This window comes from Gossypium hirsutum, chromosome D05, assembly GCF_007990345.1.
Source record: "Gossypium hirsutum isolate 1008001.06 chromosome D05, Gossypium_hirsutum_v2.1, whole genome shotgun sequence".
In the NCBI taxonomy this organism is placed as follows: Eukaryota; Viridiplantae; Streptophyta; class Magnoliopsida; order Malvales; family Malvaceae; genus Gossypium; species Gossypium hirsutum.
The window spans coordinates 26,684,634-26,819,640 of record NC_053441.1 but is presented as its reverse complement, the minus strand read 5'-3'; the positions used below and the strand labels follow the sequence as shown (position 1 = coordinate 26,819,640).

At 33.0% G+C, this 135,007-nt stretch overlaps 12 protein-coding genes across 21 annotated transcripts; 8 read left to right on the top strand and 4 right to left on the bottom strand.

The window, feature by feature from the left end:
• The first annotated feature begins 13,649 nt into the window (after positions 1–13,649).
• LOC121217906 (transcription factor VIP1) lies at positions 13,650–17,996 on the top strand. Its single transcript, XM_041094519.1, has 4 exons — positions 13,650–14,440; positions 15,235–15,367; positions 16,452–16,536; positions 17,388–17,996. Exons 1-4 carry the CDS (start codon positions 13,929–13,931, stop codon positions 17,627–17,629), a joined length of 972 nt encoding a protein of 323 aa, XP_040950453.1. The 5' UTR covers positions 13,650–13,928; the 3' UTR covers positions 17,630–17,996.
• A 1,887-nt stretch (positions 17,997–19,883) lies between these two features.
• LOC107905235 (SKP1-interacting partner 15) lies at positions 19,884–22,223 on the bottom strand. Its single transcript, XM_016831839.2, has 2 exons — positions 20,756–22,223; positions 19,884–20,125 (listed from the first exon to the last, which is right to left on the bottom strand). The coding sequence occupies exon 1, from the start codon at positions 22,017–22,019 to the stop codon at positions 20,910–20,912; it is 1,110 nt and encodes a 369-aa protein (XP_016687328.2). The 5' UTR covers positions 22,020–22,223; the 3' UTR covers positions 19,884–20,125; positions 20,756–20,909.
• A 3,216-nt stretch (positions 22,224–25,439) lies between these two features.
• Positions 25,440–31,399, bottom strand: LOC121203162 (RNA-binding protein 2). Of its 7 annotated transcripts, none has more exons than XM_041094511.1 (8): positions 30,361–30,674; positions 28,680–28,735; positions 28,419–28,555; positions 28,038–28,326; positions 27,856–27,917; positions 27,638–27,719; positions 26,820–26,919; positions 25,440–25,782 (listed from the first exon to the last, which is right to left on the bottom strand). In XM_041094511.1, the coding sequence occupies exons 1-8, from the start codon at positions 30,402–30,404 to the stop codon at positions 25,704–25,706; spliced, it is 849 nt and encodes a 282-aa protein (XP_040950445.1). In that variant the 5' UTR covers positions 30,405–30,674; the 3' UTR covers positions 25,440–25,703. The 7 variants fall into 7 exon arrangements, with proteins under 7 accessions (XP_040950445.1, XP_040950448.1, XP_040950446.1 ...); XM_041094514.1 differs by having other exon boundaries at positions 25,440–25,800; positions 30,361–30,669; XM_041094513.1 differs by having other exon boundaries at positions 25,773–25,909; positions 30,361–30,670.
• A 6,816-nt stretch (positions 31,400–38,215) lies between these two features.
• On the top strand, positions 38,216–39,598 carry LOC107902616 (serine/threonine-protein phosphatase 7 long form homolog). The gene is made up of 6 exons (XM_016828765.1): positions 38,216–38,269; positions 38,383–38,586; positions 38,689–38,871; positions 38,932–39,074; positions 39,183–39,264; positions 39,362–39,598. Exons 1-6 carry the CDS (start codon positions 38,216–38,218, stop codon positions 39,596–39,598), a joined length of 903 nt encoding a protein of 300 aa, XP_016684254.1.
• A 30,669-nt stretch (positions 39,599–70,267) lies between these two features.
• LOC107905233 (putative UDP-glucuronate:xylan alpha-glucuronosyltransferase 3) lies at positions 70,268–74,557 on the top strand. 2 transcript variants are annotated; one of them, XM_016831833.2, is made up of 4 exons: positions 70,268–70,503; positions 71,816–72,025; positions 72,359–72,999; positions 73,343–74,557. In XM_016831833.2, exons 1-4 carry the CDS (start codon positions 70,445–70,447, stop codon positions 74,371–74,373), a joined length of 1,941 nt encoding a protein of 646 aa, XP_016687322.2. In that variant the 5' UTR covers positions 70,268–70,444; the 3' UTR covers positions 74,374–74,557. The 2 variants fall into 2 exon arrangements, with proteins under 2 accessions (XP_016687322.2, XP_016687323.2); XM_016831834.2 differs by having other exon boundaries at positions 70,279–70,503; positions 72,362–72,999.
• Positions 74,558–76,367: 1,810 nt separating this feature from the next.
• On the top strand, positions 76,368–78,187 carry LOC107905231 (stearoyl-[acyl-carrier-protein] 9-desaturase 6, chloroplastic-like). Its single transcript, XM_016831832.2, has 2 exons — positions 76,368–77,028; positions 77,509–78,187. Exons 1-2 carry the CDS (start codon positions 76,432–76,434, stop codon positions 78,073–78,075), a joined length of 1,164 nt encoding a protein of 387 aa, XP_016687321.2. The 5' UTR covers positions 76,368–76,431; the 3' UTR covers positions 78,076–78,187.
• A 5,177-nt stretch (positions 78,188–83,364) lies between these two features.
• Positions 83,365–90,396, bottom strand: LOC107905230 (putative transcription elongation factor SPT5 homolog 1). 2 transcript variants are annotated; one of them, XM_041094509.1, is made up of 22 exons: positions 89,862–90,396; positions 88,216–88,451; positions 87,954–88,100; positions 87,711–87,869; positions 87,546–87,629; positions 87,365–87,435; positions 86,920–87,277; positions 86,655–86,810; positions 86,474–86,571; positions 86,344–86,392; positions 86,112–86,264; positions 85,880–86,023; positions 85,709–85,802; positions 85,407–85,568; positions 85,277–85,325; positions 85,091–85,185; positions 84,900–84,978; positions 84,747–84,801; positions 84,521–84,638; positions 84,297–84,440; positions 83,948–84,045; positions 83,365–83,684 (listed from the first exon to the last, which is right to left on the bottom strand). In XM_041094509.1, the coding sequence occupies exons 1-22, from the start codon at positions 90,208–90,210 to the stop codon at positions 83,445–83,447; spliced, it is 3,138 nt and encodes a 1,045-aa protein (XP_040950443.1). In that variant the 5' UTR covers positions 90,211–90,396; the 3' UTR covers positions 83,365–83,444. The 2 variants fall into 2 exon arrangements, with proteins under 2 accessions (XP_040950443.1, XP_040950444.1); XM_041094510.1 differs by lacking the exons at positions 83,365–83,684; positions 83,948–84,045 and having other exon boundaries at positions 84,342–84,440; positions 84,521–84,634; positions 89,862–90,343.
• Positions 90,397–100,579: 10,183 nt separating this feature from the next.
• Positions 100,580–107,416, top strand: LOC121203096 (TOM1-like protein 4). 2 transcript variants are annotated; one of them, XM_041094507.1, is made up of 10 exons: positions 100,580–100,838; positions 101,405–101,570; positions 102,866–102,944; positions 103,170–103,268; positions 103,369–103,482; positions 103,796–103,947; positions 104,880–104,961; positions 105,604–105,689; positions 105,769–105,963; positions 106,663–107,416. In XM_041094507.1, the coding sequence occupies exons 2-10, from the start codon at positions 101,461–101,463 to the stop codon at positions 107,297–107,299; spliced, it is 1,554 nt and encodes a 517-aa protein (XP_040950441.1). In that variant the 5' UTR covers positions 100,580–100,838; positions 101,405–101,460; the 3' UTR covers positions 107,300–107,416. The 2 variants fall into 2 exon arrangements, with proteins under 2 accessions (XP_040950441.1, XP_040950442.1); XM_041094508.1 differs by lacking the exons at positions 100,580–100,838; positions 101,405–101,570 and adding an exon at positions 101,611–102,612.
• A 1,537-nt stretch (positions 107,417–108,953) lies between these two features.
• LOC107902615 (agamous-like MADS-box protein AGL62) lies at positions 108,954–109,610 on the top strand. The gene has a single exon (XM_016828763.2). It carries the CDS (start codon positions 108,954–108,956, stop codon positions 109,539–109,541), a length of 588 nt encoding a protein of 195 aa, XP_016684252.1. The 3' UTR covers positions 109,542–109,610.
• Positions 109,611–114,828: 5,218 nt separating this feature from the next.
• On the top strand, positions 114,829–115,416 carry LOC107902614 (agamous-like MADS-box protein AGL62). Its single transcript, XM_016828762.1, has one exon. It carries the CDS (start codon positions 114,829–114,831, stop codon positions 115,414–115,416), a length of 588 nt encoding a protein of 195 aa, XP_016684251.1.
• Positions 115,417–120,519: 5,103 nt separating this feature from the next.
• Positions 120,520–122,496, top strand: LOC121217904 (BTB/POZ domain-containing protein At4g08455). Its single transcript, XM_041094506.1, has 2 exons — positions 120,520–121,715; positions 121,875–122,496. Exons 1-2 carry the CDS (start codon positions 121,362–121,364, stop codon positions 122,340–122,342), a joined length of 822 nt encoding a protein of 273 aa, XP_040950440.1. The 5' UTR covers positions 120,520–121,361; the 3' UTR covers positions 122,343–122,496.
• Positions 122,497–123,348: 852 nt separating this feature from the next.
• LOC107905227 (SWI/SNF complex subunit SWI3C) lies at positions 123,349–130,137 on the bottom strand. The gene is made up of 9 exons (XM_016831825.2): positions 129,927–130,137; positions 129,306–129,818; positions 128,083–128,615; positions 126,477–126,837; positions 126,316–126,389; positions 125,554–125,666; positions 125,262–125,323; positions 124,973–125,151; positions 123,349–124,069 (listed from the first exon to the last, which is right to left on the bottom strand). Exons 1-9 carry the CDS (start codon positions 129,946–129,948, stop codon positions 123,605–123,607), a joined length of 2,322 nt encoding a protein of 773 aa, XP_016687314.1. The 5' UTR covers positions 129,949–130,137; the 3' UTR covers positions 123,349–123,604.
• Positions 130,138–135,007: the final 4,870 nt, after the last annotated feature.

Here is a 135,007-nt window from a genome sequence, read left to right as displayed (position 1 = left end):
TTCTTTATTTTAAATTAATTTTTACATCATATTATCTTAATTAATTTCTATAATTACGTTTAGAAAATAAAATGTAATCTTCTTTAACTTAATTATTTGAATCTAATCACTAAATTTAATTTTATTTGCATGTAAATATAGTTATATGCATCTAAGTGAGGTATATTTGCATTTCATTTGGCATATATAATCATAACAAAACCAATTATTGGTGTTCCATGTCTGTTATAACTTGAAACATGTCTGTTTTGTTGAATATATATATATTTATTTATTTATTTATGCGAGAGTAATTGGTATATTGACTATGTACCTTTTTTTATTCCACAAATAATTTTAAAAAATTGAAATGTATTTTTTTTAAATATTTATTTTTTAATATTTTACTATACTGTTATAGGACATTAGTCAATCTGCTAATCTTGCTTGTGGAGGTAGTGTACCAAATAATTCCCCGTATATGTGTATATATATATTTGTAAATGATTAATCTAAGTTTGTATAAGAAAATCCATATTTTTAATAAATAAAAAACACATGTTTTCTTATTTAATATTTCTTATATATACTTGTTATAGCCCATTCGGCTTTAAACGCGTAGCGGCACAAAAGGATACCTAAGGAACATTTTTCCACTCAATGCCAACTGGCTACTCGGGAAGCTTATGGCTCAGGAGGCCTAGTTCCAACTAACTTCTTGTTTTATCCGCAAGGGTCTTGGTTAACCATCCCTGTGAGCTAGCCACCCGCTTTCTACGAAAGGTCTTTGCTCGTCACCCGCTCTTCTGTTCATAATGTGACTTTTAAGTCACCAAACCTCATGTGGGCCTAACCACTCTGCATCATGGTTTAGAAGGAATAGCAAAATGCATCTCATCAAATACATCTTTCCCATGCATCCCACAATAATAGCATGATAGCAGGATACACTACGTTAATGCCACCAAACATGAAACCTCCTCTATAAATACCTCACAGCGCGATGAAGAGGGATCAACCCTCAAGCATTCAAGCCTCCTTTTCAACCTCAACTTCCTTGCTCACTTACTTCCTCTGGCTTTCCATCCAAACAAGATGAACAACCTCCATCAGTACCACCACTTTCTTCTTCATGTCTCTTCCTTTATTGATACCCAACATCAACAATAATTTTTTATAATTTTATTAAATTTTTAAACATAAGCAATTTAATTTTTTTAATATACATTATACTTATAATAGTTTTCACATATCATTCTCTTTAAAAGATAACAAATAAATATTATCATAAAGATTTTGTTAGTCTTTTTATATTTTTTATATAAAATTCATATAAAGTTCATAAAAAATAATTAAAATATAAAATAAACTTTAAAAAAAACACATCGTAAAGTTAACACAACAAATTCTCAAAATCTCAAAATTTTTATTTTAATAAAAATCTTATTGATTTCTTACTTAATTTTTATTTATAATATAGTTCCAATATCGCAAGTGTTTATTTAAAAACAATTAAAGTACTTGAGAGGTCTTTGTATTATAGAGACAGAATTAAATTAGTTTCTTTATTATTAAATAAATCAATTTAGTCGTGATGTTATCATAAAATATCAAATAAATCCAAATTGTAATAAAGTTAATATTTACTATATAAAAAATATCTTAAAAATTATTATTTTTCAATTATAATTCAACTCCAAACAAAAAAATTTATTTACAGAACTATCAAAACTTTAAAAATATTAATTCTATTAAATAGTAAATATTAATTTTATTATAATTTAATATTATTTAACTTTTTTAATAATAATAAAAATTTAATAAGAGTGATTTAATTAATTACAAGAACTCTCTAAAGAATCCAAAAATGGATTAGTGAATGGGAGAGCACTAAGTCGTGTGAAAGGAAGAGTGGAAATGAGATAATAATAATATTAAATAAACCAAAGGAGTGTGCCATCCAAGTGACAACCACTAACTCTTCCATTAGTTTTACTCTATGTTATTTGAATTTTTTTAATTTGGGTATTATTCAGAGGTGAAGTCAGAATTTTTTTTTTTTGGTTGAAATTAAATTGTAATTTTTACGATAATAAAAATATAATTTTATCATTTTAATAGTCTCTATCTTTATAATTTTAAAGTATTAAATTAAAGTTTTATCAATTTTAGAGAGGCCAAAGTACAATTTTACTTTTACTAATTTAAAATTTTAAAAATTTCAAGAGGCCTGAAAAATTTTCATTTTACGGGCCTGACAGCCCTGTTTCGCCTAGACCTGTCCATGGGCCGGGCCGGGCCCAGAAAAAATTTCAGCCCACTTCTTAGGCTCGGGCCCGCCCGGCCCGAAATATGGGCCCGAGATTTTGTCCAGGCCCGGCCCGAGAAAAGAATATGGGGCCTGAGCCCAGCTCGGCCCGGCCCGTTTTAATTAAAATTAATTTTTTTGATAAAATTAAAACTAATTGTTATTAAAATTAATTGTTAGTAAAATTATCAAATTATTAATTGTTAATTGTATTAATTGTTGTAACAAAATCTAACATTTGATTAGTTTACATTTTTGTATTATCAAATATTTTTGTAAACAAATAAGTTTACATTTTTTTTATCTTAAAACCAACCAATATTAATACATGTGCAGGATATTTTGTTACATAAAAAATATATATTTTTTAAAAACTTAAACATAAAAAATATATATATTTTAAACATAAAAAACTTAAACTAGTATATTTTAAACATAAAAAATATATATTTAATATATTTTTGGGCCGGGCCGGGCTCGGGCCAAAAAAATCCTGCCCGAGGCCCGGCCCATTTTCTAAACGGGCATTTTTTGCCCAAGCCCATATTTCGGGCCTATATTTTTACCCGAACCCTCCCATATTTCGGGCGGGCCGTCGGGCCGGGCCGGGCCGCCCGGCCCATGGATAGGTCTAGACTTTCGCCCCATATTATTGGATATTTTTTAGATGATTATGTATATATATATGTATAGGACATAAATCTTAAATATAGATATTTCAAAATAATTATAACAATAAAAGATTTGAAACAATTTTACAAACTTAAAATATTGGATATATGTTTATTTATTATCTTTTTTTTTGTTCACAAATATTATTGATTAATTGTTATTTTACTCCCATAGATTGAGTTACTCGCTCATGTTTGAAGGTCCATTCAAAATGTGAGAGAGTTTGGATAAAAGTATAAGTTTAAAAAATGAGTTGGACAAAAATAAGACCTGTTTAGAAAACGGGTTGAGCCTTGGGTAGGATTTTCTCCCGGCCCAAATAAGTTGTTTTGCTATCATTTTGCTGTTATTTTACTATTGTTTCGTTATTATATTGCTACTTATTTTGTTGTTATTGTTTGAATATTGTATAACTTTTGTTTTTAATTTTGCTACTATTTTAGAGACCTTTGTTTGCTAAGTTGCAACTAGAGTTGTCCATGGGCTGGGGCCTAACAAAATTGTAAGCCCGAGCCCCTCCCGACCTAAAAATGGGCCTAAATTTTTGCCCAAGCCCGAATTGGATAAAAATGCTAAAACTCGGGCCTGACCTGTATTAATTATTAAATTTTTTTATTTTTTATATAAAAATTTTAAAAATACAATACACCAAATACACTAAAAATATTAAAATAAATATTTACCAACAAATTGAAAATAAATTTAAAAATATCTTTATACTTATAAAACACTTAGATAAGTGCAACTTAACAAGCAAATATGTCTAAAATAGTAGCAAAATTAATAATAAAACAAGTGATATATAATATCCAAACATTAACAATAAAATAGTAGCAACATAATAGTGAAATTGTAGCAAAATAGTGGCAAAAATTGGGAAAATAACAGCAAAATATGGAAAAACAACAACAAAAATAATAGGGTTTTTTTATTGAAAATTCGGGCCGAGTCAGACCCAGGCCAAAAAACCTTACCCAAGGCCCAACTCATTTTCTAAATGGGCCTTGTTCTTTTGCCCAAGTCCATTTTTCGAGCCTATATTTTTGCCCAAACCCTCTCAATTTTTGGGCAGATCGAGTGGCTCGACCCATGAACAACTCTAGTTGTAACTATCTTACTGTTATTTAAGTATAAATACTTTTTTTAAATATATTTTTAATTTATTGGGAGACATTTATTTTAATATTTTTAGTGTATTTGATGTATTATATTTTTTAAATTTGTTTTTATATAAAAAATAATCTTAAAAAAATTAATACGAGCAGGCAAATCAAACTCGAATTTATCATTTTTAGCTTGGGTTGAATTTAAAATAAATTTTTAAACCCATTTTTCGAATCGAGTGGAGTCCAAACCTAAAAAAACGAGCCTAAAATATTACAAATCCAACCGAAACTTAATTTCAAAACAGATATTATGCACCAATTATTCTTTTCAAAACTTACATACAAAAAGAGACATAAATGGCTTATTTTGATGCATGCTTTTTTTGACTAGTCACACATATTCCACTTTACCCCTCTCTTTAATTTTGTTCCGTATTGTCTTTGATTAAGGATTTTACTATTATCAAGCAACGGTTAAGGTTATCATTTGCTTCCTCAATAATTTTTTGGTTTTGGTTTTAAAATTTGTACCATATTTTATCCATTGCATAATATCCCACATGATATTATCGAAACACTCAAAACATACTTGACACCTCATTAACATTCAAAATAAATAAATAAAATTTGTATGATTATATATATTCTTTTTGGATACGAGCAGAATTACGATTTAAACCTATAGATGGATAACAACAATTGAATCGAATTTAATAATAAGTTCACCGAAATTATCAATTCAACATCTAATGATAAGTAATTTGACACTCTTTAAATAAGATTGTGATTCTAAATCGTATAAATAGAAAAAAGATAAGCGTGTTTGAATAACCAGACACCAATATGAGCATCAATATATCATTGAACATTAAAATATTTTAGAAGTTTTTGTTTGCTTTTGTAGCATGTTTTTTAGTCTTACTTATGCATAAAACCTTAGTTTTACAAATAATTTTAGGGAAGTTTTTGTTGTCGTCCTCTCTAGTTTGGTGAATACTTGATTCTTTTGTCAATTTTTGCTAGCCGCTTTGGACTGTTTGGGGTTGATTTTCTTATTGTATTAAGTGCTTGCAAATATTCCAGTATGTCTTGCTTGAGTTGTGACAAAGCTAATTGTCAACGTGTCATTAGGGGTGTTCAATTGATTAACCGACCCGACCTACCATTAAATGAATTAATTGACCCCTTTAAACCTTTAACCGTTAACCGAACTAAACTTTTTCGGTTAATTCGGTCGGTTAACAAAAATTTATATATATATTTTTTGTTTTTTGATTAAAACAAGTATAGAACATATAAAAAAATTAACCAAATTTAATATATGTAAAATGTATATAAAAATATAAAATTTCGGTTAATTCAGTTAATTAACCGACTTTGAACTAAATTAACAGTTAACCAAACTTTCAAAAAATTATTAATCGACTCCTGACCGAATTAATTCGGTTAACTGATCGATTAACCGAATTAATCCAACTTTGCCCGAAATTTGCATACCCCAACGTGTCATAGCCAATTGTCAACATGTCATGATCTATTGATGCTGAGGCTAAAATCATTGTTGTGTTGGTGAAACTTGTCTTTCATCATCTACAATGAATATTTGTTATATTTCTTTTCCTAAATTGCTTGGTTCACTAATTCCATTCAAAAAAAAATCCGGTTAATGATAAAAGGGAAGGAAAGAATGGCAATATATTTACATTGATTATAAAAATAAAAATAAAAACACAAGTGCAATGATTTAATTATGAAAAACTTAGAGTTAAAATTAAATAATTATTATAAATTAGATAATATATGAGATAAACTAAGAAATTATATGATGCAAATATTATTTAATTAAAAGCACGACATAGAGTTAAAACGATACAAATATATAAATGTTTCAAAATTTATATATGATTGGATTATTTACACGTAAAAACTTATAAAATCAATAACAACTTAGTTACATGAAAACAATAACGAAAACATGATATGAATATATAATTTTTTTCTTCAAATTGACTCGCTATTAAAAATTATATAAAATATGAGATAAATTTAGACACAACATAACACGAACGCACATATAAATTAAGTTGTTTTGATATTCTATACAAAACAAAATATAACACAAAATTAACCAAAAAAAAAGGCATAAAAAACCTGATAAAACAGATTATTAACATGTAAAAATATATTTATAACATTTTGAACCTACGAAAATAACACAAATATAAAACATGGTATGAAAATAACATGAATGCATGAACATGATAAAATCAATGCTATTACGATAACTCCCAATTTTTTTTGTCATATATTTTCATGTAATTTTTTTTGTCAATATTCATAATTATAGTTAATGTATAGTTTATATTTTTATTTTAAATTTGTTGTATTATATGGTTTTTATTATATTTAGAGTTGGGCTAAACTATAAAATAGTCATTTTTGTTTGCTTGAGATTACATTTTAGTCACTTATGTTTGAAATGTTACGTTTTAATCGCTTACATTATCGTTTTGTTACGATGTGGTCACTCTACCGTTAAACTCTGTTACCCCCCTAACAACAGTCCTACGTGGCAGTCCAAATGGGTTTTAAATGCCAACTTGGATGTCCAGTTGCTGGATGAAAATAGGATTTTAATTAAATAAATTTAATTTGGACTGTCACATAAGACATTCAAGTTGGCATTTAAAACCCATTTAGATTGTCACGTAAAATTGTCATTAGGGAGGTAACGGAGCTTAACGGTAGAGTGATCACTTTGTAACAAAACTATAACGTAAATGACTAAAACGAAATATTTTAAATATAAATAACTAAAATGTAATCTAAGATAAACAAAAGTGACTATTTTTATATTTAACCTTCTAAGGTTGAGGTTGGTGTCTTTGTGGAAAGGAGGCAAAAGACGGCCCCCTCTTTTGAGGTACAAAGTGGACCTAACGTTCTGTTTTAGCAATTGACAAAAAGTTGGGTTTGGCCCTTTTTATTGACCACAATGTCTTATGAGTCAGATTTGAAATCCAAGATTTAAATTTTTTAAAAAAATTCTAATTTATTGAAAATCTTTTAAAATTCATTATATATTTTATAAATAAATTTAAACTAAAAAACTTATATTTTTATTGGTAGAATAATTCAAATCAAGTCAAATTTATTCAAACCGAAAATAATACATTGCTAAAATCAACCGAAATTTGATTTTTATTATATATCTAAAAGGTAGTTAAAACCTGCCTTTGTTTGCCTTTGTTTGACTCGTGGGTACACTGACACTTTTTCTTTACATCATAAGAATAGTTAAATTTCAATTTTGGTCCCTCTTTTTTGTCTAAATTTGAGATTTAATATTTATGCATTAACTTCTAACATAATTTGGCCCCTATTTTTTTATAATGTTATTAACTAGATCAAATAGTTAACTTTTCTATTAAAACGTTACATGATTATATATATTTTACTCTTGGGCTTACCTTACTTTTTTTTTATATGGTAAGACAATAGTTAAATTTCAGTTTTGGTCATTATATATCAGCATCTTCAACGTTATTTTTATTGTTGCGTGACTACCAAATGAATGGTTTTTTTTTAAATTTCAAAATGAGACATCAATGAAGTTAATAGAATAATTTTAACAGCGTGTTATACCCCAACATAGGCAAGATACATGGCACTTCCAGATGACACCAAGTGGATGCTTGAAGACAATTCTCCACTTCCCATTCTTTGGCTCATCCTCAATTGCCCAACTTCCTGATTTAGCCCCCTGCCATGGGACCATATGCTAATAGAGGGAACATTCCCTTTCATTAGGCTACTTGCTAATATGCTTAGGCCATCTGCTTTTTAATATGAGTACTTCTCCAAATGTAAGCAATGCTTTTGAAGACGGTTGATACCCACATGAGCATAACAACTTTGTATTCTCTTAAAAGGAATAACAGAATGGGTCCCACTACATACATCCCTTACGCACTCCGTTACCGCTATCAAACAAGAGGATCTCCTCTATAAATACCTTCTAGAACAAAGAAAAAGGATATTCATCCTCATTGTTAACCTTGAGCTCTTACTCTTAGTATATTGTCTTCCTAGCCTTCTCAGTTGTCTCCCTTCTCCTGTTGTTTGTCTCCGGCTATTCGCTTATTTTGATGAATCAACCTCCTTTGCACCACCACATTCTTCTCTCTATCTCCTCATTATTAAAACATGTATCAACATGGTAGTAACAATTGGAGCTGATATCTTAAATAAAAAAATAAAAAATTCTGAAAATAAAAATACTAAATTCCAAAAGCAAATTTAACGTTTAAATTATTGTTCTATAATTTTCCCTAAATAAATAATCAACCCACTCTGAAACATGAATTTAAAACAATATTCTTATAAATAAAAGTAATATTTAAAAGTGGATGCATAGAAGATCAAGTAGACAATGCTCCACTAGGTAATAGGGACGGAAGTGGAAAGTGTTGGGCATCGTGTCAAGGTCAAACAAATGGAGACAAAGACATGCGACCAGATTTGATTTGATTTTGATGCAAACACTTTCAAACGACTCCATCCTTTGTCCTAAAAGTTCATATTTTGGGTTGAAGACATTGTACCCAAATCACCTCACTTATTAGTGCATACTATCACTCCCACTACCCTCTAATTTCCATAATCTTTTCTTATTGAATTACTACACAAATTAATGGGATACTAATTTAATTAATAATATTTTTAAAGGATAAAAAATATTTTATTTTTTTATATTTTTATAAAAATCTATAAAATATTAATATAATGGAATTTAAACTTATACCACCATAATTTAATAATTTTAATTTTACAATTTCAATCAATTTTTTTTAATTTTTACATAATTTTTTTATAAATATATTTTTACATAATTTTTCACTTCCATACATAAATTAACAGGTTCAAGCTATAACTCTTGAATTATGAATTTTAAAATACGAAACGGTTCAAATTTCCTTTTTCTTTTGTTTTGAATAAGAAAAAAAAATCATTTCATACAAAATAAGAGAAGGTTTAGAATCGAGCAGTAAAACAACCTAGAAAAGTTTTAGGATGAAAATACGTAACTAATATCATTAAAAAAAAGTATAGGTGATGATCTCTCTTCTCATTATAGGTTCTTATCATATATGTTCTTTTTGATATAATGCTTATAACTACTCATAGCCCCTTTTCAACCCATAAATAGAAAATAATGCGCTTTAGTGCACTCGAACTTATATTCTCCTACATTGGTAATAATATCCATACCAATCGAGCTAAGATTCAATCAACTGTTTATACTTATTTTGAACACCGCCTTTATAATTCCGCGGACTTTTTTTTCAATTAAAAAATATCTAACCAAAGCCGTTTTTTTATTATTTTCATTATATCATATGAAAAGTATATAATTTTTATTTTTCTAATATTTTAATAAATACATAGAATTTACTATTATATGGATCATTAATAATTTTTATAATTAAATACTTTTTATGAATAATACAAACATGAATAATATTCCTTTAGAAAAAATATTATAATAAAATAAATACAAATATAATTTATGAATTTTTTAAAATAAAATTTTGATTATTCATTAATCAATTATTATTTAACATGACTACAAATTTATAATATATTATAATTTAATGTAAAAATGTATTTATTATTATTTATTTTTAATATAAACATAGATATAGTATTTTTAAATTATATTTAATAATTGTAATTACTATTTTAAAATGATTTAATTATTACTACTATTTTCAATCTCATCACTCTCCATTGGATTGAGCATTGCTAGGTAGGGATTGGAACAAAATGCACACACCATTAAATTTAATTTAAAATCACAGGAGGAATTATTAATTGATTGATTAGTTGACGATATGCTATGATTTTCCCTTCTTAATTGGGAAAAGATTTGAGACCCAAATTAATGGCGATGCTAACGTGCCAACAATTCAACGGTAATCCATATAATATTTATAATTTAATCATGAAAAATATCCTTTTCTCTTTGTAATTTTAGAAAACCAACATTTTAATATAATATAATTTAATTTAGATTTTTATTTTCTACTGATTCGAAATAAATTTAGCCATTTTCGATTCTATGTCGTGATCTAATAGGTTGGATCAACTAACTGGATTGGTTCTTACAACATTGAAAAACTCGTTCTATGCTGTTATTATTAGGCCTAAATTGATATCATCGTTTGTTGTTGTTATTAAAGTAATGACATGATTTTTTCTTTTAACAGTTTTAAGTAATATTCGACTGATGTGTAAATTGATTACTAGTTAAGCATGGTTGGTTAGATTTTCACGTAGCTTTAACGATGTGTTTGAATAACAATATAGAAAAATCGACATAATCACTTTGTGTTACTAACATTATTATCAATTTGGACTCACCAATAATATTATAAAAATAAATAATTTAAATTATACTAAATTAAAATTAACATGATAAAAAGACTAAAACCATAATCAAATATATATACATCCATACAACAAGCTTCCCTAAAAAAAATGAAAAATCTATACTATTCCAATTAATGTTTATGAATTAGTTAAACGTCAATTTAATTAAAAAAATTAAAATATATTTTAAGGAATATATATTATTATAATAATTTTATCTTTTTCATATTTTTATATAAAAAATAGATAAACAACTAAAAAATACTACTTAAATATATTGAACTTGAAAATGGTGAAAATTTGTGCTTTTTTTTTTCATAAATATATTTTTACATAAATATTTTACTTTCATAAAATTTAAATTAAATATTATTTGAAGCTTAAATATTAATTTTCGTGGAGTACCAATTATGAGACCGTTCCTTTTTTGTTTGAAAGAAATTTGTGCTTCAATTTTAAGTTTATAATTTTCAGAATAATATTTTAATCACTTAATTGAAAAAAATTACATAGCTATTTGCAATTGCGAAATTAGGGGCTGGCAGGGGTCGCTCTGAAATGAAATTTATTTCATATAGCACCCATTTAAAAATTTTAAAAATTTAAATTAGCAAAGGTAAAATTACACTTTGCTCTCTTAAAAATATAAAAATTTGATTTAATCTTTTAAAAATTATAAAGATACAGTCTATTAAAATTGTGAAATTACATTGTTCTATCGTAAAAATTAAAATTTAATTTCAGCCCTAAAAAATTTTCTAGTTTCGCCCCTGGCTAATTGGGCAATGAGAGTGACAAGTCTTATTAGTATTCATGCACCCTCACTATCTTTCAAATGTTTTTATTTATTTATTTATTTTTCTTACTATGGAGAGCTCAACCACTCAAATATAGAGTTTATGTTTAAATTTAAAATCAGCATTTATCGAATATTTTTTGAGCGTTAACAATTGTATTTGAGTTTATGCATAATAAGGGAAAGGTTACAGTAAAAACTAAAATATTCTAAATCCAATGATGAAAAGATAGGTCTAATTGAACACATTGAAACTTCAAATTATTTGAATTATTTTTATATAGAATATTACTCTTATATTTTAGCTACTCTATATTTATATTTACTTTTAAAAAAAAATCTCAAATTGAGATATAATGTATAACTAACCCTAATAAATCTATCTTAACTTTAAATTCTTATTATAATTGTAATTAGTATACTATTGTTACATATACCTTGTTAAGGTGATCTTCGCTGGGAAGATGTATGGTATTGAACTTCATTGGATCACCACCTTGGTGATCACATTTAACTTGCCAGTGTCCTCATTAACTAAGGGAATTGTTCCACTATATTGTCAAGGGTATGTAAGTTAGCTGCCCTTGACAACTTAACTACTGCCACAAAACATCTATTAGTACTTATCACACATATATATTACAACTTGATTACATCGTATCATTTTGCCAACCTAACCATGGGCAAACTAGTCAAGACATGTCATCCGACATGAGGTTAAGTCATTTATTGATATATGACTGGCATTGATTCCTTATCCCCTTTTATTCTCTTTTTTAATTAAACCTTCTTTCTTTTTTGTTCTTCATCGTTTTCTAATAACTGCAGCCCAATCACCTCAAGGGTAGAGTGGATTTTTTTTTTTTGAAAAGATGAAAAATTGAAGGGGTAGACAAATAGAAAGATGGAATATGTATATATTTTTTTTTCTTTTATAGATGTGCTTAGTGGGAAATATGAAAAAATTGAAAGAAAAGAAAATTTTCTTAATTGTTTGGTCGAGTTAAAAAAATGAAATGAAAGAAAATAAAACATTTGAAGATGTATAATTTTGAACTAACATATACATTAATCTCATTTTTCTTTCCTTTCGTCATTCCAATTTGGAAGGATTAGTTTTTATGCATTAGGATAGAAAATGATTACCTCTTCAATTTTCTTTTCTCTTACTTTTCTTCCCTACCAAACACACTTAAAATTTATTTTCTCCTTCTATCCCTCTACTTTTCCATGCAACCAGACACACTTTTGCTCCACGACAAGCTATTTATAACAATAAAATTAAGACAATGCAATATTTTTAATTGATGAATTAAAAAAACTCAAACAAATCATTAAACCATAACATATTAAAAAAAATAATATTAAAACTATTTGTAATAATAATACGAACTCCCCATTTAATTTTATTTAATATGGGCATAATTATATCTTATCTTATCTTATTATTTTTAATTTATATTGTGGTGACCAGTATCTACATCTATCAATATCCCCCTATACTATATAACATATTTCAAACTTCTTATATTTTTGTCTTTTTATATTTATTATAAAATATATAAAAATCAATTTAAATTAACACATAAAGCAATTTCAACATAAGTTATCATGATTTTCAAACTTTTCATTTTACCAATTCAACCAAATTCTCATTCATTTTTAATATGAAATGTTCATAAATATAGTTATTACATAATTTCACCCCACATCATAAATATAATATAAATTAATTATTTTTAATGAGATATAAATTAATTATTCTTCTTTAAATACTTAACTGAATTACATATATATAGATTTTTAGTTGCAAAAAGAAGTTGAACTATAACACTCAACTGATAACAATAGATTAGTTATTCAATGCTTATCCCTCAATGTTGCATCTTGCACCATCAAACACCTTATCACCTTGTTTATAGCACCAACAACCATGTTCACTATTCGTGGTACATATCTAATCTCTACTTACCAATCCCTAGTCATCCATTGTGAACCTCCAATTCTAATCTCAGCGAGCCCATTACTTTGACTCCAAGTATTAGGTCTATTACTGCTTTACTATCACTCTCAATTAGTAGCCAATACACCCCCTTCTCCCAAACCGTTTTCAGCCCATCAACAATTGCTCGAAATTCTACCTCTAGAATCGAGCTAACACCTATATTACAACCATACCCAATCGCTTTAACGACATCTTAATATTTAAAATATATGTTTAATATTATAATATTTAAAATTTTAATGTTACCATTACAATCAAAATTTTAAGAAATATTTGGGCAGTAATCTAATTTATTAAATTCTCATAAAAAATGGGAAATATAAAGGAAGGTCAAAGATACGCATGGGAGGCAAACAAAGAAAGAGAACTTCAATAAATTTTATGATTTTAATAAATAAAAAATAAATTACGTCAACTCAATTAAAAAAATTTTTAAGTTTTCATTAAAAAATTAGTTCAAAGTTCAAACTCTTCTGTACGTGTATCTGTTTTTCAACCAAAAGATCCCTTTCTCCACCCCAAGCTCTCTCAACTCGTATTTCTTACAAATTTTAAACTCAACCACCACCACCGCCGAACTATCCTCCGTCAATTTCTACCGAAACGGTGGTGCAAAAGCTGATAGTGGAGATGGACAAAATACCTCCTCGTGGAGTTCACCACCGACGAGCTCACTCCGACACAACTTTCCGTTTCGATGATCTTCTCCTCTTCGACCCTTCCGACCTCGATCTTTCCTCCCTTGACCTCCCGGCTTCCTCCTCCAATCCCACTCCTCCACCTGTCGTCCCCGTTCCTATCTATTCCTCTGACGATTCTTCCTCCAACGGGCATCATCCTCGCTCCTCCCACAGTAACCCTAGGCAAATCTCTTCCCACCTCCGTAGTCTCTCTGTTGACTCGGATTTTTTCGACGGACTCGGCTTGACTGGACCGGCTATTTCAGGAGGAGCTGGAGATGAGAAATTTGGCGGGAAAGGAGCGGCGGGAGAGAAGAGGGTTCACCACAGGAATAGTAACTCGATGGATGGTACGGCGTCGTTTGAGGTTGAGTCTTTGATGGCCGTTGGCGGTGTTAAGAAGGCTATTGCTCCTGATAGACTCGCCGAGCTTGCTCTTATTGATCCCAAGAGAGCTAAAAGGTAGGGTTTTTTTTCCTGATAGTTTATCCTTTTTGCTACTGCTTTTTTTATCCTTTTTATTTTAAAATCAAATTAATGGAAATTTTTTTACAACTTATTTTTAATTAATTATGTTTCCTGTGAGAGAAATTTTGTTTTTCTTTAGTTTTGATTTGATCTTCCATCCATGCGCAAATTCGACTTGAAAAAATATCTTTGATCTGATGGAGTTTTTATTTTTTATTTTTTTGTATATTTAATGTATTTTTTAATGAGCGAGCACAAATAATAAATATGAGAATTGAGCTTCTTTTTTCTTACAAATAAACATCTTAATTGAGTCTAAAATGAAATTCAATCGAGTTCAAGCTTCCAATTTCTAGTTTGAGCTCAAGCATGTTTAAGCTCTTTTTACTTGTATTATAGTAGTAATTACTTTCTTTTATTAATAATTAAAAAATAAAAGGAAAGAATGAAAGATGGTGCCTGTCAATCTGTCATGATGAACACTTTTCTAGTGACTTTTCGCTTGATCAAACAGCCTCTCTGCTGGGAAGGCTGTTTGAATTAAGAACTTGTCTGGGAGCCTTGTGCACTAGCTTCAACCTTAATAACAGAAGTAGGGTGACACTCAAATCCTTTGAAGTTCTCCGATATATTAGAAGGGTCTAATAGCGGTACTCTCAGTAAGTGCGGAATACCGATATGTTTGGGACAATAAAGAGTCAGAATTGGAGCAGCATAGATGTTGTCTTATGAATGTAAGTTGGTGGAATTAATTTTCATAGCAAATGAAGTTTGTTTGTGTTCTTTAGGATTCTGGCTAACAGGCAATCCGCGGCGCGTTCGAAGGAGAGGAAGATTCGATACACCAGTGAGCTGGAGAGGAAAGTTCAGACTCTTCAAACAGAAGCTACCAATCTCTCCGCACAGGTCACAGTATTACAGGTAAATATACTTTATCCTTATGCCTCTCTGATTTAGGTTCAGAGTTTACATCTTGAAAATGTGATCCACTTTTTTATCCTTTCCAGGTTCGTGTATTCAAATGATATTTTTTTTCATTGCTATGATTATAATTGCGAGTGGAATCTCATATGTATGAAACAGATGCCTGCAAGTATATTTATGGGTTGAATCACGTGTTATAATCGGAATAAATGTTAGAGACTTAAAACATTTCATTTGGGACGTTATTTAATTTACTACTTGAATATAAGAGGAAATCTTTTCTGAGACTGCTTTCACCTTTGAAAATACTTCTTTGTTGTATAGATGCATAGAATTCTCTTAGTTGGAAGAAGGTTTAGACCCGTATTACTATAATTAAGGTTGCCTATTGCTTCAACTCTTTATTTTTCTTATAGTATTTGTGTCTGACACTCATGTTGGATACATAAGCAAGAAGTTATGACTTTTAAGGATCCTTCAAAATACTTGAAAAAAACTTAGAAAAATCTTACCATATCTATAGAGAACATATGTTGCTAGTATCTTTAGTCACTTTGCACCTTCTTGAGAGAAGTTCCACTACAAATTGTTTTTCCTAGACACTTAACCTTGTAAACTATCATTGGTCAATCCTTGAATAAGAAAACTATATGCAGTTGAAATAGCCTATGTCGCTCAGATTCTTTATTTTAAATGTCTGACATCCCTATCCAACAAGTATAGGGACAAGCGTATAAGTATATGAAAAAGCTTCCAAAATTCCAAGCATACTTGTGTTAGGCACGTACCAGGATCCTACATTCCCCCTTGGGTCTGAGTAGCACTGAAATAACTGTGTACCTTTAACATAGGAAATATCAGATAAAACTTTGCATGATTTATCTGATATGGTTATCATCGGGACTGCTTAGTTATCATGCACAATATGATATTATTTAGCATTTTATAGAGTCCAATTGACTTATTTCTGCTGAAGTTGCAAACCTGGAAAACCTGTTTTGCATCTTTGAGGGCTCTAATATTTGATAACTGTACCCAGAGCGAAGGGAACAGATTCTAATATATTTCTCCTTCAATGCAGAGAGACACTACTGGGTTGACTACTGAGAATAAGGAACTCAAACTACGGTTACAGGCCATGGAGCAACAAGCGCAGCTGAGAGATGGTAATATGCGTACTTTTTCCTTATGTTTGCACTACATACTGCAATTATACCGGTGGTGGCCGGGAGCATTATGAATGAAGTGACTGTATTGTTTTGGTCATTCATCAGCTATGATGCAATTGGTAAAACCATCAAAATTCTTCCATTTCATAGTTAAGTGATTTCATCATGTAAAAGAGTAAGGCACAGTTGAATTGTAAATTCATGAGTGCACTTAAAGGACTTTGTTAATATGACATTGGAAAGGATGTCATATTTTTGCTTCCATAGTCCATACAATTTTTGTATTGTCCTACAATAAGTCATCAAATGGGTATATATAGCAGTATTGTCAAGGGCACAAGGCGCAGTCTAGACATCAAAACGTTTATATTTTTTCTAAGGACAAGGTGCAAGTAAAAAAAGGCTAGCCTGAGTAGAATAAAGTGCATATGTGTATGTGCAAGTTAATAATAATAAACTAGTGAGGTATAGTTTATCTACAAAACATGTAAAATTTTATTAGTCAATATTTATGGTTTTCTTATAGGCTATGTCTATAGTAGAATACTCAAATATTGAGAAGTATAGATATTGATACTATCCCTTTGTTACTGATAGACTTATATCTAATGAAAAGGCGAAAATTAAAAAAAATTAGGGCGAACTTTAATCAGACGGGCTTTTTCCATGCTGATTGCGTTATAAAAAAGTTGCACTTAGGTGCGTGGTGCGCCATTAAATAGGCCCTGCTCGATAGGGGTATTTAGTGCTAAGGCACAGGCACCTCTAGACACAACACTGACATTTAGTTACCAAATTAGGCTTTGAAGATATATTAAAATTAACATTTATATTTCTATGGGTTGAAGCTTTAAATGAAGCGTTGAGGGAAGAGGTGCAGCGGCTTAAGATACAAGCCGGTCAAATGTCAGCTATGAATGGAAACCACTTCAATAGCGGACTACCTCAGTTTTTCTCCCACCAACCGTCCCCACATCACTTTGGTGGTCAGCAAACCCCGCAACAGCAGCAGCATCAGCAGATGCCCGAGTCATCCACCAATAATGGACATCCGCAACCTCAGTTTATGGATTTTAACCAGGGAGCCTAGTTTGAGGCTGGAAAAGGATCCTTGGAAAACATAAGAAAATGCATTCAACATAATATTTTGTACATGGTAATATATGTATACATAAATGCATATGTATTGCAGGTTAGGGTTGTGAAAGAGTGTTGGTGGGATCAGAAGTTTCACATATGGCTTTATTACCTCCATAATTAGGCTAAGATGAATGGAAATGTGTTGCTTTGGAGAGATTAGGTCCCTTATTCTATTGCATAATTGAGGGCTAAGATGTTGATTTTCAGTACCAATGTACTATGAAAATTCATATTCAGCAGCCTCATTTATACATTACAACTAGACTATCGATGCTTGTTTAACTCGGATTCTGAAATAGAGAATATCTCTTGGTGTAGTTTCAGCGTACTTCCAGAACTCGACAGGTCGCGTTTCAAAATTCTTTTCTATTTTTTATATCAATATACAAGTATTTTTATAATTATCAATTTTAATGAAACGAGCTTTATTGATCAAACAGTAATTTGGGTCAGAGTAGATCAGTTAGGGCGTTAGGTCTTAATAATAAAAAAGAAGACTACATAAAGTTTCTACATCAAAACATATGGAAGCATTTGCACAAATGAGAGTTTAACAAAAACAAATGATGTTTGGTTAAGATGGTAGTAGAGGGAACATGCTAAGGTTGCTAATTTTTGACCATAACTCAGCTTCGTGATCCAAAATCCAAATACCAACTCACATGCAAAGTAACTGGCAATAAGATGCAAGTTCACGAGCTCAAACCCTCCACTTTCTTCCCACCTACCATTTCCTTAGGCTCAAAAGGAAATATTTGACTTAAATCAAACTTTCATTTTCTTGAAGTAGTTATGTCTGACACACAAATAATAACATAGGTATGGGGGTCTAAAGACCCTCTAAATATATGAAAATTTAAAGTAATCGAACATACTCATATTGGGCACGTAGCATCAAATGGGGATGCTTATATTCATATTATGTGGTAGTACTTCAAAAGGCTCAATCTTCTTATGCATGAAGTTCATGATATGATCAATGCTGATTAAATCATATTCAAGCTCTACCAAGCTATCTGAGATTAGCATCTAAATTATAAGACAATGATGGCTACCTATCAGGCTATCATATATAAACAACACTATCTTGTTTTTTCTAGACAACAAATACTCCTGAGAAAATAATCCTCCAGAAGCACTCCTACACGATCATTCATGAATCATGCTCCCCCCGCCCACAAGTGTTTCTAAAGACATTCTGTCACTGCATCTTGAAGCATGGCAATGTATATTCACGAAAGTTAAACAAAAATATGCTTGGTTGAATTGTAGTACCACGAGCCAAGCACGCTAGAATTTTGGACCATGCCCTAACTTCCTGAGCTAAATACAAGCTCATTTGCAAATAATGAAGTAACTAGCAATAGTGATGTTAGCACATGTGCTTAATCCCGATCCTTTTATGTCTTCATCTCATCTGTTTCCACCTACTATTTCTTATGCTCTGAAGGAAATATTTAAGATCCACAACAAACAAGTGTGCATACTTTCAAATCATTTGATAATCAGTTAGGTATTACTTTAAAATACCAATAATCTGTGTGTTCTATCCATTCATATTCCTAAAAAAACAAGGGTGAGCCTACTTATGCATGAAGTTCTTGATACCAATAATGATATATTCATGCTCTCCCAAGTTGTCTGTGATTAGCATCTAAATTAGAAGGCAACGATGGCTGCCTTTCATATATAAACAATACTTGTGATTTACTAGACAACTAATATTCATGAGACAAAGACTCTTGAAGAATTAATGGAACCATTAATACTCCCCCTGCCCACAACAGATGTTTCTAAGACAAAGACTCTTGAAGAATTAATGGAACCATTAATACTCCCCCTGCCCACAACAGATGTTTCTAAAGGCAATCTTTAAGTGCATCTTGAAGGACAAAGTCTTAGATAGGACTTTTGTTTGCTTCGTACTGTTAATGCCAACACTTACCTATTCAGCCATGCATTTTGGCTTGAGGATAGGCCTTTTGTTTGCTTTAACTTATACACTATGAATTCTTTCTAATACAGGAAATGACCAAAACCAAAACAAATGAGATAAAGTACTAGTAACAATAAGGCCAAATCATATGAACAAATATCTTTTTCCTCTTTCTTGCATTTGAATTTGCATGTATGCTTGAAGTAGTAGCCAAAAGAGTGATCTTTCTCGTGTTAGGACTAATATATTTATGTTAAGCTCCAATTCATGCTTAAACATGCCATTTATATTTTGGATTCAGTTGAATCTTCACCCTCATATACAATTATGATTTGGGCCAAAATAAATCAACATAAACCCTGGAAAATAGAGAAGGAAAGAAGGAATACAGAAAGAAGAGAGAAAGAGTAGAGAGTAGTAAAAAACTCTAAAATATTTCCTTTCAACCACTAGTTTGACTGAGGTCAACTATTTTAATTCTCATTTTCCACAGCCACCCCCTCCCGGATCCTGAAACCAATATAAGAGCAATCTCTCAGCCAAAAGAATATATTTAAGCACCATTCCAAAATCCAATTAATTAGGATCTCTACGAGCCGGTGCTTCTATTTTATGTCCTTGAAGAAACTACAACATCAATAGTAACTATGACTTCATACTTTTAATTCCGAATTACCATACATCACAAAACATTCCAATGAACAGGCCATAATGTTATTCTTAGTAACTGCACTAACTAGAGTATAGATTAGCAAATGACAAGAAAATGCGATTAGCATTGACAATGCTTCATATAGTGATCTCCTAACACTAGCTTCTTCCATTAATTTCAGAGAAAAAACACATTGTAGTTGCAAATAAACACAAAAATTATCCAATATTTGAACACAATGCCTCAATCAAGCATCAAAAACAGTAATAGAAGAAATGTAACATTCTTGGGTTCTTTTCCATTATAATTAACGAGTTACATTGCCTGAGGACAAATTGAACGCAAATCTCACTTTTTCATTGTTGAGTCCTGAGTGTTGACAAACAGGTTACAGTGTTTTTTGCACTACCCTGAATCATCCATTTCACTAAAAGAACATAAACGAAAAACAAGAATGATTCAAAGTAGTAAACAGTGCAAGAACATACCGAGCATTGATTTAAGGAACCGCAAACGTTCCCCAGAAAAGCTCGTCCCCATTTGCAGGCACCCCATCAATCCACCGTCATTCAAAGTGATTCAAAGGAAATACAGAAATAATTCAAAGTAGTAAATAATGGAAGGACACACCTAGCAAAGATTTTAAGGAATTGCAGTAAGCCGAGCTTCAAACGTAAATCCCCGGAAAAGCTCGTCCCCATTTCCGGGAACCCCATCAATCCACCGCCATTTGCAGCAATCCCAAAGAGCCAACCTCCCAACTTTCTTCCCAGAAAAGCAAACTCTATTCCCTCCTCCAAAGACCTTAAATTTACTATCCTGAAACCAGCGGTGCATGGCCTCAGGCATCCTAGTCGCCTCTTCCCACTCCATTGTTTCCAAATCCAATCTCAATATCAAAATCGTCGAACAAGATTGATTAAAGGAATAATTGGATTTTAAGCCTCCAATCATCAAGATCTTGTTCCCATCACCGGGTATTAAACGCGGTCGTTTCATGATATCGAAAATGTCCCCCCATTCGTGCCTTTCTAAACATTCCCAGTTATTGTTCATGACATTTAAATTTAAGTTCAACAAATTTTTGACAGCGCAAGAGAATAATTTCCACTTACTTCTCCACGGCGATCCGACGTCGCATAGGGCGAAAACGGAGTTGGAAATCACGATGGGACTTCGGGGTTTCGAAGGCAAATTCGAAGAGAATTTGAGCCATTGCTGGGTTTTTTGAGAAAAGGAGAAATAGAGAGCAGCAAGTTCTGTTAAGACCATGACTCGGTTCCTTGAGTCAACTAGCACCGAGCCATGGCGGGACCAGGCCGAGCCAAGTTGAGGGAGGACTCTGTATTGACGAGTCAAGGGGTTACAGACGATGAGTGACTTGTTGGAGTCGGGTGAGTCGGCCCAGAGGTAAACGAGGCCGAGTGAAGAGGCGACAGGGTGAGGAGATCGGAAGGGAAGGAAATCGAGACTGAATCGAAGCCATTGGTTCTGATCGGGATCGTACACGTGGATGCAGGAGTGGAGGGAGGCGTGGCGGCTGTGGTGATGGTGGTGGAGGTGAGGGGGGCGGAGAGCGAGGAGGTGGAGATGGGATCGGGCGGAGATGAGGTGAATGAAAGAGGAAGAGGTCAAGGTTCGGTTAAAGAGCTTGCAAACGGAGCGGCAAATCATGATCTGACGAAGGGAGAGTGAAGAGAAGATCTGATGAAGAGTGTCTTCGGGAAGACGGTTGATCGGCGAATCCTCCATTTTCGTCGATGGAGAATGCGACGCGAAGCAGGAGATGATGATCAATTCACGGGGGTTTTAATTAATAAAATAAACTAAATAAAAGAAATGGAGAACTTGAGGGTTGCGTAAAGAGTCTGTGTTTTCTTTTCCAAAGGTGGCTAAGGAGTCTAAGCTCCGTCGCCCCTACATCCCACCCCCAATTTTACATTTTTCATTATATCTTGTCTAATTCAGGATAAATTATTTTATCTATCTTATCCACTAGATGATTTATGGTACCGTCCAATTAAAAAATGTTTTTTATTAAATTCATATTATATGTATATTTTTATTAAATTAATCATTTTCCTTAATTACAATAGCTTTAGACAACGTAAAAAAATTCATTAGAGTGAGAAATTAACTCCAACCCGCATCGTGAAATAGCGGATTTAACAAAATTAAAGGCTTCTAATCTAGAGAAAATATGAATTTGGCATGAGATTTTATACTTATTATTGGCAGTACAAGAATTAGGCACGATACCTTCAACGACAATCAAGTGAGAGTCAATCAAAGGTGATAGTACGACAACTATAAAACGCTCGATATGACCCACTTGAAGGGTTCTAGTGTCGATAATTTTGAGGGCGTTGCCGTCGTAAGGGTTAAGAGGTTCTCGCACAAGTCCCACCATTTCTCAGCCACTGATTTTGCCTTTGTAATAAGGGAGAGGGAAAGGGACAAAGGGAGAGGGTTAGGCAAAGGGATGATGAGGGAGAGGGAAAGAATCGGAGTAGAGGGATGGGAGAGCAGTGATAGGGGGATGAAAAATGGAAACCCCGTTAAGTCTATAACGAAAAATGGGAGTTCCGTTAAGTCTGTAATGAAAAATGGTAGTTCCGTTACGTCTGTAACGGAAAATGGTTCGTGGTGACTGTTTTGATATTTTTCAAAAGTTGGGTGACTGAAATGAATCCTAAATGATTATTTTGTCAACTACAGTTAAATGACTCTTAATGTAATTTACCCAAAAAAACAAATCACAATCAACTTAAATATCAATCTTCATCTTTCAAGTAATCTGTCAAAATCAATGTTTTTAACGAGCATGAATTTATTGAAAATGTCCATGAAATATTGAATCTAAATTTGCTTACTTTTGAATACAATGGTGATCTTTATGTTGGCTTGCAATTTCTATTGGAAAAGATCGTACTTACAGTAATCAAAGACTACAACATCAAAAAGTTGGTAGATTACAAAATCATCCCTTTATTTTATTTGTTATTGTGTTCATTTTTATATTATGTTAGAAAATCTAGTGCAAGAAAGAAAATTTGTGGTGTAAGAAAGAAAAATAGAAGAAAATAAAAATAGACTCAAAGTGTGATTCATTGTCCTTAGGGTCTTTATTTTTGCCTCTAAGATACACTAAGTCTTAAAATCAAATACAAAATAGCGAAAATAGTATTATTGAGTTTTATATAGCACATTCTGTGTTTCATCAAGAAAATCTGTCACTTTCGTACCTAACTTGTGATAAAATTTATGTTTTTCTATAACATTATAACTTTCCTAAAAATCAACATTTATTCATTACAATTTTTTTTGAAAATTGTGTTTATTCGAACAAATCTATTCAGTTACAAATAAATAATAATAGCAATTATTTTAAAAAATAAAATAATAATTAAATATAAAGTTATTTGCAACATCAATACAAACTCAAGTCATCTTTTGATTATAAGGGGTGTTTGGTAAACAGAGTTTTGAGCCTTTTTTTAGTTGATTTAGGCACAAAGAGAGGATTGAATAGTCAAACACTCTAATTATAATGTTTGGTAAATGAAGATTTGTAAGAGCTTGTTGAGCTAAAACCTCAAAAACAAAAAACTCTGGGATGAGCAACTTTTTTTAACAGTTGATTGGGAATGAGATATGTGGAATGACATGACCATACTTGCTCAAAAATTACTCTCTTTGCCACATGCTCTCAAACTTACTAGGAGGTGCGAAGATATCAATAGCTTCCATTCTCCTATTTCCACTTTCACCTCCAAAGTCCAAAGTAAATCTCAAAAAAAAACTCTACTGTGAATCTACAAAAATCAACATTACTGTGAAAAATTTTCAATCAAGCCCATTCATCCTTGAATATTTATGTACTCTTAATTCATTTTCAATTTACTTGTGTAAAATGATTTTTTTTTGTGCAACTTTATATTAATTGAAATATGCTACTTGACAAATTTATTTAGAGTGTAACATAGTTATCACTAATTTACATACTAAGAATATGACATAATTACCACTAAGAATATAGTTTACAATTATATTGATACATTATTAATATTTATCAATTTCCACAAGGTTAATATTTGCAAATAAGTAACTTAAGAAATTTGTTTATTTAAAATTTCAAAAATATTCCCCAATTAATTTCCATAATGGATGTTTTAATTCCTTAGTAATAGTATTTTATTTCAATAATTTCACCCAATAAAGACTAAAGTATTGTAAACAAATAAATACTTAATAATAAAATGTGTCTGCTTTTATTTGTTAATTTACACGTATCAGTTTTTAGCTATCAACTAAGTTTTATCAAACACTTTTAAATAAACAGTTAATAAAATCAGTTAGTCAAATCAATTAATAGAACCGGTTAATCAAACTAGTCACTGCAATCATCAATCAGTTACCAGTCAATTGTCAAAATGACCATTCCCATCTTTTGATTAGGGACCTAACTCATAATATAATACCAAATAAAAATATATTTAGATGTCATTAAAAAATTTGTTAGCTCACTAATACCGTCCATTTCAACTTTCTTAATCACGTTTTTGCTCCTTTCTCTTTCAAACCCTTCACTCCGACCGGTTCTTTCATCAAATATTTTTTATTCTTTCATTGGATTCTTTTATATTCTTATTGGGTACTGTCATTATTAACTCTAATTAGATGGGAAGTGTGTTTTAACATTTTTAATTGGATTTTCATCATTTTATTGACAAAAGATATTTTCTTTGATTTTTGTCTTGTTTTCAATCTAGTTGAACTTCCATCCATTTTGTTATTCGATTCTTTCAAGTTTGAAAATATTATCATTCTTCAAATTTTCGGTTCTTTCAGTCCAAACATGCGGGACTGGCTGCTAAGATGGTTGAAATGGGGTTGATTAAAATAGTCATGCATTAGTTGTATAAGCCAGGCTATAGTACTATTAATCTAACATAGTTGATAATGGTATTTCTTCCTTGCTTCAGATTGGAGATCATAGGATGTAAAGACTTTATATAGTGAAGCTTGAAAGATAATTCCGTAGATCCAGTGATGACCCTTTTAATCATGTTGGTTCTACACTTGTAAGCAGCTCAGAGGGCAGGAGAATGTTATTGGATCCCAAGCGTGGCATGTTAAAGCATATTAGCAGGCAGTTTGATTCATCTAGTCTATTGGGAAAAAGAAAAGGTTTTGTGTTACTATTAACAACTGTTGCTTCGAAGCAGAGAATCAACTACAGATTTTGCTGTTAATATTATCATCTCTGCTTCTCCCAATTGCTGGAAACAAGATATATAGTGAACAATACACAAAAGAATGCTACTTGCACTCTGCATTGACCGTGAAACTGTTGAGGATCCCAAGATTTGTGTTCAAGCATTGGAGGATTGCTTTACAGGAAAAGGGTTATGGCCTGTAAATGGACCGAGAATTTTACAAGTGGAGTATGAAGATCCAAAAGTAATGGACGCCAAAGAGCAAATCAATTCCTCGTTTGTTCATGGCAGCGAGACTGAAGAACCATCAAGAACTACATCAAAATAGCAATTCACCTGAATGTAAATTGGTTTCTTCATTATCTTTATAACCTTTGGAAAGAGGTCCCTTGTTTTTAGCTTAAATGATGTCGTATGTCAAAGCTTCAATTTAGGAGTGAGTAGTTTGAAAGAGAAAGGAGCACAAGTTAGATGGAGAAGATTTCAAATTAAAACTAATAGTGAGTTAGTAAAGCTTTTAATGACATAAATATATCCCTATTTGTCCATATACTATTGATTGAGGATCATAACTGATATGATAGTAATAACCTACCTAATAATTCTCGACAGACATTGTAAAATATGATTTCAAGTATAGAAGGTTATTTTTCATTTATACAATGACAAATGATAACGGCAAAATCAGCATTAACACTTCAACAAAATCAATAAACGGGTAAACCTAGGATTGTTCGTTAAAGAGCTTTTAGTCGAGGATTTGACTTATTTGTTAAATCAGATGGGTCGGGTCCATAACCATTAAAATATACAAAGAAAATAAATGAATGAAGTGCTTTAAGTATTCTTAGACAAGTATCTAGAATGACAATGCACATAATCAACTCCAAAGAACGAAGCAGAAAACAATTATCATTAATAAAATAACACAACGTTATCCATCCAAATCCATTAGCTAACACACAACAGTTTTCGGTGAAAGTCCGAGCTTTTAATGGTGGCGGAAACACTAAATCCTGAATTTAAACACTAAATGCAAATGCTACTATGTTCCATCTCTACAACAAAAAACACCTTTATCCCTTAAGTTATCATACAACACGGATTCCTCAAATATGCAAGCAACTCAAGAATTGCTTGATCCTCACTCAATTTCTAGGGCCAATGCTCAGCGGGATCGAGCGATTTAAATTCAATTTTTCAACATATTAATACTATTTAATAAGGCCGGGCAATCCTCAAAACCCTTCCATTTATAAAAAGGATAGCCATAAAAATTTGGTTAAAAATGGCTTGCAAACAAGCCTATTTGTCTACAGAAAGTGACATTTACCTCCTTCCACGAGTTCCAGGACCTGACCTTGGGCCAGGGTACCGAGAAAATTGCAGCTTCAAGTAGTTAGAATCTGGGTCATGTTCATCCATTTTATAACCTGCAGAATACAACAATAATCACAAAACTATCAAAAGCACTAACAAATAACAAAGACTAAAATTTGGTTACATGTAGATATTCAGGGAAAAAAAACAAGTACATGTAGACCTGGTCAAAGGCTAGGTAGGTCGCTAGGCTTGACCAGATTCAAACTGGGTCTTGACTCTTGAACAATCAAGCCTTATTACTATCCAAGCCCAAATAAAGTCTGGCTCTTGGATGGCTCTAGTTAGGTGATTAATATATGGAGGTTTCTTTATTGAAAAATATTTTTGTATAGAGAAGTAAAATGACATATATCTTTAATCATATAGTTATTGTTGTTACTTTATTTGATTTTTATGCAAGTCCAATAACTGAGATAGTCTCATTTAACTTGTGATACCAAACTTGGTCAAAAGAATTATATATTCTATAGAATATAGATATGTGCATCGAGCTGGATGATGGGCAAAACCTATGACATAGAGAAAAGTCACAGCATAAAAAGCTATAGATATCATTTTTTTTTTAAAATTTCGAGGAAGGGGAGATTCGGGTGTTACTATTTTAACAGTGGATACAGAAACCTACCACTTAAGCCAAATGCTCAAGTGCACCAATATCGTTCTAGAGTGTTCACTATGGTTTCCTATTATTTTTTCATGTACTATGTATCATCATCCAACGATAAGCTACCTTCTATAAATGTCAAAAACAATGGACGAAGAGATCACCTTGCAAGGCACTCATTGCAGTTGCTGCACAGGCAGGACTTGAAAAATCAACAAAACAAAGGACAATAGGATCTCCACCACGCTGCATTACCAATGCACCAGGTTTCAGCATTCAAAGCAGCAAGCTAACTCATGACAATTTCATATGTAAAGAAAACAACAAAGGAAATCATGCTAAAGGAGACAAATTAAGTTTTGGCAATGCCTACTCCACTTACCTGTCGGGGTTCTTTGCTCACTAACCGTACTTCTTTATATCCAACAAAAGGGCGAAAGATATCTATAATCTCAATCAAGGAATGTGAACCAACAGTTGGAAGCAAGATACTAAAGTAAAAATACCATATCATAAAAAGAATAGATCAACATATCTTATCAAGCACTACATTACATAGGATACGAGCTACTTCCCTCCTTGTGCCGTTAGGAGGAAATCCCTCAACATATAGAGTATTGGAAGCATCTGGAGGGAGAGGAACGGTATCTCGACCAGGCCTTGCAATTGCATCCACTGGATGTTGACCACTATAACCGATATTATGACCATTTGATGACAGATCTGGAGCAGCAGATCCAAGACGACCCATCAGGGGAGGATCAGCTATTGGATGAACAGGCATTGCACCACCAACAGCCCTTCCTGACCCACCAAATGCACTAGCTTCTCCAGAAGTAAAAGAAGAAAGTTTCTTCAAAAGCAATTTAATGAATGCTTTAGAAAACAACAATGGAGATGCAAGGTGAAGTATAAATAAGCATGAGTAAAAGTCGAAGATGGTACTGCACTCTGGAGATAACGATCATATGCTGATCCAATAGATTTTGTATCCCTCACAGACAGATGCCCACCATGATCATCATCTCTTGCCAAATAACTAGGCATCTCAAGAGCTGAACGTGGTCCAGAAGGCGGAGCATCTGTTAAGTTGAAAATTGAATATTTATATGCAACTCTTTCCTAAAGCAGATAATATCTTTCACAAAACATGCAAAGTGAAACAAGCATTTTCTTAAATTCATTACAAACAAAATGGAATTTCACTTGTGCTTGCACTGCTGGTCTCAGGTTCACTCAAACAAAGGAGGGCTGCAGGGCACCTGTGATAGCCAGCAGGAAATCCCGTCACATCTTTTGACATGAACCAAGATAAGAGAATTAACATTGGGACATTCACTACTAAGCAATGTGCAGCATCTTTGTGGCCAGGAGCAATGCTAAATGGGCATGGGGTTTTAGGCTGTTGCCCCTAAGCAACATGCCACATCAACAACTGGCTATGGTGTCAATTGAGTAAAAGGTCCATTCCCACCAAGATAAGGGACAGATAGGATTAAAGAAAGGCCAGACTTTAGCATAGGTTTAATATATTGGAACACAAGGCCTCTTACATGTAATTATGTAGAGCTAGCAGAGGATTACAAGGAATATCCACATTTTTGCCTTCAAGAGACTAAACAGACAGATAAGAAAGCTAAATCTAATGGTCAGTGGGGTCACAAATTATATCATTTGGGTAGATATGGTAACTAGAAGTGGAGTAGGTATAGTTTAAGACCTAAGACCATCAGTTGGTTGTTGAAATTATAAGGACAGACAATGAGACATTTCTTATAAAACTCAAAAGTAAAAGCCGATGCTTTAAACATTACTGATACTTATGCACCACAAACTGACTAGAGAATGCTATTAAGTGACAATTTTGGGAGGAATTTGATGAAGTGGTGCAAGGCAGATCCGTAGAAGAAAAGATTTTCATTGGAACGTCTTTAACGGACATGCATGGGCAAGTCTTAGGGGTTTGAGAGTGTGCATGGGAGGTACAATTTTGGGATAGAAGCAAAGAGGAAGTATCATCCTAGGTTTTTTTAATCTTAAAGACTTGGTTTTAGCAAACACTTTATTCAGGAAAAGAGATTCCCATCCAATCACCTCTGTGGAGAGAATGCTAGCCAAATAGACTTTATTTTTCTTACTGATGGATAGAGTTGTTACATAGACTGTAAGGTGATACTGGAGGAGAGTATAGCTACACAACATCAACTTCCAGTTTTAAGTTTTATTTTAGAAAGACATATAAGCAATTGAGACATGTCCTAAACCCCAGGATATGGAGGATTTTGGAAGGGAATGCACAGCCATCTTTGGTGGCTAGATTAACCAAGGAGGCTAAATGGGAAGACAAAGTCAACCCTATTATGATGTGGAATAAGATGACTGATTGTATCACACTTGTAGCTGGTAGCTAAATAGGAACTTGGTGAATCTATGGGCATGATATCACAATGTAAGAACCATCATGGTGGAGTGCGGAAGTAAAGGTAGCTATTAAGGACAAATGATCTGACTATACAAAGTTAAGAAATTGTAGGGATATAAAAAAGCTTTCAGAAATACAAGCTAGAATAGAAAGGAGACCAAGAAGGCTGTAAAGGATGCTAGAGTGAGAGATATAAAAGTATTTTTTGATAAATTGGACCCATAAGATGGAGGGAACTGTATCTATAGGCTTTCCTCAGATGAGGGAGAAGAAGACTAGATACTTGGGAACTGGTATGTCTATTAAGGATAACAACCAGATCTTGGTGGAGGATGATAAGATTATCGAGAGATGGAAATATTTCATAAGCTCTTCAATTATATTTACTCTCAAGACGTGGGTTATCAAAACATACCACTAGATGACCTAAAATGCGACTTTAAGCGTAAAATAAGATCTTTGAACCTTGAGATCAGAAACACCTTGCACCGGATGAAGATTGGAATCATGATCAGTCTAAATGCAATTCCTATCAGAGTTTGGAAATGCCTCTATGAGGTTGGGATTGGGCGGTCGAGGAACTTGTTTAACAAGAGCTTGCCCCAGACGAAAACTGAAATGGTGATAGGCCAATATCCAATTCCTATCAAAGTTTGAAAACACCTCAATGAGGTCGTGGTTGACTAACTTGTTTAGCAAGATTTGATAATGTAATAAGATGCCTAATGAGTACAGGAAGAGTATTTTAGGGTTTGATCCCCCAAATATATGGAAAAGCTTAAAAAATAATAAGAAGCATACTGATTTTAGATGCATACTAAGAAACACTCAACCCGTGACTCCGAGTAACATGGGCATTCATTTTTCATTGTTAACAAAATATCAATTTTGATTCGTGCTTACATACAAATGTATCTAATTCAATAAAATAAAACCTAACATCAAACTCCAATACTAAGTTCGAACATAATTCAACCAATATAACCGAACATTTTCCACTTTTTTTTTCTAAACTAATCTCAAAAGCAGCTAAAGCTAAAACAGGAATAAACAAAATTTTGGAAAACTAAACAAACAAAATGACAACAGAAAAAGGATTTATAGCGGCAAAAAAAGAAGTTTACCGTAATCAGTACGTGGTCGTTTAAGCATCCCACCAGAAGAGAGCATCGGAGGATTTGGTTGTCGCCGATTCCAGTAACCATCTGCCATTTACTCTTTCTAAATTCCTTTACAAAAAAACAATTACAATAATTTAATTTTTCTAAATTTCCCTTTACAAAAGGAGGAAAAAAGTGGAAAACCCAGAATCAAGGAAACCCTAACTCTAGCTATAAATATAATCTACTTCGATTCCTTTCATTTTTTATTTCTTATTTTTATTTTTTGCAAATCGGATTTCCTTTTGAGTTTCTGGTAACCAGTCAAAAGATTTCCTAACTCAGACGACTAGCTAACTCAGAAAACTAGAGAGTCAGTTAGTATACACGTTCGGAAGTTTTCGGTTAAGTACCCTTCATAAATCTTTCCGGATGGATCACCACTAGAACGGATCATGGGTCAAGTAGTCCTTGTTCTTTTCTCCCTTTGATGTTTAGTCACTCGACTTTTATTTCTAAGAATTTAGTCCATATACTTTTCAGATTTTAAAATTCAAGTCTAATTGTTAACATTATTAAAGTTCTTTTATTAAATTAATTAGCTTGGCATTTAGAAATAAAGAAATACTCATTTGATAATTATGTAACAGAAAAAAAATACTGTAATGAACTTCAATTTAACAAAAGAATTTTAATGATGTTAACAATTTAGCTTTTATTTTTAAATCTGAAAAGTAGAAGAATCAAATCCCAAAAAAGTAAAATGACTAAATTTCAAATATATGAAAAGTATATTAACTTTAAGCACATTTTATTTTTATTTTTTTTATAAAATGGGTCAAGCGGGATTTAGAATGGATTGATTAGTGTTGGCGGATAATATTAAAATATTGCTCTTATATTAGTATTTATATATTTTTATAATTAAATTCAAATAAAAAAATTATTATATAAATAGTAGACTTGTTCAATGGTTGGATTATCCATCCAAGCTCAAAGGCTTGCCTAAAATATGAAAAGGTTCAGACAAAAATATGATATCCAAAATTAAAGGTGAGATCAATTAGGTTTGATTAGAAACTTTTTTGGATTTTTTAAACCCTAAGTGATAATTTTGTTCGATTTCTCATACTAATTTAGGGTTTTGAGGTCTTAGACTTATTTTTTATAAGATAGGTTTTGTTGTATGATTTTTTTTATATTATTTGGTAAATTTTCAAATAAATTTTCATAAATATTCTTAAAAATAATTTTTAAATTAAATAAAAAAATCAATACCCTTAATGTATTTTTGAAAAAATAAGTTTTTATATAGAATTTTCTATTTTCATTATTTTAAATATAAAAGATTTATTTTTACATCATAAATATATTAAATTATTTATAAATTAAATAAAAATAAAAATCGGATTGGATAATCACAATTTTTAATGTGTATTTCAAAAATCGTCCAAACACCTCAGTTTAGATCAATTTTTTATTTCTTTTGTTTTTCTTGCTCAACCCTATCGAAAAATAATGAGTTTATAACCATAAAAAAGGAATGAATTCTTTCATCACACAAATCAACCCTATCCAACATTGCCCCGAAATTGTATTTGAACTTTTTATCTTTGAAAGTATAATCATGTGTGACCTCCAAAACTAATTTTATACCTCTTATCTTATTCCCTTAGATGGTTGGAAGTTCTTTAACTTAGAGCTATTGTGAAAGACAGTGGTAGAGTCGAAGAGATACAACGCATAATGAGATCAATCCATTACTTAAGAAAGTTAAAAGTAACTCAGAACTCTCCTAATAAAACTCCATTCCAACTTGTCATAAACATTTTCCAGGTTGAGTTTAATGGTCGTAGAGCCAATCTTGCCTTTTAAACACTCCAGAAAGTACATATCTTCTTGGACAATAATGGCATTATCCAAAGTTTGTCTTCCCAATACGAAAGTTAGCCTAGTATGGAAATATGAGTTTCTGAAGAATTGTTCACATCCTAGCAACTATAACTATGGTGATGATTTTGTAAGTCATATTGCATAAACCGGTTGATTAGAATTTGTTGGTAAAGGTTGCGCTTTTTGTTTTAGGAATGAGAACAATAATTGTGTCATTGAGTCCTTTAGAGAGTTGGGCACTGGAGAACACCTCTATTGCCATCTTTATTACTTCATCTTTGTTGTTGGGCCAACACTTCTATAAGAAAGAATAGGTGTAGGCCATTTACTCCTAACTCGTTAAACGAGTTGAATACCATAGAATTTTGTCTTTGTATACATCAATTATGGGTGCTTCTAGCTTAGGGCTTGATGACCCAAAGCGTTAAGGGTAGGCCACGTTATAGATGATGTGGGATGTTCAGTAAGTGATGAGATTATGGATATGCAAAATAGGTTCATAAAGTAATTTTGAAAAATAGACTAAACCACTATTTTGTTTGGGATCCAATTGCCTTCTTTGTCATTGAATCAAAGAATTGTATTATGGCTATGCCACACTATAGTCGTGAGGTGAAAGAACTTAGTATTACGTTTGCTTTCACTATCCAGTTGACTCTAAACTTCAGGGTTTTTGTTTGAGGATGTTTGAGTATTCTACAACTATAAATCTCTAGAGGTCAAGTAGGAAGCCATTGGGGTATTCGACTAGGGCTCTCTTGATGGCTGACAATCTAGCAAGAAGTTGTTTCTTTTCTTAAACTCACCCTCAGTGTAGTTTTGTTCCATTCATCTAGGTAAGATATGAATTCTTTGAAACTTTATAGGAGGTTGAAAGTATTTGATCCAAAACTTGTTGAGAATGTCTTTGTAGCAATCTGAGTTTCGTCAGTGTAAAAAAGTCAATTTTAGGATTGAATTTATTGAATCGGGTCATCTGAAATTTTAATCGATGCAATTACAAAACAAGTACGAAACTAAAAAATATGGATATCAGTAATTAAATTATATAGTAATCAAGGGATTGAATATTACAATAGTACATGTAACACCCCTAACCCGTGTCCGTCGTCGGGTTGGGGTTACGAGGCATTACCGGACACAAAGCTTATTTTAAATTTTAGTTAACTTATGAATTTTTTTTTATACACAACCGAATAATGCACTATATATAAAATATGTTTTTATAAAGCATAAACAAAAATGAAACAAATCAAGTATAACAAATTTGCATACTTAATAATTAATTCAAGTACATATACTAATCATTCAAGTAAATTAAAAGTGCACATTTTACCATTTCCACCTAACTCAAATAACCTAGACATATTCAGCCATCCATATTTCACAATCCCCATATAGTTAACATAAGCATATTAGGTCATTGCATATAAATTATTTAATCCTTAGCACATTATAAAAAAATATAACCGAACTTATTTTAATCAAATACTATAACTGAATATGCTACATAACTAAGTTATAAATTTAACGAGTTAATAGCTCACTTAACCAAATATACAAGCACATAATAGCCGAATTTGGCAAATACCTATGAGGCCATATATATATAAATATATTCAAACTTAAACTTAACCTAATGAAGCTTGGCTATTATATACATATACATATAATATACCATCCATTACAAATCAAATAATTCAGCTAATGGCTTGACACTTTCACATTTCCATGTAAGATTTATACTTAGTATACTCGTAACTTAATTCATCACTCACTATCAAAACATAATAACAAGTTAAACATAAACTTACTTAACCAAAATTTATACACACAAACATAAACACGACAATTTTATTACATGTATAACAAGCTAATGCTAAATTCTTAAACCGAATTCAATATGCACATATATAAAAACCCATACCATAGTCAAATATACATAATTAACAATATCATTTCAAACTAATTATCAAAGGTTTATGGATTAAACATAGCTCTATACTTATAAATCATAACTGAATCTATATAATACCAAAAGCCAAATTACACCATACAAGTATAATATACTTGCTAGTATCTGTCCACACATATATTTCATTTAGCAACAATATATATACATTCGGTAATTTAGTTCAACTCATAACCAATCAATCTATCGTCCAATGCATAACAATTATACATGTACTAATCACTTAACCAAATTTAATATGTCCAAACTATATATATATATCACATTTATTTTCATATCACAAGCTTATACCATAATCAAATATGCATAATTATAAACTCCATTTCAATGACCATAAAGACCATATACATAAACACCAAATTCGATCAACAGAAGATGAGCCATTTTCGCATGGCCATTTATATACATGTTCCAAAACTAACCAAAAACATAAGCAAGCCTATACATGCCATAATATCAAGTTCAAAAAAAAAATTATCAAAATACCCAAAAGATGTCGATAGTGTGATAGACTTTGCTGATGATCCCCGAGCTCGTATCGTGACTTCTAAATCTATAAAACAAAGGTAAACAAGAACACATGCACAGTAAGCTTTTGCAGCTTAGTAAGTCGTAAACAAACATTATTCATTTTAACATTAATATCAAACCACTTTACCAAGCCAACCAAATTAAATAAAAGTAAACATTTAACTTTATAAGCTTATTGCACAAATACTCAAATACTTGTATACTTAACAATTTATAATTCAAAAACTATAATAATAGGCCAAATCTCCTTATACTACCGAATCACTTATAAGCACGAACATGCTCACATATTGTTCATATATCAAATAACTTTGTATCATCAATTCAATATACAATTTACCTTAATTCCATAGCATGATATAAATACATACCTGAACACTATTATTATTTCGATTTCACTTTCGGTCTTCACTTAACATTGCCCGTTGAACCGTTCGGAATTAAAAAGGATACATGGATAATCAGAAAGCTTGTACAATGCCAATGTCCCAGACGTGGTCTTACATGTAATCACATACCGATGCCACTGTCCCAGACAGGTTCTTACAAGTAAACACAGGTCGATGTCAACGTCCTAGACGTGGTCTAACACGAAAACACATATCGGAATCCTATGTCATGACATATGTATCCTAACTATTCCTAGGGTTCGTACGGGGCTTTCGGACAACATATCTCGATCGAATCGAACACGAAATAAAATTTCCTGGCTTATCACACATTCAGCCAATACACATATATATCCACAAAATTCAATTCAACAAATAACATTTATACATTTGCAAATTTAACAACATTTATGTACTTATAGACTTACCTCGGATATCGACGAACGAAATCAACTACTCGACTACTTTCGACTTCCCTCGATCTAATTATGTTTTCTTCAGTTCTTGATCTTAATCAAGACTTGAAAGTGCCGAATACCTAGCTTGTTTCTTATTTTCTTCCTCTTTTAGTTTCGGCCAAGAATAGGTGATAATGACCTCTTTAATGTTTGTCTTCTTTTTTTTATTATCATTATCATAATAACTTTATAATATAATATAATAGGGTTTTTTACAAAATTATTATAAAAAAATAAAAAATAACCAAAATATTATAACTTTTTTTATTTACCAAAATATACAAAAAAAAACAGAAAAAAAAATCTGAACCGATGTGACAACACCTTGGTCGTGCCAAGGTGATTGGCGGCACCAAAGGTGCCAATGTGATTGGCGGCACCAATGGTGCGAAGGGGATTGGCGGCACCAAGCCTATAATGGGGCCGGTCGGTGGTGGGGGGAGAAGGAGAGGGAAAGAAAGAAAGAAAGAAAGGAAAAGAAAGAAAAGGAAAGGAGAGGAAAGAAAGAAAAAGAAGGAAAGAAAAGGAAAGGAGAAGAGAAAAAAATGAAAGAAGAAGAAGAGGAAAGGAGAGAAAAAAGAAAGAAAAAGAAGGAAAGAAAAGGAAAGGAGAAGAGAAAAAAAAAGAAGAAGAAGAGGGAAGGAAGGAAAAAAAAGAAAAAAAAGGAAATTTTTATTATAAATTTAATTTTTTTGTAATATTTGTGTGTTAAAAATTTATGTTATGTACATTATACGTATTTTATTATTTTATTTAGCATATATATTTTATGAAATATATTTAGAATGAAAACATTCATGGTATGTACATTGTATGTTGATTAGGGATTTTTTTTATGAATTTTACTTAGGATGTTGAAATTAGTTGTTTTAGGAAAATAACATTAAAAGTAAAATGATAAAGAAATATATTTAAGAAAACATAAAATACGAAAAGAAAAAACATAAATTGTATATTCACCGAAAATAATAAAATGCGAAAAAATTATATATGTAATAAATTTCAAACATAATGCACTGAAATAATGTAAAATTATAAAATTAAAAATTACGATATTTTTTAAAATAATAAGATACGGATAAAAAAATACGAACAAATGGCCGAAGTAAGAGTGTATTCGTAAATTTTTTAAAAATTCAGAAATAATTAACACAAATAATTGAAACAAAATGTACTGAAATAATATAAAATAATAAAATACGAAAATAATATATTTTTATTGAAAGTAATAAAAATCGGGAAAATAATACGAGCAAAGGGCAGGAATAAGGGTTTTTTTCGGGTTTTTTACCAAAATATTACAAAAAATAAAAAAATACCAAAATATTATAAACTTTTTTTTATTTACCAAAATAATAGAGAAAAAAAAGAGGGTGATGGAGAGGAATAAAAAGGCGGTACCAATGGAGAGGAATAAAAAGGCGACACCAATATGTGGCTAATTGCCTTCTAAGCCCTCCTTATTTATTTTCTTTTATTCCCCTTCAACACACTGAATTAATAAATTTCAAATATTATGCACTGAAATAATGCAAAATTATAAAAGACTAAGTTTATGATATTTTTTAAAATAATAAAATGCGGAGAAAAAAATACGAACAAATGGCGGAAGTAAGAGTGTAATACTAACTTTTTTAAAAATTCAAAAATAATTAATACAAAATATTTCAAACAAAATGTACTGAAATAATATAAAATAATAAAATACGAAAATAATATATTTTTATTGAAAGTAATAAAAATCACAAAAATAATACGAGCAAAGGGCAGGGATAAGGGTTATTTTCTTACACCAAATTAATTTAAATAACACATTAAATTAATAAATTTCAAACATTATGCACTGAAATAATGTAAAATTATAAAATTAAAAATTATGATATTTTTTAAAGGAATAAAATGCGGAGAAAAAAATACGAACAAATGGCCAAAGTAATATTTTTTTACTAACTTTTTTTTCAACTTGCAGGCACCGCAATGGCTCGATTGATTCGAACCGATAGACACATATCTGATGCGGTTAATAACACGGTATGATTTATTATTTGTTAATCACGGGTTCTATTTATTTAAAAAGGATATACGCAATATATACGAATAAATCATGTTATCGTAATATTTTTTCTGTAATTTAACACTATCAGGACTTGTACCGAGTATTAAGGGGCCGTGTGAGTGTTTTAAAGAAAGCTCCGGATGCCCGATTGATGCCGTACTTGGAGCTAGCCGGGTTTAGGTCAGTAGCATCGATCCTGTCCTCCGACTTGCGCTTTGATTTATTATCTGCGCTAGTGGAGAGGTGGCGCTCGGAGACCCACACTTTTCATTTTCCGTGCGTGGAGTGCACGGTGACATTGGAGGATGTTGCATTGTAGCTTGGGCTCCCAATTGACGGAAGTCCCGTAACGAGAGTATCTTCATTTACCGATCCGGCTGCACTTTTTTATCAGTTCCTAGGAGACTCGCCAGGGGACGGTGAGTCATATTTTTCCGGCATAAAATTTATATGGCTAAAAGCCAAGATTGAACAATTATCAGCGACTGCCACTGAAGCTGAGTTGATGTGCGCTGCTCGAGCGTACATCATGCATATCGTAGGGGGAGTACTCATGCCCGATGCAAACAGTGGCAAGGTGCATTTGATGTACTTGCCCATGTTAGCTGATTTGTCCACTGTTAGCTCGTATAGCTAGGGCTCCGCCGTTCTAGCAGTGTTGTACCGGGAGCTTTGTCGGGCGACAAACCCGGATGCTGTAGACATGGGCGGATGCCTCATACTGCTGCAGTCCTGGGCGCTCTATCGAATGCCATTTTTGGCATCCATTAGTCACCAACCGTATGTGTATCCACTGTTGAACAGGTGATAAAATATAAATTGTCATTATTTGTAGTCATAATATATTGGCTAATGTTACCAACCCTAAACCCTATATTTTTTTTGTAGGTGGAGTGTTCGTCCAGGTATCGGGAAGTCGTATAATGTCCCGATATACTGCCTCATGATTGAACAGCATGCCCAGGAAGGGGTAAGCTGCTATTCTAATATTCATGACATCTATTCTATTTCTATATCTTACTCAAACGTTATGGCTCTAACTCGTTACAATGTTATTAATCATGCAGTTTATATGGATGCCATACTGTAGGCCGGAAATTACAAATGTTGTACCCTCGTCCGCATACATTGATTCCTACATATGGTGCACTAACACACCAATTATCAATTTCAACATGGTCGAGTGGTATCACGGAGATCGGGTGCTACGACAGTTTGGCTGCATCCAACCTATCCCGGATCCGTCGTGCGATGTGGGGGAAGTTCACGGCATTAATAAGAGAGGAAAACCGATGTTCGATTGAGGAATTAAGCACCGAAAATTTGTGGCACTGTGGAACGATCGATTGCTTCGAAGGCCTCAGATGGATATGGCTACCGACCCGCAACCATCATTAGAGTATACACAATGGTACTATAGTTGCGGGAAGCCATATATATTTGGAGGCCAGTCGACTGTAATCCCCCCGCACGTGCAGCAACCTGGGGGATCGGACGCAGTGGGCCTGATGGATCCGAATCCTGTGGCATATTATGCTCCGGAACTAGAGCCCGAGCAGGAGCCCCAGCCAGATCCCGAGCAGGATTCAGATGGCTATCATCCGGATTTGCAAGGTAGTGACTATTTTCCAAGCTTCTCAGGAGGCGAATACGCCTACGAGTTTGAACTCTTTGGATCCGACCAGCCGCAGCACGGCATGCTCGGCCTGTTCGACCGATATCCGCAGCATCATGGGACTCATTCCGGTTCCAGTTCGTCGGTGCCGAACGAGCCACATGAGTTTTCCTCTATGTTTGCCACACTCCCACCTGCGCCAAATAATGATGTTGGTCGTCGCGCAGAACGGGATCGTCGACCTCCGAATAGGTATACCCCTAGGATAACACCATCGAACCATCAGTTTTAGGGGTTTAATGCACTTTTTGTATAAATTTAATATTTCTAATTTAATATTTGCTTACTTTTGAAATGTTTTGTTTAAATTTAATTATTCTATTATTTCATTATATTAAAGCTAAATCCAATTATAAATGCCTCCATTTTCAATATAATTTTAATAATTCCAAATGCGCACATGGTATTTTATAACTTAATTTGGATACAATTTGGATACAATTTAAGCATAAGCATAAGCCGAATAATAAAAATTATTTCAAATGAATTATACTTTTTATAACAATATCCATAAAAATTTTACAGCATTAGGTCAATTCCAATCCGATCCGGACGACTGCCCAATATGAAAGTTTCGGTTAGGGCATTTATTCCGACTATGACCACTTAACCTGCATATTCCACAACGCTTTCCGTCAGATCTCTCTCTAATGTCCATCTCATTACGGATTCTGCTTGACTGCGGACAACCCATTGGATTCCTCCGTAGCCCTCTATCTAGGAGAAACTCGAAAGTCATCGGCGGCACCTCCCACGTAGATAGGTCAGGCAGGACGGAGAACTCATTCTCCCAGACACGCAATGTGCGCTCCAACGTGTACACATCATCGGCATATTGTTCAGCATCAAGGTTGACTTTAGCACACGCTGCCATGACATGCGCACAAGGATGATGAAGTGTTTCGAACCTCCTGCACTCGCACTGTCTGTTCCGGAGATCAACTCTGTAGGACCTAGTTGGTATACCAGGTCGACGACTGATGGTCTCAGTAACTCGAAACGTTTCCAGTCATCGTGAATATATTTCCACGTTCATTGACCTTGCCAACCGAGGGTTTGCAACCATTGCATCCCTGACATGTTCGACAAACACATGTCCCGCCTAAATCTGGTCGACTTGCTGCTGACCCATTATTGGCATCAAAGTATCCAGCCTGTAGAAAGTAGCAGAAAATACCGATGCAATCGGAAGATGACATGTTTTCAACAAGACAGCGTTGATCCCCTCGACTAGGTTTGTGGTCATTTGGCCATAAGAAAGCCCTCGTCAAAACTTTGAGCCCACTGCCATGGCTCCATTGTGCCCAACCATTGTCGGAAAGATGTGTTTGTCTACCCCTTCATGTCACTCTCAAGTCGGATCATTCTTTGCCGGAAAATATGTGGCTCTAACTCGTACGATGCATACGTATTTAGGAAAAATAAGTTCTACTAAGTCGATAACATCAAACATTACAACTTATATTGAAAATATAAGGTTATCATTTACCCATTGCCACGACTTGTCTCTTCCAGTCAGCATTCTTATAATATTTGTGGAAGTTAGCCGCAATGTGACGGATACAGTAAACGGGTCTCCACGGCACACCGGAATGCCTAATAGCTGCAATTAAACCCTTCCCTTTATCGAAGATGATGCAAATGTTATCGTTTCTAATAACATACCTCCATAAATTTGAGAGGAAAAATTCCCAAGACTCCATGTTCTCTTTATCTACGATAGCAAATTCTATCGGGAGCACGTTTCTGTTACTGTCTTGAGCAACCGTAATAAGTAGGATCTGTGTATATTTTCCATACAGCCAGGTCTCATCCACCTGTACAAGTGGCTTGCAGTAGGGAAATGCTCGCACACATGGATCGAACGTCCAGAATATCCAATGGAAAATCCTTTTTACCGACTGTAACTGGTCGTCCTGGCCGTAATATGGCATTGTCTGCAACTCAATCACAGTCCCCGGTACGTACTCCCGCATAGCAGCTATCTAACCTTGAAGCTCGTTATACGACGAATCGTAATCCCCATACAGTTGCTCCATCGCCATCTGTTTAGCTATCCATGCCTTCCGATATGAGGCTCGATACTGGAATCGTACTTGCATTTCAGCATTTCGGCAATCAGTACAGAAACTTTAATGGTCGGCATGTCTTCCACCATTGGCATGATACACGTATAGATAGTTTTTGAATCAAGTTTTCCATGATCTTCTGTCATACGTGTTGATGTGCATGTATGAGGACCAAAAAATTTTCGTATCTCCCGCATCTGAGAACTTCTAATAAATGTAGCTCGTACCCGCCAATTTCAGCCTTCCGCTGCCTTTCAACAGTCCCTAATATATATTGTCAGAGTAGACACGGTGACTTTATAATCCACCGATATATTCATGCTGTACCGTTTAATGGCATATACACACTCTTCTTTACAGCTGAATCTCTGGCCTATGAATAACTCCTCATCATCAGATGTTACGGCCAGCCCGCGAGGATGAACTATTTCAGGGTACTCCGGGAACTCAGCTACATACGCTGCGTCGGGGTCTATGAGCAACATGTGTGGCCCAGGATTATTGTATGTCAAAATACGTCGCATCTGCTCCCCGACTGAAGAAGCGTTAATGCCTTCATCGTCAATATCATCAGGTACATCGTCCACATCGGGATCATCGTCACTATCGACCTCTTCATCCCAATGATCGCCACCATCTTCTTCTTCACCACCAACCATATCAACATCGGGTGTAATATTCAGGTCGATATCGATCCCACCCATAGTCAATTCACTATCAACGTATGATATTGGAGCCACCATCCACGGTTCTTGAGCTTCGTGTTCTTCATCAGATGCATTGACATGTTCATTTTGCTCCATACCGGCTAACTCAGCAAATAAGTGAATCGTGGCATTCTTGTCACTCCCATTCCCACAGTAGAGATCGACCATTGTCTCCATGTCTTCGTTCTCTACAAGTTCCATTTCGATGAATTTTACCGGATTTGTCGAAATTGGAAACTTGTAGAAAATTTTTGATATCCTTCTCCCACAACGTCTAATAATTTTTGCATTAATCCTTGCCTTCATTTCATCGAACAAGACATTTCTATTAAATCTCATTGCTATTTGTTGCCGACATTCAAATACACATCCATCGAAATAAACGCATACAAAAAACTTAGCATCCATCTTCAATATTTAATCTGTCAAAAAATAAACAAAATCTCTTAAAAAATCTTGAACGGTGAATAAATTACTTAAAAAAATTTTAATGTTTCAATATGCAATTTTGTACATGAAAACCATTTAACCACTAATCCTAATAACTAACACAATAATAATATTAATAATTTTATACTCAAAATAATACACACTAAAATTATTAATTAGGGTTTTACTAAAAATAATAACTAACCATAATAATAATACTAGTTTTTTTACTAACAATAATACTACTAAGTAACATCTTAATACCTTAATAACATCTTAATACTAACAACAACAACAACAACAACAACAACAATAATAATACTAACTAAAACTATCAATTTGAGTTTTATTAATCTTAATAACTAAACTAAAACAAAAAATAATACAAATTATACAAAACAATAACAATAAGATAAGATAATCAATTATTTTTAAAAAAATACCTTCTTTTTCTCTTATCTTTCTCTCTTTTTCTCTTTTTTTCCGCAGCACCTCTTCTTCTTATTCTTCTTATTTTCTTCCTTTCAGCTGGACAGAGCTCGTGCTTATAACACGAGTAGTGCCGCCAATCAGTATGGCACCACTGGTGCCGCCAATGCCCTTGGCACCATTGGTGCCATCAATCACATTGGCACCTTTGGTGCCGCCAATCACCTTGGCACGACCAGGGTGTTGTCACATCGGTTTAGATTTTTTTTCCTGTTTTTTATTTTTTGGTATATTTTGGTAAATAAAAAATTTTATAATATTTTGGTTATTTTTTATTTTTTTATAATAATTTTGTAAAAAACCCTAATATAATATTTATTATAAGCTTTATAAATAATATAAAAACTATATATATTATAACATAATACCGTCCACTATATAAATAAATGGCCAAATTTCCTATTAAGGACTTCACATTATAAAGACATTAGCAAGTTAGCAATTTACATATTAATTAGTTAATTTCACATTTTACACGATTAAGTCCTTTTATTAAATTAAACACACAAACAATAAAATTAATTCAAGAAGCTTTCACACATGTAAATTCACACATGATTAACACAGAAAATAATATTAAAAATATTTTTCAGACTCAGATTTGTGGTCTCGAAATCACTATTCCGATTAGGGCCAAAATCAGGCTGTTATAGTACAGGGGCTAGGTTGGAAGCTCATTAATTATGCAGTGCAAGGACCAAATTGTAATGTGATTAAATTGAAAAAATTAGGTGGGAACTAAATATGTCCCTAGAGAGATTATTGTAACACTCTAAAATATTTGATTTGAACATTATGTTAAATGTCATTAAATTATTATTTAGCTTTGATGTAAAGAGAACACTAAAATTGGATTGCATAAATTATCAAGTGGTATAGAATTTAATTGAGACGAATAAGGACTAATGAATGAATTTATTTGATCAAGGACTTGGTTAGAAATTAACCAAAATCTTTAGTGGCTAATTTAAACATGAAGTGGTGAATTAGAATGATCTATAACATAAAAATCCACTATCCAAACTCTTGCATAAAGAGTGATCCTTGTTTTATTATTATTAATTATATTAAGAGTTAAATAAAAAATTAGTACCCAAACGAGTCAACTTCTCCCAATTTGGTACTTATAGTTTTTTTTTCTTATATTGGTAGCCAAATTTTTTTTTTCTGTCAACTAAATATATACTTGAGTCTAACGTCGTTAAGTTTAAGACACATGACAAAATAAGATTGTGACACGTGGCATAAATAACATCATGGTAATAATCTAAAAAAAAAACTTTTTTTCTTGTTTTGACTTTTCTTTCCCCCTATTTTCGGTCGTTCCTTTTCCCCCCTTCTTTCTTCTTCTCTCAACCCAAGTTTCTTCTTCTTGTTTGGCAGGTTTTTTTCTTATTAGGATAGGTAAATTTTTCTAGATCCATCCTCCAAAGGAACCAGACATGATAATTTTTCATCATTCGACTCAAGCAAAAGTCAATCGAATCAAATGGATACAAACAGGTACCTATAAAATAAATCTATATTCTATATGTTTAAAATAAATCTATATGTTATCCCCACATATATATGAATGGTTCCATATGTAAGAAAAAAGTTACTTGATTCCGTTTTACGGAGTTGCAATTATACATTCCAAGAAATTTCATTTTTACAGGTAAATGCTTAATACCCAAATAGGCGTACAAAGTTGATCGTGATCAAGTGCTTTATGGGTCGTCTTAGGCCTAGCCAACAATTTTTTTTCTTGAGCAAAAAAATATAGCTTTAAGTTATCCTGTAAAACAGACAACATTGTATTTCTGGCAAAGACAAAGAACATGATACGATGTCATCACCGGACATTGCTTTAATCTTGGAAAACTTAAAGGAACTCGATCGGTTAAGGAAAGAACAAGAAGAGGTGTTTGTTGAAATCAACAAGCTTGACAATAAACTTCAAATTAGTAAATTTTCTTAACCTTTTTTTTCATTTTAGCTTCAAATTTTATGATGTGGGTTTGTTTTAGATTATTAAAATATGGTGATTTTTTGTGGGTGTCTTTGTTTTATTTTTCTTGTAATTAAGAAAAATTCTTTTTGATGTGGGTTTTGTAACAACCTGTTTCGGAAATAGTAGTTTCGGGACCACAATTTCAACGTGTGAGTAATATTTACGAGGTCATTAGTAGAGGTGATCATGGGTCGGGCCGGGTCGGGTTCAGGTCAGACCCAGACAAAATTTTAGGCCCGATCCCGGCCCGACCCGAAATATGGGCCTAAAAATTTGTCCAAGCCTGGCCCGTAAGAAAATTACTAAGCCCGAGCCGAGCTCAGCCTGGCCCGACCCATATTAAATATATATTTAATGTATATAAAATATATATTTGATTAAAAATAAAAAATATATATTTAATATATAATTCGGGCTGGGCTGGGTCGGGCCTAGGCCAAAAAAGTTTTACCTGAGGCCCGACCCGTTTTCTAAACAGGCCTCGTTTTTTTGCCCAAACCTATATTTCGGGCCTATATTTTTACCAGAAACCTCCCATTTTTCAGGTGGGCCGTCGGGCCGACCGGGTAGCCCAACCTATGATCACCTCTAGTCATTAGTTTTTTACTAAAATTTGGTTTAGAAATTTTGACGTTTGGATAGTCAATTAAGTAAAAAAGATTAAATCATAAAAAGTGCAAAGTTTTAGTGCTAATTGGGTGTTTAAGTAAAATAGGATGGGTTAATATGGCAAATAAGCCATTTCAATAGTTAGTGAACGGTAGGTGATTGGAAATGGATTAAAAATATAGGGAATGACATTTTTGTAATTAAGTTGAAATCAAAATAAAAGAAAATAAAAGAAATTGGTCCTCATTTTGGTTATATTTTTGGCTAGAGAAAAAAATGCCATTGTCGGGAGAAGAAGAAGCTTTGGTTTGTTATTTCTCCCTTGCATGTAAGTGTGTTTATCATCAGTTTTTCATAAATCGTTGCAACTAGGTCTAGTTAACCCGTACCTCTATTTTTGAAACTGTCAAATGTTTTGGAAGATGTCGTTGATGAGTTTAGGGTGTTTTTGAAGTTTAACGGTAGATTTCAATATTTGGGTGTTAGAAATATTTTGTTAAGAGATTTTGTATGATTTTTAAGTTTAGGGATTTAATTGGAAATAAACAAAAATAAGTATGGTTTTCTTGTGAAATTTTAACATATATGAACTGTTTTGACGTGGTTAAAATTCGGTTCTATGGGTTGAGGATTTAATTGTATAATTAAACTTGATTTGGTTTTAGGGACTAAATTGAATAAAGTGTAAATGTTTGGGTCAAATGTACAAAATTGTAAATAAAAAGTTATGTGTAGTAAATTGAATTGTATATGAAATTGAAGTTAATAATTGAAATAAATTATATTATAGATCAAGATCAAGTAGAAAGTAAAGGAAAAAGAAAAGTTGCTGAATAGTCCCTTGAGCCGAATTGAAGTTAATAATTGAAATAAATGTTGAAAACTCTGCAGTTATCCCTGGTAATTTCATTCGGTTTAATTTACTATATTTTGAATTGCATATTGAGTGAAAAAACTGATTGGAGAATGTTCAATTTAATAGATTAGATGCTAAATTAATGAAAATTGAAGTACTGAATCATTTATAATATTGATTAGTGATGATAACTCTTAAGTCAGATGAACGTAGGATAGAGTACGATTGGCATGCCAATAGGTTATAGTGTGCACGATACGGTGATTGATTTGAGATGAGACGATGATTCCTAACTTGTGATTTTACACTTAATATACAGAAGTCTAGCACTTGTTGTAGACTATCACGATATATTATAGTGATTCTGGCGTGTTATCGGGGGCAAATGTAAAGCCTTCGGGCTTGGCATTTAGTTTCCAGACGTGTTTTCGGAGAGATGTTAGCCTACGGGCTAGGCACTTGGTGTCGAGGCGGGTTATCGATTGGATTGGCTCGTTTGAGCATTTGGTGTGTTTCGGATGGATAACTGTGTACTCATATATGTATGTCGTTCATCGGGCAATATTTCTTGTGTTAAATGTCTTATTATTGAATTGTTGAAAGATTATTCATGAATCTTTTGGTAGCATTGTGGCTTGATAGTGAATGATCACGTACTTATTTATCTATAAACTCACCTGTTGTGGATTGTGGTTGACAGGAAACTCTGATTTTTAATCTTGTTATTAAAATTGTTATGTTTAATTCAGTAAGCTTTATCGTTTTAACAATTGAACTTACTAAGCTCTAGTGAAGCTTACTCGTGTTCTTTCTTGTTCCTTGTAAATAACGTTTTGAGTCGGGTGATCGAATCAACTTGAAGATCAAACTATCCATATACATTTTGGTAGATTTTGATATGTTTATTTTGGGTTATATGGCATGTAATAGGTGTATTTGTATATGTTTGGATACTTATTACAAATATTATGTTTTAAGCTTGATATAAGCTTACTTGTGTATGTGCCTTTAATTTTGGTGTGAATATGTTCATATAAAGTTGTTTTGGTCATTTGATATAAACCTTATTTAAGTGTTTGAATCATGATATGAATGAATGTTAATGGATAAGAAGAAATGATAAGTTTGGCATGAGTAATAGCCCGATTTTGACCCTAATCGGAACAGTGGTTTCGGGACCACAAATCCGAGTCTAAAATATATATATTTAATATTATTTTATGTGTTTATTATGTGTGAATTTATATTATGAAAGTTTCGTGAATTAATTTTATTGTTTGAGTGATTAATTTGATAATAGGGCTTAATCGCTTAAAATGAAAATTTAGTGGTTAATTATAAAAGCACTTAATTATTGTTGTCTTTTAAAAATGGGAGTTTTATATGGCAATTATGCCATTTAGATGATAGTGGGTGGCAATGGTCAACATTGCCCTTATATTATATGTTTTATAAATTATTTATTTAAGGTTAAATTGGTAAACAAAAAAAATATGATAATATATGTTATAATAAAACATAAAAATAAAAGAAACATGCAAAAAGTTCATCATTTTAGCCGAAACTTCAAAAGAAAAAGAAAAAAAAGTGAAAGCTTGGTTCGACACTTGTAATCCTTGATTTAGATCAAGAATTAAAGAAATTGGATTTGGATCGGGGAAAGACAAAAGTGGTCGAGTAGCCGATTTATCAGTCGACGACATCCAAGGTAAGTCTATAAGCACATAAATGTCGTTAAATTTGATAATATATATGTTATATGATGAATGAAATTTTTGTGAATATAATTGTGTATGGTCGAATGTACATTGAGCGAGGGAGCGATATTTCGAGTTCGATTTAATCGAGATACGTTGTCTGAAAGTCCCGTACGAACCCTAGGAATAGATAGGATACATATGTCATGATATAGGATTTCCGATATGTACTATCGTGTAAGACCACGTCTGGGACGTTGGCATCGACTTGTGTTTACGTGTAAGACCCTGTTTGGGACAGTGGCATCGATATGTGATTACATGTAAGACCACGTCTGGGACGTTGGCATTGTACGAGTTTTCAACTATCCGCGTATCCTTTTTAATTCCAAATGGTTCAACGGGAATGTGAAATAAAAACTGAATGTGAAATTAAATTACAGATTCAGGTATGTGTTAGTTATTTGTTTACATGGAAATAAGGTAAGATGGTTATTTGAATTTGAAATTATGCATATTCGGCTTTGGTAATAAAATGTTAATATGTAATTTTCGATAATTGTATTTTTGCTTACGACTTACTAAGCTTAAATAGCTTACTGTGTGTATGTTGCTCTTCGTTTTATAGATTTTGGAAGTTGGTTACGAGCTCGGGGATCGTCAGAGAAGATTATCACACTATCGACTCCTCTCGGTATTTTGTTAATTTTGAATTCGATCTTATGGCATGTATAGCGTAGCTGAAATGCTTGATTTTGGATTATGTAATATTGAGCCATGCGAAAATGGTTTAATTTTCTTGTTTGTGTTCGGTTTTGGGCTGAATTATGGCTTAAGCATACTATGATCATGGATTAGTATATTATGGTTAGTATTTATATGGTAATGTATATATATATTTGCATGGTGATTTCATTCAAGTGTTTCGGTATTTATGTGGTTGAAGTAAGTAAGTTTGTTATATTCATTAAAATAAGTAATATTAAGTTAAGTGTCTAGGTTATGTATTATATATGTAAATGTTATATATGGTTTGATTGGATTTAGTAGTTAAGTGAATATAGGAGATGATTTATAAATTGAAATTGACATGTTTCAATCGTAGGGGTTGATTTAAAAATGATGGTTTAAGTGTATAAGTATAATAAGTTAATGATATGGCCTATAATGCTGAGCATGATATTGGTTATGGCTTAGTATATATATAATGGATTAATTTATTTATATACAAAAATCGAATATATGCTGCCCAATTTTGGTGTATAAATGCTGTCCAATTTTGTATATATATGCTGTCAAATTTTGTGTATAAGTGCTGTCCAAATTGGTATATATACGCTGCCCAATTTTTGTGTATAAGTGCTGTCCAAATTGGTATATATATGCTGCCCAATTTTAGTGTATAAATGCTGTCCAATTTTGTATATACATGTTGTCAAATTTTGTGTATAAGTGCTGTCCAAATTGGTATATATACGCTGCCCAATTTTAGTGTATAAATGCTGTCCAATTTTGTATATACATGCTGTCAAATTTTGTGTATAAGTGCTGTCCAATTTTGTATATACATGCTGTCAAATTTTGTGTATAAGTGCTGTCCAAATTAGTATATATATGCTGCCCAATTTTAGTGAATAAATGTTGTCCAATTTTGTATATATATGCTGTCAAATTTTGGTGTATAAATGCTATCCAATTTTGTATATATATATATGCTGCTCAATTTTGATGTATAAGAGCTGTCCAAATAGGGTAGATTACCTTTGTTTGTAATATGTAGTATAGTTAGTAAACTGAAATGAAATAAATGTTTGGATAAATGCTTGATTTATGATATTAAATTTTGATTAGGTAAATGATAATGATATGGATGAATTATTGAAACATGGTTAGTATATGAAATTTGATTAAAGATGCATGTTTGATTTTAATTGGTTATGTGATAAAATATATATATTGAATGAAATTTCGTGGTTGAGTTAATATAAAAAAAAATTCTGAGTCGGGTTTTGATCGATAATGCCTCGTAACTCTAATCCGGCGACGGACATGGGTCGGGGTGTTACAAGTTTTATATATGAACTTATGATCTTGAATGCAAATTAGTTTGGTGTGGCATGTAAATTAAGGTTGATAATTGAATTGAGGTGTTAATGAGGACACATTGGTTAGGCACTTAGGTTAAATATTTTGGCATGTTTTGGGTTTGTTTAAATGTGTTTTTAAAGTATGGAAATGGTTGATTTTGATTTGGCTTGGTATTTAAGTTTTGGATGAAAGTATGTATTTTTTGGAAGCTTTTTAAGGTGCACGCAGCTTGGGACATGGGCTATCACACGGCTGTGTGCCTTATTAATTTTAGGTGTAGGATTTTTCACACAGTCACAGTTACTTACAGGGTTTGAGCACACGGCTGTGTGGGGTATCCATACGGGCGTGTGGGGTAGCCACACCGGCTGACCTCTTTCACACGGCTTGGCCACACGGTCGTGTGATCCCTGTTTCTAAAATTTTTAAAATTTTTCATTTTTTTTGTTTTGATTCAAATTAGTCCCTGATTGTTCCCAAACTATTTTTAGACCCTGTAAGCTCGTTTTCAAGCCCATAAATGTTATTTTGCTAAGAATGAAATGCATATTCGAATGTTGTTATTAATAAATGAATAGTTGAATGATGTAAATTGTTTTGATATATGCTGTAATACTTTATAACCCTAATCCGACGACGGAGATGAGTTAGGGATGTTACAGGTTTGATTTGAAAAAGCTTAAGTTTTGTTGATGATGGATTTGTATTTGTTATGCATTATTGGCTATTGTTTTGATTTGTGATTCCTTTATGAGAAAAGTAAGTTAAAAGTGTAATTTGATAAAATATTTTAAGCCGTTCAACTATTGACTTACTTTAAAACTTAGCTACATTGTTTCCACAAATAATACTTAGCTACATTTGTTATTGAGAAAGAATTTATGTTCTTCTAAGTGCATATGATTTGAATTGAGGTTTAGAGCTAAGTGGAGTATCTGTTTCATGTAATTTTTGTGTAAAGGTTTTTCCTTTAGGATACAAAATTATGTTGTTTAGCTAAAATGGCTGCTCATGGCATGTTGACATTTGTTTTCCAAAATGTTTTGATTGAGTAATGTGAATTGGGTTTTTTTTCTCAAGAAACAAATAGAAAAAATAAATATGAATTGGGTTCTTTTTGAACAAACACAAGAGGCGATATGAACTACTTTTTTTTCTCGAGAAATAAACAAAAAATAAATAAATGGGAGAGAAGGGTTTTAAGCTTGAAGAAGGAAAATACTGGTGGAAAAAAATTGTTGACTGTTATTGCCAAACAAGAAAAAGTTAAGGGAGGAAGAAGAAGACAAAAAAAGGAACGAGAGGAAAATTGTGGGGGGGAGGGGAGAAAAGTAAAAAAAAAAAGAGATTTTTTTAGATTATGACATCACCATGATGTCATTTATATCATTTGTCACGATCTTATTCTGTCACATGTTCTAAACTTAACGGCGTTAGACTCAGGTACTGATTTTGTTGACGAAAAAAAGTTTGGGTACCAATTTGGGACAAAAAAATTCTAAGTACCAATTTGGGAGAAGTGGACAAGTTTGGATAGTAATTTTATATTTAACCCTTATATTAATTAAAGTTATATTATAATTATGTATTATATTAGTGAAAATGGGAGAGAGAAGAGTCCATTATTTTCTCTTTATCACCGATTCACTCAAGGGAAAAATAAAGCTTTTTCAAGTATTCATCAAGCTCATGTTGTGAGCTACTTCTTTAGGTAAGTGGTTCTTCCATTAAATTTTAAGTTAAATTTTGGTTAGAAATTATATAATTTATGAACCAATTGATGAGGTTGAAGAAATGATTGAAATTTCTACATAGTTGCTTTGTTAATTATTAAATAATTTGAAAAGGAAAAACTTGGTCTTGGATGTTTAGAAGTGATAAATTTAGACTATGGTTCAACAAGTTTGAATTATGCTAGAAATGAGAGGGATTATATTGAATTAGTTAATGAATTAGATTATAAGCTAAGAGATCAATTATGTGAATAAGATGAGAAATTTGAGGATTGCTAACAAATAATGATAGATTGAAGTCCCAGTAGTATATTTACAAAGTCGAATTTAGATTTGATTGAGCAAATTTTGAGATACGAGCATTTCGAATATTGAGGTTAAAAGGGACCTAAATGTAAAAAAATATACAAGTATGTTTGTTGTTGAATATGCCTTAATTGAGTGAAGCACTAACTTTATTCTCATAACCAAATTTGTCGTATGTAGCTAATGATGATGTCAGACTGTCAAGGGTCAAGGCGAAAATGGGTGACAGATAACGAAATCAATTTGTGCTAGCATAATTTGCCTTCATTGCATAAGATAATTAAATATTTGGCTTGCAAATATATTGATGCTAATTGTTGTTTTGATTGTGGTTTCTACTTGTTGAGTAAGCTTTTAAATGGTGATTGTTGGATTATATGTTAGATACACGAGTAATATTTGTTGGTATGAGAACCTAGACTATTAGTTGTTAATTAGATGTGTGAGTTGAAATAAAATAATATGAATTGAACTATATATATATGATATCTTGAAAGGAAAGATATTGAACGAAATAAAATGAAGGGATATTAATGGTTAATCTCATGAAAGGAAGGTTGAGTTTTAGTAATTGTAATGATTTAGTGTAATGATAGTATAATGAAAAGAATAATTGGTATGATGTTAATGATTCGTTTCATGAGTGGAAAGTTGTAATTGATACTTAATATTTTGTTGAAATCTTGTATGTATGAATGTGTATTACATGTTTTTGATTTAGTGATAGATCATTAGAGCTATATAAAAACATGATTAATAGATAAATGATATGTGAAAGCATGATAACAAAATGAAAGAAATATAAAAATGCTATGTATTTAAATAAAAGATATAAGAATGTGGATTTTGTAATTATGAATGTCCTATTAAACAGTCTCAAATAGAGTTACGAGTATAGTAAGCATGTCATAGGATTTGTTATACGAAGATTCTTGGTTTATATCGATGAGTGCTGGGTGTGTATTACTTTGAACGTACGGATGAGTGTTGGGCACATATTACTTCAATTTATATTGATGAGTGTTGGGTGCATATTATTTCAGACATACCAATGAGCATTGTGTGCATTTTATATTGGTGTGTTGGTGATTCGTGTATCCATCTTAAGTTCGTTTCTAGTTTATAAGGGCTAAAACATTACTGCAATATGATTAAAATACAAAGTAAATTTGAAATGAAATATAAAGATGTCACATGTTTGATTACGAAATTGGTACATATCAATGTTATGAAATGAATTAATATGATTAATACCTGAAAATAAAATGTAAAGCCTTGTAGTGTATCGATATGATCAAAATGATATTGTGATTTACAAAAGCTTGTGAAAGACCATGTGACTTATTTATTAATAGCCTTAGGGGCCGGTGATGCTATGAAATGGATCGAACTAGTATGCATGTTCATAGATATTAAATCACTCAATTAACCAGGTTAAGGTATAATACATTAAATGTTATGTTATGTTATAAAATGTCATAAATATTTTTGAATTATTCCCTAATTGGATTGAGATAGTCTGAGTTGCTCTGGCAACATAATATGTTATCACTCATTTGGATCCGATGACTAGGTCAAGTGTGAGGTGTCACAGTCTTGGAACTCAAGGTCATTAAGCCACATTTGTAGGAAGCGGAATGAACTTTTACATATTGGCCATTGCAAATTAAAAAGTGTAAGGAAAATCAAACAATGGTCCAATCTAGTCTTGGTAAGAGACTCACTTGGGCTTTAGGGTTGGTGGTCTTCTATTGAGGAGTAGCGAAACCATAATTGATCCTGAATTAGGTGTTGTTAGTCTTTAAAAAATTTGTTTAAGTGAAATGTAAACTCTTGAAACTAAGGTCGAAGAGGTTGCAACAATTTATGCAATTATGAAACTCTCTATTTCGGGACAAGAAAGTTGGAAGGGCCCTTTCTTATTTGATATAGAAATAATTTTATTAAAATTCCCACTAACAAGCTAAGGCATATTGTGTTAATAACTTATAAAAGCCATTGAGTATTGGTAGTATGTACCTTAACTGTTGCATGGATCTTTTGTTCTTTGTGGCAAAGATGATTGATAATGACAACAACTAAAAGCCAAAGGAACCAAATGTCCCATTTCCTCTCGATTATATTCATATCACACCAAGCATCAAATGGTAGTTGCTCAACAATAGTCGAGACATCTTCGGATTTAACTTTGGTATCTTTGATAGCCATAATTTATGGGTTGTGTCAGTGAACAATGCCTTAAATCATACGAACAAGGCCACAATGTCAAGCTCCTCAACAATTCCAAACCAATATCATCATAGGCTTGATGTAATGTAGTGAGCTTGAGACTCTATCAAACCAGTTTGGATCCTTGTTAAATTCTAGCTCCTCTAAGGGTGTTCGCTCCATCTTAAACATCAAGTCCATTTTCCCTTGAATTATTAGAATGTTAAGGCAAATTTGTAAATTTTTTACTACAAAGTCCACCTCGGTCATTTAAGCTAAGAACATTACATTCATCTCATGCATCTTTAGCTTGCCTAATCTTATGAAGGTTATGGGTATCCCTTTGTCTAAAGAAGCTTGTCTACTAGGTTGTGGAAGCTATTGTGTGGAGCTTTTGATCAAAAGAAGTTGAGCCCTTGAAATAACAACAATGAATGTGGAAAAATCAATGTTGGCTTTGGAAACTACAAGGTTGTTAGGGAATTGGTCACTTCCTTGGAGGTTAAGCTCTTCATTCTCTAGAAGGCATAGGCCAGAACCTATCGAGAGGGTAGAAGGTCTCATTTTGAGGAGGGTGCTACTGAAGTATGCTCAAAGATTAATCATGAGATGATTGTAATTACATACGTATTTATCGTATTTTTATTAATAAAAGCATTTCCAATGTTATATACCACCTTTATTTTTGTGTTTTAAATGAATTAATTAATAATATAGTCTCTAGAATAATAATATTATCCTTAACTAGTCATTAGTTGAGTATTATTGTGGGAAAGAACTTTTAAAATGTGCCGCAAAAAAGTATAGTTTATTAGTGTTTGACATTGTTGTCAAAGTTTGTGGTGAAAAGTTAAAAGGTCCCTTTTAAACATGATGGAGGGAAGTAAAAATATTAGTTAATATAATGAAACATAAAATTTAAGTGCCTTTTAAGTAATTAATATAAATTTTCTATAAAATTAATGATTGTACAACCCAATTTTATGCCCGGGCCCAATTAACCTTCAGCCCATTGCAAACCTACCCAAAACCCAATACAACACAACCCAAACAAATTTTACCCTAAGCCCAATGGCCCAACAAATTAAACAATTTTCAGAAAAAAAAAAGAAACAACAGAAACCCTAGCCCCCTAGGTGCGCTACACCAAGGGCCTTCTGCCACCATCCTATCACCCCACTTGCCACCGCCTCTGACCAGCGCCGCGCGGCCTCACCTCCTCCCAACTGCTCACCTGCAAACAAGCAAAGAAAGCAGCAACAACAAGCAAATAATAGAAAAATTGTAAAAGGCTATATAAAGCCATTCGGACATTGTAAAAAAGGGGGGAGGATTTTCTTTTGAAAAGAATAAAAAGAAAAAATGGTTCAAAAAAGAGAAAAGATTCAAAGGTTGCTTTCTTTCTTTTTTTTTTGCTTTGTTATTTTTATTTTATTTTCAAAATATTAAATAAGACAAAAAAAAAAGAAAAAGGGAGTTTTTACCTTTGTTCGCCGTCGTTAGAGTGTCTAGAGGCCGAGGGCTTGCATCAGAGAGAAAAAAGGGGAAATTTTTTAGGTTTCCCGCCGCCGTTGGTGACCGGCAGCCGGCGGCCGATGCCCGAATTCTGGGCAGTGCCCGAATCGAAAGCAGAGAGGGGAGAGTTTTTTTCTGATTTTTTTCAAAAAAGTGTGGGGAAATGATTTTTTTAGAATTTTTTTTGACTTATATAAGGGTAATAAAACGACGTCGTTTTGGATGGGGCTTAGAAGCCCTAAACCGGCGTCTTTTCGGAGCAAACCCAAGGGCCGACCCGAGTCCTACCCGACCCAGGCAGGATCCGCGTGTTTTTTAGTGGAAGGGCTAATTGCGCTTTCAGCCCTTCCTCTTTTTAATGTTTTTTTTTAAATTAGTTTTTTTAATTTTTTAAAGTTTACCCAGCAATTTATTGCGTTTTCAATTTGGTCCCCACCGAAGTTGAGCGTTTTGAAGGCCTAGGGTATTTTCCTTTTTGGTCCTTCTCCTTTCGCGCGCGTCACAGTTTAGTCCTTCCTCTTTATTTTATTTCTGATTTTACCTCGAATCTTTGTTCTAGAATTCAAATTAGTCTTTTTGTTGTTATTTTGTTATATTATTAATGAATATAATTATTATTATACTTGTTTTTTATTATTATATTATATTATTGTTGTTTATTATTATATTATTATATAATTGCTTCTATATATATATATGCACGTATATACATATTTAATATTTACATACATATACGCTTATATATATATTTATATATATATATTCTATAATTTATATACATGTATGTATTTATATGCGCATTTTAAATTTTTATATATATATATACTTACATGTATCTTTTTTTTTATTTTCATAGTTATATATATGCACATACTTATACATACCCTTATATTTTAAAATCTATATTTTTGTTATGTATTTTCTATAGTTTATAATTCATGTGTACATATATTTTTATATATTTTCCAACACATGCATACTACATATATTTTTACGTACATAGATTTTTCATATTTTTATTTTTATGCATACACATATATATCTTTTCACCTTTTTTATAATTTTATTCATTTATTTATTTACTTATTTCATTTTTATTATTGATTTGAAAGAATGCTTTAATTTTATTTGCTTGTATACATTGTTATTTCATATGTTATTGGTCTGTACTTTTTATTTATCTTATTTCCGTCGCTATTACTCGTATTGTTTTTACATCATCGTATTCATCTTTGTTTGGTTACGCATATTAACATCGTATCTTATTTCTACTATTTCGTGTTAAATTATTTGATTCAATGTATGAATTGTGACTTTTGACTAAACAAAATTTCATGTTTAGATTTGAGAAAGTCGGACCCTAACTTACTGGGTTTCGACTTTCACAATAAATCTAGATACACGAATATTTTCAAATTCAAGTTTTAAACGATCTCGGGAATTAACAAAAGATTGTGTCATAACTTACTGGGCATGACCCCTTTTTTAACCCGAGATGGCTAAATATCTTTTAAATAAGTGAATTTTCGGCATTTATTCTCATATCAAGAATTCGATACGTCGTGTCCTAACGCATTGAATATGACATGTTGTTTTCTCGATACGAGGATTTCTAAAAAAATGATAAAGGCAATATTTTGCATTTGGGAATTCGAGAAAGTGTGCCCTAATGTGTTGGGTTTCGATTTTTTCGTTCAACCAAATAGCCAAATATCCTTTAAAATTTCAAAGTAAGGCAATATTTTGCGTTTGGAAATTCGAGGAAACGTGCCCTAATGTGCTGGGTTTCGATTTTTTCGTTTGACCAAATAGCAAAATATCCTTTTAAATCTTAATCTATGTCATTCAAGATTTTTTTTGGATCGTATTTTAAATCTCTTTAAAGTTTTTAATTTTCGACACTAAGACATTAAGTAATCAACTAGGTACCAATTTTGGGCGTATTGAGGGTGCTAATCCTTCCTTGTGCGTAACCGACTCCCGAACCTGTTTTTCTGAATTTCGTGGACCAAAACCGTTATTTTAATAGAATCAAATCACTTATTAAAAACAACCACTTTTCAAGGTGACCCGATCACACCTTATCAAAAAGGATTGGCGGCGACTCCCATTTTCGTTTTCAAAATCCAAGTCGACCCCGTTTTTATCAAAAAATGGTGTCAACAGCTTGGCGACTCCACTGGGACCCAAAATAAGAGAGTCAAGCCACGTGTTAATTACTTTTTGTCTTTTTGTCGAAAATTAAAAACTTGGTTTAAATGTACGATCCTTTCATTGTATTTCATCGGTCTTTATTACAATTTTCATCATTGTGGTTTATAATTGCTGTGTTGGTTTAAATTTTGATAATTCTTACATATTGCATTGCATGACCGCAGGTCATACCCTTTTAAGTGTGAGTGAGAAGCTACTCCTTCGTGAGGTTTTCACCTCCGTGCAGGATAGTGGATTGCTTTCGGGATACATCCGTAACTATGTCTTCGTGAGATTTTCATCTTCATGCAGCCATAGGGAAATGTATTCCCTTGAACCGAACTTGGTTCGTATAAGCCTCTAATGGGTGAGGATCGAGGAATCTGCTGGTTTGGGTACCTTTGCTTTATAGCTGAACCACATGTAGAAGACCTTAGGAGCCCACCCTAGGTAGAACCACTTCAAGCCCCTAGTGGTCACCCGAATAGGTGTTCTATTTATTCTTGCCTTGTACTAACTTGTTTTCTTTTGTTTTGGTTATGATTGCATTGCATTTTCATCATAAAAAAGGGGTGTTAATTTACGTTCAGTTGCTAAATAGAGAGCTTGTCATAAGAAAAGGAGTTTCTTAATAAAGTGGATGACAATACGATTGTCCGAATATGGTTCAAGAAAGCGTGATAAGAGAAGGATGATAGTTTAATGGAGGACTACAAGACTATTGCTCTGTTGCCCGAGGATTCAAAATGAAAAAGATTATTCGAGAGCCGTTGAACTTTCTTAAAGAGAAGCCAACGAGCATCACGATGATAAATGAGCAACGAGCCGCGGCCCAGATCAAGCAAAAAAAAGATAGAAGAGACGTCCCTTTTGAGGAATTCGTGAGATTTATCTTAACGCTCGAATAAAGAAGAAGATCGAATGTCTCCGCCTATGAGGGCAAAGTCGTATATATATACGCTTTATGTAAAGAGATTTGTCTTCTAGTAAAGTTGTTCTAATAGAATTGGATCAAGAATCAACGTCTCTTTTTGCATTCATTTCATGCATTTACAGTACATTGCATCATATGCATTAAATTTTTACAAAAAGACCCTAATTAATTAAAGTTATGACAGTTACCCTGGAAATCAACAAAAATCTGCCAACTAGATATCACTACGGTACCCGTCGCAAAACAAAAGCAATGGACCAGAGATTAGAAAGACTGGAACAATTGCAAAAGGAGATGCAAGATCAGATGCAAGAAAAACTAGCTAAAATGCAGCAAGACATGGAAGAATCCCAAAGAGATTTATTGAGTCATTTAAAGCAGTTAATGGCTAGGGGCATGATAAGGGGAAGAGCCCTGTGGTAAATTCTAGAATGATTACGAATACCTTGCCTATCCTCCGGTTTTCGCCTCAACTAATATCCAGGCACAACAAGGGGTACATCCACAAAGAGTACCTGTCACCATTAGATCCCAATACCAAGTCAGTGCCTTGGCGTTGATGAACTTTTAAACAGGCTCGGGTTCTAATCCCGGGGTTAATCCTACCAATCCCGTGGTTCCTGATCTCGACGACGTAGCAGAAACAGAGAAAGTAATAGTGGATCTGCCAAAACAACTAGAAGACCGGTGTAAATGGCTAGAGGAGAAGTTTAAAGCCATGGAAAATGCTAATTACCATCGAGGAATAGACGCTAAAGATTTGAGCTTGGTACCTGATTTGGTCCTCCCTCCCAAATTTAAAATGTCGAAGTTTGAGAAGTATAACGAGACAAGTTGTCCCGAAGCTCATATCACTATGTTCTGTCGAAGGATGACGGGATACATCAACAATGACCCACTGTTGATTCACTGCTTTCAAGATAGTTTGATCGGTTCAGCGACAAGATGGTACAACCAATTGAGCCAGACCGACATCCACTCATGGAAGGACTTGGCACAGGCTTTTATAAAGCAATACAGCCATGTAACAGACATGACACCTGACAGAATTACACTGCAGAATATGGAAAAGAATCCAGATGAGAGCTTCAGACAATATACCTAAAGGTGGAGAGAGGTAGCGACACAAGTTCAGCCACCTCTTTTGGAGAAAGAAACCACGATGCATTTCATCAACACACTGAAAGCACCGTTCATTAACCATATGTTAGGAAGTGCTACCATGAGCTTCTCAGATGTAGTGATGTCTGGCGAGATGATTGAAAACGTCATAAGAAGTGGGAAGATAGATGTGGGGGAAAGTGCCAAAAGATCAACCCCAAAGCACAAAGAAAATGAAGTGAGCAACCTGAGCTTGTATGATAAAGGGTATTCAAAATCAGTCACTATAGGCCAGCCAAGGACGGTAGCAGCTAACTATCAAAGCCCCTCAAAGCAAGAATCTAAATCGAGGCCAAACACAGAAAGACTCCAGTTCACACCCATCCTAGTGACGTATAAGGAGTTATATCAGAATCTGTTTGATGCGTATGTAGTAGCCCCTTTCTACTCAAAACCTCCACAACCCCTGTACCCCAAATAGTACGACGTGAATGCACAATGCGATTATCATGCGGGAATTACGGGGCATTCCATAGAAAATTGCATTGCCTTTAAAAAAAGTGGTTGAAAGGCTTATCAGTATGGGCATTGTCAAATTAGATGATTTATCTAGTGTAGAAAATCCACTACCCAAGCATGATTGATAATGAAGTGAATGCATGAAGAAGTTAGGAAATGTTCACATCAATGTTATTTGTGAAAAAGAAATTGAAGAAGAGATCTTATTAGATATTTGCCCTTATGAACCTGGGAGTGTTCTAAATAATGGGACAACAGAAGAGACCCTGTAGTATTTAGAGCCTACATAGAGTAATATTCAGAACACACATGTTGCTTTCAGCCTAGAGGTAACAAGAACTCTTTTGTGAAATAGGCTCATGTCTGAACGTTATTATTTTAATGAAATGCATCTTTGCGATCATTTTTGAGCCAATATTCTATTATTCTTTACAAATAACTATTTTTGATTCTTTCATTCTTTTGGATTTTCTTCCAAATCAATCCTTCATTCATTCATAATCATACTGTACAGATAATTATTCATAAATTCATACATTCTTTGTATATTCTTTTTTACCTACAATAGGTCCCTAGATATCAACGACATGAGTGACGTTGCTACAGACTCAAAATTTCCTTTTGAGCAAGACATGTGTTTAGAGGATCACATGACTTCGAAGATGACATAGATTGTAGCCTATCTCCGAACTTATTCAGGATGGTAGAACAAGATGGGAAAACAGATCTTACCCTATAAAGAATCAATGGAATTTATGACTCCTCCTTGTGTGGGGCATGAAGGTTATTAGGTTGATCTCGACAGAGGATTCTGGCGGTTATCGATTTATCTTCGCGGGTAAAAGCCGCTTCATATGCCAACGTCACAAAGTCGATAGCCAGTAAATTTTTGAAAAATCATATGTCGGTATGGAATGCAAAAAGGATCATATCCGACAATGTACTAAATTTTAACAACAGAACAATATCAAAAGTTTGCAGTCTGTTCACGATTAATGCCATATCGCCCAAAAAAAGACAGCAAAAAAAACTCTGTCGGGGCAACGCGTTCCTTTTCGATTTATCGCGGTTCCATCCATTGAGCAATATTTTCTTCTCTCTGAGTGTTTGGATCCAATCCTGATTGAAGAGGAATGTTCAAAGTTATCCGTCATGGTCAAATGTGCCAAAAGCAAATGATGCGAGCTCACAAAAAAGTTCACCCTAGAAAATTTCATGAGAATGACTGAGTATTAAAGAAGATCTTTCCCATACAAAAAGAACTTCATGCTAAGCTGGAAATAACCTTGTATGGATGGCCTTATCTGAAAAAGCGTCAATCTTGATCGGAAGGGATAACAAGGACATGCCTAATGCTATGAGTTCAAAAAAAAATATTTAAAAAAAAGAGAGAAAAAGAAAAAGAAGAAAAAAGAAAGAAGAAGAAGAAAAGAAAAAAAGAAAAAGAAAAAGAAAAAGAAAAGGAGAGGCTAAGGTGAAAACCCGTAAAGGGCGCCTTGAGACCAAAAGGGATTTGAGTTGAAAACCCGAAAAGGGCGGCTCAAATTTTGGATCAAATTAGGGCATGAGATGATCAGAACAGCTCAAATTTTGATCAGATCGGGGCATGTGGTGATCTTGCTATACCTGAATCAACAGAAAAGAGTAGGCAACATCTTAGGGCATCAACAAAGTCCTACAGATCTTCTAAACACATCTCAAACTCAGAATGGTATTCAGAAAAGTTTGTACAGAGAAGTTCAAGCTGCGATATCTGAGGGCACCTAGTCTTCATACTATATTGAATTTGATGTTCTTGGAATACTTCATTCTTTTCTTTCAAGATATGTGTTCCCAATCAATTCCTTTGTTATTCTCTTTGATGATTTATTCATTTCGAGCTATGCTCTCAAATCAATACTATTTTATCCTTCTTTATATCCTTTTTGCAAGCATGTTGCATTGGAATAATGATTAATGGACTAATAATACTTTTACAAGATAAGTTTTACATATTACTCTAGGAGTTTTTAAATAATATAGGAACCTGAAACAGGACTATTATTTAGAAAACACCAAGTTTAAAGGGTGAAATATCTAAGAAAGAAGAGTTTAAGTTAAAGACTATCCTTTCGGATTTTGTTGTCCAAACATTGATTGAACAAAATGACAAGATGTCGTGTTGGTGACAAAGCTTTTAATGAACAAACAAGCGATGTCCACCAAGCAATCAGAAGAGGTCTTTGGGGAGAAGAAAGTTCTTCATTGGTGCATGTGCATTTGGTATGACACCTTGGAAATGGGGTAAAAGACCAAAGAGTTTTACATTCTGTATCCCTGAACTACAGTGGGAGGAAGATGGTCTAAATTTTATGTCCCAAAATTACAGTGGACTTAACTTTGAAGATTTCAACGGATTAAAGTTTGAAGATTACAGTGGGGGCAATTCGGTTAAGTAAGAGATAAGTGTTACCTGCCGAGCAAGATAGCACCCTGATGTATTGGTAATGAAGCCTTGATAAAAATGAGCAATGACAACTCAAACATTAAGGAATCATCTTCATGACATTCTGCATTCATTCAAATGTCATCTCATCCTAATCACTAGGCATAATTAGGTTCATAAAATAAAATATACAGGTCATGTTCCCCAGAGAACAGATCAATGAAGTTGTAGATCTTGCTTTCCTGTACTGGCAGTGAAGCAGATCGAAGACACCAGCCTTGCCTCCCTGTACTGACAGTGGAGCAGACTGAAGATAGCAGATCATGCCTTTCTGTACTGGCAGCGAAGCAGATCGAAGACACCAGCCTTACCTTCCTGTACTGACAGCGGAGCAGACTGAAGATAGCAGATCATGCCTTCCTGTACTGGCAGTGAAGCAGATCGAAGACACCAGCCTTGTCTTCCTGTACTGCAGTGGAGCAGACTGAAGATAGCAGATCTTGCCTCCTTGTACTGATGGCGAAGCAGACCGAAGACACCAACCTTGCCTTCCTGTACTGACAGTGGAACAGACTAAAGATAGCAGATCTTGCCTTCCTGTACTGACAGCAAAGCAGATCGAAGACACCAGCCTTGCCTTCCTGTACTGACAGCGGAGCAGACTAAAGATAGCAGATCTTGCCTTCCTGTACTGACGGCGAAGCAGATCGGAGAAACCATAGTTTTCAATTAAAATATTGATGACACAATGGCGAATCTTATTTCCTTCGCGATGCAGTGGAACAAATTGAAGCTACAACGGTGAATCTTGCTTCCCCGATATTGCAATTAAAAGATTGAGGCCACAACGGAGAATCTTATTTTTCTTGGCGGTGCAGTGGAACAAATTGAAGCTAAAATGGTGAATCTTGCTTCCCCGACATTGCAATTTAAAATATTGAAGCCACAACGGCGAATCTTACTTTCCTGGTGGTGTAGTGGAATAGATTGAAGCTATGACAGTGAATCTTACTTCCCCGACATTGCAGTTAAATAGATTGAAGATGGCAGATCTTATCTCTCTGAAGTTGCAGTAGATCAGATCACATCCAGACTTATCTCCATGAAGTTGTAGAGGGGTAAACAGAAGAAACCAATCCTATCTCCCTGAAGTTGCAATGAAGAGTATTAAAAACGCAGATCTTATCTCTCTGAAGTTACAGTAGAGCAGATCACATCCAGTCTTATCTTCCTGAAGTTGCAATAGAGCAGGTTGAAGATATCAATCTTATCTCCCTGACGTTGCAGTGGAGTAGACTAAAACCACAAACCTCGTCCCCTGAAGTTGCTGCGAAGAAGATTGAAGCTACAAGTCAGATCCCCCTGAAGTGGAGTGGAGTGGATTGAAGCGACAAGACACAGACAATTGGAATGGGGCTACTTGAAGAAGAAAGGCACCAATAAGTTAAGACTCGGCGAAACCAGACAAAATTGGTCTTTCTTAGTCTTTGCTCTGTTCTCATACACGACAACGAGCAAAAAGGGGCAGTTGTACAGCCCAATTTTATGCTCGGGCCCAATTAACCTTCAGCCCATTGCAAACCTACCTAAAACCCAATACAACACAACCCAAACAAATTTAACCCTAAGCCCAATGGCCCAACAAACTAAACAATTTTCAAAAAAAAAAAGAAACAACACAAACCCTGCCCCCTAGGTGCGCCGCACCTAGGGCCTTCTGCCACCATCCCATCACCCCACTTGCCATCGCCTCTGACCAGCGCCGCGCGGCCTCATCTGCTCCTAACTGCTCACCTGCAAACAAGCAAAGAAAGCAGCAACAACAAGCAAATAATAGAAAAATTGTTAAAGGCTATATAAAGCCATTCGGACATTGTAAAAAAGGGGAGGAGGATTTTCTTTTGAAAAGAATAAAAAGAAAAAACGGTTCAAAAAAGAGAAGATTTAAAGGTTGCTTTCTTATTTTTGTTTTTTTTTTGCTTTGTTATTTTTATTTTATTTTCGAAATATTAAATAAGACAAAAAAAAGAAAATGGGAGTTTTTACCTTTGTTCGCCGTCGCCGGAGTGTCTAGAGGCCGAGGGCTTCCATTAGAGAGAAAAAAAGGGAAATTTTTTAGGTTTCCCGTCGCCGCCGGTGGCCGATGCCCGAATTCTAGGCAGTGCCTGGATCGGAAGCAAAGAGGGGAGAGTGTTTTTTTTCTGATTTTTGTTAAAAAGTATGGGGAAATGATTTTTTAAAAATTTTTTTGACTTATATAAGGGTAATAAAACGATGTCGTTTTGGTTGGGGCTCAGAAGCCCCAAAATAGCGTCATTTCGGAGCAAACCCAAGGGCCGACCCGAGTCCTACCCGACCCAGGCAGGATCCGCGTGTTTTTTAGCGGAAGGGCTAATTGCGCTTTCAGCCCTTCCTCTTTTTAATGTTTTTTTAAATTAGTTTTTTTAATTTTTTAAAGTTTACCCAGCAATTTATTGCGTTTTCAATTTGGTCACCACCGAAGTTGAGCGTTTTGAAGGCCTAGGGTATTTTCCTTTTTGGTCCTTCTCCTTTCGCGCGCGTCACAGTTTAGTCCTTCCTCTTTATTTTATTTCTGATTTTACCCCGAATCTTTGTTCTAGAATTCAAATTAGTCTTTTTGTTGTTATTTTGTTATATTATTAATGAATATAATTATTATTATACTTGTTTTTTATTATTATATTATATTATTGTTGTTTATTATTATATTATTATATAATTGCTTCTATATATATATATGCACGTATATACATATTTAATATTTACATACATATACGCTTATATATATATTTACATATATATTCTATAATTTATATACATGTATGTATTTATATGCGCATTTTAAATTTTTATATATATACGTACTTACATGTATCTTTTTTTTTATTTTCATAGATATATGTGCACATACTTATACATACCCTTATATTTTAAAATCTATATTTTTGTTATGTATTTTCTATAGTTTATAATTCATGTGTACATGTATTTTTATATATTTTCCAACACATGCATACTATATATATTTTTACGTACATAGATTTTTCATATTTTTATTTTTATGCATACACATATCTTTTTACCTTTTTTTATAATTTTATTCATTTATTTATTTACTTATTTCATTTTTATTATTGATTTGAAAGAATGCTTTACTTTTATTTGCTTGTATACATTGCTATTTCATATGTTATTGGTCTGTACTTTTTATTTATCTTATTTTTGTTGTTATTACTCGTATTGTTTTGACATCATCGTATTCATCTTTGTTTGGTTACGCATATTAACATCGTATCTTATTTCTACTATTTCGTGTTAAATTATTTCATTCAATGTATGAATTGTGACTTTTGAATAAACAAAATTTCGTGTTTAGATTTGAGAAAGTCGTACCCTAACTTACTGGGTTTCGACTTTCACAATAAATCTAGATAAACGAATATTTTCAAATCCAAATTTTAAACGATCTCGGGAATTAAGAAAAGATTGTGTCATAACTTACTGGGCATGACCCCTTTTTTAACCCGAAATGGCTAAATATCTTTTAAATAAGTGAATTTTCGGCATTTATTCTCGTATCGAGAATTCGATACGTTGTGTCCTAACGCATTGGATATGACATGTAACTTTCTCGATATGAGGATTTCTAAAAAAAATAATAAAGGCAATATTTTGCATTTAGGAATTCGAGAAAGCGTGCCCTAATGTGTTGGGTTTTGATTTTTTTCGTTCAACCAAATAGCCAAATATCCTTTAAAATTTCAAAGTAAGGCAATATTTTGCATTTGGAAATTCGAGGAAACGTGCCCTAATGTGCTGGGTTTCGATTTTTTTCGCTTGACCAAATAGCCAAATATCCTCTTAAATCTTAATCCATGTCATTCAAGTTTTTTTTTTGGATCGTATTTTAAATCTCTTTAAAGTTTTCAGTTTTCGACACTAAGAAATTAAGTAATCAACTAGGTACCAATTTTGGGCGTATCGAGGGTGCTAATCCTTCCTCGTGCTAACCAACTCCCGAACCTGTTTTTCTGAATTTTGTGGACCAAAACCGTTGTTTTAATAGAATCAAATCGTTTATTAAAAACAACCACTTTTCAAGGTGTCCCGATCACACCTTATCAAAAATGATTGATGACGACTCCCGTTTTCGTTTTCAAAATCCAAGTCGACCCCGTTTTCATCAAAAAAATGGCGTCAACAATGATATATAAAATATTTAAAAAATTATATATTATGATAAATTATATTTAAATAATTTAATATAATAAAACATAAAATATAAACTAATTTAAAACTTTAAATATCTTTTAAATAATTAATATAAATAAAAATATTCCAATAATTTAACCTTAAAAAATAAAAATAAAAAACACATTTTGAGAACCAATTAACTATAAAAATAAAATATTGTTGAGCGAATAAGTGCTTTAAACATTTCAAAAGCAGTTAAACAAAATTGAGAGAGAAATTCCGTCTAACAATAGGGTTGTCAAAGCCTAAAGCTGGATTTGTCATTACTGCATAATTGAGTACTTTTTCTATTAATTCTTCAACCACCATCCTTATTATTAGTATTCTTCATTGACTTTAATAGTATAATTCTTATGGACAGGTCTTCTTTAACAAGTAAGATGAAAAGGAACCTACTCTGCATTAATACAAGTTAAACATTTTTGTTGGGTTGTAATTAGGAGTTAATGGAAAATAGAACCACTTAATTTGATGAATATTTTGCTAAATAATCCCTAAATTTTATAGGGTTTTTAAAATGTGATATTTCAACTTTAAAAATAATATATTTGGAAAAAAGAGAAAAATCATGGAACTAATTAACTTGAAGGGTTTTTTTAAAAAGAAAAATATCTCCATCACCAAGGATTTTTGTTTAGCTTTATTTTTGTGTTAAATTAATTTCTTTAACAATGATAATTTAACATTATTATTAACCCTTGAAAACACAACATCAATACTTAATTAAATAAAATAGAGAAAATAAAAAATAAAAAATTGTCAATAAATGTATTGAGGATAATTTTTAAAATTATTCCACATAACAATGTTTAGTGTTATCGAAATTGGATCAAATCAGTTAGTCAAATCGATTAGATTGAGAATTAATTGATATACTAATTTAGATAAAGAGATTGAACTAATTTCAAATGAATTGTTCAAAATCGGTAAAAAAATAGTGACAAAAACCTGACATTTGAATTTGCTTATAAATGTTATTTTTTATGATTTTGTAATTATTTATTTATTGTTGGATCTATGATCGAATTGGTTGAACAAAAAAATTGATCTTACCGATTTGACCACTGATCCAATTTTAGAACATCAATCATATTTGTACTACTTTTCCTATTCTTTTCATAGGGCACTCAACTTTTTCAAACTAAATCTCTGCTTCGTTGGCAGCGGCGCCAGCCTTTGAGCTGGTTGTAGTTTCATCAACATTTTTTCGTAGCTTTATTTTGTTTTTAATTTAATCCACAATATCACGGTTTTGTTCACAGTTTTGTGGTTTTTGTTTTGTCCACGCTGCTTTCTTTGAAAGTAGATGTAATTTTATTTTTACTTTTAATATTTAGTCTTGTTTTGACGTATATGTGAGATTTGCCAATATAAGGGTGCTGCCATATCTATTAAGAACCATTCTCGAAGGGCTTTATTATGATTGGTGATAATGATGGTGGTAGATTTGAGATGAGGAGGAGGAGAATAGGCTAACTAAGACTTGGTATTTTATTCATCATTGATGTGGTAGGTTTTTTTTTTTAGGCTTTTGGCAGTTTTTCATTTGTCAATCGAGTTGATTTGCTGATGGCAATGCTAAGATGCAAATTTTAGTGATTTGATTAAGTTGATGCATCTCTAGTTTGTTTTTGAATTATTCTAATGTAGCTGTTACTGTAGACATAACATTTGTGCATTAATTTATAGTGATTTATTTATCGTTTGTACTATTATGGATCATGTATTTTATTCATGATTCCATGATAGTATTTTTTTTAAAAAAAAGAAGAAAAAAACAATATATCTAGTGGTAGTGATATTATTAATCTTCTCAAAAATAATTAGAGAAACAACACATATGAGGTAAATACTTTTATAGCGTAGATCAGAAAATAGTTAAAAAATGTGAAAAATATAATTATGAAAAAATACCACCAATATATTAATTATCTTAAACTCACATAAGTCACTCATTAATTAAACACGAATATCTATACCTATATAATAAGATTAATTAATCTTAAACATATTTTTAGACACTAAATAATCTTTTTGGCTAAATTTGTCTTAAATTAATCTAGGCAAAAAGCCAAGTATCATTGCCAGATAATAGAATAAAACAATTATTACAATTTATTTCTCCTTTTTAAGTACTAATAACTGCCGCGCACTCTCTCATTTTCATTTCTCAAAGCGTTGGACCACACAACAGAACCAGCTCTTTCCTTCTTTTTTTCCCCTAAAATTTTGAAAAAAAAAATCAGTAAAGGCTTTAAATATCTCAAAGTATAAACAAATGATTATTAATTTTTGAGTTTCAGGTGATCTGAAAGAAATTATTCTGAAGATGAGAGGCCCCTCTCTGAGTCCCAAAGAGCCCCGCCACCGCGCTGCTGCTTCCGCCGCGTCGGTTCCTCTCTTCTCTCATTTCTTCATCAATTTTTTAAAATTACTGTTGCCATCTAAAAAACTTGAATTATTTAAGTAAATCTTTGCTTCGATTTGCTTGTTGACTGAGCTTTTTTAGTACTGCTGTTTGTTTGACTAGAAAAAGAAAATGCAGAAAGATCTGTTGAATTTGGCCGCCGTTTGTAGTTATTAATTTTCCTTTGACTTGCATCTTTGCTTTTAATTACTGTTGTCATTTTAAAAACTTGAAATCTTATAGTAAATCATTGCTTTGATTTGCTTGTTTACTGAGCTTTTAAGCACCGCTGTTTGTTTGACCAGAAGAAAGAAAATGCAGTAAGATCTGTTTGAATTTGGCTGTGATTTGTATTCTTTTAGAAGTGTTTCTTTAATTTGTAGCAGAAATATTGTAGTTTTTTTTTTGTTGTTGAGAAAAGCAGAAATATTTTAGTTGTAGATTGTATTAGTTTCCTTTGTATATTAATTATTTGAAGAAGTTTCCTAATACTGTAGGTATTTATGTGCATTATTTTAGCATTTTAGCTGTTGAAAATAAGATCAAATAAGAAGTAGATTGAGCCAGGGTTAGGCAGCACCTCTCTTACTTTAACTACTTAAGCTTTCAACTGTTTACATTAATTCTTCTTGTTTTCAATCATATTTTTGCTGCCATTGCTGTTGTTTATGTGAATTAGTTATTATTATTATTTTTTGGTACAACAATGATTTCAACCTAGGCTATTCCCATGGAAGGTGAACATCCGGCCACTAAGCCACAACTTGGGGTTTGTTATTATTATTATTATTATTATTATTTTCTGCTACTTGGAATATTTTGTGACATTGTTGAAGCCAGAGACAGCATCATGATAAGTAACTTGTATCATGTAAATACTAGTTTTTTTAAGTTATGAAAACTTTTGGAGTTTGCTCGTTTATCTATATAGTTACTTTGCTTTTGCAAATTGGGTTTTGGATGCTTCCACTTATCTCCATACTGACATTAGATTTGCCTTACATTATTACACATAAGCTATTTTTCTGGACACTGGTGAGTGCCAAATGTGGATATGCATTCAATACGAGCATGTTGAATTTCTTAAAGTTTTCCCCATATATTTAGAGGATCATACCTCATACTCATGTTTGAATGTGTCAGATATAGATGCTAGAAATTAGCACTTTAAAGAATATGAAGAGTTTGAATAACATAGCACACAAGACTTGTGGCTTTTTGGTTTTCTAAAACTTTCTCTTTTATATGCTTTATCGGCACGGACTGATGCAATTCATAACTGCATTCTCACAGTGAAGAAACAAGCAGAAGAGGGTTCCAAAGGAACAAGGTTTTCAGAGATGTTGAGAAGGCTTTCCATGTTCCTCTTCGGTACAGGAACTGGAATTGCAAGATATCTACTTTGAAAGTTGTGCTGGTTACAATTTTGGTGGGATCTCTCATCACTCTCCTTCGCTCTCCTGCAGTTTACATTTCAGATCGTCCATCCAATCTTGTATCTCGGTATATTCTACCTTCAAAGTATCTTTCTGTTAATTGTTATATCTAGTCTATAGTTTGCTCTCCTGGACTTTAATTATTTTCTGCTTGAAAATAAACCATGTGTATGTATATAAGAGCATGCATGTGAGTACCTGTGTGTGACTGTATCTAACTAGCTATCCAACTAGCATGGGTAACGACCTCAATATCTCAGTAGCTTTTAAAAGATTCATGACCTTGAATTCCTGGTACTGGAAATCTGGGAGCAGCAAGTTTGATAGCATATATGTTCAACATTACTCTTGTTTTTGTTCTATTTTTTCAGTTATATGAAGTAGAATTTATTACATGCAGCAGGCCTGGTTTTGTAGACAGATGGATAAGAGACAGTGTTGCCGCAGATCCACGTTATATATCAATGTTGGATGTAAATTGGGATCAAATCTTGAATGTCATTGAGAAACTGACTGACAGGGACGAATATCAGGGAATTGGCTTATTGAACTTCAATAATACTGAAACTGATCAATGGAAGCAGCTGTTACCAGATGCTGAGCATGTTGTTTTGCAATTGGACTATGTGGCAGACAATGTTACTTGGGAATCCCTGTTCCCTGAATGGATTGATGAAGAAGAAGAATTTGAGGTTCCTAATTGTCCTTCGCTACCTAGTCTTCAGTTTCCTGGAAAACCACGGATTGATCTTCTTGCTGTTAAGCTTCCTTGCAACAAGGCGGGGAAGTGGTCAAGAGATGTCACACGTCTACACTTTCAGCTAGCTGCAGCAAGGCTTGCTGCATCTGCTAAAGGGCTTCACCCAGTGCATGTGCTTTTTGTGACTGACTGCTTCCCGCTTCCAAATCTTTTTACATGCAAGGACCTTGTTGCACGTGAAGGGAGTGCTTGGCTGTATACACCCAACCTACATAGGTTAAGAGAAAAGATTCGACTGCCAGTCGGGTCATGTGAACTTTCAGTTCCTCTCCAGGCTAAAGGTTAGTTTCAATCTAGTTTCTTCAGATATTTGTTCCTAGAAACTCTTCTACTCATTACAATAATTGAAGCTGACTGGTTGAAATATTTATATAAACTTTTTACACATTTAGAGTCTTTTTACTAAGATTGCTGTTTTCTTTTTCCTGTTTAATCTTTTCTAATTTTACTCTTTAAGTTTTTCTTGATAATTTGGAACATTTCCTTATTAATGTTGGGTTCAAGTCCAACCATCTTAATGGGCTACAAGGGCTTAAACTGACTGATTTTTTTAGCTTTCCCGAGTCCAAAAGGTAAATATAAGTCCAAAAGGTAAATATAAACTAACTAAATAAATTTGAACAGGGTCTTTCTATTCAGAGAGAGCACACAGTGAAGCATATGCAACAATCCTACACTCGGCTCATGTATATGTTTGTGGGGCCATTACTGCTGCTCAAAGTATCCGCATGTCAGGTTCAACCAGGGACCTTGTGATACTTGTTGATGACTCAATCAGTGATTATCATAGAGGTGGCTTGGAAGCTGCTGGGTGGAAAATTTATACAATCCAAAGAATCAGGAATCCAAAAGCTGAACCAGAAGCTTATAACGAATGGAATTACAGCAAGTTCCGTCTTTGGCAGTTGACAGATTATGACAAGATTATTTTCATCGATGCTGACCTTCTTATACTTAGGAATATTGATTTCTTATTCGAGATGCCACAAATTTCTGCTATAGGAAACAATGCGACGCTCTTCAACTCAGGTGTGATGGTTGTTGAGCCATCGAATTGTACATTCCAGCTACTAATGGATCACATCAATGAGATTGAATCATACAATGGTGGTGATCAGGGTTATCTGAATGAAATATTTACTTGGTGGCATCGGATTCCAAAACACATGAACTTCTTGAAGCACTTCTGGGAAGGTGATGAGGTGGAGAAGAAACAGATGAAGACTCGCCTCTTTGGAGCCCATCCACCAATTCTTTATGTCATCCATTATCTGGGAAACAAACCATGGCTATGCTTCCGGGACTATGATTGCAACTGGAATGTGGACATTTTGCAGGAGTTTGCTAGTGATGTTGCTCACAAAACATGGTGGAAGGTACACGATGCGATGCCAGAAAATTTACAGAAGTACTGTCTGCTTAGGTCGAAACAGAAGGCACAGTTAGAGTGGGATCGGAGGCAAGCTGAGAAAGGTAATTACACAGATGGCCATTGGAAAATTAAGATAAAAGACAAGCGTTTAAAGACGTGTTTTGAAGAATTCTGCTTCTGGGAAAGTATGCTGTGGCATTGGGGTGAAAAGAATTGGACGGATAATTCAACTGCTAACCCATCACCACCTGCTATAAAGAAGGTATCTCTCTCTTCATTATGATTTTATTTTTCCTTTCATTTTCTCCTACATATTTTCTGTGCAGATCTTATAATCAACGGTTTTTTTTAAAGAAAAAAATTATAGATTGAGTTCCACCCAATGGTTATCTGGATATGTATACACACCTTAGTTTTGAACCTCTTTGAACATTCGTTATTCAATTTCTTTTGAAAACGTTTAGCTATTTCATTAGTTTTCTGTGGAATTTTTGTTGGAGATTTTCTCCACCCCTATTACATTATTGCAAAAGCAATTGATGCCTGCCTTTTTACAATAGTCTTTGATGGCAAAACAACAATTTCTAATTAAAAAGTAAACAAGGACTAAATTGAAGATATGTAGAATATCATGTAGGGGCGAATTTGAATAAAATTATAAATCAAGGGATTTAATGTGTAAATAGGCCATTAAGGCTTTATTACACAGCTATTAGAAACTGTGTAGAGACTTTATCGAAAAAAACAGTCATACGGTTTAAATTTGTAGGTGTTTGAAATTTGTGAGTTTGATAAGAACTTTAATAATTGTTACATATAAGCTTTAACCATAGTTACATATTCACACGGTTTGATTGACAAAAATTTTAATCATCATTGTTTATAAGTTTTATCCATCATTATATACAAGTAAAGACTATATTAAAAAAAGATTTAAGATTTCTTTTAGATGCAAATTGAAATTTAAAATTTATATAAATAGGATGAAAATATAAAATATTATTTAAATAAAATAATAAAATTCAAGAGCCTATTTAATATTTTAATTCAAAATAAAAACTGCTGTCAACAACTTTGTTTTTATGCTTAAGCCCACAGAATGGTTAATTTCATGTATTTTCCTCCCTTTAAAACAACTGCACCCATTGTTTTCCATTTCAACAGCTTCACCTTTTTACCCTTTATTCACCATTATCAATTTTCTTTGTTCTTTTTATTTTTTAAATTAAAAAAGAGATATTTTTTTAAAATATATATTTACTGTTTATCTTTCTCAATACTCATTTAACTAGTTTATTTTATTTTTCACACTAAAATAATCCAGAAAACATAAAAAGTCATCGTAACTCTTTATTTGAAAATTATAACTTGGATTTTATAAGACTTTTTAAAAAAAAAATTAATTTCGGGATGAAATAGGCCGGAGTTTAAAAAAGAAAAAAAAAAGGAGAATTATGATTTCAATTCAAGGTCTTAATTGGACTTTCAAAGATTTAATTTTTTTTTTATTTACATAAATATAACGTGTGAATTAAATTTCATCATATAAATACTCCTTAGAAAAATGTGTAGAATTAACAGTGCAATCAATTAATGAAAATTAAAATAAAAAATTTGAGAAAATTTGAAATATTTATAAAAGCTCACTCTTCTCTTATATTTCTTAACGAAAAAAAATTAAAGTAGTCCAATTTTATAAAAAAATTAGTTATTTATTTAATTTTTTATATCTTTAAATTTATATTATTTGTAAAATTACTCAAAAATAGACGAAAAAATTAATGTTCCTTAATTTTACTTACGTACTATTCACGTGCCAATCTACGCATATGTTATATTCGTAATTAATTAATTAAAATTTAAAAATATTAAAAATATATGTTTTATAATTTTAATAATTTTTAATTTTTAAATTATTTTTTATTATTTTTTTAATTTTTTAATTTTAAAAATTAATTAATTATTGAATTGACATACATATGTATAGCATGTCAACACATTAATTTTATATTTATTTTAGAGTTATTTGACAAATAATATAAATTTAAAAATTAAAAATAATAAAAATTAAATAAATTTAAAATATTTATTTTATAAAATTAAAAGGTGAAATAAATCATTATTTAAAAAAACTGCTTCACAATTTTTTTATCAACCAAGTTCGTAAAATAAAATCTTAAATTATTACCCCACAACAAATAAAATCGTAAATGGCAACATTGTAATTATAGTAAACAGCTGGGTCAAATAGTCACTCTTTGCATATATATTTTACAGCATTGCTTTTGAAACTTCACCGGCAAATCCCTGAAACGGTAAACACTATTGTCAGTTTGTCACCATGCAACTCACTCACTGCCTTCCTACCAAAAACCTCTCATGGACGCCACGTGTCCATCACCGTCGCCATTCTCCACCAACCTCCGCCGTCAGATTCGCCCCGATCTTTCCCGCCGTTACGGTATCTCCTCCGAAACATCAAAAGACTCACTCAATGCCACCCGAAAAGCAAGAAGTGTTCAAATCAATGGAAAACTGGGCCACCGAAAATGTATTACCTCTGCTCAAACCAGTCAAAGATTGCTGGCAACCGCAGACCTTTTTGCCGGATCCGGCATTACCATTGGAAGAGTTCAACGACCAAGTGAAGGAGCTGAGAGAACGCATGGCAGAGCTGCCGGATGATTATTTCGTGGTGTTGGTCGGAGATATGATAACGGAGGAGGCATTGCCGACGTATCAGACGATGATCAATACGTTGGATGGGGTGAAGGATGAGACAGGGGCTAGCTCTAGTCCGTGGGCTGTTTGGACACGGGCTTGGACGGCGGAGGAGAACCGGCACGGCGATTTGTTGAGGAATTATCTGTATTTGTCAGGGAGAGTTAATATGTTCATGATTGAGCGGACTCTGCAATATCTGGTCGGCGCTGGAATGGTAACATTTTCATCACTGTTTCATTAACTTACAATTTTTTTTTGTTTATTTTTAAAATTTAATCCTCAATTTAATGATCAGTAACCGATGGAGCTGGAATGGTAAGGGTTTTTTTACCGCCTTTATTATTTCTATAAATTACTTGTTAGAATTTTATAATTTTTATGTTTATGAATTAAAATTAATTCAAAAAATATTTTAAAATATCTTATGAATCTATCTATCTAGTATATTATTATAATTTTTTTATTGAAGTGGGGTTGGAAATTTCTTTTTAAAGAGTAGCAAGTACTATTATAGAGGTGTTTTTGTTTTTAACTTTTTTAATTTTAATGAATAAATAATTACTTTTACATTTTTAAATTGAAGATTTAAAAAAATAAAAATAACTACTTAATTTTTTCATGTATTTTTTTTTAATTTTAAGCACCTATTAGTATATATACTTGATATACTCCAAAAATGGAGTGTGTTTGACAGGACCCTGGAACCGAAAACAACCCATACTTGGGCTTCGTCTACACCTCATTCCAAGAGCGAGCTACCTTTGTATCCCACGGTAACACCGCTCGTTTAGCCAAGGAAGGTGGCGACCCTGTCTTGGCACGCATATGCGGCACCATTGCGGCGGACGAGAAACGCCATGAAATGGCCTACTCAAAGATAGTCGGCAAACTACTCGAAATCGACCCGACTGGAGCAATGCTAGCAATCGGCGATATGATGAAGAAAAAGATAACAATGCCAGCTCACTTGATGTTCGACGGCGAAGACCCACGGTTGTTTGAGCACTTCGCCGCCGTGGCACAGCGGATAGGAGTGTATACATCGGATGATTACGCTGATATAGTGGAGGCATTGAATGAAAGGTGGGGATTGGAGAAGTTGGAAGGGTTGAGGGATGAAGGGAGGCGAGCGCAGGAATTTGTGTGCAACTTAGCGCCTAGGATTAGGAAATTACAAGAACGAGCAGAGGAGAGTGCTAAGAAAATGGGGCCTCAAGCAGTGAAGTTTAGCTGGATTTTCAATAGGGAGATTACATTGTAGAATGAACCAAGCACTCAACTTCACTCTTATTCTTTCTTTATTTCCTTTCTTTCTTGTCTGTTTAGGGTGCAATTAATAGGTAAAAATGTAGAGTATGTTTTTGTTTGGCTTATATCTCACAAATGAATAATATATGAAATTTTAAAAAATATATATTCTTACACATAATATCTAAAAAACAATAAAACTCACCAAATAAAAAAAAAACTCAGTGTAAAAAAAATCTAAAAGATTGAAACATTAAAAAAAAGAAGAAGAAAGATTGAAACTTTAACATAAATTTATTCAGGTATTGAAATCAACAGCCTCAGGCGAAACGAATGGTAGTGTTTCTTTACTAATTGATTGGATATTCTAATACTTTTGGGTTTAAGCTTAAGAAATTTGGTGTTTTAACTTAATTTTGATAGCAATATTTGTTGAAATGGTTAGAGTTCTAAAACCCTAAATTTCAAAATTCAAAATTGAATTAAGGTATCGCCAATTTTGATTAAGAATGGAGATCATAATTTCATATAATGTCTTTATAGATTGTTGCGCACAACGATAGTCCAAAAAGAGTACATTTTCGACCAGCTAGACCCAGCTCTAGTACATTGCAAATTAAGGCTTAGTTTGGATGGGCGGTGTGTTTACCTCCGGTGAGGTTAAAAACAGCGGTGTCGGTGAGATTAGTTACTGTAGCGGTGAGATTGGATATTGTAGCGGTGAGATTAGAAACAATGGTGGAGTGTGTGTTTGGATTCAAACGCAGCTGTAGCGGTGAGATAAGAATAAAAAATGACTATTAAGGACATCAGATTAGAATTTATATATAATAGAAGTTTTTAAATTATTTTACTTTTTTAAAATTATTAAAATATGTGAATTTATAAATTAAATTAATAAAATATTAAAATGTATCTTCCAATATTTTAATGAATTATATAATTAATTTAAATTATTTATTAGATAAAATGATAATTATTTTTAATTTTTTAAAGTTAAATATTTTTTATAACAATGATAAATATTATTTTCATAAATAGTAACATTATACTTAGATCAAATTTTGAAGTATCTAAATAGATGATTTTTAATTAAAAAAATATAATAACATAAGACATAACAAGTTTCATTATTACTAGAAATTTTTAATTATAAATAATTTAAAATAATAAATAATTTTTAATTTTTAATTATAAAAAATACTTATTAAATTTAATATGAAGATTGTATATATTAAATTAATAATATTATTTGAAATTCTTAAATAGAAAATTAGATGTAAAAGGATAACAGAAAAAGTAAAAAGCATGGATGAAAATGTACTTTCCATCTTTCAAATGGAGTTGCAAATTCTCACTGCATGTAGAACCTCCAGTGGCGCCACTGATACTACAGCATGATGAGAAGACTCCAGTGCGGCAATGGGTAAAATCCAAACACCAATATCAGTGCGATTGATTTCAAAAAAATGGTCTAAACGCCCTGAAACGGGAGATTTTTTGTATCCAAAGGGAGCCTAAGTCGACTAATTTCCTTAGCTCACTTTCAACTCTTATTGCGATAGACAAGTTTTTATTTAATCATAAATTTAAACTTGTGGAGAAGAAATTATTCTTTACTAGACTAGGAATCACCGCATTCTATACCGCTTTTGAGAACCTAGAATCTCGTAAAGCATGTAAATAAGTCTCCATCAAATACCCACAAGCTCGCTTCCTATTAATTAGAATTCTATCTTGTGGAGCCTTACAATTCCAAATCGACTTTCAATTAATAGCTGAATTCACATTGCTATAAAATATCATATTCTTGTAAGTGTTAGAAAATAATGTTATTTTTATTCGAATTAGAACAGCAACACATTCTTTGGATTTTAAAAGTAATTTAAATTAGAAAAAAATATTAATATATATTTATAAATAAGTAATCCAAAAACTGAATCGAAAAATTATTAAAATATATTTATAAAAAAAATTTAAAATTAATTTTTAAACGCCTCATTTTTATATTTTTTATTTTTTTATTTAAATAATTTATATTAAAAATAATAAAAGATAAAAAATACTAGTATACAATATTCATTACTTCAAAATAATTTTTAAGTAACTTTTAACTAAATTATTGTGATGCATACTACCTAAGAATTTCTTGTGACATTAAGCTGAAAGAAAAAAAAATTATAGTAAAAGGGATTAAATAGATTAAACAACAATTGAGTGCTACTGCTACCATGATTAAGATGCGACGAATTGTACTTGGAGCTTGAATCAATTTATTACCACCAAATGTTTGTGCCTTTCTCGATAAACGTGGGTCACTTCAACCTCCCAATCCAACCAAAGGAGCCTCCTTATAGCTCGCATCAAATCGTTAGCACCATGACTAACTTCTTGCTCTGTTATTATAGAGACTGCAAGTAAGTTGTCCAACTCAAGAATCACCTTTCCTATTCTCATTTCCCAAGTTTGCTGCAGTCCTTCTAGAGCCCCCAAAGTTCACCTTTCATCATTAAGCATAATCCAATATTCATGCTGAAACTCATAATCTAATCTCCGTTACTATCTTCTACAACACTTTGAGTCGTAGGTATATTCATACCACTACTCCTCGCTCCATCGATATTCACTTTACACCACGCCCTCTTAAGTTTTTCTCAACAAGTAAATGACAGGACTCGTTATTTCACTTTATTAAGCTTAAAGAACTTTATTATACTATAAATATAAATATATAGTTTCGGAATTTTAAATTTATCAATATCTATCTATAATCTACGTATATCTATAATTCTATAAAAGCACAAGTTTGAAGAAATTTTTGAATTGACGAGAATACCTTTTATTATTCATTATATTATTAAATTGACATTAAAAATTAATTAGTTTATATTTCTTTAGATAATAGAGTTTTTATTCATTTGAACTATATAGTTAGGTTAAAGTTTAATTCACATTAATTAATTAGTAATAACAAATAAAATCATATGATAATTTTTTTTGTATAATAGAGTTTTTTTTTATTTGAACTACACAATTGAATATATTAATTATTAATCAAATAAATTATTTTAAATTAATTAATATTGAATTAATGTTTACCATTATATTTAAACATGTTGAAACAGTAACATTTAAATAACATCAGTTTTATCCATGCGCCTGGTGAGTATAAAACGAGATTCCTAGGTTGAAAAGGTGGAACATTTTTAGTATTAATAATTTACATAGCACCATTAAAAAAATTATTCCCATTGATAAGTTGATAATAAATTTATATTATTTGTAATATTTTAGTATTTACTTTTAATTAGATTCTTTTTTAAATTTTTAGAGAGTTGGATTTTTATTTAACTTTTATAAATATATTTTTATTTTAATTATTTATAGGAAGTTTAAATTTTCTAATTTGTCTTTATTTTATTTTATTTTATGATACAATTAGATGGTTTAATCTCAATAGTTGTTTCACACAAGAAAATAAAATATTATAAAATTAATATATATATAGGATAATCTCATCCCAATTAAATATAGTTTGGACAAGATTGATAAAGTTTAATTTTATTATATTTGATATCATTTGAAATTCATTTTTAATTAATAAAATTATTATTTAATTTTAAATTAGAAAAAAATTTAAAATATAATTTTAGTATTAAAAATTATTTTAACATTAAATTTAAAAATTAGTAAATTAAAACCACAATTAATATTACATATTATTCACATACAAATTAAATCAAACTCTAATATCAAATACTTATATTATAGTTTGAAATTCTTTAATTTTTAAATATATCTATAATTTTTAATAATGATTACTTATACTAATTATTTTATTAGATAATAAAAAATAAGTGTGTGCATAGGTGTGGCAATCAAGCGAGTTCGGGTGGGTTCAGGTTAGGTTATTTTGGGTTCGGGTTTAAGTTTTTTGTGTTTAGACTTTTTCAAGTTCAAGTTATTTTGAGTTCGATCTCGGGTTTGGTTTTACATTAAATATAAATACATATATTTACAGAATTTAAATGTCTACATCTCAATATAAATTATTAATTTATTATATTTGAAGTAATTTTTAATTATGATATATTATTTCCAATTATATTTTAATCAACATTAAAATTTTGTTATTGTTACTGGTTAGTATAAAAACTATATTATTATATAAAATCAATTGTTCTAAATAATTTTATTATAAAGATATGATATATTACAAGTTAATTATATTAAATTTTAAAATAATTGATTAGATGAACTTGAAAATGAAATAATACTATTATTCAAAAATTTTTTTATAGTTGCATAATGGAAAATTTTTATGCATACAATAAAATATAACTTGACATTACATTCATGTATTAATATTTGATGACATAAATTATATGTTTTTAAGTATAAAATTTTTTTAACTATAAAAGATTATTTGTTAGAACTGACAGAAGTTTGAACCTTCTTTTGATAACACAAGTTTAAACCATAATATAGCATTTGGTTTTTATAATTTCTCTAATCATTTTATCAATAGTTGAAATAGAATATGTTACTTGATATTTCATACATCTAACTCATCTAAATTAGAAATTAAATTATCCTATATAAATTTGTATTCCAAAAATTAAAAAGCTAAATACAATTACAAATAATTAATAATGGTAATCTCAATTTCTCAAAAAAGCTACTATTTCATTATATATAAAATAATTCATTTATTTATTAAGAAAAAAATATTTCAATAGAACTAATAATTGAAGCTTTTATAAAAATAATTAGTTATAGTTTGATTATTTTATTTTTATTACTAAATTTGGATCTAACTTTTTCAAACTCGGGTCTTTTTGAGTTTAGGTTTTTTAAAGTTTGAATTTTTCAAATCGGATTTTCAGACTCAAGCCCATTTTATCCAACTTTTTCGGGTTTAGACTTTTCAAATTCAGATCTTTAAAATTCGAGTTTTTGGGTTGGGTTCTCAGACTCCAGCTCTTACTGTACACTGCCTGTGCCACAGAAAACAAGTATCATAACTAATCAATCCTATGTAAAAAGCACTAAAATTTTCAATCCGATGTTATCCGCAAAACATTATTTACAAAAGAGGAAACGCCAGAGAAAGCGTCAGCACTTATACTGACTCTCTGTTTTACAAAGTTAATAGAATTTACTTAAATTTTATTTATTAAAATATTAAAAGATATGATAACATTTTAACAGTTAATTAAAAAACCATATTGAATGGACGAAGTTAAGACATGAGACATAAAAGCTTTGAGAGAATAGGAAGAAGCCACTTTACGACAACGTGAATTCCAAACAAAATTTACTCAAAAACTACTTACCAGTCATATACATTGCTAGTTATCATTATTGTTGTTGTTATTATTATCAGGGTAATTTTGCTAGTATAACTAAGTCCAATATCTTCACATCAAGACTGTCATCTATCCTTACAATGCCATCCGTGCCATCTACCCCGATTAGCTTGCCAGTCAGACCGCGTAGTGAGCCACCCATGATTTTGATCTTGTCTGATTTCTTCGGTGGTATGATTTCCATCTCACTAGGCATGGCGATTACTGTATCCCCACTGCCACTTGATCCAAGGGCCACCTTACATGACCCATCCTGTATCATCGAGACCATCAATTAATCCTTTTATAGTAACTTCTCCAAACATTACAATTATAATCGATTGCTAAATGCTCCATTTGAAATAAATAATCAAGTGATGTTCACTAATATTACTAGGACTAGTGTCAGTCTCGGGTATTGACATGTAATGTTCAAATTTTTATGAACTTTGTTCAAAGCAATGCCAATGTTAAACATCACGTGGGAGATGTACCAAATAGAAGCAAAAGAAAATAACAACTTGATGAGGGACATACCGGAAGCACCTCCTGGATAACGCCAAGAGTCTCATCCCCAGATTTGTGCACATTGACCAAAATATCTGGCACGAACCATGGTCCTTCACTCTCAGGACCTGCAGTAGCCAGATGTTATATTGAAACCATATTTAAAGTTTGCTTTTTTTCTTAAAAATTTAGAACTATGATGGAGGTAATAACTTCAAATAAACTTCACCCTTGGCTTACACCAAAACCCTTTTTATATAGAATTCATGCATATATATTATTAAGAGAGACAATTTAAATCCCATGAAATATCCACCAGTCAATGACCCAAAGAAAGATCAGTTTGCTTAAAAAGCAGGTGAAGAAACAGAAATAGCACCTATTACAGGAGACATAGCATCAAGACCACCAGTTCCTGGTGTCATTGGCTGCCCTCCAGGTGTACCCGGAATATAGGGTCCCGAGCTTGGTGTCATAGGCTGACCACTTGGTGTTGATGGCATATAGGGACTTGGAGCATTGCCTGCAGCAAACATAGCATGAGTAACACTAAAAAAACTCATTTACACACATTCAAATAGCAAGAATATGATAATTTACAACCATAAGCTGAACCGCTGTCTCTCGGTGTTCCAGCCTCACTGTAACTACCGCCAGGAGTGCTGGCCCAACCCGAACCAGGTGTAGGTGCTTCATATGCCCTTGAAGGAGGACTTCCTGGCTGAAAAAGAACAGAATTTGCAGTTATTTTACGAACAAACGTACTCTGAAGAAGTATGAAAAAAATAGCTACATTGCTAATAGCAGCCAATTGTGCAAGAATCCTAACCTGATACTGTGGACTGGTCCCCCAAGAGGCAGGGTTTCCTTCTTCCCAATTATCCCTATTTTGCAGTCACAAAAATAAAACGACCAGTCAAATCAAGGCATGAATTCAACAATAAATGTCGGATGCACCAGATTAATGGAATCTACTATTAACCTAGGTGGACTCATTGGTGCATAAGGATTCCAGGCCCTGTCACGCATAGGTGTCCTCATGCCATCATGGATAGGTGTTGCTGCAGAGAACATACAAGCAACTAAATTATTATTTATTAAATAACTTTATCAGCTATAAAGGAAGTCTCCACAACTGAAGCACAAGAAAACACTAAATGGAAGAAAAAATACCTCCAGGATCTCTCATAGGAGTCATGTACGGATGTAATGGAGTTCGTGCAGAGCGCATAGGTGTTTCACTTCCCATACCATACCGGGATGTCTCACTAGTACAACAAAACAAACATTGGACAGATATAGGAAGAGGATTTTCATAGTCAAAAACAACAAAAGGAATCTCAAAGATATAATATTTACCGGTGCGGTGTTGAAATAACGACATTATCAGATACAAAATTGCGGTCGACTGCAAAAAGAAACAGGTCATATAAGCCGCAAAGATACTAAAATGAAGGAGAGAACATTTAAAACTGGAACTTGAACTTGCCTGTAACAACCTTCATTTGAGACTCTAACTCAACTCGAACTGATTGACCTTTAATATCTACAACACGTCCACGGTAACCCTTATAAGGGCCCTGTCGAATTTTCACAGTAGTCCCAACCAAAGCATCATGCCCTCCTCTTCCACCTCTGTGCCTTCCTCCAGCTGTTTTGAAGGGACAGATGTTAATAGCATCAGCCTTATAACGAAATTTTATGACTTAACCTTGAGAAAAAATAGCCCAAAGATATTCAATAACCATTAAATTTGTACAACCAAGGATACTAAGACTGTCAGCAACATACAATCAAATGGAGGACCTCCCCTAGAAAATCTCCTTGGCGAAGGTGGTACACGAGGTGGAGTCTTGAAGCCACCAAATCTTGAGAGGGAATCACCCTAAGCGATTGAATCAAAATGCATGAGGATGATATAAATTACACATGACTTAACCACCAGAGAGAGAGAGGACTTACATTTCTATTCCCATTGGAACGTGCTCCTCCCACTACACAACAAGAACCAGCTTTAGCACATATAAAGCCAGCATGCTCAAGGTGATGACGATCATAAACGAACAAGACTCCTTTGTATATATGCTCAACAGGGCCTTGTTTCCCCTAATATGATGGGATAAGATAATTTGTAAACTATATAAACCCACAGAGTAACTAATTAGGCAATCCAAATTGGAAATGAGAATCTTACTTTACAAGAACCCTCAAGTATCCTAACCACATCTTTTACAGAAACAGTATTCCTATATCTGTCTTGCACATCAAATTTCTTCTCAAGCTTGCATTTGATTTCCCTCAATTTGACAAGAGATACCTCTGGTCTCTCAGGAACCCCTTTAAGAACCTAAAGGAAAGTACAAGACTAAGATTATATTCAAGTAAGATGTGCCAAAACTCATGCCATTTGGGAGATGTTGATTCACCTGAAACGCTTCCCTTTCTACACGTATAATTACACCAAAGCTATTGTTACTGCACCAACAGAACCCACATGTTAGGCACCCAAATTAACTAAAGACAGTAAATCAAATTCTTCAGCAAGAAACTACTTACTCTAGTAGCACAAGGTCATGAAGCTCATAATCCCCAATTTTTGTAACACCAGTCGTTACTTCAGAGCTCTCAACAACATCATCAGCAAAAACACGAATCTGATAAAAAAAAAAAGGCAAATTAATTTTTCCATTAAGATAGTCCTTCAATCAGAACCAAACTTGAAAAACGCATGACTCACATGTTCTTTGGTCGTATCAGATAAAATGATGAGCACATGCTGCTCAACCTTGACAACCATCCCAGTTGCACCTTCCTTAGTCCCAGCGACAACCTTCACATGATTCCCAGGCTCAAAGTACTTACATAGCTCTTTTTCGTTAACAGCCAGAGTTTTCTGCAAATCATCACAAAGGCTAAGCATGTCCTCGCAATAAGGAAAGTTATATGCAAACCAGCACTCAAAGACTTAATTCAAAGAACACCAAAACCAACTGAATTCTTACAGGAAGGCCTTTCATTTCTGGTCTGATGTGGACATTCTCTTCCTCAACCTTTTCAACCCATCCCTTTAAATTCTTCAGATCCCCCTTCACAACAATAACAGCATCACCCTTCATGAAATGACCTTTCTTCCTGTTCGCAAACAAAGTTGACAAACCGACCATTTCACCTTCTCCTTTCACACTTGGTGTCCGAAATTTTTCAAGTTCATCAAAAGTTGGTTTTATGTTCTGAGCACTAATTGACTTCATTGACACTGTTTTGTACAAGAACCCATCTTTAAACAACATGCCACCAATATTCTCAAAGTAATCACCAGACATTGGATCTCGTCTGTGCTCTACACGAATATGAAGTTCCCTAGAAAAAATATTGAGAATTAAGTTATTATGAAGCAACACAAAAGTGGTAGATTTTCCACTAGAAGTTGAAACCATTTGAGACTACCTAGCTTCATCAACATTCATAAAACGAGGAGGAGGAACAAAAGCTTTCTTCTTTGCAACTTCTCTCCCTTCCTGTATAAAATAGTAAATGTGCAAATCAAGGACAACAGAACCAGAAAAGAGAGATTAAAAAGTTAATATTAACTCTGTTTAATTTTTCATAAATGCGATCCATTTCATACCAATTTATTCGCTAGGACTTGTAAGTCAATCCTAGGGATCAATTTCACAGTGACTCTTTGCCGAACATTATCCACATCAACTACCTGCTAAATGGAAATTAGGTCAGACTATAAATTACGTACGAAGAATTCATGGAAGTAGACTGGCAAGGACAAAAATCATACTTGAGCAAGATCACCCTTATATGTCCCAATCTTCATTCTGACCCAGGTATCTCTTGAAAGATCAATCGCTTTGCTTTCAACTGATAAAACATCAGTCATTTCCCTTATTGGAACAAGCATTATCTTTGCTCCAAATATATTGCGTATACCTTTGATAGCCTGAAGCAGATTAAAATTGATCAATAGATATCTAAAGCTAAGCCACTCATCAAAAATAAGCCAAAAGCAGCAATTATCACATACCTCCCTCACATGGGCTTCCTTGTCTGCTTCGATATAAATATAATTTTTTAGGTGATCAAGGGCAATAACAGACCTGATCTGCAATTCAGATCCTTTATCAATGTATTTCTGCATGAGGCAAACTGCTGTCTCTCGTTCACGACCAATCTACCATTCATAAACATTACCTTAGTAAACTTCAATGAAAATTGTCCAAATAATCATAAAAAAAATTTGTTCAAAAACAAATTTCCAAAAAGTTGAAGAGGACATTAGTACATACCGCACATTTCACCATCCACAACTTTGGATCTCTTACAGATGGCAAAAGTGCTTGCTGTTCCACATCAGTTGTCTCCTCGTCGTATTCTGCGTGACTTGATCTTGCATACCTAGCTTGAATGCTTCTTTCAAGAGCTTCAACATCTTCTTGTTCATCCTCCCGAAGAGGTAATGGGCGACGCATCCTTCTACCAACATCTTCATCAGGCATATCAGCTCCACTGTCAACTATGAAGCCTGCATGAATAGAAGATTTGACAAAGATCACCATACTCAGATATCCATCAAAACATTCCACAGTAGTTATAAATCAAATAGCTTGCTATGGGAAATCCTATAATTGTGTTGACTGTGAAATGTATCTTCAGCATATAAAAGCCACATTTATCTTTTTTGTTAAGGAAAAGGTGTATGAGATAATTGAAAGTAGCATTGATTGGGCAGAAAACTTTGAAAGGGCAAAGAACAAAGGACACCAGCCATGAGATTCACATACATAGTTTCCACATATAATTTTTATCCAACTATCACTACTACATGACATCAAAACACAATAGATTTAGGCAAAATTAACAAATATAGAAACCAGAAGATGCACAATAAGCTAAAAACTAAGGAGCTTAAAAAAAGGACTAAGTTGAACTTAAAATTACAGGAAGGAAAAAAAGTTGACCTAAAAACTCAGATCAGGTAATTAAAATTTTGGAATAACGAGATATTCTTAGTTTTGCAGAGAATCAGATGCAAAGTATCCCAACACTTATATAAATGCTAGAATGCTATAGAACTATAACACAGAGGTTAATCAAAAGCCCGGCAGAATGAGCTTTTTCTGCCATGTCTAGCATACAAGTATTTGTTAGTTCAATGTCATGGAGGAATTCTTCACAGAAAGTTTGTAATGAAAAATAGTTGAAAAAATAGAAGCTAGTTGAAATTTTATGAAGTTAGAAAATTTTCAGATTGAGTAATTTCTGTAACAAAAAAGAGAATTCCTAGATTTTGCAGAGAACCAGGCCCTCAGCCCCCAGTATCCCAACAAATGTAAAAATAAAGAACCATAAAAACAAGAACAGAAATGTACACCTAGAAAATCGGATATATCAATCTAAAATGAAAAGTTCATTGACATTCAAAACCATTACAATGTCAGAAACTAATGCCACATCTTATTATCCCACCAAGGCGCCGATAACAATTTTCGCTTTTAGATATTTAACAACCTCATTCAATCAACATTTCTGATAAATGATTCCATAATCAGAAGTTATGGCATAAGATAAATATAAATGCCAATTACATAACTGGAATGCAAATTATGATCTCTTCCGGGAAAAACAAAAGGGCTACTTTAATCTTCATTTTTAAAAGCTTAAGCGGCCGCTAACAGCAGAATCAAGTTAGAAGTAGATTTCCATTAAAAGGGTATATCATTGTAACCTCCAAAATACCATATTGAACAACCGTAAGCTTTGAAGTGAAACTAATTTCTAAGTAGAAACTGATTTTGATTCATCCCCACATAGCATCTATTCAAGCAAATTAAATATTTCTCTTTTTCTCCCATTTTATTACCAATTTATTTCACTTCCAATCAACCCAATTAGCAAAGGATAACTAAAACAAAAGTAAGGCAGAGGAAATTACCGTCTTCCCCTTCATCCTCTTCCTCTTCCTCGTCGCTATCAACCTGTGCTTCAAGATCAAAAAACTGAGAGCCATCACGCGGAGCCTTGTGTCGTTTCCCACCTCGACCACCACCACCACCGCCGCCGCCATAAACCTCATCATCATCATCTTCATCTTCCTCATCATCCTCCTCCGCCAAGTCGTCGATGAAATCAGATCTCCCACGCTTCTTACTCGAACCGCCACGGCCTCTCCCTACGTCTTCGTCGAGGTCGTAATCCTCGTCGTCCAATAACTGTTCTTCCTCATCTTCATACTCTTCCTCTTCGACGTCATCATCTTCTTCATCGTCGAATCGCCTTACCATCGTAGCAACTCTATCGAGAGGGCTCTGAGGTTTTTGTTTGTGATGATATATATTCTTTGAAAATAATTTTAATGGAAATGGAAACCCTATATATGGAAAGGGGAAAGATTAGATTTCCTTTAAATAAATAGTTTTTTTTCCCTTACCCATTTCTTTTAACATGCCAATATCGACTTTATTGGGCGGGCTTCAATCTTTACTATCCTACAATGCATTTTTATGTTATTTTAATAATTAATAATTTTAAAATTAAAATATTTTTCACTCTTCAATTTTTACTCAAATTTTATATTAACTATACAACAAATGGAAGACAATATAATTGTAGAGGCTATTTTTTTTAATATGCGCCAGATCAACTTTAATTGGGCCGACTTGAATCTTTACCATCCTCTAACCAATTTTTATGTTACTTCATTTAAATTTTTATCAAAGTTTTAATAATTAAAAAAATGTTAAAAATTAAAATATTAAAAAAAGCACTCTTCACTCTTCAATTTTTATTTCAAAAATTACCCAAGTTTTACTTAGAAAATAAGGTGGAACTCATAAATGTAAAATGGAGATATTAGATATACATTTAACTATACCAAAAATGGAAGAAAATATAGTTGTCGAGGCTATTGTTGTTGCTGGTTAAGATCTATCTAGTGGAAGTTCACAAATCTCTCTCACTCTCTCTCTTTAAACTCAAATCACCCATGAATTAGAGATCATAGATATTCTTGATAGGTTTAACTTCAAAGCGAAAACTAAGATTATCAAGATTGAGGGCTTCAAGGGTAAGCTCATTCGTATCTTTAAGCACCTCAATCTCGCTTTCATCTCACAAAAGACATAGAGATTGAAAAGTGCAAAATTAGGATTGAGACTTGGTTCGGCACCAGGAAGACCAATGTCACCATTTGCACCACCCTTAGCCATATAAAAAATCTCATCACTGGTGTCAAAAAGGGTTACCAGCAAAAAACGAGGTTTGTCATTGCTCATTTTCCATTCAATGCCTTTTTCAGTAATGTCAACAAGTCCGTTGAAAATGCATAGGGAGATGATGTCTAAAGACATGACGAAAGGTGAGAAGGATCAAGTAGGACAAGATGTTGACTTTGGATCTCCTATGACTAGACAACTAATACTACTGAAACACTCCTAACCCGTATTCGTCGCCGGAATAGGGTTATGGAGTATTATCAAAATTTACAGAACAAATAAATAGATATTTCATATCATATAGCATTCATATCAGAAACTAATCGAAATCATGCATAATATCCCTTATATGAGCCTTCGAGGCCCAAAATACATATTAGAAACAAATCGGGACTAAATCAGGTACTTAAAAAATTTAAAAAATATTAAAAAATTCAAAGATGCAAGGGACACAAGCCCCGTGTGGCCAGGCTGTGTGTTTCACATGGTTAAGAGACACGACCGTGTCTCAGGCCGCGTGGGCATTCGAAATAGGGATACACGACCATGTCCCAGCCTGTGTCCAAACTTATGAGCTCTCTGACTTGGGTCACACGACCAAGCTACATGCTCTTGTGCTAGGTCGTGTGAGCATTCTGTTTTGCAAATTAAAAGATACAGGGGACACACGGCCGTGTCATCTAGCCGTGTGTGACACACAACTGAGACACATGTCCGTGTCTCTGTCCGTGTAGACGAAATAGGCCATTTTTCTAGCCACATTTCTCACCCAATTTGTCTTCAACCTACATCAACACTTTTGCACATCATCAAGCCATATAAAACCACTTAAAACAAGCAAACTCAGGTATTAAACATAACATATCATCACATATATCTAAGAATCCGTAATTACCAAATTAACCAAATACATATATAAGCGTATTTATACCTAATATACCAATCCAATCCAACCATCAATATGCTTATGAATTATCCGTCATTCAACCATACCAATCACACATTAAACATGATAATGCCACATATATATACATCAAAATTCAAGCCATTCAAATAGCTAATCACAACAAAACAATTGTATGCCATCATTGGCCAAATGAACCTATATATGCCATTATAACCAAAATGGGCCGATGGGTAGTGTGATGTAGCTCCGACCAGCTTCAAACCTTAACGAGCTTCCGAGTTACTATAAAATAGGGGAAATAAAACAGAGTAAGCATTTAAGCTTATTAATTTCGTATAACATGGAATTTGACTTACCATTTATTCACATTTAAAGTAAGTAAACAAGATATATCCAAAGCAATTTGACCAATAGCCTAAACACTTATCCTCATCAACCATGTTAGTCATGTATTTCTTATAAATATCAAGAAACATGTATGAGCTCATCAATAATCAAATTTCCATATACATATACTTTCTACATCATGTGTCTGTATAACATGTACAAATCATATCCATGTATTTCAAGTATATACCCGTAATAATTCATCTAGAATTCATATTATCTCATATCAGAACTTTGTCCGTTGAACCATTTAAAATATCTTTGGATACACGTGTAGTACACACGAGGTGTAAAAATTTGTAATTCGTCAATTCATATACAGGTATGCCCATACGAGCATGTAAACGGGAAGTTCAAGAGAGTCATTAATTGGGAACCCTTAATGACATGTCATTTGTATCTATCGATTTTCTAAGGTTCAAACGGGACACAGTACTTGTCGGATATGTGATCCATAATATACATGGCATTTTATACAAATCACACACACAACAATATTAATTCAAATCATACAAATATACAATTTAGTTACACGAACTTACCTCGACAAATATACGTAGATTTGTAAGCTACTAATCCTATACTTTTTCTTTTCCTCGATCTAACTCCATACTAGGTCTATCTGGATCTATATGAATGAATTTAGCTCAATTTAATACAATTCACATTCAATTCATTCCAATACACATCTGTGGAAAAATTACTATTTTTCCCTTATACATTTAATTAATTATGATTTTGTCCCTATGCTCGGAAAATGAAACTCATACAATTTAATCCTTATTCCAAGCCTAACTGATTTTCATATATAACAATATCAGCCCATGTATTTCATAAAATTTAGAATTTTTCCATGAATTTTCCATCTTTTCAATGTAGTCCCTAAATCATAATTTCATCAAAATTCTATTTACAAAAGTTGTTTATCTATCAACAACCCTTCATTTTCTACCATAAAACTTCATAATTCAACTATACTCATCCATGGAAAAACCTTAACACTTTAATAGTTTTGCAAATTAATCCCCAAGATAGCTAGATTAAGCTTTTACGAAACATAAAAATCATTAAAAACAGGACAATAATATATACCTAATTAAGCAAAAATAGCTTACTTGAACTCAACATCCATGACTAGGGTTTCCATGTATTTTGTTTTAGGAAAGATGATGAAAATGATTATATTTTAACTATTTATTTCATTTATCATCATTATTTATCATCTTTCCAAAATTAACCTTAATACTTCCTTAAGTTCCAATGATGAATAATCATCCTTATCTACTAACTCCTCTATTGGTATATTTTTCATATAATGACCTTTGATTTTAAATTCCATAGCTATTTGATACCTTTAGCTACTAGAATTCAACTTTTGACTTTATGCAATTTAGTCCTTTTTATCAGATTAGACATGTAATCAGTAAAATTTCTTAACGAAATTTTCATACGAAATTACTATCATAATGTAGACCGTAAAGTAATATTAAAATAAAATTTCTTCCGACCTCGAATTTGTGGTCCCGAAAATATTGTTTCGATTTTACTGAAAACGGGTTGTTTCAACTACAACATAGAGATTTTTTTGAAAGAAACAATAGAAGAAAGGAAAGAGGTGTTGGAATATTTTTAATATAGATATAGTGTTCCAATAGTTGCTAATGAAAAGTTATAAGTTACCAAAATTTATGTCACTTAATTAATAATAAAAGGTCATAATTATTCAAGTAGATATCTATTGAATAATTATGTTTATGCTTAAAGATATGACTATCTATTTGGGCGGTTATATCCTTATGAAGAGACATGAGACCTTCTATAAATAGAAGTGAAGTTTCATTTGCATGACAACCTAAAAACATAAAAAAAAGTTTCTTTCTAGATAGTTCTATAAAAAATTACTGCAAAATTTTTTTGTAGAAATTGATATCCTTACTATGCTCCACTCGATGCTCAGTGGACTGTTTCCGTCAGTGTAACACATAGATAGCCATTGGGCTTTATTGTATCCTCGAGTTTCACTTGCCATTAACTCATTTACACACAATAATATAGGTGAGGGAGAATAGAACCTTAAAGAAAGTGGTAATGTGGCATTAATATACACCTTGAAACCTTTGTTAATTTCTGATAAGTTTATTTTTATCCCCACGCACCAATATGAGGAAACTCAATTGCCTTTAAATTTTAGATTAAATGAGTGATCACAAGACAAAAATGTAAAGGAGCTTAGTGAGGTTGATGGTAAATTCAAGGACCAAAAAAAAAGAGAAAATAACGAAAATGGTGAATTAAATTCAAATGGTAAAGTAAACTTGAAAATAAAACTTCAACAGTTAGAAGTGATGGATAAAATGAAAACTACAATTGCACTTTCTCTTCGTCTTTTAGCTACTATAGATGAAGGCAATGTTATAGCTTAGATTGAATCTAGAGAGGTAAGAGCCCTTAATAGGTCATTAGAGGCCCTCTCTATTGAGCTAGAGGACTTAAGAATTCTAATAATAATTTGAGAGGTTCCCCACGTAAAAACCCAGTAGGTGATAGGCCTTGGGAAAATGTGCCCTTAGATTAATCATACGAACGTTGTGGCATCATGGACATATAATTTCTGAAAGAAAAGGAGGTGAGACAGATGAGGATCACTTATAAAGTAAAGGTTAAATTTACATAGAGTTTTAATATTTATTATTTGAGTGGTGTATATATATAGAGGCAACAAGGAATTATTGAAAATGTTGATTCGAGTTAAGACAAGACCCATATTAATGTGGTTGAGAATGTGATTGAGGAAGGATGATAGAACATTGTGAACGTTGTTGTAAATGATCAAAATCGTAAAAAGTAAAGGGAAATGAAAAGAAGAAGAGGTGAAGATTATTCTAAGAGAGTTTGAGCTAAAAGTAATACGTTAAAGAGTTTGCATTCATGAAGAAGAACAAAGTGTAAGATGTCAATACAATTGTTGTAATCGATGCCTATAAGAATTTATCCATTTTTAATGTTGGTGCGTAACAATAATAATTTTACTATTGTTGATGGAAATTTCGTTTGGTGGTGAGAATAATGATGTTGTAAAGGTATTAAGTATGAACGTTGCGTTAGAAGATATTGTTGTAAATTCGTCCTATGGAATCAATGATTTTAGGACTAAGATGCTTGCTTATTTCTCTATTGTAAGGTCAAATAATAAGGAATAGTTAAGGTAGGTTCTCTCTCAACAACCCCTTACATCGCTATGATCCTTATCAATTTGAATGTTAAAGAGTTGGGTTAACCTCTAACATCGTTTCACTATGGATACTTGACCTGAAAAATGAAGGCTAACTTATATTTCCTTATGAAAATAACAGTGAATTATTGTAAAAATGTTAGAAACGAAGTGGGTTTATAGCTCATAATCGATACAAACTGTGTAGTTAAAAGGGGATGGACAATTCTCATGTGATCTACCTTAGCTTCTTGTAATATATGATTTATGGATAATAATATTTTGTTACTTACACTAAGGAACCCGATAGATCCTTTTGACTTGTTTATCTTTTTGGCCATATGATTTTAAATGAAAGACAAAAGTTTGGGATAGACTATATTAATTAGCTAACCAACTTGTTCGAGAAGACAAGTGGATTGTTATAAGGGACTTTAACCAACCTATCATTCAATAAAAATAAAATTAAAATGGCAAATAAGCTATTAGACTATGCTATTAGACTATCTTAATAAATGTGGATTAGTATATACACTAGCCAATGGACCTTATTTTACATGATGAAACAAAAGAGCAAAGGAAGATGAGTATGAAGTTGCACTAGAAAGTGATCACACAAAATGAGAAGATATATGTACCAGAGAATGCGCCCATAGGTCATTGTACACCCTAAGCCAATACTTCAAAGTTACAACCATTTATTAGAATATAAAAGAAACACCCCATAGAATATGTAATCGGTAAGGTGAATAAATGAATCAAGACTAGATGCAAGCCACAACCTAACTACAGGGACATTGTAAGTTTTGCTTGTTACATCTCAAGTGGTGAACCAAGAGTGGAAGAAACCTTGCAAAATGAGTTTTTGGATACAATCAATGTAGGAAGAAATGTTATAGTTTGAAAGAAACCAAGCGTGGAAGCTAGTGCCTAAAACAAAAAATTGTAACATCATTGGCAATAAGTGGATCTTCAAAAAGAAAACTAATGAGCTAGGCAACATTATTAGGAACAAAGTCAGACTAGTTGTACAATGGTACACTTAAGTCGAAGGGGTAGATTTTGATGAAACCTTTGCCCCTAAGACAAGTCTTGAATCCATCAAGTTATTTTAACTTTGGCATGTCACTTAGACATTAAACTCTACCAAATGGAAGTCAAAAGTGTCTTCTTGAATGGATTTTTGAATGATGAGGTATATGTTGCTCAACCAAAATGTTTTACAAATGCTAGTAATCTTGGTCATGTTTACAAGTTAACAAAAGCTCTATGTGGATTAAAACAAGCCTCTAAAGCTTGGTATGGAAGAATCACCAAATATTTACAATGGTGAAGGCAATAGGGGGCAAATAGTGGCCTTCCCTTCCCTAAAATGGTAGATTTACCATTTATCCATTAAAATTTATGAAATTATATATTAGTATAATGGTAAAATTATACTAAAGAAAACAATTATAATTCATCTCTAACCCCCCTTAAAACAAATTTCTAGCTATGCCCCTAAGTATTTGTACGAGAAAGGTTTTGTAAGAGAGAGTGTTGATAAAACCCTTTTTATTAAAAGGATAAAATAATGAATCACAATAGCACAAATCTATGTGGATGACATTTTTCTTTTATTTCACTCATTCAAAAACTTCTTAAGAATTTGTTGACCTCGTGAAAGCTGAATTTGGAATAAGTATGGTAGGTGAACAAATCTATGTGGATGACATTTTTCTTTTATTTCACTTCTTCAAAAGCTTCTTAAGAATTTTTTGACCTCGTGAAAGTTGAATTTGGAATGAGTATGGTAGGGTAACTAGCATATTTTCTAAGTTTTCAGATTAAGCAACTTAAGAAATGAACCTTCATCGTTCAAGAAAAGTATGTCTAAGGTTTAGTAAAGAAATTTGGCATAGAATCTTATAAGGTTTTAAGAACTTCAATCGGGATTGAATGATACTCACTAAAGATGAATAGGGTGTGGCAATAGATTGACCACTTATTGAAGCATATGATTGGCAGTCTCTTGTATCTTACAACTAACAAACCAAATATTAGCCATAGTGTTGGCATATGTGCTCGACATCAAGCATTGCCAAATGATTCACATTTGAAGGTTGTCAAACAAATCATTAGACATGTGAATGTTAGATTGAATTTGGTTATTTGATTTACTAAATATACTAATTTTAACCTTGTAAGATATTGTGATGTTGATTAGGCAAGGAACATAAATGATCGAAAAAACACCTCCATAGCATGCTTTTATCTTGTAAACAATATAATCTTATTATATATCAATAAGCAAAATTCTATCTCCCTACCCACTTATTAATTTGAATGACACAAATGCTTGTAGACTTTGATGTACCCACAACTTGTGCCACAATGTATTGTGATGACACAAATGCCATTAACATATCAAAGAATCTAGTATTACACTCAAGAATAAAATATATCGTCATCACTTCATGAAAGACTTAGTTGAGAATAAAATGGTTAAGTTAAAACATGTGCCCATAGACAAACAACTGAGTAACTTTTTCATAAAATTATTGGATGGTAACAGGGTTGAGAGACTTTAAAGTGATATAAGGATTTGTAATATTCAAATTTTATTGTATATTTTTTGTTTTGTTCTTCATTCGATCATGTCATTGTTTTTGAAAGCTATCTCAAACAACAAGAAAAATTATCCATTACAATATTTTACTTTCTCAAACTCTAGTTTACCTATTTGATAAAATATTTATGTTTAAATAGGATGAGGTTTTGATTATTATTTTTATCTTTTACCCTAACGTAGAAATTGTACTCACTTTGAAATACCTCTTGTTCATTTACTAGAATATGATATTCATGATTTTCTTTTGAGAATCAAGTTTTAACTTCGCTCTGTTTCTTCAAATATGACCAAAATTAATAGGACAAGTAAGTATGATCCAAAAATGAAAAGTGAACATGAAAATCAATCTATTAAAGAATCCTTAATAAAGTTAAATAACCAATAACAAAGTCAAAACCCTGATATTGATTTTAGCAACAACAGTTCAAAAGGTTTTGATTTGAATAAAAAAGTGAAGGAGGAGAAAAGATCGATTCAGAAAGTGATTCCTCCAATGATGTTATCTCTTTTAGAATAGAAAGAAAATAAGGAGAACCCAACAACTAAATGACTAAGAATTTGAAAGCCTTGCCATCTATCTCTACAATTGAACCATTGCAAATTTGGGAAGGAACAAACCCTTCTTGATGCTCTAAACAATGTGGCGACATCTCTAATATAAACATGTGATCCTATTGATCCAAATACTTGGGTAATGATTCAAACAATTTATCCTTTATATTTATATTAATTTAATATAAGATATAGTGATGTGTCAAGCAATGAGACTATCTGTTTGTCACAAATAACCATAACATGTAGACAAGTTTCATTAAATGTTGCATATCTTATAATATATATTAGCTTTCCTTATCCGTGCTATGCACAAATTGATTGTATGTATTAATTAAATTATATTTAATTATTTTTTAATTTTTTCATAAATTTTGTAATGTTTCATTAACAACATGATTACGAAATTATAACATAATAATATATAAGTTTAATTTTAAAAACATGATAATTGTTATTAGACTGAATTTAAATAAATAGTATTTTAAAAATTATTTTTAAAATATAAATATTATATCAGTAGATTGCGTGAAGTTATATTTTATATATATTTTCTAACTTAATCATTAATTAGTGAATATAAATTATTAATTGAATTTAAATATTGTGACCTTCAAATAATTTATTGTAACATTATTTATATTATTAAATATTTATTTGAATCCTAATAATTTATTTCATTTATAAAAATAGTGATAAACTTAAAATGATTTTTTAAACAGTGATTTATTATGCAAAAATGAAAGTTGAATTAGTAAATATAAACAAATTGGAATGGAAAAAATACAATTTGTAGAACATCAGAAAAAATTATATAAAAAAGATTAAGGGGTTTATGTTGCAATTTTTCCAAATACTTTTTTTCTTTCCTCAACACATGTCAAATTTGTATAATTTCAACACTTTAAAAACTTAAAAAACTAATAATCTCTATGTAAAACAGAGTATAACCTCAATTGCTTAATTTAAAACTAAAAAATATATTAGAATTTAATTATAATCTATATAATATATAAAAGGATGGACTTTCATGACACCTGTTTTTTTCTCCTTCTTATTTTTTAACATGAAAATATGATGGCTAAATTTCAGTTTTAATCCCTCTATTTTTTTTGAGATTATATAATAATTGCTAAATTTCAATTTAGATCCCTATATTTTGTCAAATTTAATATTTAATTTCTATACTTTAATTTTAACATAAAACTTAATACTTTGGTACCTCAACTCTTATTAATATCATTAGTTAGTCTAAATACTTTATTTTGGTTAAAATGCTCATGTGAATTTGTAAGAATTGGTAACACCGTTAAAATTCTCTATTAAATTCAGATGCATTACAATGTCATTATTTTATTAAATAGATACCAAACGATAATTTTTTTTATTAATTTTAAAATGTCACATTATCAGATTTAATAGAATAATTATAACAATGTTAACAAAAATATTTAAAATTTAAAATTCCAGAAATAAAAGTTTAATTTTTAAAAAATAAAAGTATGAAGATTAAATTTTAAATATAAAAAAAGCAAGTATATTACAATTATAAAATTTTTTAATCTATAATTTAAGAAAAAAACAAAGGACGAAAAGTGAGTGAAAATCATACTAATGATTTTAAGTTGATGATTATAACTTTATTTGAAAAAGTTAAAAATTATAATATCCTTAATTTAGCCAAAAATTATATATATAGTATGAATAAATGTTTGGTCACCGAAATGCCAAAATAAAATAAAAACTAGAGAAAATTATGCCTAACGCCTTATATCTTTTCCGATTTAAAATTATAAAATATTTATTAGAGAAAAAGTCAAATTTGATTTGAGTTCAGACAAGGCAAGCCTAAGGTTGACGCAATTCCGAAATTGAAATAGAAAAAAGAAAAAAAAAAATCACCGAAGGGCAAAGGCAAAACCTTTCAACCAAGTCCAAGAGAAAACGGGGAAAGATTTAAGTCATTATTCGTATAAACATACTACAAAATCAAGCTTTGTTCGTGTCTTATTCGTGGTCATTTTTGTTATGTAAGATCCACTATCCCAAAAACTTCCAAATTTTTTTGTTATTCTTTAATTTAGGTGAAGGGAGTAGTTTTATTGGTTTGATCACTTGGGGATAGAAATGTTATTCAAGCTTGTTTTTTTATTTCCATTAGTATCTGATCTGTTCATTTTCTTTTTGGGTTTTTTTTTAACTGTTCTGGGTTTTAATTCTACGCTTAAAGTTCTGGGGTTTGATCGCTTGATATCCTTTTTATTTTTATATGGGCTGTTTCTATTCTTGGGGTTGCTATAGTTTCTTTTAATTGCCAATTTGAGTTTATTGATGATCATGTTCTAGAGTTGATTTTGATTATCGTTTGCTATAGTTTCTTTTAATTGCCAATTTGAGTTTATTGATGATCATGTTCTAGAGTTGATTTTGATGATCGTTTGCTATAGTTTCTTTTAATTGCCAATTTGAGTTTATTGACGATCATGTTCTAGAGTTGATTTTGATGATCGTTTGCTTTTTAGTTATTTTAATTAAAATCTCAAATTTTGCCTCAAATTCATGATATTCAATGATAAAGTTACTGATTTTGCTGTAGGCTGTGCTTATAGAATAATCTGGGATTTTGTAATTCAACAAAAGAAGCAGGTTCTCATGGCTAATAGTGCGGCAGCCTGTGCTGAAAGGGCAACTCATGATATGCTGATTGGTCCAGATTGGGCTGTAAACATTGAGCTATGTGATATTATAAACACGGATCCACGGTATCATTCTTTTTGTTTGTCAGTTTAGTGGCCATTTTTCTGTTCTTTTATGTGTTTTTGTACTTGTGATTGTGATTTGGTAATTAGATTATTTGGTTTTCTGGGAAGCACCAGTAGTTTTATTTGAATCACGTGAGTTGTGGTATGAATTATGCAATGTAGGCTACTTAGGTGATTTTCAAACTTGCAAGCATTGTTTGCTGAAGAGCAGCTCTAATCACCACTTTAATTGTTTTAAGTCAAATTTGTGATGTAATCCATCTTTTGATAGTGTAATATATCATCACAAGAGATTGTGGTACACTTTTGTGGAACGTTTCACTGTAATTCAGTTGTTGTCCAATCATGAAAGAGGTGGAGCTCGTAAGGAGATTGCTGGGTTAACTTGATTTGTGCTGCCATTGCAATAGATGAGAGAAGGTTTTTTCAAGCTTTGATTAAAATGTATTTTGCCTCAAAAATGTTAATGGGAGGATGATATGGCATGATTTTTTTCAGAAGAGAGTGATGAAGGGAGGGATGTGGAAGGAGGAAATTTTTGGATCTTCTGAATATGGTATCCTTTGTCTTGTAGGAGAAGAGGAAGGACAATTTGGGGGGAAATTTATATGTCACAAACAAGGACAAGAAGCTTTTGGGTGTATACATGTTTATACCCTACTCTTGGATTCATTTAGCTTGACTATAGTGAGTGAAATGTTACGAAAAATACCCTTGTTAGAATTAGGTATTCACACCTAACTCCATGTAATGTAGGACCAATATGATGGCTACCTTCCTATTCTATATTCTCTTGTCAGTCTATTATTTGGTGTTTGTCTATATGACAAACACGTTCTCTATTTTTCTTCTAGTTCCTTCTCTCACACTCATTGTTTTTTCGGCTTTAATATCTTTCTTGTACACTTTGGGTACTTGAGTTGGTCTTGGGTTGTAATTTATCTCTTTACTAGAAAAAGAATTGAAGGGTCTGAAGTGTGAACAGGAATGAAAATGTTTGAATAAACAGAAATTCATTGTCTGATGCTAAGAAATGCACAGTGTATGTTATTGTCACCAATTTAATTGTTCGAAATATGATTTTATGCTCCCAAGGGGTTTTCTGTAGACATACAACACCCTCTCGTAGGAAAGTTGCATGGTTGTCCTGCGATTGTGTTGAATGTATTGGCTTCTTGTCATAACTTGATCCAAGCCTATTATTCGCTATTGCAGATGCATTTGGATCCTAAATCATCTGGACTTCAGTGAAAATCATAGTCAAGGTTTTGACATTCTCTATTTGTCTATTGTAGGCAGGCTAAGGATGCTTTGAAAGTCCTCAAGAAGCAACTGGGCAATAAAAACCCAAAAGTACAGCTACTAGCTCTTAATGTGAGTTACATGCTTCTTCCTCGTACATATTGCTCTTTCAGATATTTGTTCGGAAGTCAACTCTTATGGTGTAATAATATGTATAACGTGGTTATTTTCAGTGATTTAATTTCATCATGTGGTCTCAAATGATTATTAACTCGGTACCATCCTATGTTTTTTCCTTAGTGTTGCATGATGATAAAGAAGTAATACGATACCATATATCTTTATATATTCGTCCAGGTATTGGATTCTCTCAGTAAAAATTGCGGGGAGCATGTTTTTCAGCAGATTGTTGAGTGTGATATCTTGAACGAAATGGTTAAAATCGTAACGAAGAAGGTGCCTTTCTTTGCCTGATCTGTGATATCTAACATTTCTTTTTAATTTCCTCACTTTCTGGTTCTTACTACTCTTACGCTTCATTCTGGTAACTGTGCAGCCTGACTTGAATGTCAGGGAAAAGGTACTTACTTTCATAGACACATGGCAAGTAGCCTTTGGAGGACCCGGGGGAAGGTATCCACAATATTTTGCAGCATATAAAGAACTACGGGTAAACGTTCTAGTTTGTGTTTACCTGCCAGCCCGTTCTTTTGTTGGCCCTTCATAAGCATCTATTTTCCCAAGGTCGAATATTATCAAACTTGTTCTTTTGTGCTTGGATATATTAGGTTCCCTTTCATTGTCCATAATTTATCTTTTTCATGTATTTGGAGGATTCTTGGAGGGTCATATCTCCATACCCATCTTTGGATTTCTATTGGACATGAGTGTCAAATACGGTATTTCAAGAAAATGAAAAATCGGAATAACATAGTCTATTCGTATCTGTTCTTAAAGTTAAACCTTCTTTTGTGTATTTTCAGGTTGCTGGAGTTGCATTTCCTCCTCGTGAAAAGAATAGTGTACCGTTATTTACTCCACCTCAGAACAATCCAGTAACCCACCAACCAGTTTCAGCACGTCAAGATGCTGCTATTGAGGTCTCTCGACAGTCTGATGATGCTTCTGGCTTGAGGTACTAATTTGCTAGATTATTATGTTCTTGTTGCGGATTAAACAGTTGTCCTTGACACAACATCTTTGTCCGAAAACAGATTTTGAAACCTTTGCTTCACTCAAATTATTTCAAAGTATTTGATTCTTAGTTCAATAATGACTTGAATCGGTAAAAGAAAGGTCAACCGATTTATTGTTGGTATCCGTAACTCTTTTGCTTGGATTGGATCTCTCATCTCTTGTTTGTTGTGTTTGATTTTATGCTTACCGTATAAATTGTAAACCATATGTGAATGTGTAATATATTTATATCTTCATATGTATAAGTCGTCATTGCTTATGCAAAATCATATACATTATGATTTACAATTTTTTTCTTTTTGTTAGGCCTAAATAAAATTTTATTAAAAATAAAGACTCTGAAGAGATTACAAAGAACAGAGCATCACAGCTTATAACAGACATCACCTCACCACAGCTCATAATTAAGAAAAATCATTCAATTGATAATACACATTATGATTTACATAATTATTTTCTATTATGTGTTCATTGGCATGTTTTAGCATATATATGACTAACAATGTTGAAATGAATTTTTATACTTATTTTCTTTAATAAATCTAAAATTGATATTACAGAACATAAAGATATAACATGAACACAATATGATTACATGAATTTTTCAATATCATAAACATGATTATGACACGGCAAAATACATGAACACAGTATGGATTATTTTAACATTGGGACATAAAGATTGAGGCTTAAGCTATCCTTTTTTCTTTGTTGAACTGTATTAAACCACTTCAAAGGTACTACACTGCATATCTCTTTCCATCTTTGTGTTTTAACATCTTTGCTGCTGACACGTAAACTTCCTACATAAACTAGCGGTATTTTGGTTATCATTTGCCTGCAAAGACAATGAAACTTGTCTACTTTCAGCTTGGCAGAGATTCAAAATGCTAGTGGACTAGCAGATATCTTAATGGAAGTGCTTAGTGCATTGGAGCCCAAGACTCCCGAGGTAAAAACTTTGTTCTAGAAATGAACCATTATGCTTGACCCATGTACTATCCTGTTTTTCTGTTTCAGATTATTTTCTTGCTGTTGTACGTTGATTTACTTGTTTTAATGTGCAAATTGCAAGGTTTTCATTTTCCTCTTGGTTTTCTATTTAGCACCGGGGAAATTTATTGTTCTCATTGTTAATCTCTTTGTCTGGGATCAGCTTTATTAATCCTCTTTTCCGGTTTCACATGGCACAATGTAAAATCTTGGTTTTTTCCTTGCTGTGGCATGGTAAATTGATTCTTGATTTTGACCGTATTATTGGACTTATTGCATAAATTGGTTTTGGTAGATATTTTAAATAGGCTTAATTTTTTTTGCTTAAGCCCATTTTTCGGGTTTAACAGTTTTGTCCTAAGCTTCCTGAGTATTGAATGAGACTTTGGGCTTGGGCAGGTTGTGTGGTATTTGCACAGTTCTAGATGAAAAGCAACCCTGGAAGCTAAATATGTGCCCACTTATCTATCAACACCAAATAAGAAATAAAGAAGATAAATCTAATAAATATTACATACTATCCAATGCAGTCCTTATGCATGCCAGGGATTAAATAAATTCAAATCAAATGATTAGGCTTACTGTTTTGGATGTTGTTCAGTCTTTGAAGCAAGAAGTGATTGTTGACCTCGTTGAGCAATGCCGTTCTTACAAAAAACGTGTTGTTCTTCTCGTGAATCATACAACGTGAGAATCTGTTTGTATCTTCCATTGATTTCCCTCCTGTTTTATAGAATAATGCTGATGATGGATTTTGCTTTTCCAGAAATGAGCAACTTTTATGTCAGGGATTAGCACTAAATGATCGATTGCAGCATGTTCTTTGCCAGCATGATGACATTCTGAAAGGAAACACCGGTAGTGCTACCACAGCAGTAGCAGAAACTCGTGTTGTGCCGATTGTTAATGTTAACCATGACGATGATGATTCGGAAGATGACTTTGCTCAGCTGGCTCACAGGTGACTTTTTCATGTTATTCTTCTGCCCCCCTTTTGTTTTGGACATTTTTCTTCTAGTTTACAGAAAATATTTACAGTGTGCTGGATTAACCTTGCACTTCAAAACCATGAAAAAGTTGGAGAAAAAACATACATCAGTTCAATTCATCCACTTTGCACATGGACAATGTTTTGATGCTATGTTACGTTGACTTTTTGTTTTTCTTGATATTTCCATGTTTGGTATTCATGTTTGATACATATCGAGACAAGGGTATGAGGATATCCTTCAAGGATCCTCTAGATACATGAATTTTTTTACTTAAAAAAAGTTAACGTGTTTGTATCGGATAAATACTCGAATTAGAAATTTACCAGTGAGTCTGAGTAACTTAACATTGATGTGTTACATGCCCTGGTCTCTATAACGTAAGAGGAAATTGTAGTGGTTTTGTCTTATCTTCTCTAAAACACACTTAAAGATTTCTCTGAATATAGTTTGCGGGGAAAAAAATGAACATACTTAAAGATTGCTTGAATATGGTTTTTTGGAAAAAAAATAAAAAATGACCATTCTTATATTGAACAGATACCAATATTGGACACTTATATCTGAGCAATATAAGATTTGGGTAACCAATCCTTAGGGAATATTTTTTGTGATGTTTCGGTATTCTTGTTTCATCTAATTTAATGAATCTCTGTCCTTGTATATTAGAGATCGTCAAGGGATAATGCTCAAAGACAGGTCCAAAGAGCACAAAAAAGTGAACCTGCTCGAGCTGTTCCTCTTCTTCCTCCTCCACCCTCATCAAAAAGGCCAGTTACGTCAAATTCCAGCTTCATTGATTATCTCAGCGGTGATACTTACAAGTCCGAGGATTTCTCTGAAATTAAAGAACCCACACTTCATTCTGATCCTACTGATGCATACATGAACTCCCTAGAGTTAGCTTCAACTTTAGCTCCATCATCTCCTTCCTGTTCGGCTGACACTGGATCTGCACCTGTGTTCAGTGAACAACCTAAACTGGCTTCCTTAGTCAAACCTGCTGATGCTGAGCAGCTGCCTCTGGTTCAGTTGGACAATCCTGCTGGAAACTACCCACCGTCTTCTATGTTCAATCAAAGACATCAATTCTTTGAGCAACAACATGGTTATACCGGGAGTTCTTTTCATTCCATTAATGGTTTTGATTCCTCTTATGACAGTCTTGTTGGACAAACTCAAAATGTCTCCATTAATTCTAAGATCCCAACCCAACAAGTAAACCCAGAAGATGCTTTCTTCAGAGACCTTGATTTTGCCAAAGCCATGCCATCTTCACCATCTAAATCCAATAATAAGCCATGTTGATCTTCTCCGATAGAACTAGCAATTTGTATTTTCTTGTGTTCATGTATTTTACCGTTTCCTAATTGTGTAAAGTATTTTATATTTATATGAATTTTGATATAATAACACATTTTTTTTATATTTTGGAACATTCCTTTATTTGTGTCATGTTCACGTTTTTCTTTTTCTTTTTTAATATTTCTTTTCCTGATATTTGATTCCATTGCTTAACCTTGTATGGCAGCAAACATATTTCAAATTAGAACAAGAAAAAGATTCATTTCTTCTTCAAATTAAAACAACCCAACAAAAGAGAATTAAAAGTGTAAAATGTCACACCAACATGATGGAAATGGCATAGTTCCTGCAAGTAGTGAATTAAAATCAGTCAAATTCACTAGCGTTTTTATTGATACAATAAGCATGAAAATGAAAATAGTTCTTGCTAGTAAGCATTGGACTATGACATGAACAACTCCATGAAATGAAATCAGTTAAACATTCAACCCTCATTCTTATAGCTTCAACCAATGAACTTTGGAAAACAGGCTACCACTGATCGTAAAACAAGTATTGATTGTAAAATAAGTTGGCACTCCATCGTTGTTCATGGTTTTTGATTTTTGGACATGGGAAAGGCTGAACTTGATAACCCTCTTCTATGTAGTGTGTTATCTTGTTTATTGTGCTGTGTTTCAGCTTTAGTTCACCAATACAATGTTTGCCTTCAAGAACCTGCAATAATTTTCAGCAACACTAAAATAAAACAAATTGGTTTCCTTCATCTATTCTATATAACTTAAGATGCAAACATTGCAACCTTTCATGCATGGTAAAACAAAACTAAGTAGAGGAGCAAAATTATATCCATTTCAGAGGCTATCTATTGACAGCACCATCAAATTGGATTGGCAGGACAGGTCATGCTTACACTGCCTAACCTGTTTTAGAATGTGCTATAATCAGCATTGTAATAAATTACATAGCTGTCATTTCCTTCTATGCACTTTGGGTATTTTTTTTCATTTTTTTTACAAGAAATCTCTTTTACAAACATTCAATCAATTATTTCAGGGTGCGCATTTAGCTTTACCGAGTACTAGCATTGATTTTCAATACTTTTCAACATATCGATCTTGTTTTTGCACCAACTTAACTGCTATATAAATGGTAATACAATGCAATATGTTTGTAGACAACGTGCTATCCTAGCACATTATATGACAATAATCGAGTCCTTAAAATCACAATTAATTAGATAAGATTTAAATACGAGTGATCAATACGACAAATTTATAAATACTATGATTAAGAAATACATTTACTTACCTAATCCAAGATTAGGCTTAATTACTTACACGATCATCGACCGTTAACATCAAACTACTATCAATTTGTTGAAACACAATCTCCATAGTACCACGGACTAATAAAACACAAATTTGGAAAGTGACAGCTAATTTGTAATACACATACCAATGTGAGAATTTATAGTGAAAGGAGATAACTTAGAGGCCTAATTTCATTAGTTTGGGCCTTCATTCTTGAGTTTTCTGTCCCCTATATATATGCATCCCATTCAATAAGATTTTCATTTCATAATATCCCAAAAGTCTAATAGAGCATTCCTTTGTAATCTTTTTACTTGTTTCTTTTGTCCCCTCATCTTTTGGCAATGGCAAACACTGGAAAGAAAACCAAGGGAAAACAAAAGATTGAGATTAAAATGATTGAAAATCAGGATCATCGGTTTATCACATTCTCAAAACGTCGATCAGGAATCTATAAAAAAATTGGTGAGCTCTCCACTTTATGTGGTAGTGAAATTCTTTTTATCATTTTTTCACCCGCAGGAAAACCTTTTACATTTGGTCACCCCTCTATCGAATTTATTGCTAACCGCTTTTTGAACGGAAACATACCTGTGATTGACGACATGCATGCTCTTATTGAGGCTCACTGTACGGTAAGAATCAATAAGCTAATCCAACTTTACAATGAGGTGCAGAGCCAAATAGACGCATCCAATGAGACACAAAGGGTACTTGCTCAACAAATCACAAGTGGGACAGATTCTAATCGTTGGTGGGAAACTCCCCTTGACCAACTTAACCCAAGAGAGCTCTACGAGCGATACTCCCATTTCTCGAAGCTTCTCGACTTGTTCCATATCTCTCGGAGCAAGAAGATTGCAACCGCTTCTTCAACGGTTGCTCCAACGGGTCCTGCTAAGGATGCCCCTACTAACTTTCCTCTTAGTTAAGGCCATGATCGCCAATAGTTCTAAACAAGTTAAATTTTCCTTGACTACTCAGGGGCTAGCCATATTTCCATTTCGGTTCTTGTACATCAATCCTTATATTTACTTTCAATAAATTGGTGATTAATAAAAGTATCCTTGCATCATCCCATTTCTACTATTATTGCTACAAATTACATGTCCTTTTACTTTTAGTTTACCGTTAAAAGGTTTTCATATTACACAATTAATAAAAAACATCTCAATACGAAAAATACGTGTTTCATATGGATATATAATCAAACAATAAAAAATACAAATGTGACATTCTGTAGCTCGAACCAGACAATCAAGTCGAGAAAGAGGTGTTACATTTTTAATGTATTTAAAAATATAATATTATTATATTTTTTATGAAACATTAAGAAAATAAAAGAATTAAATCCACAATGTTATCTTATTAAGAACATGAATTTAGAGATTTAAATTTTATTTATTATATACATTACAATAATAAAATGCTTGTATATTACGTGTAAGTTAATTAAAACAAAATCTAATTATATACACTTGCAATGTGTTAATGAGAACATGAATTTCATGTTTACAAATATAAGTATTTTGAATTATCATAAGTATTCAAAAACTAAATTTGACAATTATATAAACACTAATATTTTATAAGGAAATTATATATTAAAACCTAACCCGATATTTATTGATAAAGGGAGACATAAACAGCTTTTTTAATAATTTTAATGGATTAAGCTTTGACGAGTATATTTTATTAAATTAAGACAAAATTGAGTTCTAAGGTTCATTTTTTTTTTCATTTGCATGTAATAAAAGAGAGAACTAATTTATTCTCTCTTAAGAAAAAGAAACTGATTTTCTTTATAATTCCTCGAATATTTCGGTAAAACTATTATAGCTGTCACTGTACTATATTTTAAATTGTATTTTTATCTCTTTACTAGAAAATGCGAGTTAAAATATAATACAATGATTGCTATGATTTTTGTACACAAAATTTTGCAATAAGATAAATACAAAAAACTAATCCACCATTATTCATGTTAGTGCCCAAAACATTCCATTATGAGAATGTCCAAATAAAGAGAAATAATAAAATTACTATTATTAGGAAAATAAAATATTCATGTTAGACCATTTTTTATCCAGCTATAAACTAATTTATACTTCCCTTTTATTGTTCCTTTTTCCATATTTTTGAATTTTATTTTTGGTAGAATCCATATTTTGGATTTTATTACTATCATATTAGGAAAACAAAATATCCCTATTTTAGAATATGGTTACATTATTTTTTATCCAGCCATACACTAATTTATACTTTCCATTTATTGCCCTTTTTTCCATATTTTGAATTGAAGTCGAATACGAAAAAAAAAGGGGCTAAATTTGAGCTCAAAAGTCTTTCTTCTAATTGGGTTACGTCTGAAATCAAAAAGTGACTACTAATTCTAAACTTACATTTGAAATGTGATTATTTGACCCATGTTTTAAGTTTTGGAGCCCATTACAAATCGATATTTTACATAAATTCTAATTAATTTGTGATTTTTTTTTAAAGTTTCGTAATTTAAATGCACAACTATTTTATTTTACTTTCACTTACATGTGTTTTGATGCAAACATTACAATCTTTATAGTATCATAAACGAACTAAGTACAATTTTAGTCAATGACAAATAATTTATATTACACATAACAATGTGAGAATTTATAGTGAAAGGAGATAACTTAGAGGCCTAATTTCATTTGTTGGGCCTTCAATTCTAATAAGCATTCCTTTGTAATCTTTTTGCTTTTTTTTTTTCGTCCTCCCATCTTTTGGCAAGGGCAAGCACAGGAAAGAAATTTAGAAGAATACAAAAAATTAAGATTAAAATGATTGAAAGTGAAGATGATTGTTGGTCACATTCTCGAAACGTCGATTAGGAATTTATAAAAAAAAAAGTGAGCTCTGCACTTTATGTGGTAATAAGATTTTTTTTATCATCTTTTCATTTGCAAGAAAACCTTTTGTATATGGTCACCCCTCTATTGAATCTATAGCTAACCACTTTTTGAATGGGAACATATCTGTGATTGACAACACTCCCGCTCTTATTGAGGCTCACCGTACGGCAAGAATCAATAAACTAATTAAACTTTACAATGAGGTGTAGAGCCAAATAGATGCATCCAATGAGACACAAAAGGTGCTTGCTCAACAAATCACAAGTGGGACAGATTTTAATCGTTGGTAGGAAACTCCCCTTGACCAACTTAACCCAAGGGAGCTCTACGAGCGATACTCCCATTTCTCGAAGCTTCTCGACTTGTTCCATTTCTCTTGGAGCAAGAAGATTGCAATTGCTTCTTCAATGTTTGCTCCAACGGGTCTTGCTAAGGATGCTCCTACTAACTTTCCTCTTAGTTAAGGCCATAGTCGCCAATAGTTCTAAACAAGTTAAATTTTCCTTGACGATTTAGGGGCTAGCCATATTTCCATTTTGGTTATTGTACATGTACACCAATAGTATCAATTCATCTATCTACTCTCAATAAACTGGTGACTAATAAAAGTAGCCTTGCATCATCCCATTTCTACTGCTTTTATTGCTACAAATATAATTTTACTTTTCTGCTAAGTAAAACATTTGAGCTGAAGCCACAACATTTGCTTTCAGTTCATACGTGAATACACTTTTTATTTTCAGTTTACCGTTAAAAAACTTTTCATATTACACAATCAAGAGAAAATATCACAACACCAAAAAGACGTATTCCTGATATTGTTTATATTTTGGAACATTCCTTTATTTGTGTCATGTTCATGTTTTTCTTTTTCTTGTTTTACTTTTTCTTTTCCTGATATTTAATTCTATTGCTTAACCTTGTATGGCAGCAAACATATTTCAAATTCAGAACAAGAAAAGAATTCATTTCTTCTTCAAATTAAAACAACTCAACAGAAGTGTAAAATGTCACATCAACACGATGGAAATGGCATAGTTCCTGCAAGTAGTGAATTAAAATCAATCAAATTCACCTGCGTTCTTATTGATACAATAAACATGCAAATGAAAATAGCTCTTACAAGTAAACATTGGACTATGACATGAACAACTCCATGAAGTAAAATCAGTTAACATTCAATCTTCATTCTTACAACTTCAACCTATGAACTCTGTGAAAAACAGGCTACTACTGATTGTAAAACAAGTTGGCACTCCATCGTTGTTCATGGTTTTTGGTGTTTGCACATGAGAAACGCTGAACTAGATAACCCTCTTCTGTGTAGTTTGTTATCTTGTTTATTGTGTGGTGTTTCAGCTTTCGTTCACCAAGACAATGCCTGCCTCCAAGAACCTGCAATAATTTTCAGTAACATTATGAGTTGAGTTCTTAGAACATAAAACAAATTGGTTTCCTTCATCTATTCTATATAACTTCGATGCAAACATTACAGTCTTTCATGCATGGTAAAACAGAACCAAGTAGAGAAGCAAAACCAGGTCCATTTCAGATGTTATCTATTGACAACATCATCAAATTGGATTGGCAGGACAGGTCATGCTTACACAGCCTAACCTGTTTTAGTATGTGCTATAATCAGCAATGTAATAAATTACATAGCTGTCATTTCCTTCTATGCACTTTGGGTATTTTTTTTCTTCATTTCTTTACAAGGAATCCCTTTTACAAACATTCAATCAGTTATTCTAGGATGCGCATTAAGCTTTACCGAGTAATAGTAGTGATTTTCAGTACTTTTCAACATATCGATCTTGTTTTTGCACCAAGTTAACTGCTATACAAATGGTAATACAATGCAATATGTTTGTAGACAACGTGCTATCCTAGCACATTATGTGACAATAATCGAGACCTTAAAATCACAATTGATTAGATAAGTTATAAATACGAGTGATTGATAAGAAAAATTTATAAATATTATGATCAAGAAACACATTTACTTACCTAATTCAAGATTGGGCTCAATTACTAACATGATCATCGACTGTTAACATCAAACTACCATCAATTTGTTGAAACACATTGATACGGGGTTGCGCGCGGACCAAGATCGAGTTGCCAAGTCACGAGAAACTCCTACGAAAACCCTAAACAATTAGATCTGAAACGAAACAGAAAATTAAAAGATTAGATTTTTGAATTTTCAGATCTGAAATAAAATCCCCAAATCAGCAAAGAATCAAATTGAGAATAGAAATAAGTGTTAGGGTTCTTGAAACCCTCAAGGAGATTGTGATTCTGCCCAATTGAACACCAAGATAGTTTTCCCCAAATTTCGACAATCTAATTTTACCCAAAAAGAGTATGGAAAAACCCTAGAAATTGGGGATTTTTGGGCTGATTCCTTAAGATAGAAAAAGGCTGAAAACACAATAAGAACAGAAAATAGATTAGATAATGATTCAGCACAAGTAGAAATAAAGAAAGAATTGACAGTAAGAAATTAAAAGATAAGTCCTAAGAAGCCTTGAAATCTCGAAAGATCTCACAACTCCCTTCAAACGGCTCTAATCTCCCCTCCAAAGAATATCAATGGCAAGAAGAAGGTTGAAGATAGCTCCCACAATCAAAAAGATTGTTAAAACAACTTCTAAAGAAAACTCAAGAGAAAATCCTTGAAGAACTCAAAGAGAATTTTCACTCAAATCAAATCTGAAATTTCAATGTAATTGTAATGTAATGTAGGGTGGTTGGCCAAGCCATATAAATAGGCCTTTCAAATGTTTTCCTAATTTAATTAGAACACTAAAACTAAAACTAAAAAAAAAAAACTCCTAATTATTTTAATATGGAAATTCGGCCAAGGGTCTTTTATTTGGGACTCTTGGATAAACATTTAAACTAAGTAAAATAAATAAATAAATAAAAATAAAACTTTACAACTTGGGCCACTTTGACAATTTGGCCTGATTTTCAACTAAGTATGGGTGGATTTCTTGATTGGGCTTGGAATCTTCTTATTGGGCCTTGCCCTCAAGAATTTGGGCTTTTGTGACTCGTATCACACATTCTCCATAGTACCATAGACTAACTTAACACAATTTTGAGAAATGACAGACAATTTGTATTACACATACCAATGTGAGAATGGAGATAACTTAGAGGCCTAATTTCATTAGTTTGGGCCTTCATTCTTGAGTTTTCTGTCCCCTATATATATGTATCCCATTCAATAAGATTTTCATTTCATAATATCCCAAAAGTCTAATAGAGCATTCTTTTGTAATCTTTTTACTTGTTTCTTTTGTCCTCTCATCTTTTGGTAATGGCAAACACTGGAAAGAAAACCAAGGGAAAACAAAAGATTGAGATTAAAATGATTGAAAATCAGGATGATCGGTTGATCACATTCTCAAAACGTCGATCAGGAATCTATAAAAAAATTGGTGAGCTCTCCACTTTATGTGGTAATGAGATTCTTTTTATCATTTTTTCACCCGCAGGTAAACCTTTTACATTTGGTGACCCCTCTATCGAATCTATTGTTAACCGCTTTTTGAACGGAAACATACATGTGATTGACGACATGCATGCTCTTATTGAGGCTCACCGTACGGTAAGAATCAATAAGCTAATCCAACTTTACAATGAGGTGCAGAGCCAAATAGACTCATCCCATGAGACACAAAAGGTACTTGCTCAACAAATCACAAGTGGGACAAATTCTAATCGTTGGTGGGAAACTCCCCTTGACCAACTTAACCCAAGAGAGCTCTACGAGCGATACTCCCATTTCTCGAAGCTTCTCGACTTGTTCCATTTCTCTCGGAGCAAGAAGATTGCAATCGTTTTTTCAATGCTTGCTCCAACGGGTCTTGCTAAGGATGCCCCTACTAACTTCCCTCTTAGTTAAGGCCATGGTCGCCAATAGTTCTAAACAAGTTAAATTTTCCTCAGGGGCTAGCCATATTTCCATTTAAGTTCTTGTAGATGTACACCAATAGAATCAATCCATATATTTACTTTCAATAAATTGGTGATTAATAAAAGTATCCTTGCATCATCCCATTTCTACTACTTTTAGTGCTACAAATATAATTTTACATGTCCTTTTACTTTTAGTTTACCGTTAAAAGGTTTTCATATTACACAATCAATAAAAGTATCACAACACGAGAAATACGTGTTTCATATGGATATATAATCAAACAATAAAAACAAATACAGATGTGACATCCTGTAGCTCGAACCCGACAATCAGGTCGGGAAATAGGTGTTACATTTTTAATGTATTTAAAAATATAATATTATTATATTTTTTTATGAAACATTAAGAAAATAAAAGAATTAAATTCACAATGTTATCTTATTGAGAACATGAATTTAGAGATTTGAATTTTATTTATTATATAAATTACAATAATAAAATACTTGTATATTACGTGTAAGTTAATTAAAACAAAATTTAATTATATACACTCAATGTGTTAATGAGAACATGAATTTCATGTTTACAAATATAAGTACTTTGAATTATCATAAATATTTAAAAGTTAAACTTGAAAATTATCTAAACACTAACATTCTATAAGGAAATCATATATTAAAACCTAACCCGATATTTATTGATAAAGGGAGATGTAAATAAATTTTTTAAGAATTTTAATGGACCAAGCTTTGACGAGTATATTTTATTAAATTAAGACAAAATTGAGTTCTAAAGTTTTTTTTTTTCCATTTGCATGTCTTTTATAAAAGAGAACTAATTTATTCTCTCTTAAGAAAAAGAAACTGATTTTCTTTATAATTCCTCGAATATTTCAATAAAATTATTATAACAGTTGCTGTACTATATTTTAAATTGTATTTTTATCTCTTTACTAGAAAATGTGATTTAAAATATTAGTGCCCAAAAACGTTACATTAAAAATGTGCTCAAAATTGATTTACATTGTAATGGTGAGAATATCCAAATAAAGAGAAATAATAAAATTACTATTATTAGGAAAATAAAATATCATTTTTTTAAATGGTTAAGACCATTTTTTATCCAGCTATAAACTAATTTATACTTCTCTTTTATTACTATCATATTAGGTAAATAAAATATCCCTATTTTAGAAAATGATTACATCATTTTTTATCCCGCCATACACTAATTTATAATTTCCGTTTATTGTTCTTTATTCAGAAGGTGAGTAATAATTCTAGGCTTACATTTGAAATGGAATTATTTGGCCCATGTTTCAAATTTTGGAGCCCATTACAAATTGATATTTTACATAAATTTTAATTAAATTGTGATTTTTTAGTGCTATTTTATTTTATTTTCATTTACATGTGGTTTGATACGAACATTGCAATCTTTCATGCGTAATAAAATAAGTTTAAATAGATCATTGATTGTTAAACATCAGACTATCATCAACTTGTTGACACACATTTTCTATAGTACCATAACCTAACTAAACACAATTTTGGAAAATGACAGATAATTTGTATTATACATACCAATGTGAGAACTTAGAGTGAAAGGAGATAACTTAGAGGCCTAATTTCATTAGTTTGGGCCTTCAATTCTTGAGTTTCTATCCCCTATATATATATGCATCCCATTCAATAAGATTTCCATTCCATAATATCCCAAAAGTTTAATAGAGCATTCCTTTGTAACCTTGGTTCTTATTTCTTTTGTCCTCCCATCTTTTGGCAATGGCAAACACTAGAAAGAAAACAAAAGATTGAGATTAAAATGATTGAAAATGAGGACGATCAATTGATTACATTCTCGAAATGTCGATTAGGAATCTATAAAAAATAGGTGAGCTCTCCACTTTATGCGGTAATGAGATTTTTTTTATCATATTTTCACCGCAGGAAAACCTTTTACATTTGGTCACCCCTCTATCAAATCCATTGATAACCGCTTTTTGAACGAAAACATACATGTGATTGACAACACTCACGCTCTTATTGAGGCTCACCGTATGGTAAGAATCAATAAGCTAATCCAACTTTACAATGAGGCAGAGCCAAATGGATGCATCCAATGAGACACAAAAGGTGCTTGCTCAACAGATCACAAGTGGGGCAGATTCTAATCGTTGGTGGGAAACTCCCCTTGATCAACTTAACCCAAGGGGGCTTTACGAGTGATACTCTCATTTCTCGAAACTTCTCAACCTATTCCATATCTCTCGGAGCAAGAAGATTGCAATCGCTTCTTCAATGGTTGCTCCAACAGGTCCTGCTGAGGATGCCCCTACTCCTAGATACGACCATGGTCACCGATAGTTGTAAACAAGTTAAACTTTCCTTGACTACTCAGGGGCTAGCCATATTTCCATTTCGGTTCTTGTACATGAACACCAGTAGTATCAATTCATATATTTACTTTCAATAAATTTGTGATTAATAAAAGTACTTTAAACCTAACCTGATAGGAATATACATTAATATTTACTTTCAATAAATTGATGATTAATAAAAATTCTTTAAACCTAACCCGATAGGAATATATACTAATATTTACTTTCAATAAATTGGTGATTAATATATTGGAGAATTTACACTTGCAATGTGTTAATGAAAACATGAATTTCATGTTTACAAATATGTATAAGTACTTTGAATTATCATAAGTGTCCAAAAATTAAATTTAAAAATTATCTAAAAACTAATAGTTTATAAGAAAATTATATTATTTTTTAAACCTAACCCGATATTTATGGATAAAGAGAGATGTAAGTAGATTTTTTAAAAATTTCAATGGACCAATTAAGTTTTGACGAGTGTATTTTATTAAATCAAGACAAAATTGAGTTGTAATGTTCATTTTGTTTTTCGTTTTCATTTGCATGTAATAAAATAAAACTAATTTATTCTTTCTCAAGAAAAAGAAAACCAAATTTCTTTATAACTCCTCAAATATTTCTGTAAAATTATTGTAACAGTCGCTATATTATATTCTAAATTACATTTTTATCTCTTTACTAGAAAATACAATTTGAAAGGTAATACAACGACTGCTATTATATTTTTTTACACAAAGTTTTGTAATAAAGTAAATCAAGAAAACCAATCCACGGTAGTTCATATTAGTGCCTAAAATGTTACATTGAAAATGTGCTCAAAATTGATTTACATTTTAATGATGAAAATATCTAAATAAGGAGAAATAATAAAATTATTATCATACTAAGAAAAGAAATTTTTTATTTAGAAAATGGTTGGACCATTTTTCATCCAGCTAGAAACTGATTTATATTTCTCTTTTATTGTTATTTTTTTTCCATATTTTGGATGAAAATAAAATATCAATTTTTTAGAAAATGGTTACACCATTGTTTATCCCGCTATAAACTAATTCATACTTTCTTTTTATTGTTCTTTGTTCCATACTTTGAATTTTATTACTAGGAAATTAATTCATTTATAAAATAACTCCGTAATATTTAATAATATTTACGGGCTTGATTTACGAAAAATAGTCCTGAAATTTTTTTTCGACACCACTAATTTTCGGGTTATTACAGAATTTATGTAAAATATAAATTTGTAATTGTAATATCCTCAAAATTTCATGAATTAGAAATCATGTCAAATCAATAGTGAATCAATTATAATTTAAAAAAGTCATAATTTGAAAACCATCAATGTTAGTAGATGGTGAAGACAGATACAGAAGGAATTTGGAAAGACTTGTATATTGAGAAAAATAAATCCTGGGTATTGACTAGATTACAAGGGAGTGAAAATTATCAAGGCCAAAGTAAGAAATTAAGATTTGAAATGATTAAAATGAATTAAAGGAAAAAGGAGGAGGGATTAGAGGTAAAAACTTACCAAAAGAAAATATGACTCATAAGTTGTATTATAGAAAAAGTTGAAGGACAATACGGTAACTATTTGAAATAAATAATTATGGAAAGAGTAATGATTAAGTACTAATTGTGTCGAAATATGATTGGTGAGACAAAAGAAAATTACAGTTTAATCCTTATATTTTTCATTTTATTCAACTTAGTCTCTCAATTTTTTTATTTCCACATATCCATACCACATTCATAAAAGAATATTTATTCACTTTCACCTCCTTCCCTAAATGATAAATTTACACGTTTAGTCTTCCAACTTTCTCAAAATTTTAATTTATTTCTTACTTAAATTTTCATTATTCATACTTTCTCTTCAAATATCTAATCCACCTCCAATATACTTATTCCAATAATATCAATCCATTTTCTTGATAATTATTCTTATACATTCCTGGTAAAATACCGTTTACTGCATCTAAAATTTTGAGATGTTACATTAAAATTATCGAAAATAAGGAAGCTCGGTTGATCACATTCTCAAAACGCCGATCATGAATCTACAAAATAATATGCGAGCTCTACACTTTATATGGTAATGAGATTGTTTTTATTATCTTCTCACCTATTGGTAAACCCTTTTTATTTGGTCACCCCACTATCAAATGCATTGCTAACTGCTTTTTGAACAAGAATATACATGTGATTGACAACACTAACACCCTTATTGAGGCTCACCATATTATAAGAATCAATAAGGTAATCCAGCTTAACAATGAGGTGCAGAGCCTAATGGATGCATCTAATGAGAAACAAAAGGTGCTTTCTAAGTAGATCACAAGTGGCACAGAAACTAATCGTTGGTGAGAAACTTGCCTTGATCAACTTAACCCAAGGGAGCTCTATGAACGATACTCTCGTTTCTCATAGCTTCTCAACTTGTTCCATATCTCCGAAATCCTGGTGGAAGTAGGTGACAAACGGAATCGGTAATAAAAATAAAAGAGGATAAAAGTTACATAGGTGTGGGATGCAACCTAGGAGCTTAGAAAGGACAAGGAGGAGGCTTTATGAACTCCTCTTATGGAGGAAATTTCGTACTGAATTGATGAAGAAATGGAAAAGACTCTAGAGACCAATGTTTTGGATGCCAATGGGATTGATAAAAGACTTTGAGTGGCTCTCGAGGTATCTAAGGGAGACAGGCTTAGGAAGTGTGAGAGAGACATAAGGAACTTGAATATTTCATATGACAACATGGTGGAACACCTCTTTGTCCATTGTGAGTTTGCGCGGGCCATCTAGTTTGGAAGTTGGCTCTTTGTTTGAATCCAACATGTCTTGTTGAACTAAATTAGGGAAGGGTTTTTCAATGGTTGAATGGGGTTGAGCTGGAGTACAAGGAAGCAATAGGTTTTTACTCAATTTTCATGTGCATTCTGTGGGGAACATGGAAGGCAAGGAATGTGGTGGTTTTTTTCAGAAGGAATGTTGAAACTCAATTCGTACGCTAGAACAAATCAAGCGGATGCTATACTATATACACAGAGCCATTGATATACCGCCAAATGTAACCTCAAGTGGGAATGAAGAAAGAACAAGGGTCAAGGAGGCTGAAGCTTACATCCCAATCTAGAGGAAGTGAAGCTAGTAATTGGAAAGTGGTGTTTTGTATTATAAGAGGACAGCTCAAGGAGGAAGTCAATAATTGTTTGTAATCTTAAAATGCAATCGAAGGGATTACAATTTTAAGGCTGATTTTGGTATTCTTGAAGGAGAGAGATATTAGAAGCAAGACTTCTTAACAGAGCTAAAAAAAAGGAAGGATCAATATTTTAAACAACAAAATTTAAGTATAGTTGATGGAACAAAGCAAGAAAGAAGTACAAGTACAAGTCAAGCCATGAGTAAAGATAGCGGCAATAACTAGTCATTACTTCAATTGGGCTTCAATAAATTTTTACTTTTACGTGTGTAATTGTTAAAAAAGAAAAAAACCAGACTACTTGGCTATAGTGCTAGTTGCCAAAGCCGAAACCAAAAAATGCGAAGACACCGATGCAACCAGGTAATCCGATCGGAGTCCGATACGGAGAGCGATACAGACGCCGAGACCATGAAGTGCATATCGTGCAAGGAAGAGTACGGATCACGCGATGCCGGCACTTGCAAGGAGTGCTACGAGGAAGCAAGCGAGACCGAGGAAGAGTTGAAGCGAGAGATCGAAGATCTCAAAGCCAAAGTCGCCTTCTTACGCTTTTGGTCTCCGCTTGATCACGCCCACCGTGGCTCCACCACCACTCCCGGTCCCTTCTTCTCCGATGTCGTTTTGATCGCTTCCGATGATGGGTCTCCTGGGTTTCCCCCTGTGCTCGTACCCGCCAATAAAGCCGTTTTGGTACTTCCTATTTGTTTGGATTCTTTTAATTTCTTATCAAATATGAAAAAGAAAATCGCTATAATCGGAATCTGCTTTAAAACCCAATTTAGAAATTATGTTACCGAGCAAGTTATTTATAATGTTCATAATTTATAAACATTTTGATGGTGAAACCAGGTGAATCGATCACCCGTATTCAAAGCAATGCTGGAGAATGAAATGGAAGAAAGCAGAAGTGGAACAATCAAAGTAAGTGATGTATCATACGATGCTCTTCGTGCCTTTGTAAACTATTTGTACACTGCAGAAGCATGCTTGGATGAACAAATGGCTTGTGATCTTCTGGTCTTAGCTGAAAAATACCAAGTGAAGCATCTCAAAGGGTATTGTGAGAAGTTCTTGGTATCGAAATTGAACTGGGATAATTCACTTATGAGCTATGCCTTTGCTCACCAGCACAACGCCAAACTCGTCCTCGATGCGGCTTTGTGTTTGATAACAGACAACATGGATAAGCTAACTAAAAGGGAAGAATATATTGAACTTGTGGAAAAGGATCCTCGGCTTGTAGTGGAAATCTATGAAGCTTACCTCTCTAAACAGGTTAATACAGCTGCTCATAAAGATTGTTCAATGAAATCGTAGTCATTTCTGATCAAATGATATTGTTGTTCATTGATATTGGATGAAATTTTAGTATATGTATGTAGAAGAAGAGTTTGAATGTTTGATGGTATTGGGTTGGGGAAATATGTGATACGAAGTTACAATGAATTCCATAACCATTTAGTTTTTTTTATCCTTTTGTCCCACGAACTTGTTTTGCTTAAATTTTAAGTTATTTTGGGTGACTTGGGATGGTTTTGGAGATGACAGGAATGGATAAGCTCACTAAGGGAAGAATGTTTGATGATATTTGGTTGAGGAAATCTCTGTTACAACGTTACTTTTTCTGCCATACCCAGAGAGCTTTTTGGAACCTTTAATCTCTCCCAAACATGTTTTGGTTAGATTTGAAGTTATCTGCATGACTTGGGATGGTTTTTAGATGACAAGAATGGATATGCTTATTGAGAAGGGAAGAATATATCCAACTTGTCGGAAAGGGTCCTTGGCTTCTCACATCGGATGCTATATGCATTGAGCTTTTCTGACCATTTAAGTTCATTGCATGATTTGGGATTGTTTTTTTAGATGACAAGAATGAACCGGGTTTAGATGTTTTGCTCTAATAGGGTATTCTCCATTGGAGTTGCAGGGATTTCATGTCATTGCTTTTCGTAGCAAAGTCTAAAATCATGATCATCTAACTCTCATGGATTTTCTAAATACATGAAAAAATGGTTAAAGATTTAATTCTAATATAAAACAAATTATCGATTTTCCAAATAACTATAATCCATTACTTTGATCTGCATCAAAGTTCAACCACACCCACATTGAGGAAACTCTTCAAAATTATCAACTGACAGAATTCAAGACCATTTTCTTCGAGACTTCAACAATATAAACACACATGAAAAAGAAAAAAGCAACTGCAGTCCCCATGTAAAGGAGCCCACTTCACTGCGTTACTGTTCAAAATTTTCTATGTTACAGGAAGAGTAAAATTAGCAAGAATAGACGCGCATTAGTTTTCATTCGATTGGGATGCTCTAAAATTTTTAGATAATTTATTTATACAAAATTAATTTTGGTAATTAGTCTCAATATTTCATAATTAAACCCCAAACTACATTAATTGTATGATGTTACAAACCCTAAAAATTGCTTCAGGTTCTATATTTTGAAGCTGAAGATGCTTCAACTGTTCGTCCAAGCTACTGGTTGTCTCCGAAGCGCAGAAAATCAACAACACCAATGAATTCCATCAATAAAATCCAAATTTTATTTTTGACTCTTTCATTTCAACCTAGACCAGATCCAGTCCCGGAAACCGACCTCATTAGTGGATGGTTAAGAGTTGGTTGTGCATTCCCTCGGGAGTTGAACATGACATTAGGAGGAGCTGATGTGGATGCTTGCATGGCTGTAAGGGGCATCCTCGGACCCATAGGAAACATTGGTTGGCGTTGCATGAATGGCATATGGGGATGTACTGGTTGGTTGTTAACATATCCAGAATTGCTTGGCGTTGAAGGTGAGGCTGACAATACCTGTTGCCTGTTGTTGCCAATGTTATTAACCATGGGAGAAGAAATCACAGGTACACTCATTTGTGAAGCGACTCCGGTGGTTCCGAATTGAGCTGATACAATTCGAGCCCTCTCAGCAGCAAACCTTTGCCTTGTTTTCTCCACTTGTTCACATTCTTTCATGAGTAACGTTTCAACTTCTGCAAACTGCTTAAGCTTCAGCTCCAATCTCTTCAACTGCGATACAGATTGAAAACAAGTTTATCTACAATTTATAATACAAGTTAAAAGTAAGAATAGAATGTTTTGGAAGTTCCGAGAAAATGAAATCTCGATGGACACTCCAAATATCTAATTGTTGCATCTTCTTTACATCCACCATAATCCGAGGAAGTATACGAGGAAGAAACCTTAAACATAATTCTAAGATAACTTATGGGAGATGCTAAAACAGCAGCGATAATCCTATAAAGTTTTGATACTATTAAGTAGCCTCTGGTTTTCAAAAGAATACATGAACAGAAAACACACACTTCACAAAATTATCAATATCCCAGCCAGGGCCCGGGATTCCAGTATCATATGCTACTTGGACTAGCATTGGATTCAAGGATAAGTTTGAGATGAGGTATGTACCTGGAATGGGTATATGATAATTCTTTTTGTGGTTCCTATATAAATGGAGGATCATGCCCCCATAACTATGAATATGCGTGGAACAGGTCTAAACACAGGTATTTCAAGGAGAGTTGCATTAACATAGCCAGTATCCATGGCAGTAATAGATATGTGAATCAAGTACTAAAGAAAAATTCAACTTGGATCAAGAACAATATAGAAACCCTAGCCTAGAAACAGATCTCAACAGCGTAGAACTTCTCAATGTATCTTTCAAATTTAAGACATCTCCAAGTACAAGTTTATGTAATTTCAAAATCAAAGGCATGCAACTTTGCCCTTCTTTTTCCCTTTTTTTGGTTCCATTTTCTACGCTAAATAACAAAGGTGTGCAATAAATGCAACAGGACAAGTCCTCTTTTGTCCTGGTTTCAAGTCTTTAACGGAAGTCAACTCTCTTATCAGCCAAATAAAGTTCCACATCATTACCAGGTATACACGTGAAAAAGACAAGAAAAACACCTGATGATTTATGATATTGGCTGATAACCTTTGAATTTCTCGTTCCTCGTGGTCCGCAAACAGTTTTGCCTTCATAGCTGCAGCTGCAAGGCCAGCTTTGGCAGCAGCTTTAACTTTTTCAGCAGATAGTGGATGATCCTCTGCCTCATTTTGACCAAATGAATGTATTGCTGAGTTCTCTGGAGTTTTTATGCAAAATGAATTACAAAAAAAAAAAAAACCTAATATGGGAGAGAAAAAAGGGAACTAAAATGTAGTGAAAATAGTGCAAGTTAAACTTATGGACTACCTTTTTGATGAACGGAACCATGTAAACCACCTTCTCTACTATGTACACTCTCCATATTCATCCTTCACGGTTCAAATGGATAGTAATAAGCAATTTAGCAGGAAGAATTTTGATGAAAAAACTTTAGATTGGTTTAATCCAATCAAAGCAAAGAAATATTCAAATATTCAATCCACAAAACTTCATGACTTGGAAGGAAGACATTGTATGCTCAAAATTCAATTCATATCATCAGAGAAGAACCTCATAATAGCATTGAAGATTTTTGGAATCATGAGAATATGCCACTAACCTATTACCATGTCCCGAACCTTCCTTATCTACATCTTCAGCCAATGCTGCCAAGGATGCATGGGCACAGGCAGCAGCAATTCTTGGTCCAACAGCAGATGCCAGAAAAGCAACCTAGAATATTGTAAACTAGTTAGACCCATGTATGGGGAAAAATTAGCAATACCATGAGATTCATCTTTGAGTACAATTTTATCACAATCTCTTGGGGTAAAAGTTCAGCTCTTGCATTTTTAAGAAGCAATTTTCAACAACAAAAGATGCCAATTTGGATCCATCTTTGCAATTTTCATCACAAACTCATTATTGATGAAATGAAAATTTCAATGCTAATAGAAGCCTAATTTGTGACATTTTTAAAAAGCAAATTAACACTCACAAACTGCTTAAAATCTTTTGGATCCATTTAGACTTTTTCTCATCCAAACTGCCAATAGGAGTAAGGGAATAAACCTTAATAGTGACTTTGATATGAGGCCAAAAGAACACTATTTTTTTGACCAAAAAGATAAAAGGTAATTCCAACATTAGAAGTATTTTAAGCTTCCCCATTTTTGTGTGCCAAAGGTGGTTACTACAATACCAGCAAATTACATGAAAATGACATCATTTAACGAACTTAAAATTGAGGAATTTATTAGAGAAATAAAGAATAAATGATTCAATGTTCATACTCCACAGTGAAATATTACAATCCTAAATCTTAAATGACTAATAAAGTGTTAAAAGAGTAATGAGGTGTCAGAAAAATGCAGTAACATACCATAGCCATAACTGGATTCCCAGAATTCTCAAAAGGAACCTTGCTTTGATAATCCGCATCTTGAAGGCTGGGCCCTGAAAAGCATGCAAAAATTAGATAAAAGGTTAACATGCATAACATCTTAATTTCCATGGCAAGTAGAACCTAAGTATAAAAAAAACCTGGTAGACTCCCATTCATGTTTGAGTGTAATCTTTGGCTGTCTCCGTTTGCAACAATTGTTGACTTGGGCATGCTCGGAACTTCCAAATTTTCCAATAGGCCATCCTCCATGGGTAGACGTACAAAATGAAGTATGCATTGTGCTTTTGACTTAGTGCCCACATGCTCAGCTATTTCATTCCAGTTCTCATTGTAAATTTCCATTGCCTCAAGCAACAGTAAAGTTTCCTGGTTGTTCCAACTATCTCCATCTAGGTCCCCATAATCTTTTGTTGAATCTACTCTAACAAAATCTATGCTTGAATGACCAGAAACAAATCTCCCATCATGGAAGCAATCAGAGCACAGCAGTACATCAACCTGTCAAGTAGCCAATAATAGAAACAAATGTGCACAATTAACATCAAGATTTAGGTAAATCTAAAAGTTTACAAATTCTCCCGTCAATCAATGTTTATCTACAAACTTGACATGAGTCCACAAACAGCACTTTAGACTCAGCTCCACTACAAGTACTTATCAAATTTATCCTTTTACACTGGAATAAAACAAATGTTCACCTCAAGATTCCATCTTCTAAATACTTTGAAGCAAGCATCTATAAGATATTACATAACTGATTTGCATGATTTAATGTCTTTCATCATCCCTTATTTCATCATTAGATTGTATATCCAAAATACACCCCAAAGAAACCTAAACCACACACTGAACTAGTAAATTGATGCTCAGAAACCAGACCATACCAAATCAAATCAAGTGAGCACTAACTCAGCTTTCTAAACCACATCTACTGGTTCATAGTTACAACTTACAAGTGCAAGCTTTAGCAAAAAATTTCTTCGCTATAACAGAGGATAGAAATAGTTTATTGTTCCTTTCTTGACAACCAAAATTAAATAAAAAAGTACCTAGTATTCTCACAGCACACAAGAAATATACTCTCAGCAATAGTTGTTTAAAATACCTAGTTCCTTTCTGTTGAGGATATAGGGAAAACTTTTGGAAAATGCAAATACAAAAAAAGCCCCAGCACTTGTAACATACGGAACTGCATCTACAGATGATATCAACCCCCCCCAACACTATTGCAACCTCCAATAGAAAACTTCCAGTGTTAATGTTTTATAATCCAATTAACATTGAAGGCATTATTTGCATGTGCGGCTGATTTTAATATATATACTGTAGGATGAGGAACCAAGAAAACAACATTTGAACCCAACCTCAGAGGTTGGTGTGAGCTAGGCAGTCAACATGATAATATATAGAAGCCTCCCAAAATCCTAAACCAAAGGGGTTTTCTCTAAGAACATCAAAAAGGGGATTAATTCTTTTCCCCAAACCCCAGAAGAAGAAGGCCAGTAATAAAATACCAGGAGCCTATTCCCTTATAGATGCTAATTCTGATTCTGTTCCATATCAAACATGCCTCGTTTTCCTTTTTTTATCTTAAATGGCTTGTTTTAAGTAGTTCACTAAATTTTTAAGGAAAAAATTGTACATATACAGCAAGATATTCATTGGATGAACAATGGGAAGAATGAGGATATTAAGACATAGCATGAAATAAATAAAGACAAACAGGGCTATAAAATCACATACCTCCTTCTGTGACTGATAATATGAAGTGGCAACGGGCTGAGAACATGAAGTGCAATTGTTTTCATCTAGGCACTCTCGTATTCTATTGTCCAAGTCAGAGATGTCAGCATGACATGACAATGATGAATAAACATCAGCTGCCTTGAGCCTACATTTTGGCTTGTCGAATTTGATCAAGCTATCAATAGACTTTAATGCAGCCGATGGCACATGAACATCGCCATTTGGCTCCTCCCTTAAGTAGGACCCAGCACTCCAAGGCTCATGACTTGGTGCAGCTGCACAATAATTGATGATTCCCCAGTGATCAAGAAACCGAACAATTCGAGTTAAATCCTCATTACTGATTCCATCTATCAATCCCTGGCAATCAGAAACTGTAATTCTCTTCAATGGATTATCCATATACTTGGCAACAATGTGGTTTCTACATTCCATATATTTTTCCGGCATATGTTCAGGTGATTTTCCAGAGAAAAAATGTGGCACAACTTGTCTTTCTAGTCGATGCACGGAGGCTGGTGAGAACCACTCTGCTTGAAAGGGAATCCCACAAACATAGCCAAATATTAATACACAACTAAGAAGACAGATAAGTGCAGAAAGAGAGAGGGGGGAAGGGAAAGGGAAAGTGAGAGAGGGTGCAAGATAAGGTCAGTGCTTTACAAAAAATAAATCTGTGGTAATATCTTGCTCATACTCTTTAAGCAACAGACAGAACATGAAACTCATATCAAGTAAATAGAACAAACCCAAGTGTAAATTGCTGAACTTCTGTTTTGATTTAGATTGAATTACTAAACCAAGACATCTTAGAGAGTCCAATTAAAATCAAGTAAAACAAAGATTAGTATAAAGTTCCCCAGTCCTATAAAGAAAGGTACCAAAGTATACACTTTTCAAGCCATTCAATCCTACTAATAGCAAAAGTGTTTAAAGAGACCATTTTCATGTAACACTAAGCACGATGCAAAGAAAAAGTTCAAATTTTAAGAAAACATCACAGAAATATCTAAAGATAACGTTGGTCAAAATTAACATAAATAAGCATGATCTAGTTATATCTTTCATCAAAAGCACATGAAAATTAAAACAAAAGCTGTCCTTTGAAACTCAAGAGTCATCTACGGATAGTTGTTTCTATTTCGCTCTAATCAGACTAGGAATTGAAACCGGGCAAAAAGTTAATGCATAGAGATATAAGAGAAAGAGAAAAACTGAACCTGAATGCATTGGCAGGATATGAACCCTACTCCCAAACCTCTTAACAACGCCACGCCCCTCCATTATCGGAGGAGGTGTAATCACATACTTCTCCGGTTCAACAATGGGAGCTTCAGTCGAAACCGCCTGTAACTGCCCGTACGAAACGTTCTCCAAAACCGCCAGAGCCACCTGCTGGTGGCCCTTGCTATCCCCAACCAAACCGGCCCGCTCAGCCGCCACGATCGCCATCACAGAACCGTGAGGACGGTTCACAGTCCGCTTGACCACGGGGGGGAACTCCGAGATGCGAACTCCACCATCAGCCAGAACCTCACATTCGCTGGACCCCGCCAAAGACGGATCCCTAAATCCCCCTCCGGCATCGTCCCCGGAATTGTTATCGCGGTGGTTATCGATGTCCTCGTTGTTGTTATCTTCCTCTTCTACATCTTCCTCCGGAACATCGTTATCTTCTTGGAGATGCTTGGGTCTCCGGTCTCGCTTCCGCCGCTTCCACCGACCTCGACCATCTGTTGAAATGGAAAATTAAAGAATTAATTAAATATAAATAACAGAAAAAAGGGGGATTTTTTTATTAAGGAGAAATTGAAATGAAAAAGTTGAAGAAGAGAGATTGCCTGAAGGAGAAGAAGCTGGCATTGGATTTGAATTTGGGAAAGAGGGAATTTAGAGAGAGAGAAAATTGCGGAGAAATTGTGGGGTCTAATTGTCGGAAAGGATGAGAAAAGGGGAATTTCAGGAAGAGGGAAAGGGAAGGGAAAACAGTAAGTGACTCACTGCGCCAAATATATTTTATTTTTATTCAACAATAACAAACTGCGCCAAATGATAATAAGGAAAACTCTTGTGCGATCCGCAGGTAAACCTTTTTTTTTCTTTCTAAATAATATATTTTATTAAATTACTTACAGTTTTATTTTAAAGATTTATATTTGGTTATTTATGATTTTAAATAAATATCTTCTTGAGTATTTATGATCTTATTTATATATATGTGCATAGAATTAAAAAATTAGGAATCATTAAATTATAATTAATTAGCCTATAGCGGCCAACTCCGTTGGTTTCTTTGACCATGGTGTTAGGCGTTAGATAGACCTCTCTCTCCTCTCTATCTCTGTATATTTGGCTAGCTTGTTTTGGTCCCATGCATTGCTCCCGTTTTATCAGCCAGCTTAGTTTTGGGTAAGAGCAGCCCCCTTCCCGCAACCCACCGCCATCTTTCTTCTCCATGCATCTTTAAGGTAGGAGAGAGATCAACAATTAACTTTGCATAGATGATCCCACATTGCTGCATTTCAATGTTGGTAACACCTCCAGTGAGCCACCCCCTTGACCATTTCTACATTATCAGTGACCTACTTGAATCTCCAATAGGAGATCTCGAGCAAGTTTTGTTATCTTAGTTTCTATAGTTTTTTAGTTGTTGTTAGGGTGATCACTTGTTTGGCCGTTGGTCACCAATCCCGCTTCTCTCTCGGGCTTTGTTTGTATGCTAGATTCTGAACATTTTTTCAGTAGGATAAGGTCTGGTCGCAATAATAATCCTTTCTGTCTTTTGACATGGATGGATGTGGCCTCTAGTCTCATGGGACTTGATTTTCTAAGTACGTCAGGGCTTTGTTTCTACCGAGTCCCATGATATTTCGGCTTTTTGTACATGTACTTAATGATATCTTCACCAAGTGCTTTTCGGGGCCATTACTCAATGAAATTGGGAGACCAATATGGTATATGGGATCGTACGTATTTATACGTCTCCTCTATATAAATGGTTCATTTTCTCTCCGTATGATTTGATTTCCTCTTTGCATCTCAATCTCATTATCAAAAGGATTATCGGATATTCGTCTTTTAGCTTAAAAAAAGTACGAAATCAAAAAAATAGACTTAAAAAAATGGATACTCATCTCTTAGGCAAAGTACGAAATCAGAAAAATAGACTTAAAAAAAGTTAGATCTATTTAAAATATGAATTGAGTTTGGACTTCAGATTCAAGGACTGAGTGTAGCCGACATGTTTTATTCTTTTATATTTTTATTTATTTTTATATTTGATATAATTTATATCATATAAAATTAAATATAATATTATATAAAGATTAAAAAATATATCAAGTTGTTTAAATTTAAAATTTTAATAAAAGAAGAACCATCTAAAATATTAAATTAAAAATTATATTTTAAAAGATAACATAAAGGAATTTAAAACGAGTTTTGGTTAATCATTGCCTGGAATAAATCGGTTTTTGGTATTCTTAGTCATCGAAAAAAGAGAATTATAGCTCGTATTAAGGGTGCTCAGAAGGCTCTTGAATCTTACCGTACTGTCAGTCTTATTTCTCTTGATATTGATCTTCGTGTGGAGCTTGAGGAGATTTTGGACTATGAAGAGCTGCTTTGGAAACACAAGTCTAGAGATGCCTGGATATCTCATGGGGACCGTAATACAAGCTACTTTCACAGAAAGGCTTTAGCCCGTCGCAAGCACAATAAAATTGAAACTTTGAAGCTGGATGGGGTTTCTTGGTGCTTTGATAAGGATCGTCTTCAACAAGCTACGTTGAAATATTTTGCTGATCTGTATACGGTTGACAATTTTGCTCTGGATCGGTCATATTCCAGAGGTGGTTTCCCTTTGCTCTCATCGGCTGATATCAATGCGCTTAAGGCCCCGATTCATGATGCTGAGATTCGTGAGGCTCTTTTTAGTATGGCCTCGTTAAAAGCTCCCGGGGTTGATGGTTTCCATGCTCTTTTTTTCCAAAGTCAGTGGGATATTGTAGGTCCGTCTATATGCCAAATGGTTAAGGGTATTTTTTTGGGAGAAGCTATTAGTCCTCTTCTTAGCCGCACTCTGCTTGTTCTTATTGCGAAGGTGGATAACCCTGAATTGGTGTCTCAGTTCTGTCCTATCAGTCTATGCTCAGTCCTGTATAAAATGGTAACTAAGGGTATTGTCCAACGGCTGAAGCCTGTTATGTCTAAACTTGTGGCCCCCACTCAAGTCAGCTTTGTCCCTGGTCGTCAGATTACCGATAATACTATTATCGCCCAAGAGGTTATTCATTCTATGAAGACTCTTAAGAGGAAGGAGGGATGGATGGCGATCAAAGTGGATTTGGAAAAAGCCTGATAGAGTTCGCTGGGAGTTCATACACGACTCTCTTATAGATGCTCATATTCCTCAAAATCTTGTTGATATTATCATGCGCTGCACCTCTTCTCCTCGTATGCATGTTCTCTGGAACGGATCGCTGACTGAGGAATTTGTTCCCTCTCGTGGTATCCGTCAGGGTGATCCCCTGTCTCCGTATCTCTTTGTGTTAGGAATGGAAAGACTTGGTCACAGTATTTTGCAAGCCGTTGCGGGTGGAAGCAGGGAACCTATTGTGTTTACTAAGAATGGCACTCTGTTATCTCATCTTTTCTTTGCTGATGATCTTATCCTTTTCTGCCAGACGAAGGTTGGTCAAGCGGAGGTGATTGCGGATATCCTTGATCGCTTTTGTATGGCCTCAGGTCATAAGGTTAATGCTTCTAAGACGCATATTTACTTTTCTCCTAATACGAGATCGGAGGTGGCTTCTGCTATTAGTAACAGGCTGGGTTTCTCTAAAGTGGATGATCTTGGTCTTTATTTGGGAATGCCTTTGTTCCATGAGAGAGTCACGAATGCGACTTTCCAATTTTTAATTGATAGGGTCAGAAGTAAACTTTCAGGGTGGAATGCTAATTCTCTCTCCCTTGCGGGGCGCATTACTCTGGCCAAGTCGGTGGTTGCAGCTATCCCAAACTACATTATGCAGACTGCTATGCTTCCTGTCAGCATCATAAAGGAAATTGATAAACTTATTCGGCGATTCATTTGGGGAACGAAAGATGGAGATGCTAAGACTTCTCTGGTTAAATGGAAGTCTGTTTGTCAGCCTTTAAGCAATGGGGGTCGAGGTTCCGTCGTCTGAAGGATCATAACAAATCGTTCCTCTTGAAGCTAAGGTTTTGCGTTCTAGCTAATAGAAATGATTTGTGGGTTAGAATCCTTAGAGAGAAGTATCATGTTGGTGATATAATTCCGGATAGTGTGATTAAGGGTAGCGCTTCTTTCTTCTGGCGATCCCTCGCCAAAATTTGGGATGATCTTCACCCTGACATCTATCCTACCATTGGTGATGGGAAGGAGACGAGTTTTTGGTATGCTAACTGGATCCCTGAGCTGGGCCCCCTCGTGCAACATAAAAAGCCCAGAGTCATGATTCCTTATGTGTGGAAAGTTGTGGATGCCATTAACCAAAATTATGAGTGGGACTGGCGTAGGCTTGATATGTATCTCTCTCCTTTGGCCCTCCTTTATATTTCAAATGTTTGCCCGCCTAATCCTTTTGTAGGTGCGGATTCCATAGCTTGGAAAGGGGCGAAAGATGGGGTCCTGACTGTCTCTGAGGCTTACGCTAGGAGGATGGAATCTACTTGGGACTATAAGGATCCAGTTTGGCAGCAGATTTGGACTCTAAAGTGCCCGCAGCGTGTTAGGATTTTTCTTTGGCTGGTATGTAAGGAAAAACTCTTAACTAACGCGGAGAGGAAACAGAGGACTTTGACAAAGGATAAATTGTGCCAGATATGTCATGCGCCTCATGAGAGTATACTCCACATCCTCCGTGATTGTAAGGCGATTATTTCGGTGTGGAAACGGCTTATACCGCCGGATAATCAGGGAGTCTTCTTTGCTCATGACTTTGTTAATTGGTTCTTAGCTAATATCAATAAGAATAGCAAATTCAACAATGAAACTTTTAATTGGAACACCATTTTTAGTATAGTGTGTTGGTTTGCTTGGAAACAAAGAAATGATTCTGTTTTTAATGATGTTACGTAGGAATCTTGGGACATATATGAATCTAGTTTGTCTTGGGCAAGACATGCAGATGTAGGAGGGCCTATCCGGCATCACCAGATGACAAGGACTGAGCAGAGAGTTTTTCGATGGCAACCCCCTGCAAGGGATTGGAGGAAACTCAACGTCGACGGTGCTTGGGATTCGGCAACAGGGCTTGGGAAGGCTGGAGGTGTTATCCGTAGTGAGAATGGTGCATGGATTATCGGTTTTCATCATCATATGGGTATTGGCTCTATTTTCATGTCAGAGCTTTGGGCCTTATATGATGGTTTGGTCCTTGCTTGGAACCAAGGTTTCCGTAGATTGGAGGTTGTGAGCGATAATTCTGACATCATCCGTAGCATTACTGGAAGATCTAAGTTACGTCAGGCCAACCGTTTATTCCAGAGTATTATGGAGCTTATCAATCGTGATTGGCGTGTTACTTTTTCTCATGGAACTAGAGAGGAAAACATGCTTGCGGATGGTCTAGCTCGTATGGCTGATGTCAATATCAGAGGCCTCCAAACATTAGAGGAATGCCCAGAGTTATTAAAGCATGTCTTCGATGATGACGCCTCGCGTGTTCCCAGAATTCGCCCCATCAGAATTCCATCTGTGGATTAGGGCTTGAGTGCTTAGGGTTTCCCTTCCTTTACTCATAAACAAAAAAGTAACAAAGTTTTAGGTAACTTAGACAAATATAAAGGGTATTAATATTATGGGTAAACTCCACTCAAGGTTAAAGTATTAGTAAGTTTACATTTTGGTCATTGAATTTCAAAAAAATACAAAATAACCATTGAGCTATTAAAAAAT

Coding starts and splice junctions, on each gene's coding strand:
- LOC121217904 (XM_041094506.1), top strand. CDS start 121,362: ATGCGAAGACACCGATGCAACCAGGTAATCCGATCGGAGTCCGATACG. Junction 121,716..121,874: donor CCGCCAATAAAGCCGTTTTG/GTACTTCCTATT, acceptor TGGTGAAACCAG/GTGAATCGATCACCCGTATT.
- LOC107905233 (XM_016831833.2), top strand. CDS start 70,445: ATGAGAGGCCCCTCTCTGAGTCCCAAAGAGCCCCGCCACCGCGCTGCT. Junction 70,504..71,815: donor CGCGCTGCTGCTTCCGCCGC/GTCGGTTCCTCT, acceptor GCATTCTCACAG/TGAAGAAACAAGCAGAAGAG. Junction 72,026..72,358: donor CCATCCAATCTTGTATCTCG/GTATATTCTACC, acceptor TATTACATGCAG/CAGGCCTGGTTTTGTAGACA.
- LOC107905231 (XM_016831832.2), top strand. CDS start 76,432: ATGCAACTCACTCACTGCCTTCCTACCAAAAACCTCTCATGGACGCCA. Junction 77,029..77,508: donor ATCTGGTCGGCGCTGGAATG/GTAACATTTTCA, acceptor TGTGTTTGACAG/GACCCTGGAACCGAAAACAA.
- LOC107905230 (XM_041094509.1), bottom strand. CDS start 90,210: ATGGTAAGGCGATTCGACGATGAAGAAGATGATGACGTCGAAGAGGAA. Junction 88,101..88,215: donor TGTGGATGGTGAAATGTGCG/GTATGTACTAAT, acceptor TATGAATGGTAG/ATTGGTCGTGAACGAGAGAC. Junction 85,186..85,276: donor GTTATTTCAACACCGCACCG/GTAAATATTATA, acceptor TTGTTGTACTAG/TGAGACATCCCGGTATGGTA.
- LOC121203162 (XM_041094511.1), bottom strand. CDS start 30,404: ATGATTCCAATCTTCATCCGGTGCAAGGTGTTTCTGATCTCAAG. Junction 27,918..28,037: donor CACAAGGAGGGAAGTAGCTC/GTATCCTATGTA, acceptor TTGAGATTATAG/ATATCTTTCGCCCTTTTGTT. Junction 27,720..27,855: donor TGAGCAAAGAACCCCGACAG/GTAAGTGGAGTA, acceptor TTGGTAATGCAG/CGTGGTGGAGATCCTATTGT.
- LOC107902615 (XM_016828763.2), top strand. CDS start 108,954: ATGGCAAACACTGGAAAGAAAACCAAGGGAAAACAAAAGATTGAGATT.
- LOC107902616 (XM_016828765.1), top strand. CDS start 38,216: ATGGCTCGATTGATTCGAACCGATAGACACATATCTGATGCGGTTAAT. Junction 38,270..38,382: donor CTGATGCGGTTAATAACACG/GTATGATTTATT, acceptor TAACACTATCAG/GACTTGTACCGAGTATTAAG. Junction 39,265..39,361: donor AACAGCATGCCCAGGAAGGG/GTAAGCTGCTAT, acceptor TTAATCATGCAG/TTTATATGGATGCCATACTG.
- LOC107902614 (XM_016828762.1), top strand. CDS start 114,829: ATGGCAAACACTGGAAAGAAAACCAAGGGAAAACAAAAGATTGAGATT.
- LOC121203096 (XM_041094507.1), top strand. CDS start 101,461: ATGGCTAATAGTGCGGCAGCCTGTGCTGAAAGGGCAACTCATGATATG. Junction 105,690..105,768: donor CTTCTCGTGAATCATACAAC/GTGAGAATCTGT, acceptor TTGCTTTTCCAG/AAATGAGCAACTTTTATGTC. Junction 105,964..106,662: donor TTTGCTCAGCTGGCTCACAG/GTGACTTTTTCA, acceptor TGTATATTAGAG/ATCGTCAAGGGATAATGCTC.
- LOC121217906 (XM_041094519.1), top strand. CDS start 13,929: ATGGACAAAATACCTCCTCGTGGAGTTCACCACCGACGAGCTCACTCC. Junction 14,441..15,234: donor GATCCCAAGAGAGCTAAAAG/GTAGGGTTTTTT, acceptor TGTGTTCTTTAG/GATTCTGGCTAACAGGCAAT. Junction 16,537..17,387: donor ACAAGCGCAGCTGAGAGATG/GTAATATGCGTA, acceptor TATGGGTTGAAG/CTTTAAATGAAGCGTTGAGG.
- LOC107905235 (XM_016831839.2), bottom strand. CDS start 22,019: ATGGAGGATTCGCCGATCAACCGTCTTCCCGAAGACACTCTTCATCAG.
- LOC107905227 (XM_016831825.2), bottom strand. CDS start 129,948: ATGCCAGCTTCTTCTCCTTCAG. Junction 125,324..125,553: donor GGTTCGGGACATGGTAATAG/GTTAGTGGCATA, acceptor TGAACCGTGAAG/GATGAATATGGAGAGTGTAC. Junction 125,152..125,261: donor TGGTTCCGTTCATCAAAAAG/GTAGTCCATAAG, acceptor TAAAAACTCCAG/AGAACTCAGCAATACATTCA.